At 42.4% G+C, this 144,179-nt stretch overlaps 2 protein-coding genes and 1 long non-coding RNA gene across 8 annotated transcripts; 1 reads left to right on the plus strand and 2 right to left on the minus strand.

Moving 5' to 3' along the window:
- The first annotated feature begins 16,730 nt into the window (after positions 1-16,730).
- Positions 16,731-56,487, plus strand: COPB2 (COPI coat complex subunit beta 2). 2 transcript variants are annotated; one of them, XM_004762400.3, is made up of 23 exons: positions 16,731-16,858; positions 27,978-28,115; positions 31,392-31,478; positions 31,864-31,990; positions 32,852-33,000; positions 34,847-34,993; positions 35,833-35,932; positions 36,988-37,130; positions 37,379-37,578; positions 39,203-39,313; positions 41,013-41,101; positions 41,186-41,292; positions 42,588-42,731; positions 43,367-43,497; positions 43,772-43,979; positions 45,725-45,835; positions 46,824-47,038; positions 48,503-48,595; positions 48,688-48,868; positions 49,032-49,100; positions 49,250-49,321; positions 49,569-49,712; positions 55,066-56,487. In XM_004762400.3, the coding sequence occupies exons 1-22, from the start codon at positions 16,856-16,858 to the stop codon at positions 49,662-49,664; spliced, it is 2,721 nt and encodes a 906-aa protein (XP_004762457.1). In that variant the 5' UTR covers positions 16,731-16,855; the 3' UTR covers positions 49,665-49,712; positions 55,066-56,487. The 2 variants fall into 2 exon arrangements, with proteins under 2 accessions (XP_004762457.1, XP_044944788.1); XM_045088853.1 differs by lacking the exon at positions 55,066-56,487 and having other exon boundaries at positions 49,569-49,945.
- Positions 50,449-71,677, minus strand: MRPS22 (mitochondrial ribosomal protein S22). 4 transcript variants are annotated; one of them, XM_045088854.1, is made up of 8 exons: positions 71,459-71,673; positions 59,796-60,013; positions 58,553-58,717; positions 56,326-56,469; positions 55,924-56,007; positions 54,518-54,663; positions 51,560-51,668; positions 50,449-50,583 (listed from the first exon to the last, which is right to left on the minus strand). In XM_045088854.1, the coding sequence occupies exons 1-8, from the start codon at positions 71,628-71,630 to the stop codon at positions 50,488-50,490; spliced, it is 1,134 nt and encodes a 377-aa protein (XP_044944789.1). In that variant the 5' UTR covers positions 71,631-71,673; the 3' UTR covers positions 50,449-50,487. The 4 variants fall into 4 exon arrangements, with proteins under 4 accessions (XP_044944789.1, XP_004762456.1, XP_004762455.1 ...); XM_004762399.3 differs by having other exon boundaries at positions 59,796-59,959; positions 71,459-71,671; XM_004762398.3 differs by having other exon boundaries at positions 59,796-59,962; positions 71,459-71,669.
- Positions 71,678-83,772: 12,095 nt separating this feature from the next.
- LOC106006819 lies at positions 83,773-88,266 on the minus strand. Of its 2 annotated transcripts, none has more exons than XR_001181102.2 (3): positions 88,169-88,266; positions 87,399-87,586; positions 83,773-87,179 (listed from the first exon to the last, which is right to left on the minus strand). It is a non-coding gene; the product is annotated as an uncharacterized LOC106006819 (long non-coding RNA). The 2 variants fall into 2 exon arrangements; XR_001181101.2 differs by having other exon boundaries at positions 83,773-87,244.
- Between the last annotated feature and the right edge of the window lie 55,913 nt (positions 88,267-144,179).

Genomic DNA, 144,179 nt, shown 5'->3' on the forward strand with positions numbered 1-144,179 from the left:
ATGGGACTCATTGTATATCTGTTTTCACCAGTACATCTCATCCCTAGGGTAGTAACTATAAAAGAGTTGATCATGAATAAAGGTATTAGGGGGTGGGGAAATTGTAGCATGAGTGTTAAAGGAAATATGAAGTACAAAAATGGGTTAATATTTTTTAAAATTTATCTTCACTTATGATATGTTTATAACTCTTGTAGCAATCCCTGAACTAGATGCTATTATCATTTTATATTAAAAAGACTGAGGTTGCTATGTCTGTCCCTTTATTGGGAAGGCAAAGCAGCAGACATCTACTTACATGTCGCTGCTGTGATAGCATGTCACAGGGCCATTCTTCCTGCAGGAAAAGCTGGAAAAGTTTCTTGGTGTTCAGAGTGGAGGGCGTTAAGAAGGTTGAGATGGTTGTTGGGCCCACCCATTATGTTTGTCATAATCTGTGACTGTTAACCAGGTACTTTCTCGCCATAGAGGCTGACACAAAGCTCTAAGGAATCTACTTCATTTTTAAAAGTCATGTTCAATATGTTTCCATATTTGGAAACTTTAAAAATGAGTAAGTTTAAAGAAAATTAAACTTAACATCTACTTCTGAAAGATGGAATGTTCAATATAGGGGGTGAAAGAATGTTTCATATTTAAACAAAGGGGGTATACATGAATTTAAACAGCTTGAAAAGCATGGCATCAGGAAGTAAGCACCATGGGTACTATTAGGAGATACTATCTGTATCCACTGAGGTTCTTTCGAGAGACAGAACCAACAGGAGAGATGTGTGTGTGTGTGTGTGTGTGTGTGTGTGTGTGTGTGTGTGTGTATGAATGAATTGGCTTATTTGATTATGGAGGCTGAAAAGTCCCATGTTCTGCCATCTGCAAGCCAGAGACCTAAGAAAGCCAGTGGTATAATTTAATCTGTGTCCAAAGGCCTAAAACCATGGTGTAAGTCTCAGCCTGAGGGAGGAGAAGACAAATGTCTCTGCTCAAGCAGTCAGGCAGAGAGCAAATTTTCTTTTCCTCCACGTTTTTGTTCTATTCAGACCCTCATCAAACTGGATGATGCCTGCCCATGATAGGAAGGGAAATCTATTTTACTGAGTGTGATTCAAATGCTAATCTTATACGGAAACACCCTTGTCAGGAGACAGCCCAGATAAAACGTTTAGCCAAATAGCTGGGCATCTGTGATCTCATCAAATTGACAAATAAAATTAATTTTTTTTTTAAAGATTTTATTTGTTTATTTGACAGACAGAGATCACAAGTAGGCAGAGAGGCAGGCAGAGAGAGAGAGAGGGAAGCAGGCTCCCTGCTGAGCAGAGAGCCCGATGCGGGACTCGATCCCAGGACCCTGAGATCATGACCTGAGCTGAAGGCAGCAGCTTAACCCACTGAGCCACCCAGGCGCCCGACAAATAAAATTAATTATCACACTGCTCAATATCCTGAAAGTTATCAAAATGTTAATGACCACATACAGAGATGAGCTGATCATCCTCTCTGTCAACTTCAACTTATCTAGGGAAGAAGTCCAGTTTGTTCTCTGGATCTGCCCAGAGTCAAGTTGCAAGGTGTCAATAATTTGGTGACATTGTTATCTTTTCCTAAAGTACAAGGGAGATCCATAAGGGTAGGGAAAAGGGAAATAAATGCTGCCAACCACAGCCAGAGCTGGCTGACTTGTTTGGGCATGTTTTCCTTCAGGGTCACTTGGCATACAGAGTAGTCAAGCTCAGGTAATTTGAGGAAAAGATCTTCCACTCCACATGATTGCTAATTGCTCAAGGAGCAAAGCACAGTAGAAATAACAGGGAGATATGAAACTCCAAATGTTGGTGATAACTGTTTTTAACCTTTCCTAAAGGAACATTAAAGAGGTTTTAATACTCTGGTAGGGGAACACAAATGTGTGAAAAACGAAACAGCAGTTGCTGACAGAGTCACTTTCCACCTGAAGGAGCTGTGCCAGAATCAATTTCTAATAGGAGGGAAGGGTAATGAGAGTGCATTGTGGATTACAGTCACATTCCACATCACATTCTACATCTCTAAAAGCTTCTCTGGACAGATTGTAAATTACACTGACCTTAAAGAAAATGTTCACACTAAGGTTTTGGTTTTTATGAACATTCCACCCGGACAGTCTGACCTGGCTTTGGATAAAATAAGAAATGAAACAAGAAACCAACTGAACCACCCAGAGCCAAGGGTCAGGCCTGGTTTTATGATTGACTCTGGTTGTTTTCTTGCCGCCCATACATCTAGAGAGAAAGAAGTGTTATTTCCATAAATGATGACCTAACCCAAGGCCAATTTGGAGTGGTTACTTGCTTCCCAAACTTGCTTTAGCTATTGTTAAAATCAGTGTGATATTTGGGTTTTTCCTTCAGGTTTCAAAATTACCATTGAGCCCATCATACCATCTTTTCCTCCATGTTTTTGTTCTATTCATATTTATTCATGTTTATTGTCCTATTCATAATTATTATTATTATGTTTGTGGGTGGCTATTAGACACCACACTAAGCAGGGTTCTTGGTTCAAAATAACAGACATCAGTTCTAGCATTGATGAAGCACAGGGACTGGGGAAGAAGGCCTAACCTACCACAGAATCTGTTTGTTCAACACAGTACTATGGCCTCTGCAGGAGCCATGAGTATCAGGCTTCTGCATCTTGTTGGTAGACTCTGCTGCACAGGTGCATGCCCTCTATGTTGCTGGACTTAACCATGAATTATCACCAGCTGACCAGCCTTTCAAGATTCAGCATAGACAGGAGCACATTGTGAGTTGTACTGAGGTCACATGGCCATGCTTGAACTCAAGCTGCCAGAGGATGGGGAATTCCCTCAAATAGGAAGGGTATACAGACAACCAAAACAATAATACCCACTGTACATGAGTTCGAAAAAAAATAAAAGTAACTCCTCCCATGTGATAGCCAAATTTAAAAATAGATATTTATATATACACATATATTAATATATAGTATATAATATAATACCACATGCATGTATAAGTATTTTTTGGAAATCAATCAACAAACATTTATATATAGTAGGTTTGGATGTCCCAGTGAAGATCTTATATTCAACTCTTCAGTAATAGAAGACCAGCAGGAAATCTTTTTTTTTTTCCAAGCTTTTACTCCTTTTTATTGAGGTATAATCATCACACAACATTAGTTCAGGTGTACAACACAATGATTTGATATTTGTATATAATGTGAAATGATCACACAATAAGTCTAGTTAACATCCATTTCCATGCATAGTTACAGAGTTCTTTTTCTTGTGATAAGAACTTTTAAGATCTACTTTCTTAGCAACTTTCAAATATACAAGGCAGTATTATTAACTATAGCCATGATGATGCATATTACATTCCCAGGACTTACTTATTTTATAGTTGTTAAGTTGGTGCCTTTTGATCCTCTTCATTAATTCTACCCTCTACCCTATTCCCTGCCTCTGGAAACCACCAATCTTTTTTTTGTATCTATGAGGTTGAACTTGTTTGTTTGTTTGTTTATTTGTTTTAAAGATTCAACCTGTAAGTGAGATCACATGGTATTTGTCTTTCTTAGACTAATTTCACTTAGCATAATGCTCTCAAGTTCCATCCATGCATCCATATTATTGTAAATGGCAAGATTTTCTTTTCTATGGCTGAATAATATTCCATTACACACACACACACCACCACCACCACCACCACCGTCTCTTTATCAATTCATTTACTATTGGACACTTGAGTTGTTTCCATATCTTGGCTGTTATAAATAATGCTGCCATGAACATGGGGATGCATCATCTTTTTGAGTTAGTATTTCCATTTTCTTTGGTAAATACTCACCAGTGGAATTGCTGGATCATATGGTAGATATATTTTTAATTTTTTGAGGAAGCTTTATACTGTTTTCTATAATGGCTGCACCAAACTATATTCCCACCAATAGTGCACAAGGATTTCTTTTTCTCCACCTCCTTGCCAACACTTGATGATAGTTTAATAATAGCCGTTCTAATAGGTGTGAGGTGGCATCTCATGACAGTTTTGTGATAATTAGTGATGCTGAGCCTCTTTTCATGTACCTGTGGTCATCTGCATGTCATCTTTGGAAAAATTGTTATTCAGATCCTCTGCCCATTTTTAATTGGATTGGTTTTTTGTTTGCTTTTTGTTTTTATTTTGCTATTAAGTTTCATGGCTTGTTTCTATATTTTGGATATTAACCTCTTATCAGATATATGATTTGCAAATATTTTCTCCCATTTAGTAGGTTAACTCTTCAGTATTTTGACGGTTTCCTTTTTTCCTTTGTTGTGAAGCTTTTTAGTGTGATATAGTCCCATTTGTTTTTTTGTTTTGTTTTGGTTTGGTTTGGTTTTTTGTTTTTGTTACCTTTGTTTTGGGGATCAAATCCAAAAAATTATTACCAAGACCAATCTAAAAAATGTTACAGCCTATGTTTTCTTCCAGAAGTTTCATGGTTTCAGGTCTTACATTCAAGTCTTAAATTCATTTTGAATTACATTTTGTGTGTGGTACAAGACAGTAGTCCAGTTTCTTTCTTTTGCACGTGGCTGTCAACTTTGTTCAACAGCATTTATTAAGATGTCTTTTCTCCATTGTATGTTTCTGGCTCCTTTTTCATAAATTAATGTGTGGGTTTATTTCTGGGCTTTCTATTTTGTTCCATTGATGTATGGGTCTGTTTTTATGCCAATACCATACTATTTTGATTACTATAGCTTTGTAATATAGCTTGAAATTAAGAAATATGATGCCTCAGCTTTGTTCTTCTTTCTTAATATGGGTCTTTTGTAGTTCCATGAAAATTTTAGGATTATTTGTTCTATTTCTGTGAAAAATGCCACTGGAATTTTGGTAGGGATTGCATTGAACCTGTAGTTTATTTCAGGTAGCATGGACATTTTATCAATATCAATTATTCCAAACCATGAACACAGAATATCTTTCTGTTTATTTGTGTTTCTTCAATTTCTTTCACCAATGTCTTATAGTTTTCAGTGTGCAGGTCTTCCACTTTCTTGATTAAATTTATCCCTAGAAACTTTATTCTTGGTGATGCAATTGTAAATGAGATTATTTTCTTAATTTCTCTTTTGATAATTTGTTATAAGTATATAGAAATGCAACAGATTTGTGTATATTGATTTTATTATATCCTTAGAAATCTTTACATGGGATTTGTTTTGAGTCCACTGACAAGTCCCAGTGATAGTACCATTTTTGCTTCCCTACACAGCTCAACCCATCCTCTACCACACTTTTTCATGGCCCTTTTATTAAACATTTGCTTCCAAGCTAGGAGCTATAGAGGGATACAATATAAGCAGATGGGAAGATAATTAATATTTACTGAGTGCTCATTTATTATTAAGTTCTAATAACCTAGTTAACTTAACATTGTCCTTATAATAGGTAGAAGTATTACCTTACAGTACCCACCTGGTTTGAGGCCCAGTTCTACCACATATTGGGTGACCTTAAGCAAGTTATTTAACCTTTGTGTGCAACAGATTTTTCATCTATAAAGTGGAGATGCTCTCAGAGTTATTGGATGAAAAGCACCAAACTCTGTGACCGATGGTCAACTGTGAGATAATCTGGCATATTCTTAAGTGTCTCCTCCTTCAAGAAAGTCTTTTAATCTCCTAAGGCTAATGGTATGCCTCCTTCTTTTATCTTGGATGTTCCTTTTGTCTTTGGTTTTCACCTTTTTCATGGAGCTCAATATAGGTAGTGAAGTTTATTGGACAGCAGGGATCTTCACTGTATCCGTAGCAACACCTAAAAACACAACACTTTCCCCCCCTTGATCACTGCTTCCTGGGTTAGTTCTAGGTAACAGATGGATCACATTTATTGAGGTAGGATAGGAAAATTACCTACACGCTCATTCACTGAGGCAACAGTTGTCATTGTGGGAGATACAGAGGAACTGAGGTGTTTTGAAGGACTAGGAGATTCACTTCTAGTTTGTGTTCATTCCAAGAGAAAGAGAGGTGCTGCTAATATTATTTAAGCCATCTTTATTTCTGAGCTCAAATAGGTGAATTTGCATAAATTAAAGTGTATGATGCAATTCCGCTATGTAGTCACAGGCTAAGGAACTTACCCCAACTTAGCTCACTGGTGAATCTCATTCAGGGTGGTACTGTACACCCTAGCTTTTCAGTGAATTGCAAATGAGATCATTAGGGGATGAGAGAAGGGGAACATATCCAATCTGTGGAAAATGTTCTAGTGCTGCAATAAGACATTAAGAGCCCTATTCACAATAATCTTGACTGTTGGAAGATGTGGCTACACTTGTAATGCCTACTTTCTTAATGCCAAAAGCAAAATTTACATTCCATCTTAGGCAGACAATGTGCCTCATAGCAATGCACAGTTTGCATTTCCCTTTGGTGTCCCATGGATGCTTTCTTACACTGCCATTGGTCCCAACTTCTTATGGCAACATGGCCTTCCATGTCCAGGGTACAGGGGCTCTGTGTAAGTGCTGCTGACACCTGCAGAGTGATCATTATATTGTGTAATTAATTCTTCACTTGTTTGACCATGTGGCTACAGGCCACTAAAACCTGTAGCTAGGCTTCCACTCCTTTTTCTGCAAATGGAATTTGGAGTGCATCCAATCTTCCTGCTTTTTTTTTAGCAGGCAAAATAATTTTATAAAATCCCTTTGAAGAGTAATCACCCTGGATATGTTTGTGAGGACAATGTTTTTAGTTTATTATCATAAGAGGCTCAAGCACCTCTAGGATAAGAATGGTGTCTTTTCTATCTAGCCCTAAAACTCTTCATGATTTCTGGTATGTAAGAGGTCTTCAGGAATGTTTGTTGAATTTAATTGTGATGTCTACATCATATATGTGGAGCTTGGGTTTTTAACATGGATTCCATAAAGTGTTGAAATTATATGAAAACGTGTATCTGTATGTACATTTTTTTGTCCTTGAGGGAAGATCCTGCTCTAATCTGGGAATACTGGTAACGTCTGTTAACCTTTCCCTCATATTTTGATCCAGGTGAGGGGGACGGCAATGGCAGAGGAAATGGAGGGAGAATTTGAAACAGATGATTCAGCAGAGGCTGTGGGAGAGTCAAAGATGAGATATGCTGAAAGAAAATAGCATATGGGGCGCCTGGGTGGCTCAGTGGGTTAAGCCACTGCCTTCGGCTCAGGTCATGATCTCAGGGTCCTGGGATTGAGTCCCGCATCGGGCTCTCTGCTCAGCAGGGAGCCTGCTTCCCTCTCTCTCTCTGCCTGCCTCTCTGTCTACTGTGATCTCTCTCTGTCAAATTAATAAATAAAATCTTTAAAAAAAATAGCGTATGAAGAAATATGGGGAAAAGTCTTGCCAGATGTGTCAAAATGTTACCCTGCCACATCACCCATAGATGAGGTCAATTTTCAGGGACACTGGGAAGGGCTTTGGGGGGCACTTAGGTGGCTCGGTTTGTTGAGCAACTGACTCTTGATTTCCGCTCAGGTCCTGATCTCAGGGTCGTGGAGATCCTAACACATTGGGTTCCACACTGACCAGGGAGCCTGCTTAGGATTCTCTCTCTCTCTCCTCTCCCTCTGCCTCCAACCCCCACTCACACACATGTTCTCTCTCTTAAAAAAAATATAAAAATAAAAATGTAGCTTTGATGTTACTGTTATACAGCTTTCAGGCAACAGTGAGCTAGGTTATTCAGATCAACACTCTTGCTAAAAACACAAACAAAAAATGTTGTTCAAATGGATTTAAATAAACACTACTATTTTATAATAACCAAAGACCTGAAAACACAATAAAAAATTTTCAGGTCAATATGTGGATGCTACCAAATGGTAAGAAGACTCCTGGATGATCCAAACCAATAATGGTGTCTGTCAACTCTGCTGTAGGCCCTAGGGGCTGGGTGGATGCCAAGTAAGACCTGGGACCCATAGAAACTGATGAGTATTACAGACAACTTCTCCACATTAATACACATGCAGATTAAGGATAAGCCAGACCTCAGTCTGCCTCCCCTACCCCTCAATCTCAGGGGCTGCCAGAAAGCGTGCGTTGGCAATTAGTAAGGCAAGAGAATTAAAAAGAAAGGGAAAAAAGTCTCTGAGAAGTTGTGGCCACAGATCACCCTCTTGTGGGCTTGTACTGTGTGTACACTTAACCTGGGTGAGTCAGAAACTTGTAAGCCATAAATTTGGTGTGAAGAGATCTCAACTGTTATTGCTCACAGTTGCCTGGCAAAACCAAAATAAAGGATCTGGGGGTAGAGGAGGGCACACCCAAACTAGGCTTTGGAGTACACCCATAAATAATTTAAGGAAAGTGGCCAGTTAATTCTTCAATCAAAAATAAGCAAGCATCAAGGGAATAAGAATCAGCAAAACAAGAGAGAAGAAATAAACCCATACCGAATTCAGCTATTGGACTCAGGTGTAAAACACAACTATGCCTATGTGTTTGTGGAAATAAATGACAATTTAGAAACAATTAAAGGAGACTATAAAAAGTTATACCCCATATCTGAAAAAGAACCAAACTAAAAAAAAAAAAAGAAGAAGAAGACAGTAGTTGAAATAAAAACTCAGTTATCGTATTTGCGACACACTGACAATATAAGGGAGAAATAATGAACTGAAAGGTGGGGCAGAAGACCTTATACAGAATGCAATACAGAGAGAATGAAAAAAAAGATACACAAAATTGAGTAGGAGATGTGGAGGATACGGTACAAAGTTCTACCGTTGCCATGCCAGAAAAGAGAAACTAGCAGAGAGACTGAGAATTTCTCAGCACTGATGAGAGACATCTATTCACAGAATTAAGAGATTCACTGGATTCTAAGCAGAAGAGAGTGAAACCCATGCCTAGACAGCTCATAATGAAACTGCAGAAAACTAAGACATAAAGAAAATCTAAGAAAGCAACCAGAGAAAAAAGTTATCTTCAAAGGAGCAACTGATAACAGACCTTTAACAGCACATGGGAAAAGGGTACACTGATAAAGCTTTGACATGCTCAAAGAAAATTAGTGCTAACCTGGAATTCTACACACAACCGCCATTCAAAAATGAATTTGATCCCTTTTCTTAGTCTATGGCCCCCTTGAAAATTCTGGACACTCTGAGAGAGGCATGAAAAACCAGTGTTGATTGATTGCACTTTAAAAAATGATGGACTAGGGGGCACTTGGATGGCTCAGTGGGTTAAAGCCTCTGCCTTTGGTTTGGGTCATGATCCCAGAGTCCTGGGATTGAGCCCCGAATCAGACGCTCTGCTCAATGGGGAGCCTGCTTCCCTTCCTCTCTCTATGCCTGCTCTCTGCCTACTTGTTCTCTCTGTCAAATAAACTCTTTAAAATGGTGGACTAGGAGAGATGTTCATCAGAAGAGTAATTGAGAAAGTTACAGAACAAGATCTGTAGTGGAACACAGAGTTGGTGGGAAAGAGTGATAAGGGTACCTGAGAAGTTGAAATTGGCTGTCAAAGATGAACCAAACCTGCCTTATAATCTGCCCAACCATGAATATGATACTTGTTGGTGGAAAACACCTGCTTTCTCCTTTCAGTGATTCCTCATTTATTGATGCATTGAGGACCAGTTCCTTAACCTTACCTTATATGCAGGACGGATGCTCAAAATATTTGACAGTACTCAAAAGCACCGCACTCATCAAACAGAAGAGATTCCCGGCATCAGACCAGATGCCGGCTGTTGCACAAGACCAGGGTCCTGGGGCCCCTTGTGTTACTTGTTACCCCTTTAGTGGCTAGAATCTGAAGAAGCCCAGGGGAGGGACCTGATCAGCTAGGGTGGTGGAGACATTCAAAGTAGCTGTCATCTTGTGCTGGTATTTCAATACAGGTGTTGGCAGTACTAATACGTGGCAGCTGAATAAAAACACTGGGCTACCTTAAGCATCTCTCATCCTTCCTCCTTCTTGATCCCTGTCTCAACCTTTCCCTCTTGCATGTTTGTTTTTAAAGATTTCATTTGAAAAAAAAAAAAAAAGGTTTTGAGAGAGAGCACAAGCAGGGGGAAGAACGGAGGGACAAGCAGACTCCCCTCTGAGTGGGAAGCCCGATGTAGGGTTCAATCACAGAACCCCGAGATTATGACCCAAACTGAAGTCAAATGCTTAACTGAGCCACCCAGCACCGACTCTGCCTCTGCACGTTTAAATCTTCCAGCACAGCTGCTTCCTTGTCTAGTTTTATCAGGAATACACCTTAAAAAAATCCACAGGAGAACTTTTTTTTAAAGATTTTATTTATTTATGACAGAGAGAAATAGTGAGAGAGGAAACACAAGCAAGGGGGAAAAAGGAGAGGGAGAAGCAGGCTCCCTGCTGAGCAGGGGACATGACCCGAGTCAAAGGCAGATGCTTAACCAACTGAGCCACCCAAGCACCCCATGGAGAACTTCTTTTTGCAAAACCTGTTTCATACATCCCCTGGAATGCTCGGGGATTGCATATTCTCTTTTGGCAAACTGTTCATTCCTGATATGATTATATCATTTTGTTGCACCTCAAATGGGCTTTATAAAATGAAAATCCAGGTTTATGCAGAAAATAAGGGGTATTTATTTGTTTTATAGTCAGATTCAGAATAGGCTTCCCTTTAATGACAAGCTCCTTTGCTATATATTTGCATAAAAAATTTTCACACAGTAAGTTTATGAGAGAAGTTAGGAAATACAAATAAAAGCACCTGTAATATATGTGTGTGTAAATAAAATTTATATATGATCCAGTTAGCTAACATCTGCTTTATATATAAACTTTTTAAAGATAAAGTTATATCTGCATTCTTTGTCAATGTACAATATGCCGAAGTAGAGCCATATTTAGCAAAAGAAACAATTTCTTCTTCCTAGCACTAGTACCTTTAATTTGATTTTAGTGATGGATCAAGCACTATCAATGCGAAGTTGTTTTGACATCAGATGAAAAGTCCTGTAGTAGTGCAGCTCAATATGATTTGGATTATCATCTTCAGGTACAAAAGCATATCAGGAGCTCAGAGCCCAAGGACTTCATTTTTTAAACCTTGGGCTTGAACTACATTTGAATTCAAATTCAGTAATGCCCTTAGATCAACTTGAGCTGACAAATTCTTTAGAAGAAAGTGGAATAAGGCAATTTGATGGAAATTATACCGTGCAGTGCCTTGTCACTCCAGATATTTCACTTTTACATTAAATTTTTTTTTCAATTAATTTAAAGGTAACTGCTACATGCCAGATATCCAGGCTATTTGTCATTATTATTCGTTTATTTATATGCAGCACTGTCATTTACAAGGACATAATTCTTAAGGAAACATAATTGCTCTAAACCTATCAACTTGCTTATGTAAAACTTTGTAAAAATCTTTTCTCTGGAAAGAAAGTTTAAGTATTGGTTTTCCAAAAATGTTCGCCAAGGACCTCAGCATACCATGCACAATTGGGTCTCTGCTCCAAGTCCCATCACATCCATCAGGCTCCTTGCCCTAAGCCCTATGACCCTCAGGTTTGTACAGTATTATTCAAAGGATAATGAACCCTCATCCAAAATTTGCTGATCAAATATGGCTTCCAGAGAAAAAGTGATATGTGGGATTTAAAGGGAAGCCTATTCTGAATCTGAAAGTGAAATATGTGGGATTATTGCACTGATGCATAAAGTAAAAACACAGGTCTCTAATACATCCTACATCCTTTTGCCCTCCTTATTTGAAAAGAAAACAGAATCACACTAAAAAATTGAAAGAACCTTGGGGTGGGAAGGAATTTTGGAGTTCATTTTGTCCAACACTATTTGCAGGTAATGTAACCAAGACCAGGAAAGGTCTCCCCACAAGACAACCTTGAGACAGAGGTCTCCAGAGTCTCCAGAGTTGGTCAAGACTTAACATTGGTGGTCTTAGTGTTCTGTGTGAAGAGTGGAGTAGAGAATGTTCTGACATGTGGAACACTATGGAGGTCATTAAACAACAAACTCCCAAAATTCTACTACTATACTTACAATGTCTAGCAATTCCAATCTATGCAGTCCCCTTCTTCATTTCATTCCAAGTTCATTTTAAACTCTGTCTCCTCTAAAAGTTTTTATTAAACATGAAGTTAATGCATTCTTTTAAAAGGTAACATTTATATCCACAGCAAAAACAGGACTAAAAATTTAGATTTTTATGCTTTCAGGTAGACAAAAGTGAACATTCCTTTATCCCCAAGCCCACATCACATGGAGTGAATTTGTTTTAACAACTTATAAATTCTTAGAAGGTAATCATATGAAATGCACAGCACATTGTAGTTAATTGATGCTTTTGCAATCAAAGCTTTTGCCTCTAGTGTTGGGCATCCACAAGCTTCATTCCTAGAATACAGCTCAGTGGTTCTTCAACTCAATTTAGTCTGCCGATGGTTGGTATGTCATTATGTGGTCAAAACTCTTCTTATTCACTTCATGCAGAAATCCAGCTGATAACCTTAACATTTCCTTTAATAGGGAAAGTAACTGACATGCAATGATGAATCAGTAATGGAGCATGAAGATTACCCTACTTAACATTCTCCAATGGTTCCCTAGAGCCTTCTCGATAAAGTCTAGGCTCCTTAAACTGGCAATCATGGGCCTTCAAGATCTGAGCTTCATCTATCTTTCTAGTCCCATTTTTCAATTCTTCCCCTTCTTACTATCTGGCTCAGACATGCTAAACTACTTTTAGTTCTCTGGAAAAATTAAACTCTCTCTTCCCTCCACTTAAAATGCTCTGTATATACCCTCTTGACATTTGTTTGGATAGTTCCTACTCACGCTGCAAAGATCTGTTTACTTGCATACATCTATTTGGAGTGTTACTATGAAGGAATGTCAACTACACCCTAAATACAGAAACAATCAATTCACTATCAGCGAGACATCAACATTTGCCCTTTCACACTACTCTTTTTTTTAAAGATTTTTAAAGAAATTTGAGAGAGAGAGAGAGAATGAGAGAGAGAGTGCATGAGAGGAGAGGGGTCAGTGGGAGGAGCAGACTCCCTGCCAAGCAGGGAGCCTGATGCAGGACCCAATCCCAGGACTCCAGGATCATGACCTGAGGTGAAGACAATCGCTTAACCAACTGAGCCACCCAGGTGCCCCTTTTCACACTACTCTTTTGGTAAAATAAATTATATTCACTACTTCCACTTCCTTACCATCCAAGCATATCTTAACCTCTTGCAAACCTGCTTCCCTTGGCATTACTTAACTGAAAATACTTTTTTGAAGACTACTAGTGTCCTCATAATCATTTAATTTATTGGTAGTTGTTTTTTTCCCCCCAAATACCAAACCTCCTTAAGTTTTCTAAAGTCATCTAGACTGCTGGTCAACCTATTATGTTCTCCCTCTCCTCTTTTTGTGGCATACCGTTTTCCTGTATGTCTTATTCTGTTTCTTCTTTGTGTCACTTACGGGCTCCACTTCTCTAATTAAATGTGTTCTCCAGGTTCATTAGACTCAAAACATTAGTATTAGGATGCCTCCCAACACTAACTCATAACAAATGCAAATCATTTGTGTATCTCATTGATTCTAGCTTCTTGGTGAAAAGGGAAGAAATACCAGTCCAGTAAAAAGAGCACTCATTTTGGAGATACACTTGGATTCATATTTCAAGTCTGTCACTCATTCTTGAACAGTGTGGAATGGAGGATATTACTTAACCAATTGGACCTCAGGCTCTCATCTAGAAGTTGGGAGAAAATAATGTCTTTTAGTATTACTATATGAATCATAGTAAGCAAAGTGCAGATTCCAATGCTAGGTACACTGTGGGCACTCAATAAAATTTATTCATAGTTACTGTCATTTTCACACTTCTCTTAAACATGTGTAGTATTTCACTGTCTCAATCCCTTCCTTCATATGCATGAACAAAAGGTAAATCTTACAGAGTGCAGATATGAACAGGTTTCTTTTCTGGCCAAATGATTCTGGATTGTTTATTGAATCAAAGCCCAATTCCTCCCTATTTAAGAATCTTCAGGTTTTAGCTCCATCCTTCCTCTCCAGTCTTCTCCCTCAATGCCCTTCTAAATAAATATCAAGCAAACTGGACTTTTTGTGGTTCTCAAACATATCTCATACTCTTTACCTCAAAGTCCTGCTCCAATTATGCCTCCTTTATGAAACGGATACCCCAGGTTAGATATTTTATTTCCAGAATACTGGTACTTCTCGGGGTACTCATATTTGGCATATTATTTCATTATTTGTACACAACTGACCTCCTTTTGAAGAGTGAATCCAGGTTATTATTCGTGTGCCTACTCACCACTTTGCTATGTGATCTCACACACACACATAGATGTGTGTGCACAGAGGTAGAGGGAAGAAGAGGAAGAGTAAGGAAGAGAGAGTTTTATTTTTTCAAAATACCAACTGGACTTTTCTTCAAGGAATTATTTTCACTTCAAGTTTTTATGAAGGGGTGGTAATGGAATGGGGAGAGCACGGTGTGTATACAGAGTACTGATAGAGGCATTGCTGGCTGAACTTCCATTTGGAATTCCCCAGCAGCAGAAAAAAGGCAGGGTTGAAACAGACATCCTAGAAACTGACCAGGTAAGACTTTAAGATCTGTTGATCAATTGCAATCAACCTCTTGGGAAACCCCTTACTAATTTGCTAAGCTTATCCATATTTGTTTTTCCCCAGAGCTATTTTCCTAACCTTCCAATCTCTTCTAAATCAGAGTAAACAAAAGATTTAAACCCACAGTTGAAAATATAGGAATATACACATATATTTAATGTTATTTTATGTATTTGTTCATATGTGAGAATCTTATTTCTTTAAAATGGAATTTCTCTCAGCCAAATCCAGGACTAAATTTTTATAGGTCTATTTTTCAGGCAGCACCTCGTACAGTGCTTTAGGTATAATACACATTCAATATGTAATGGTTGAAAAAAAATGAATTTATAGGATACAACTGCAGGACTTAATGTTGGTTAACTGCAGTGGGACAAAATGAGAAAAGATATAGTCAAAGTGAGTGTGACAATTGGGGGCTCAGCTCTCATCAATACTAGCTAAACAAATCCTTGGGTGCCCCATGGTACATAAAGTATTCCCAACTGAGTGCCTTGAGAATAGAGATGATGTCATTTTATTTTGTATTACTTGGTAGTGTGCCAAGTCTGAAGATACTTTCTCAAATGCAAGCGGATCCGAGAAACAGAAATATTGGCAGCTCCACTATTCAAGTAAATTAGATATAGCTTGCATTTGTAAAACTTTCAACTAATTCTTCTGATCCTCAATCACTTCAGAGTAAACATTCAATTAGTAGTCTCAACTTACATTTCATAAGATAAAACTGCTGGCATTTAAATCCAGTTCCAGACCCACTCTTCTACTATTAAATATCACAAAAACAGAATAGTAGAAATGGAAAGATCTTTAGAAATTATTCAACCTAATTTTTTAAAAATTTGACCGAAAGAGAGCAGAGCGGGAGGGAGAAGGAAAAGCAGGCTTCCCGCTGAGAAGAGAGCCTGGGACAGGGCTGGATCCCAGGAATCTGGAATCCTAACCTGAGCCCAAGCAGACGCTTAACTGAGCCACCCAGGCACCCCAACCTTTTTTTTTTTTTTTTTTTTTTTAAATATGAGGAACTTTGAGGCCCATAAAGAGATCACATTAGCAGCAAAGCTGTCACTAAAAGCCAAATTACCTGACGCAGAGTCCATGGCTCCCTCTGAATATGTTTCTACACAGAGACCCAATTTTACAGTGTACCATTTGGGTTTCTACAGAGACCCAATTTTAGCCTTTCTGAAAATACAGAGGTCTTAAAAAGCCAAGGCTTCTCTCAGGCCAGAGGTACTCGTTCATATGTTGCAGTTTTTTCGATCCCTGTGGCTCAGCTCCTTATCGAAAAGGTACTCTGACGTAGTACAAAAAGCATGGGACTAAGAGGGGTAGGAATCCGGGATGAAACCCGGGCTCCAGCACTTACTGCCGGCCTCCGCCAAGGCACTTCCTGGAGCTACCTCAGATTCGATATGAGGATTTGAGAGGAAAGTACTCCTGGCACACAGCCGAAGATCGGTAAGTATTTGTTAAATAAATGAATAACACAGTGTATGCTCAATAAAGGGCGATCATGCATGTTGGAGTAGTCCCCATCTCCTCGGGCATCCTCCCAACCTCACGAATCTGAAGCTCCGCCCGAGTCCGGCTATTGCTTCCCAGCCTCACTCGGCGCTCGGCGGGGCTTGCAGAGAACTCGCTGGGTCTCGTACTCCAGCCTCGAGGCCTTACAGCCTTGCTTCACCTTCTCTCCCCCATCCCTCCCCTCAGAGTCCGAAGGACTCCAAGAGCCCTTCTCAAGGCACAGCTGCATCGAGGGGGAGCTCCCCCTGCCGTTAGCATCCAAAGGGACTAAGCATCTCGTTTTTCCAATTCATATATATATATATTTCTTTTTTCTTTTTCTTTTTTTCCCCTGTTTTTGTTATCTAGTTCTCGTCTTCTTTCAGGAACCTCAGATGATTTCTCCCGACGGTCAAGACCACACCCCGCTCTCTCTAGCTGCTCCAAGTCCGCTCGGGACAACTAGAGGGCCGCGTTGCCTAGGAAACTGGCGAGGACGTTGGAAAACGTCAGCCCCCGCGGCGCGTTTGCGCAGGTGCTAAGAGCCTGGCCTCCACTATCGCGAGAATTGCCTCCCGGAAGTTCCACGTCAGTCAGTCGGCTGGTCAGCGGGTCGGTGAGTCTCTCAGGGACTGCGTCGCTTGTGGCAAGTGAGGGCTCACGGACTCGGACCAACAGAGCGATGGTAGGTCCAGACCCTGCAGGAAGGAGCGGGGCCTCTTGTCTGAGGCCAGTTCTTGGGCATCTGGCCTGGGGGCTGCGGTTAAGCAGCGGCCTGGGCTCTCGTTGCGGCCGCCGCCTCAGGCCTTGTGGGGTCCTGGTCTGGGTTGAGTTCTGTGAGGGAGGCGGCGGTGAGGCCCAGAAATCGGAGGTGGTGTGGAGAGGCAGTGCCGGGGCTTTGCCAAACCTACTCATTGGGCCCTTAAAACGGCGGTAGCTGGTCTTAAACATGCTATAGTATGCTATAGTAGTGGGTGCTAACCACAAACTACGGTCTTAAGCAGATAAGAACTCCTTCTGAAATTAGGTAAAGTGTATATGTCAAAAGAATTTAGAATGCTTTGGGATCCCACTTTAAGTTTCTAGGGGGCAAGGAAGGGTTAGGACGTTGCTTCTAAAACTGACGTGGTTTTCTGCATTTGCAAATACAGTGGCTGGTAAGAATGGCAGTCGTGACAGACAGCACTTTTATATTGTCCGTCTCACCCCCCAAAATACCCTAAAGTACTTTGGCTCAAGAGTGTTGTAATAAGAAGGAAAAACTACAATAGTGTAAGAATATCTTTTCTGAAAAAATATAAGAAAGTTAGTATTTTATTTTTAAACGTTTTCCTGCCCACTCTTCTTTTAACTAGGGCTTGGAGACGTTGGAGATTAATTAGTCTAAATTCTGTATCTCGTAGTTTAAAACTTAAGTTTGTGTAAGGCTAATTGAAACAGAGTTGGAATTACAACAGAGACTGAATCCTTAGGGAAACTGGTGAGAGTTATGGCTCCTCCTAGAAAAATGGATTGAGAAGCACACAGTGTTGCAAAAACTTCAGTGGGTTCACTCGGACACCACGTTCCCCCCATTCTTACCTGAACTTCCGTGGGTCCCCAGGTTAAGAGCCCTTTAGCAAGATCTCAGGTCTCTTAATTATTCTGCCTCCTGTTAACCAGTGATCTGGTCTGGAGTGTGCTGTGCTTTCAGGAATAGACATTTTATAGTGAAATATCCTTCATTCTTTAATACATTTAAAATTTTTTGTATGAGATACAAAATGTGGATTTATTTATTCATTTGTTTTCCATAGAGCGTTTACTATGTGCCCATCCACTTTGCTAAACATTTGCCTCCTAATTCTTAGAGCAGCTGGGAGAATGAGTTATAAGTAATGTTTATGGAGTGGTTATGATAGGCCAGGCACTATTCTAACTGCTTAACACTGAATTTAATTCTCATAACTCTCAGTTGTAGATAAAAGTATTAATCCTCTTTTACGTATGTCAGACCTCAGAGAAGTTAAGTGAACTTGTTCAGTATTGCATATTTGAAATGAGTGGTAGAACCGAAATTTGAATTCAGCATAATTCTCTAGACCTCGATTATACCATCTGTCCTTAAACCCCCATATCCAAATATATAAGATGCTGTGGAGGTAAAGACCCCTGAAGAGCATCTACTCTATAAAGCAAAAAGAGACTTGTATATTTAGCTTCTTAAAGCTAAATTAGCTTCTTAAATTGGCTTCTTAAAATCCCTTAAGAAAGGATAGTTCTGGCAAGGGTAATCCAAAAGATTATATTGGTGGCAGTAATTTAAGCTGAGTCTTAAATGCATCCAGCTTTTGGAAAATGGAGGGAGACATTTAGAATTAAGGGTACAGTATAAATATCTTTGTATTTTGAGAATATCTAATAGAATGTCTTATTCAAAGTAGTCACTTAAATGTCGGGTGAAATTACAGCAAAAGATCTTGGCTCTGCTTTTTTAACTGGGATTTGTGAATTGGAGGGTATTTCGAGGTGCACTAGGGTTGCTTAGTCCCTCAGCCCACCTTTTCAGAGCATCACTTTTACTCAGTAATCATTAAACATCCGTATGGTAAAATATACACAATTTATAAGTGATGGATTTCCTCATTTGCTATAGGAAAGTATGAGATGCGCTGGCTTACATGAAAGCCCCCATTGTTCCTGGCACACAGAAGACACTTCATGTTTGTTCACTGTAAAGAGACCAGTAAAAGGAGTTGATATTTGTCATGCTAATAAATGAGGCAAAATTAAGAAAAGGATGAAGTAAAAGGTCCTGCTTCCCTGAATGACCAAGAACTGTGAGGATGGTGGTTTGAAAGTAGAATGTTTGAGACGAAGAGGAAGGCATGGCAGGGGAAACATTTTTTTGATGATTGTAGAGAAGAGCCAGAGAATTCCGATGTTTTCAAATAAATCTAGGGTAATAATAAGGTTGGAAGTAGTAGATGAGTAAAAGCCTTGTGAGGTGTTTGCTTTGTCTCAGGAAATGATCTATGCTGAAATTATCTAGTGATCTTCATTTTGTGTTGAAAAGTAACCCTAAATTTCTATTCCACTCATGACCATCGTGGAAGATCACAAAAAGATTCAGTGGTAACTTGCCAAGTAAACTTTTAGGTGTGTTTAAAACCTTTTGAAGGGGAAACATATTTTAAATCAGTCTTCCCTCATCTGTGTCCAAGAGAAAATTAAGATTACTGAACTTGGCGTCATTGTTTATAATGAATTAACTTTTCTCTTAGAATGGTATCCTTGGGAGAATTGAGAAAATACTTATTCACATCATTTTCTTGTCTGTTTAGTTGAATCCAGATTGGAAAAAAAGCGGTTTTAAACTAGTAGCATTTTCTGACTGGAAAGTATTTTAATTTTTGTTTAAAATGGTTCTAATTAAGTTAGAATTAGGTTCTTTTATTCGATTACTAAGTAACTCACTAGTTAGGTTCCCATTTAAATTACATTAGGTTCCTATGACTAAAATCCATTAAAATGCTATAAACATTCCTCTTTGTCTCCAAAGGCCCTCATGGACATGGGTATAACCTGTATTGATCACACATCACATTCATCTACCATTTATTAATATTATTGCCAAAATACTTTTCTCCAAAGAAATCAATTTTTTTTATTGAGGTATAACTGACATAATGTTATAGTAACTTCATGTGTACAACATAATGATTTACTCTTTGTATATATTGTGAAATGATCACAAGAGTAAGTCTAGTTAATATCTATCACCATATGTGGTTACAGTAATTTTTTTCTTGTGATAACTTTTAAGATCTACTCTTAGCAACTTTCAAGTATGCAACACAGTATTTCTTTTTTAAATTTCTTTTCAGCTTAACGGTATTCATTGTTTTTGCACCATACCCAGTGCTCCATGCAATACGTGCCTTCCTTAATACCCACCACCTGGTTCCCCCAACCTCCCACCCCCCGCCCCTTCAAAACCCTCAGATTGTTTTTCAGAGTCCATAGTCTCTCATGGTTCACCTCCCCTTCCAATTTCCCTCAACTCCCTTCTCCTCTCCATCTCCCCTTGTCCTCCATGCTATTTGTTATGCTCCACAAATAAGTGAAACCATATGATAATTGACTCTCTCTGCTTGACTTATTTCACTCAGGATAATCTCTTCCAGTCCTGTCCATGTTGCTACAAAAGTTGGGTATTCATCTTTTCTGATGAAGGCATAATACTCCATAGTGTATATGGACAACATCTTCCTTCTCCATTCGTCCGTTGAAGGGCATCTTGGTTCTTTCCAGAGTTTGGCGACCATGGCCATTGCTGCTATAAACATTGGGGTGCAGATGGCCCTTCTTTTCACGACATCTGTATCTTTGGGGTAAATACCCAGGAGTGCAATTGCAGGGTCATAGGGAAGCTCTATTTTTAATTTCTTGAGGAATTTCCACACTGTTTTCCAAAGTGGCTGCACCAACTTGCATTCCCACCACCAGTGTAAGAGGGTTCCCCTTTCTCTACATCCTCTCCAACACTTGTTGTTTCCTGTCTTGCTAATTTTGGCCATTTTAACTGGTGTAAGGTGGTATCTCAATGTGGTTTTAATTTGAATCTCCCTGATGGCTAGTGAGGATGAACATTTTTTTCATGTGTCTGATAGCCATTTGTATGTCTTCATGGGAGAAGTGTCCGTTCATATCTTCTTCCCCCTTTTTAATATGATTGTCTATTTTATGTGTGTTGAGTTTGAGAAGTTCTTTATAGATCCTGGATATCAACCTTTTGTCTGTACTGTCATTTGTGAATATCTTCTCCCATTCCGTGGGTTGCCTCTTTGTCTTGTTGACTGTTTCCTTTGCTGCGCAGAAACTTTTGATCTTGATGAAGTCCCAAAAGTTCATTTTCGCTTTTGTTTCCTTTGCCTTTGGAGACATATCTTGAAAGAAGTTGCTGTGGCTGATACCGAAGAGGTTACTGCCTATGTTCTTCTCTAGGATTCCGATGGATTCCTGTCTCACATTGAGGTCTTTTATCCATTTCGAGTTTATCTTTGTCTATGATGTAAGAGAATGGTCGAATTTCATTCTTCTACATATAGCTGTCCAGTTTTCCCAGCACCGTTTATTGAAGAGACTGTCTTTTCTCCACTGTATATTTTTTCCTGTTTTGTCGAAGATTATTTGACCATAGAGTTGAGGGTCCATATCTGGGCTCTCTACTCTGTTCCACTGGTCTAGGTGTCTGTTTTTATGCCAGTACCATGCTGTCTTGGTGATCACAGCTTTGTAGTAAAGCTTGAAATCAGGTAACATGATGCCCCCAGTTTTATTTTTATTTTTCAACATTTCCTTAGCGATTTGGGGTCTCTTCTGATTCCATACAAATTTTAGGATTATTTGCTCCAGCTCTTTGAAGAATACCGGTGGAATTTTGATCGGAATGGCATTAAAAGTATAGATTGCTCTAGGCACTATAGACATTTTAACAATGTTTGTTCTTTCGATCCAAGAGCATGGAATGGTCTTCCATCTTTTTATGTCTTCTTCAATTTCTTTCATGAGTGTTCTGTAGTTCCTCGAGTACAGTTCCTTTACCTTTTTGGTTAGGTTCATTCCCAGGAATCTTATGGTTCTTGGTGCTATAGTAAATGGAATCGATTCTCTAATTTCCCATTCTGTACTTTCATTCTTAGTGTATAAGAAAGCCACTGATTTTTGTACATTGACTTTGTATCCTGCCACGTTGCTGAATTGCTGTATGAGTTCTAGTAGTTTGGGGGTGGAGTCTTTTGGGTTTTCCATATAAAGAATCATGTCATCTGCAAAGAGAGTTTGACTTCTTCATTGCCAATTTGGATACCTTTTATTTCTCTTTGTTGTCTGATTGCTGTTGCTAGGACTTCTAATACTATGTTAAACAAGAGTACTGAGAGTGGGCATCCTTGTCGTGTTCCTGATCTCAACGGGAAGGCTGCAAACTTTTTCCCATTGAGGATGATATTTGCTGTGGGTCTTTCATAGATAGATTTGATGTTCAGGAATGTTCCTTCTATCCCTATACTTTGAAGCGTTTTAATCAGGAACAGCTGCTGGATTTTGTCAAATGCTTTTTTTTTTCTTTTTTTTTTTTAATGATTTTATTTATTTGACCTAGAGAGATCATAAGCAGGCAGAGAGGCAGACAGAGAGAGACTGGGAGGGGGAAGCAGGCTCTCTACTGAGAAGAGAGCCCGATGTGGGACTTGATCCCAGGACCCTGAAATCATGAACTGAGCCAAAGCCAGAGGCTTAACCCACTGAGCCACCCAGGCGTCACCCAAATGCTTTTTCTGCATCAATTGAGAGGACCATGTGGTTCTTCTCTCTTCTCTTATTAATTTGTTCTATCACATTGATTGATTTGCAAATGTTGAACCATCCTTGTAGCCCAGGGATATTCGAATCCCACCTGGTCATGGTGGATAATCTTTTTAATGTGCTATTGGATCCCGTTGCTAGGATTTTGTTGAGAATCTTAGCATCCATATTCATCAGTGATATTGGTCTGGAATTCTCCTTTTTGGTAAGATCTTTGCCTGGTTTGAAGATCAGGATAATGCTGGCTTCATAAAAAGAGTCTGGAAGTTTTTCTTCTGCTTCAATTTTTTTTGAAACAGCTTCAGGAGAACAGGTGTTATTTCTTCTTTGAAAGTTTGGTAGAATTCCCCAGGGAATCCATTAGGTCCTGGGCTCTTGTTTTTTGGGAGGTTTTTGATCACTGCTTCAATCTCGTTACTAGATAACGGTCTATTCAGGTTGTCAGTTTCTTCCTGGTTCAATTTTGGGAGTATAGTTTTCCAGAAATGCATCCATTTCATCTAGGTTGCTTAGCTTAATGGCATATAACTGTTGATAATAACTTCTGATGATTGTTTATACTTCCTTGGTGTTAGTTGTGATCTCTCCCTTTTCTTTCATGATTTTATTAATTTGGGCTTTCTCTATTTTCTTTTGGGTTAGTGTGGCCAATGGTTTATCGATCTCATTGATTCTTTCAAAAAACCAGCTTCTAGTTTCATTGATACATTCTACTGTATCTCTGGTTTCTACCTCATTGATCTCTGCTCTAATCTTGATTATTTCCCTTCTTATGTGTGGAGTTGGTTTGATTTGTTGTTGATTCTCCAGTTCTTTAAGATATAGAGACAGCTGGTGTATTCTGGATTTTTCAATTTTTTTGAGGGAGGCTTGGATGGCTATGTATTTCCCCCTTAGGACCGCCTTTGCTGTATCCCATAGGTTTTGGACCGAAGTGTCTTCATTCTCATTGGTTTCCATGAATTGTTTAAGTTCTTCTTTGATCTCCTGGTTGATTCAAGCATTCTTAAGTAAGGTGGTCTTTAGCTTCCAGGTGTTTGAGTTCTTTCCGAACTTTTCCTTGTGATTGAGCTCCAGTTTCAAAGCATTGTGCAACACAGTATTTTTAACTATACCTTATATTCCCATGACTTAATTATTTTATTACTGGAAGTTTGTACTCTTTTACCCTCTTCATCCATTTTGCCTACACCCACCTCCTGCTTCTGGCAACCACCAGTCTGTTCTGTGCATATATGAGCTTGAGCTATTTTATTTTTTTGTTTTAAGATAATACATATAAGTGAGATCATACAGTATTTGTCTTTTTTCAACTTACTTTACTTAGTATAATACCCTCAGGGTCCATCCATGTTGTCACAAATAGCAAGGTTTCATTCTTTTTTATGTCTGAATAATATTCGTGTGTGTGAATCTTTATTTTTGTGATCTTCCACAATGATCATGAATGGACTAGAAATGTAAGGTTACTTTTCAACACAAAGTGAAGATCACTAGATAATTTCAGTGTAGATCATTTCCTGAGACAAAGCAAACACCTCACAAGGCTTTTATTCAACTACTTCCAATGTGTATATAATAATACATATGCAAAAAATAAGTATTATTACACACATATAAATATAATAATACATATATGCAGTGAAATATTATGTATAATATGTATATATTGCATACATTTTCTTTATCCATTCATCTATAGTGGACACTTAGTTTGTTTTCATGTCTTGGCTATTGTAACTAATGCAGCAGTGAACATGGGGGTGCATGTGTCTGGTTTTTTTGTTTGTTTATTTGTTTGTTTTTACTTGACAGATAGGTCACAAGTAGGTAGAGAGGCAGGCAGAGAGAGAAGGAAGCAGGCCCTTGCTGAGCAGAGAGCCTGATTTGGGGCTCAATCCCAGGACCTTGAGGTCATGACCTGAGCCAAAGGCAGAGGTTTAACCCTCTGAGCCACCCAGGCGCCCCGGTGCACATGTCTTTTCAACTTGATGCTTTGATTTTTCTTCAGGTAAATACCCAGAAGTGGAATTGCTAGGTCCTATAGCCAGTTCTCTATTTTTAATTTTGAGGGGACCCTCCACACTGTTTTCTGCAGTGACTGCACCAATTTACATTCCAAACAATAGTGCATAAGGGTTTCCTTTTCTCCATATCCACACTGATATTTGTTATTTCTTATCTTTTTGATAATAGCCGTTTTAACAGGTGTAAGGTGATATCTTATTGTGGTTTTGATTTGTGATGTTTAGTGACATTGAACATTTTTTGTGTACCTGTTGGTCATCTGTAATCTTTCTTTGGAAAAATGTCTCTTCAGGACCTCTTCATATTTTTTACTTGGTTAATTATTTTGCTATTAGGTTGATGGGTTCTTTGTATATTTTGAATATTAATCACTTATCCAGGTGTATGTTTTCCAGTTATTTTCTCCCATTCACTATGTTGCCTTTGCATTTTATTAATAAGTTTGCTCTGCAGAAACTTTTTACTTGATGTAGACCCACTTGGTGATTTTTGCTTTTATTGCCTTTGCTTTGGTGTCAGATCCAAAAAGATCATCACCGATGTCAAGGAGCTTACTGCCTGTTTTCCTCTAGGAGTTTTATGGTTTCAGGTTTTACATTTAAGTCTTTAATCCATTTTGAATTCATTTTTGGTATAAGATAATGGTCCAATTTCATTCTCTCTCTTCTCTCTCTCTCTCTTTTTTTTTTTTTTAAGAGAGCACAGAGAGGGTCAGAGGGAGAGAGAGAATCTTAAGCAGGCTTCACACCCAGTGTAGAGACTGATACGGGAGGGAGCTTAATCTCACAACCCTGAGATGATGACCTGAACTGATATCAAGAGTCAAGACACTTAACCAACTGAGCCACCCAGGCACTCCTCTGTTTCATTCATTTGCATATTGTTGTCAGGTTTGCCCAACACCATTTATTGAAGAGACCATCCTTTGCCCATTGTATATTCTGGGCTCCTTTTTTGTGGGGTAATTGACCATATATGCATGGGTTTATTTCTGGACTCTCTATTCTGTTCCATTGATCGTTGTGTTTTTATGCCAATGCTATACTGTTTTGATTGATACATAGTTTTAGGATTACTAAGACTTCATGAATAACACTTGTTCAGAATATTTTCTGATAGGACACTAATGACATGGGCACAACCTTGTGATTTAGTAGATATTTTACATTTAATTACTAGATTCTCTGTAAACCAGGCATTCTCCAAGTGTTATCTGTAGTCTCCTAGGAGTCCCCCATAGTCTTCTAGGAGGTTCCCTATGTTGATAATTTGCACTATTGCTGTAAAACAAATGGAAGATAAAACTGAACTGCTGGTATAATGTCATCAAATTGAACTAACAGTACATTCCTTATTACCACACAATTTTTTTAAATCCAGTTTCACTTAAGAATGTCATTGATGAAGCAGGAAAAAACGCTAGTTTTATTACATCTCGATACTTGAGCCTACATCTTTTAAATATTCTTTGTAATGACATGAGAAGTATGCACAAGATACTTCTGTTGCATACTGTTAAGTTACAAGCTTGCTTGAAGCAGTGACTGACATACTATGTTTGTTCAGACTTGATTATTTGGCAGACATTTTCTAAAAACTGAAAGACATTTGCTGGTCCTTGACATTATTTGTTCCCAGTGATAAAATTGGTGCTTTGAAGTGAAAATTAGAATTTTAGAAAAATTCTATCATTAAACTGTTTAGATTTCTAATACTTGAAGATTTATCCGTTGTGGTAGATGGTGATATTAATGAATGTGACTTTTTGTTATTATATAATGAAATGTGTCAAAATTTGGAAGATTTGCATAATTCATTGATTCAGAATTTTCCAAATAACCAATGCATGATGTTACAAAAGATGCATGTGTTAGAGATCCATTCAAAATACATAATAGGCCAAGAGATTTCATGTAACAAACTATAAAAAGTTCATAAAAGGTTCATTTATGTGCTTTCAGATTTCATGTTGCAACTAACCTTTAAGGAACTACCACTTTTCAAGTTTTGAAAAGTGAAGAATATTCTATTCACAACTATTTAAAAAAAGTTAATTAGAGTGCCTGGATGGCTCAGTCGGTTAAGCATCTGCCTTCAGCTTAGGTCATGATACCAGAAGCCTGGGATCAAAGCCCCTAATCTGCTCCCTGCTCAGCAGATGAGTCCTGGGATCAAAGCCCCTAATCTGCTCCCTTCTCAGCTCCCTGCCTACTTCTCCCTCTGCCCCTCCACGCTCATTCATTCTCTCTCTTTTAATAAATAAATAAATAAATAAATAAATAAAATCTTTATAAAAATGTTTAAAAGTTATTAAAATATTTATCTTCGGTCACCTGGATGACTCAGTCAGTTAAGCTTCTGCTTTCAGCTCAGATCATGATCCCAGGGTTCTGGGATAGTCCCTCATCAGGCTCCTTGCTCACTGGAGAGCCTGCTTCTCCTTCTGCCTGCTGCTCCCACTCTTTGTGCATTTTCTCTCTCTCTCACAAATAAATTTTTAAAAATCTTTAAAAAAAAAAAAGTTCTCTTTCTCCAACTACGTGTCTTTCGAGGCCAAGTTTTTTTTTTTCATATATGTCAGCCAAAACAGCATATCATATTGAAGCATAATATATTGAAGGCCAAAGCAGATATGAGAAACCAGCTGTCTCCTATTAAGACAGAATGTTAAAGAGTTTTGCAAGAATGTGAAAAATAAAATTGCCGTTCTTCTCACTAAATTTCTTTTGAAAATATAGTTATTTTCATTAAAATATGTTAAGTCAACATGTAATGAGTTTATTTTTATTTGAAAATGAATTAATAGGAGCACCTGGGTGGCTCAGTGTGTTGAAGCCTCTGCCTTCAGCTCAGGTCATCATCCCAGGGTCCTGGAATCGAACTCCACATCAGGTTCTCTGCTCAGCAGAGAGCCTGCCTCTCCCTCTCTCTCTGCCTTCCTCTTTGCCTACCATTTATTTAAATAGTTTAAATAAATAATTTAAATAATGAAATAATTTAAATAATGAAATAATTAAACAATAAATTAAATAATAGTAAATAAATAAATAAAATCTTTTTAAAAAGAAAATTAATACATAAATATTTTTAACTTGTTTTGGTTTTAATGTTTCAATATGGTAAATATCAATAGATACAACCTATGTAAGCAAAAGCTTTTTAGGAAATTTTTTGGAGTGGAAAGGGGTCCTGAGCCCAAAAAGTTTGACAACCACTACTATAAATTAAAAAAATTTAAATACTCGTATGTTAGTATGAGTGAAGAGGTGGGTGCTGTAGACTTGAAACTGAATCTACAGTTCAGCAAAGTAAAAACTGAATTTTTTTGAAGGCCTGTTAATGCACTGTTTTTAGTTAAGATCTCAAACATGATTTATTTGGCATAGCAATTTAATGTTTTGAGGGCTTTTTATGTTGTTTCTTCTTAGCCTCTGCGACTTGATATAAAGAGAAAGCTAACTGCTCGATCTGATCGAGTTAAGAGTGTGGATTTGCATCCTACAGAGCCATGGATGTTGGCAAGTCTTTACAATGGCAGTGTGTGCGTTTGGAATCATGAAACACAGGTAAGAATTTTTAAGGACTTTTTAGAAACAGTATGTTAGACTATGTTTATAATGCAAGAGAAGACAGAGAGTCCAATAGGTGTGCAGATTGCTTTCTCAAATAAATTAGTACAAAGTATTTTCAGGAAAGAGAAACTAACAGTTACTGGGTTATAGCTTATGGAAGAAACCGTTTCAGTCTTGTTATATACAACACTTAAATGTTATATTCTGATAAAAGTTAGTATTATCTTTTTGAAATAAAGGAAAATGCCACCAATATAAGGTCACTTGCTATAGATAAAGATTGAATAGTACTTAATTTTCTGTTCAGTCAATATTTTAATGATCTTAAGAATGGGATTTTTAATTTTATTTTTTCCCAAATAATTGATGTAATGATATGCAGGTAACTTTCAATCAACTATTCAAATTATAGAGTGTTAGAGAAATTATTTGTAGTCAGCTTTTGATTACACATATGAGAATATGTGTTATACAGATTATCTGCCTTAAATGCTTGTTTTGCTCTTTATCATCTGAGTAAATCATTTATCCTTCAAATTGGTTTATCTCTTATTTTCCAATCTTTGTTGATGGTTCTTAATCGTTTCCCTTCAAAATACAGAACATATAGTGGGCACTAGCTCATATAGTTATGTGTCTACTTACACAATCATTATTTTCAACATGTAAAGTTAAGTTCTTAATAGCCAGACAAAATTCACATTGAGTAATTTAAAATGGAAAAATAGGCTTAGGAACTAAGGTCAGTAATAACTCTAAAAACACCTTTACAGTCTTATGTCCCTATAATGGCACAGATTTACTGCACACTAAAGCAGGACCCCATCAGTAACATCTTATAAACATTAACACTTTGTTCCCTGCTTTATGCCAGTGCTGATAACATTGTCTGACACATAGTAAGTACTCAATAATTGTTTTTTGAGCTAAGGAATAATCAGTATTCCATTTATCACTATTTGACTATATCAGGATTTCTAACCTCTACAATTTCAGTTCTTCATTTTGTGAATCCATTTGTCTTAATGCAAATAGTATGCATGCTAACTGCTTTTTTTGATCCACTTCTGTTTTCACAGACTTAATATCTTTGTGATTTTATGCTTAACAGACATGTTGGTGCCTCCCCCAAACCCCACCACACATCCTAATTCTTCCTAGGGATCCCTTCTGGCAACTCCATTTAGCCATTTCTCAGATCTGTTATTTCACTGTGTTATGTTCTAAATCCCAGCTGTACTTCCCTTAACTTTCTCTCGGTTTTACTGTAACATAACTCTCTCTGGTTCATCCAGTTTGCCTCTTTTTTTCTTTTGTGCCCTTCTGTGCCCTCTGGCAGGGCCACCTGCTTCCACTTTCAAAATTCATCTTGTTGGTAACTTCTGATTTCCTTCTTTCCTTCAAGAATGGAGTCCTGGGATGGATAGGGATTATACTAGTCTTACTTTCCACAGTTACTACAAGTGCCTATTTGACAGTGAGACTTACAGTAGATACTGAGTAAGTCTTTGTTTAATGGTTGGTCTATTTTTGGTTCTACCTCTTTTTTTCCCTCTATCACCAACAGAAGTTAATTGCCACTCATGTATATTAAGAGCAAAATTCTTTAAAGAGGCAAAACGTTTTTGGAAGTGAATTCAAATGTACTTGAATTTCAAATAAGTCTTTGAGGTGGTGAGTGCAGTGGTTAAAAATCAGTATGTTACAGTTTGAAGCCATCCTGCTTAAATAAATGATGTGGGCAAACCTCTTAAACATGTTAAGACTCAGTTACTTACCTAAAATGAAGATGATATTGTTGCCTTCCCTATATCACAGGATTGTCAAAAGGATTAAATCAAACTAGATAATAATATTGTGTAAAGTCCCATACAAGTGTTAGTCATTATTTCCCTAACTTACATTAAGTTATATTGAGTAGCATTTCTTCCTCTTTAGATTGTTTAGCTTCTATAATGCAGAGACCATCTCTCGTGTCATTTGTATCAGCCACAGCACTTAACCGTGGCCACTTAACTGTGGACCTTAACCGTGACTGTTCTGCAGCTGCTTTATTTGTACTGCTCAGCAGATCCCTGGATTTGTTGGCTCCTTATGAGCTTTTGTGCATTTTTCTGACATCTTACAGATTGTATGTTGTTTCTGCTCTCTGTATGGTAGTCAGCTGATAGCTGTACAGGTTAGAGCTGATGCCCCCATTTATTGTGTTTGTGTGAAGAATCTGTGAAGTCTGGCTTCAGAAGGCCAAAGTAGGCTCAACAGTTCTTATGAACCAGTCTCTATTGTTTCTTTTTTCTTACAACTTTTTTTTCTAAAGTATAGTTGACATATAATATAACATTAGTTTCAGGTGTACTAGTTTTGTTTCTTTTTATTTAGTGTACATGGTTAATCCGTAAGATTGTGCTGTTTTTCATTACTCTCTGGTACAAAAAAGAGAGATTGCAAAATGATAGTTTGAATCTCAGAATCTTAAAAAATAAGGCACCATAGTGGGAAGACAAAGACATGCATTTATCCCTGTTCTTTCTAAGAGGCTCTTTCAGTTTTCTGCTTTTATGCTATATGTATTATTCCATTTTGAGCAGCTTGAAGAGACATCTAAATCACTGTGTTTTCATGCTTCACTAAAAAGAGGTCAATAGCATTTATACGGAAACATTGCTAAAGTGTTCAAAAGAATTGGATCTTGTTTATGAGTTTATTTTGTGAGTTGATAGGTTTAATTTTAAAAAGAAAAAACTAAGAGCCAATTCATTCAACAAATAGTTACTGCACACTGGTTGTTTGCCAGCCACTGTTCTAGGCTCTGGGAATACAGTGGTAAACAAGATTCTTGCCATTGGGGAGCTTAGTAGAAAAATTAACATTAGACACATAATGAAAGTGCTATGTTATGAATGGGGAGTATAAGGTTCTGTTTGTGGGTTTTCAGGCAGAGGGCACAGGAGGAGCAAAGGTAAGAGTGGGAGTAGCCAAAGGTAAGGCTAAGAAGATAAGGAAGGGCAGGCTGGAGCACAGAGGATCTGGAATTCCATCTTGTGGAGATTTGCTTTCTTTTATCCTTTATAAGCATTTTAATTTTGAAACTGTTAAAGAAAAGAAGATTGGTCTTTTTTCTTCATTTGATTGTTGAGCTTTTGTGTTTTAGCCTGAGAATATTTTTAAATTAGGAATGATCTAAATAATTGGATATTTTAAATGTGACACAGTAGTTTTTTCAGTTATTTTCTCATAACTCAAAGTATATATTCTTATTGAATTTTAAAGACATTGGTGAAAACATTTGAAGTGTGTGATCTTCCTGTTCGGGCTGCAAAGTTTGTTGCAAGAAAGAATTGGGTTGTGACAGGAGCGGTAAGTAATTATATGAATTTCTAATTCCTTCAGTTTCTTAATTGGTCAGTGATTATGCAAATGATTTTGGTTCTTGATTATTAATTAGTCTAATGTTTTGAAGCATAGACTTTATAACTTGAGCCTATAACTTTTTTTTCAAGATTTATTTATTCATTTTTTAGAGAAAGCAAGGGAGGGGGTACAGACGGAGAGGCAGATTCCCAGCTGAGTGCAGAGGCTGATGTGGACTCCATCCCGGGACCCTGAGTTTACTTACTACCCGAGTTTACTTACTTACTATCAAAAGTCAGGACACCTAACTGACTGAGCCACCCATGCGCTCCTACACCATTTTGCACAGTTTACTTTATAACAATAATAATTTCTAAATTTCCATTTCTAGGATGACATGCAGATAAGAGTGTTCAATTATAATACTCTGGAGAGAGTTCATATGTTTGAAGCACACTCAGACTACATTCGCTGTATTGCTGTTCATCCAACACAGCCTTTCATTCTGACTAGCAGTGGTAAGAGATGACTCCTTTTGGTCATGTGCATCTCTTTCAGTAATTCATTTTCATTCAGTGAGACTTGCAATTCTTTTACTGCTGTTACATGTGGAGTTCTAATTCTGAGCAGCCTTTAAACTATTTAAGTCCATTACCGTGCTATCAGTGCTGCTTGCTTTTGTATTTAATGAAATATCAACTCTACTTAGGATTTGTGTAGCAATTGTTCCAGTTTCTGTCAGGGAAGTCCTGAAGGTCTAGATGATTAAACATCTGCTGAACAGAAAGCTAATTTACATGCTGGTGGGTGAGTTTTTGCCAGATTGCTACATACCCTCATCACTTTTTTCTTTATATTCAGGCTAGTTTGCTCTGTGGCATTATATCTAGAACAGTGAACTTTTGGAGGGTAATTAAAACAAGTTGTACTGATTTGGTAATAGCTCTTTGAAACATTTTTAAGTTAAAATTGAGAAGTAATTCAAAGCTTTTTTCTTTCATCATTCTTATAAGAGAAATGCTTGTTCCCTAGTCACTGCCATCATTATTCAGTCATACTTAGATTCTAATCAAACTTGTGTTACTCTTCTGTCATTCTGTAAAGCCCACTTGAGTCTTTCTTAAAATTTTTCATGAAATTTTTGTATTTACTAGTAGTAATTTCTCTATCTTATCTCACCTCTTCTGTAGGGAGTTAAGTTTATTCTTAGGATAAATAAGGATTTTGAAAAATCTGTTCAATTCTGATTCTATTTCTTTAAGCCTGGGAATGTATGATTTCTCTTAGATTTGCTGCCTTAAAAGGCACAAAGACTGCATCTTAGTTCTAAATGAAAGAAATATAAAGGGCAACTAACTTGAGACTTTCTTTTGGCCTAGATGACATGCTTATTAAGCTCTGGGACTGGGATAAAAAATGGTCCTGCTCACAAGTGTTTGAAGGACACACCCATTATGTTATGCAGATTGTGATCAATCCTAAAGATAACAATCAGTTTGCCAGTGCGTCTTTGGACAGGACCATCAAGGTAGGGTGCCTGCTCTTTGTATCCATTATGTTGGTGAAATGTAGTTGTTTGAGATATTTTACTACTGGCTGCCCATGAAATTTATTCCTGCTTAGAAGTTTCTCTTAAAAGCTCATATTGAAATCAAAATAGGACTTGTGGTAACTTGATGCTCTTAACAGGAGGAGTGTTTTTCTGTGTCAAAGCAATATATTCTAAGACTTTTAAACTACTGCAAACCCAGAATAAGAAAGATGCTAGTATGGCCTCTTCTATTTCCTCTCCTTTTTGTGTATTTCCTCTATTTCCTGTTTCCTTTTAGTGTATTCATTGTTGACATCTGCTGATTATTAATCTGTTTTACATTAAAATTTCCTCTGCCTCCATTCTCTTTTCCTTACTGCATTTCTCTGTACTACTGCCAGGTATCTTTCTAAAACATGGATTTCACCTTTCTATTCCCAGTGTAAGAGTAAAGTTCCACTACCTTACTGTTGAATATGAGGGTTTCCAAGACTAGCCACAGCTAATATTATATCTCCTATAATCCTGGTCTATCCACCATTCTCCAGAAATGCCACGAATGTACATAGACCCTCATTCAACTGTTACCTCTGCTTGCAATGCTCTTTATTCTCCCTTTTTTACTTTTTTTCTCCTCTGGAAAACTACTCATCTTTCAAGGCTCAGCACAATTACTTACTCTGAGAAGCTCTCTTCAGACATCCATTTCACCTCTAGACAGAGCCAATCATGCTCATCCCATTCCTTTCATTCCTTTTTGTCTTTATTATGCCCTTCATTTTGAGCGATAACTAATATGTCTCCAGAAATCTTTATCCCCCAAAGTGTTGATCTTTGGGCAGGAACTGGGTGTCACCCCCACTCCCTCAAACAGATACTCGGTAGCAAGCAACACAGTGCTTTGCTTTTACTAAATGCTTAATACTTGTTGCATGAGTGGTAGTCATACTCCCTTTTCCATTACACTATTTAAAATGTCTCTATATGCATACGTTTAAAATGCTATATTGCACTTTCACTTACGTGTGTATGCTTACATCTATATAACATTCCTTTAACTTACATAAAATGTTATGTTATTTGTCTGATAATTGAGTATTAAATGATATCTGTCTAAATATCTTAGGGTTTTGACCTTACTTTTTTTTTTCCCTTTTGCTGGATTGTCCTTGCTTTTGACATAGATTGAAAACTTAGAAATTAGTTTCGAACTTTCTTCACTAAAAGGTGTATCTTGAGAACATAAATTGTTTTATCTTTGGCTCAAGTAAAGTTTGTTGCATACAGTCAGTGGTAAACATTGTTTATGCATCTTTATACTTCCCACAGAGCCTCCTTTGTAGGAGGCACTCAATAATTATTTGTAAAGATAAATAATACTAGTGCTATGGTAATGTTTGACTACTTTTCCATACTTTAAATGTTTTAAATGTTTTGTTATGTGGTCATTTTCTCTTTTTAATATACCTTACTAAATTCACTTTCATTATCTTTATATTAAAATTCTCATGAAAGCATTTCTTACTGTTCTTTAGACTATAACCTGTGGATCACTGGGATGTCTGTTAAAAATCTAGATTCCTGGGGAACTATAGGGATAAAGAGAAATCTCTAGAGATTAAGCCTGGAAATTGGCATTTTTGGAGAATACTGTAGTTATTCTGCCCCCTAGAAAGTCAAGTAAAGTGAGAAAGAACAGAAATAAATGGTTGAAAGAAATGTACATTCTTTAGTTTTCCTGTCCTGGGCTTTGGCACTTTATATAATATGTCAGAAGTGTGATGGAGCTGCCTTCTGAAAAGCAAGGCCCCTATTGACTGGCAGATGCTGTTGCTCTTTAAAGGTGTGGCAGTTGGGTTCTTCCTCACCAAACTTCACTCTGGAGGGACATGAGAAAGGTGTGAATTGCATCGATTACTACAGTGGTGGCGACAAACCATACCTCATTTCAGGTGCAGATGACCGTCTTGTTAAAATATGGGACTATCAGGTACAATTTCTTCATAATCTTACTTTATCATATGTTAGACATGGATTTCACTGTTTGTTACAAGACAGTTAAGACTTGGGTTATTGAACTCTGTTCAAAGCATAATAACTTAAGTCTTCAGTATTTGCCTCTAAACAGTAGTCCTAGAGTTCTCCATAACAATGAAAGAAATGCCTATTGAGATTTTAAAATAAAACGCCATTATGTTTATTTTTTACTTAATAGTAGAAATTAGAAATTTAAATATTTCAACTAAAATGAAGTTACTACACCCTCTAGTATCCTCACTGGTAGACTTCTGTCCATATTTGAAAACTAGCAGATAAATGAATAATACCATGACGCCATGTTACAGACGTTTTGCCACATAGACTTTGTAAACCTAGTTATCACTTCTTGTTACTATGCTTTTTATCTCTCAGAGACAGATTGAATTTCTGTTTTGTTTCTCACATCAAAATTTCCATGAACAGTTAATAAAATGAGGCCTAGAAAATCACTGTTACTTAGAACCTTATTCAGATTTGTGTTTAAGTACAGGATAAAATTATTAAAGATACTATTTTAGATCTTTGGGAGAGAAAATATTCATATGAAAACCAGATCTTTTGAGGTGTTTGTGTTTTTTTCTTTAAATATGATAGTTAAAATTCTATTTTCCTGTGTTGTCAAGGAATTAGAGAAATTATGCAGGTAAGATAATTGTGTTTCAGAATTTCTGTATCAGAAATTATTTAGATTAAAATAACAGCTCTCATTTTTATGTATCTGCAAACTGGAAAAATTAAGGATGAGTTACTTGTTTTTCACTAAAAATATTTTCTGTGTCTTGATTACAGAATAAGACATGTGTACAGACACTGGAGGGACATGCCCAAAATGTGTCTTGTGCCAGTTTTCATCCTGAGTTGCCAATCATCATCACAGGGTCAGAAGATGGTAAGTTCAAAATGTATGTTTATTCTTGTACTTGTAATTACTAAGTAGTTATTTAAGTCAGATAGTGCCTTGCATTGTAATTGGAGGTTTCTGAGAATTTTGCTCTTTTTATTAGATAGAATATTTGTGCTGTAACAGAGCAAAGGGCCATTGTTATCTTCTTCTTCATCATCATTCTTTTTTTTTTTTTTTTTAAGATTTTATTTATTTACTTGACAGAGAGAGATCACAAGCAGGCAGAGAGGCAGGCAGAGAGAGAGAGAAGGAAGCAGGCTCCCCACTGAGCAGAGAGCCTGATGCCGGACTCGGTCCCAGGACCCTGAGATCATGACCTGAGCCGAAGGCAGCGGCTTAACCCACTGAGCCACCCAGGCGCCCCCCCCCCTGTTTTTTTTTTTAAGATTTTATTTATTTATTGGACAGACAGAGATCACAAGTAGACAGAGAGGCAGGCAGAGAGAGGAGGAAGCAGGCTCCGCGCTGAGCAGAGAGCCTGATGTGGGGCTCGATCCCAGAACCCTGGGATCATGACTTGAGCCGAAGGCAGAGACTTTAACCCACTGAGCCATCCAGGCGCCCCCTTCATCATCATTCTAATGCGTTTTGACTAGTACTTAAATAAGAGAACCCAGAAGTCCTAGAGAAAAACTGTGAAAAAACCAGTCAGTGGTTTGGAGTCCAAAAACCTGGGGTCATATTCAGGTGCTGCCACTTCATGCATATGTGGTTTGGGCAGATTATGAAATGGGAACAGACATATCCACCTCATAGGATTATAGTGAAAAGAAAAGATCATGTGTGTAAAGCACCTGCAGGTTCATAGTAGTTACCGTGCTGAGAAAATTCATTATTTTACATGGAAAATCACAGTTCTTGGTTTCTTACAATTTTCTGTTAATTTATGTTGCTTCATAAAATTACCTATATAGACTATAGATCAAAAAATTAAGCTGCCAGGAAACTAATTAAAAAAAGACTTCCCTTTGGTCGGTTCACCTGACACAGTTCATCGTTAGATATTCATTAGAAGGAAATATTCACATTGTTCTCTTTAGGAACTGTGCGTATTTGGCATTCAAGCACGTATCGCCTTGAGAGCACGTTGAATTATGGAATGGAGAGGGTGTGGTGTGTGGCCAGTCTGAGAGGGTCCAACAATGTCGCTTTGGGCTATGATGAAGGGAGCATTATTGTTAAGGTAATCTCTTATTATACTCTTTCTGAGCAAAATGAACACAGTGGAAGCAGTTTTCCTTATGTTTTAGTACAGTCATCTTCTAAGTTACCAGTTTTATTAAACTGGCTCTTCTTTCATTAAGCACAAGAGATTAAGCACTGGATTAAAGTGGAAGAAAGGAACCCTCTGTTAAATGAAAATAGAAAATGTTTATTTTGTGGTTTTATATGGTTTCTTTTATTGCTAAAAGCCATTTGTCATTCTTCCAGCTTGGTCGGGAGGAACCTGCCATGTCCATGGATGCCAATGGAAAGATAATTTGGGCCAAGCATTCAGAAGTACAGCAGGCCAACCTAAAAGCAATGGGAGATGCTGAAATTAAAGATGGAGAAAGACTGCCACTAGCCGTCAAGGATATGGGCAGTTGTGAAATATATCCCCAGACTATTCAACATAATCCTAATGGGCGGTAAGCCATCACCAGAATCTGTCCTAGGCTTCTGAGTATGTTAGAGCAGAGCTTGCGTATCCACAGCATATACCACCCTACACTGTGGTGGGCATTCCTCATGAGCTTTTGCCCTGGAATCCTCAATAGAGCTGCCGACATACCAGTCAGTTGAGTTGGCATGCAAGGTGAAAGCATATTTGCCTTTCTGGCTTTGTCCCACTGTACAACTTTGAACAGTTAAATAGTTTTTCTATTTATTCATTTTAAATGTGCTGGGTTTGTATTCTTGTGCTGCTTTGAGGGCAGGTATCATGTCTTATACTGAGACAGTAGGTGCTCTAAATACTTGCTAATTAACTTAAGAAGAGGTGACTCTTAAGTATTTGTCTTTTGAAAACATTAGGGGATTGATAATAATTCTGCTTCTTATCTATAATTTGAACCATCATTTTTGTTTCTTAAGATTTAGAAAGCACCAAACATCTTGAGTTTCAAGCATGAGTTTAAACCTGTGCATCTTTAAAAGTTACTTTACAGTAGATCTGGGCATCTTACAATTCTGTTCTGAGTATCGAAAAAGACAAGCTTTGTAAACCAAGTATATGAATTGTTTAGTAAATGTTATCCATAGTTACTTGTAATATAATTTCCTTAGGAAGATTAAGAATGCATTGTATATTTTTTCCCTTAATATCATAAAACTTTTTTTTTTTTTTTTTTTTGCGTCTTACATTGGTAGTCCAACAGCAACCAGTACAATTTTTTTTAAAGGTTTTAATTATTTATTTGACACAGAGAGAGGGAGAGAGCACAAGCATGGGGAGAGTTAGGCAAAGGGAGAGGAAGAAGCAGGTTCCCTGCTGAGTAAGGAGCCCAGTGCAGCATCCCAGAACCTTGGGATTATGACCTGAGCCGAAGGCAGATGCTTAACCAACTGAGCCACCCAGGCACCCCAGAGTAGCACCTTCTTATGTCTTCTTATGGTATAAATGTAATATATTTATATTTATGTATATAAATTTAATGTATTTGTATGTATAACATATATTATAATATATTTATATATATTTGTATAAATATAATAAATATACCTTCTTACAGTATAAATGCAGTGAGCAAAATGCTAGGCATTTTGATTCTCAATAAATATCAGTTGAGGGGCGCCTGGGTGGCTCAGTGAGTTAAGTGTTCGACTCTTGATTTTGGCTTAGGTCATGATCTCAGTGTTGTGAGACGGAGCCCCACACTGGGCTCCAGGGTGGTTATAGAGTCTGCTTAAGAATCTCTCACTGCCCCTCCCCACACTTGAAAATCAGTTGAATTATTAGAATCTTGGCCCTTGTGCATCTCCAGCCATTCTTATCTTCCTGTCCCACATATCCTTTGTTTATAAGAGAGGGCCACTGCAATAAGATTTTCAGCAAAACCCTATCTTTATGTTTTTGGAATTGTTGTGTAGAATATTTATGTCTAGATCTGTATTTGAAGAAATGTATAACTTTAAAAGATACTAGATTCAGTTATAACAGTCAACTAAAGCGGCATTTGTTATTAGAAGTATTTTATTATGAAGATGAGCATTGTTTCATAACTTCCACATGTTATTGATCCTACTTCTCTCCCTGGCTTCCATAATTTCCAGGTTTGTTGTGGTGTGTGGTGATGGTGAATATATCATCTACACAGCAATGGCATTGAGAAACAAAAGCTTTGGGTCTGCCCAGGAGTTTGCATGGGCCCATGATTCTTCAGAGTAAGTTTTGGTTTGTGCTCTCCAGCTAGCCCTGACTGCATGCAGATAGGTGATCTGTGTGCAGCTGTATGAAACATGTTCCAAAGGCTCAGTGTTGGCTGTGCTTCTTTGTGTTCAAGAACAGTTCTCACCAGTGCTGCCTTTGCCCTTTCTGTATTCATTATTCAGCAAGCTCACTCAGGCTCATCTAATAATCCATTAAATTAGGGGCCCAGCACCCATTTCCTTGATGGAACCCTTGACAGGGCCTGGTGCTTATAGATGGGCTCAAGACAAAGGAGGCTCTCCCTTTGCCCTGGAGTCCTGAGGTGTTGCTAGGTCCTGAGCTAGTTGCGAGAGAGTGTAGTCTGATGTCATCTTGATGAGAACTTCATTGAATCTTTTTTAAAACTCATTTTCTGTGATGTTATCCAACTCCCATTATTAAATTCTGTCTAAATTTTGAGTATTCACAAAATATTCTTATTAAAAACAGGAAAAATCATTTAACTCTGAATTATCATACTAGGTGCTAATTAATTATCATTATTTGTACTAGATACTCGTTACCGAGTGGTTCCTTTTGATTCCTTTTTGGTGCATATAATAAATATTAGGGCTTTGGTTTTTTCTGACCATACAACTGAATTACATCTTCCGTTTTCTTAGTTTTGTTTTCTCCATATATTGTATTGCCCCTGCCCTCAACAGTGAGAAACCTGAGCCTCAGTTTTGCATATAAGGTGCATGTTTTTAAGTTTTTTAACAGTAAGATATACTGAGGTAAGAATTTGTTTTGATCTTTTCATAGATTTCCTAAATACATTCATACATGCACTGTTCCAAATACTAAAATGTACTTTGATATCATCTTAAAAAAAATTACAGTTCATGGATTGCCTCACCACTCTTAACATACCTCTCTGTTTTGATAATTTGCTTTTTTTTTTCCTCTTAATCTTTATCTAGCTAAGGCCCTTTCAGCATCTTTCCTGTCTTGATAGGAACACTCATCAGATCACTTCCTTAAATACTCTTGATTATCCAGCAACAGCCACAGTCCCTTTTTTCAAGAGGCCTGAATATACACAATGTTCTAAATAGTTGCCAGAAATGGCTGAGCCGCTTGTTAAAGTTTTTATCTTTAAGTCATCTTTATTGAGTTGTAATTTATATAAAATTAAATGCACTACTTTAAATGTATGTTTCAGTGAAATTTGGCAGATAGATACAGTCTGTAACCACCAGCACAATAAAGACATAGAACATTTCTGTCATCCCTGGAAAATCCCTTTGTTTTCCCTTAACAGTCTTTTCCCTGGCCCCAAACACTGATTTGCTTTTTGTCACCATGTGGATTAGATTTGTCCTTAGAGTTTAATATAAAGGGAGTCCTACAGTATCCACTCTTGTGTCTGGCTTTTTTTGCTTAGCATAATATTTTTGAGATTCATCCATATTGTTGCATAAATCAGTAACTGATCCCCTGTTCTGCAGAGTAATATTCCATTGTATGAATATATCATAGTTGGTTTAATCACTCACTTTTTGAGGGATGGTGGGTCTTTTTCAGTTTCTGAAATAGTTGTAAACCCTAATAATGTGTGTAATAGTGTAAAGCCCATAATTCATTACTCAGATATATTTGAAAATATTTCTAACATTTTATAGAAGTATGGTTTGGTATATAATATGCCATGTTTTCCTTCCTTCCCGCCAGATACGCAATAAGAGAGAGCAACAGTGTTGTAAAGATATTTAAGAACTTTAAGGAAAAAAAATCATTTAAACCAGATTTTGGAGCAGAAAGTGAGTGCTACTTATTTATGACACAATATTAGAAGCTTTTCAATGGCTCAGAAACATCTAAACCAAAATCCTTTTTCCTTTTAGGTATCTATGGAGGCTTCTTACTGGGAGTCAGATCCGTAAATGGCTTAGCTTTCTATGACTGGGACAATACCGAACTCATACGCAGAATTGAAATTCAGCCCAAACACGTGAGTTTTCCCCTCCATTGTTACTTCTGGAGTGTGCACCTTTGCGAGGAACTGTCGGTCCCTGAGGCAAATAAGTGTCTTTGTACCTAGCTGTCCTGGTTCCATTTGTGTTGGACACAGTACCATTTACTTTAAGATTGCTTAGAAAATCAGAATTGTATATGAATGAGGCAGTAGACATTGGGTATTTTGAAAAGCACCAAAGGTTATACAAATGTTATACAAATATATTCATATTTTATTTTATTTTTTTAAAGATTTTATTTATTTATTTGAGAGAGAATGAGTGAGAGAGAGCATGAGAGAGGAGGTCAGAGGAAGAAGCAGACTGCCTAAGGAGCTGGGAGTCTGATGCGGGGCTTGATCCTGGAAGTCCAGGATCATGACCTGAGCCGAAGGCAGTTACTCAACCAACTGAGCCACCCAGGCGCCCCTGTTATTCATATTTTAAATGGCATTTAACAGAATATAAAAAGTATACTTTCAAGACAGGAAGTCAGGGAGCTCTTGACTTGGAAAGGCTTAGGAGCCCCATACCATTCAGAAAGCCTTTTCGGGCTTTACCTGATGATGGCTGTTGAAACTTCAGATAAATGCCTCTAGTGACAGAGCTTTCTACCTTTGGAACTGCCTGCTTCTTTGACCACTTTTCATTGTCACAAAATTCTTTGGAGACAAATCTACCTCCCTAGCGTCCTGGTTGTGTCTTTTACAGCATGCAGTCTGAGTGGGGACTAGGGCCTCACAGGGCAAAAATTGGTTACTGAGTGTAAAGAAAATTCACTCTTTATCTATAAAGCATATTTATATGTATGTATATATGTGTATGTGCTATGTATGTATAAGCATATATATAATATCCATGGTATTAAAACTTTATAGGTGAGGTGAGGAAAAAAATGTCTAAAAAGGTTACTGGGTGTGTGGGTGGGGATGATAATGAAAAAAAAAAAGGCTGAAAAACACTTTTCTAGAGCAATAGGGACTAGGCTACTGCTGCTAAATTATAGCACGTTCAGTGTCTACTGACAGCTTTCCTTCCTGTTTTCCTTGAGTCTTTCCATTTCTAGGCTAAAGAGTGAGGCACTGCCCTGTCCACCCTCCAAATAAATACAAATATATACGTACATATATGTGTAAATGTATATCTATATATACACTGTATGTACTACATAAAATTGTTAAATGCATACTTACTACCCTAATATAAGAAGACAAGTCTTGTTAGAAACAAAGTGTACGCAGTTTGTCATACCGCTTAGAAATCCCAAACTGTTTTGTTTGCCATGTTGTAGATTTTCTGGTCTGACTCTGGAGAGCTTGTTTGTATTGCCACTGAGGAGTCATTTTTTATCCTGAAGTATCTGTCGGAAAAAGTCTTGGCTGCACAGGAAACACATGAGGGAGTTACTGAAGATGGCATTGAAGATGCCTTTGAGGTAATTGACCAACACAATTTTAGCTTTGTTTTTACTGATTTATATTCATATAATAGAACTTCACTGATTTTAATATTTTATTAAGTTAGGTTTGGAGAAAGTAACATTTAACTAATTACAGTGAAATGCAAAAATTAAAGTCTTATCTGAAAGATCAGAGTTTGAAAGTATGTATGTTTAAAAGAAATTTGTACTTTGATTTTAGGAAGTTTTTAGATTCCTTTGGTATCTTTTAGTAAGGAAATTAGAAGGTGCTTTGGTCTTAAGACAGTTTACCCAGAGTGATTTAAATGAGCTCTCAAATGGTTAAGTTAAATCATCTGTTGTGGAGATGGTCCTGGAAGATTTTATGAAATACTTCTCCAGTTTCATGTGTGTGAGTTTAGATCACCACTTTCTGCATCACAGCTCTGATGCAGCAGTGAGAATCTACATTACAAATATACTCAGCCAGGAAATCTGTTTTTTACATGGAGAAAGAAGATAGAAATTCCAAGGAAATATTTTCTTTCTTAAAGTAGGCTCTTACGTTGTATTCCTTATTCTACCTTATCACCCCCAGTCATACTCAGTTTTTGTTATTGACAGGATTTCTAATACTTGTAAGTTCATAATAGACTATTTTTTCTTTGCAGGTTCTTGGTGAGATTCAGGAAATTGTGAAAACAGGGCTGTGGGTAGGCGATTGCTTCATTTACACAAGTTCTGTGAACAGATTAAATTATTATGTTGGAGGAGAAATAGTCACCATTGCCCACTTGGATAGGTAACTGAGTATTGTTTTGCTTTTGTCTCAAGCATCCTAAACTTAGAATTGTGCTTTTTAAACAAAATCTGTTGCTGGCTTGTAGCAGCAATAGCCTTGATTTTTCATTGTATAGTTTTAGTACGTTGGCTGTTGTTGATCAGAACTGTTTCAATCAAAGTGAGATTTTGAGCAAGAGGCAGGTTTTTTATGTGTGTGTCAGAGAGAGAGAGAGTGTGTGTGTTTACCTACTGATGTGGGCCTACTCCTAAATTAATTTCTGTTTCTGTTATAGGACAATGTATCTCCTGGGCTATATTCCTAAAGACAACAGGCTTTATCTGGGAGATAAAGAACTGAACATTGTTAGCTATTCTCTGCTGGTTTCAGTGCTGGAATACCAGACAGCTGTTATGAGAAGGGACTTTAGCATGGCTGATAAGGTTCTGCCTACCATTCCAAAAGAACAGAGGACCAGAGTTGCACACTTTCTAGAAAAGCAGGTAAGAGTTTTTTGGTTTGTTTTCTTTTTGGGTGTTTTTTTTTTTTTTCCTCCTAAACCTATTGAAAAGAATGTTAGTATAGATTTGAAAACTGTTTCTTTATTGCCACTTAATGGCAGTGGAATTTCTCCTGTAAACTTAAGTTACTTACTAGCCTCTTCTTTGTCCTTTCTTAATGCCCCAGTAACTTCTTTTTTTTTTATTTTTATTTTTTTTATTTTATTATTTACTTATTGAGAGAGAGAGGAGACAGAGAGAATGCACACACATAGGGAGGGAGAGGGAGAAGGAGAGAGAGAATCCTTAGCAAACTCTGCACTAAGGCAGAGCCTGATGCAGAGCTTAATCTCACATCCCTGAGACCATGATCTGAGCCAGATGCTCAACTGACTGAGCCACTCAGTGCCGTAACTCTTAGTGCCTTCTTTAAATGTTTAAAGCAAAAAAAAAAAAAAAAAAGAAAGAAAGAAAGAAATAAAAATGTTTAAAAGTGATTATCAGTCTTCTCTTTCTGGAGACTTCTTTTTTTTTTTTAAAAAAAGATTTTATTTATTTTTTTGACAGATAGAGATCACAAGTAGGCAGAGAGGAGGAAGCAGGCTCCCTGCCAAGCAGAGAGCCCCTTGTGGGGCTCGATCCCAGGAGTCTGGGATCATGACCTGAGCCGAAGGCAGGGCTTTAACCCATTGAGCCACCCAGGCGCCCGTTCTGGAGACTTCTTTTCCATTTTATCAATATTTTAATTTCCATCGTATATTTTCCCTCTCTATGCTAGCAAGCCTTTTTTTCTTTTTTTTTTCTTTTCTTTTACTATGGTAAAATATACATTGCATAAAACTTACCACCACTGATACTCCCCTTTCTGAATGGAATGTTTTTAAATCAAATTTGTATGTGCACAAAGTGTAAAGTTCTGCAGAACTTAAGAAAAACAACCGCACTTCTTTTCCTTTCTCACACCTGCTTCCTAGAGGTAATCATTTTTATTCTTTTGGTTGATTCTCTTGGTGTTGATTTCTACATCTCTAAATAAAAGCCAGTTTTGATGACTCTGGAATGTGGAAGACCGTTTTAGATTTTCTGTCCCCTGGAGTGCTTGCTAATGAATAAACTGGACATAAGACCAACAGTGAAGTCTAGGTAATAGTATCCTATCCATGTCAGGACCTGCAAGCAAAATGTCTGCTGAATGACCTACAGATCAGGGAAAGTTGGAAGAAAGCTTTCACATTTGACTTGCTTTTTTTTGAGGGACTGGACTAGATAATCTCTAAGCCCAGTTTATTGAGTAGATTAGGAACAGCTAGGTCTATACCACTGTGCCTTTCTTTTTTTGAAATGGCTCTTGTTCACTCAACTTTCCAAAATCCTTTTCTTTTTGACATTGGTTTGCTTTTGCATTATTGATTTTGCTAGTTTCATTTTTTTTCTTTTTTAATTTTACTAGTTTTACATCAGTTTGTTCAGCATCAGTTACCTCCTGCTGCTTAGAAAACAGCACTGTGGGACTGAATTTTGTCTGTTGGTTGGTTCTTACCAATTAATTTAGTGAGTGACTCCTTAATTTTTCTGTCTTCTCATTAGAGTATTTTGTTACCTATTACTTTTGTTTAGGCAGTGAGGCTATGTGTCAGCAGGGTAGTCTTAGTTTGAGAGAGATAAATAAATGGATGATTTGCTGTGTACGCATACCAGATATATATGCATACAGAGTGCACACACACTTACATCTGTTCTCTGTTTAGGGCTTCAAGCAGCAAGCTCTCACAGTATCCACAGATCCAGAGCATCGCTTTGAACTTGCTCTTCAGCTCGGAGAACTGAACATTGCATACCAGTTAGCAGTAGAAGCAGAGGTATGTAATAAGTCAGGATTTTTCATAACTAATGTAAAGATTAGGAGGTACTTCTTCATGTTTAGTGTAAGTTTTCATTGAAATTCTCGGAAATGCAAATTAGTAACTCTCTTTGGTGAGATTATTGCCATTCTTTGATCATCTAAAAATGCATTTTGTTAGTCTTTACATAAATTAAATGTTTCTATTGGAGATATATTCTTAGTATCTTATTTAAGAAAAAGTGTTTTCAATAGTTTATATGAGATCTATTTTGTAAGATAAGAAATAAGATACAAGATACAGTAGTCTGAGAACTCTTTTAAAGAGTATAGACAAAGCAGTAATTTGCCAGTATCCCAAACTTCTGAGAGAGTTGTTGGTTTTAAATAAAGATTTTAATATTTTGACATAATTCAGTGACATTTTAATAAACTATTATCTATTGAGGGCCCACCAGCTCTGGTTTAAGGCTAGCATTTATTGGTAAATTCATTTCAGATGTGCTAAATAAATTTCAGCTATGTTAAGATCATCCAAATTTGTAGCATTTGATTTTTGAGAAGCTACAAGTGACAGATGATATTGTTGAATATTTAAGGATATAAAAACAATCTTCTGCTCTTTCAAAAAAGGGTATTAAATCACTCATTAAAATAACCGCAATCTAATTACCTTAAAACTCCAATTAGATAGTATTACTTTTAGTTTTACCGTGTAATTACAAAATAAAAATATAATGGGTTGATGATTATTCATGCATCATTAAAATTGATTTGTGTTTGAATTAATTTTGTATACACGAATAACTTCCATTTTCTCATTACACATTTTGTCATTCCATTCTTATTTTGATTGATAGAACTAACTTAATAGGCACAGCTCAGTATATGTATGAAATATCTCCCATTGTCAGCATAGTAATACTCAGGTTACAAAAGAGTGTTGATGTTGAAAATTCAAATGTTTATTTCCGTAGATGTTTTAACTTGTAAACTCTTTCTTACAGTCAGAACAAAAGTGGAAACAACTTGCCGAACTTGCCATCAGTAAATGTCAGTTTGGCCTTGCCCAGGAGTGCCTGCACCATGCACAGGATTACGGGGGTCTGCTGCTCTTGGCCACTGCCTCTGGAAATGCTAGTATGGTGAACAAACTAGCAGAGGGTGCAGAGAGAGATGGCAAGAATAACGTGGCATTCATGAGCTACTTTTTACAGGGCAAGTAAGTATTTTACCCAAGATCTAAGAGAGATGGTAATTTAAAACACTAATTTCTGCACTGACTTTGAGGGTGCTTTAGAGAGGAAGAATGAACCTGGAAAGAGAATGGAGAGAGTTCTGGCCTTGCTTCTGGCTAGTGGGGGCAGTCAGAGGACAGTGCTACCTTGGTGGCATTCGCCTTCAATAAGGGATGCTTTTCACATATTTGATCTAAATTGAGCAAAATGAGCTGTTTAGGGAGGGTGTGGACTGAGAGAAATGTTAAACCACTTTCTCAAAGCCTTGCCTCTCCCGGGCTGAGCCATTTTATTTCACCATGGCAGGAAGCTATTCCCCTGCTTCCATAGTACCCAGATGGCAGTAGCTTTGCCCTAATTGGATAGTTCTGACCTGTGCATGGCAAGAATAAAGGGAGTTGAGGATGATGTCAGGTGCTTCTAGAATTGCATCTAATTGTAAAGTGTAAAAAGGTCATATACTTCTGAAAGTCTCGCGGTTAGTGCAAATCAAATCATCTCAGCATTAGTTGACCATATTAAGAAATCAAACACAAAAGTGTTTAATCCTTGCTCTAGTGACTTTTCTAAACCTCACACTTTATTATAAAAACTTGGTGCACCCCAATGTGTATCATAATAGATGTATTTATAAATTTGTATACTTGTAGGAATAGGCCCATAATTTAAAAGCCAAAAAGTGTCCTGAAAATAGTTCCTTAAAACTTATCTGATGGCAAAACCTGAACTCTGAAGTACTATTATTAGTTGCTTCTATGCCACTCATTTTTTAGCACATCCAGTATGCATGTGTTATTGCAGAATATTAACGTTTATGACTTTTATTTGATGCTGAGGAGGTGTGCTCACTTCAGCAGCACATTTACTAGAATTGATACTGAGGATGTTAAGTAATATATAGTATATGTACTATATTACCTTTCTAAAACCCAAAACCCTGTGTTTTTTTTCGCCAAAACCCTGTGAATTCTAAAGCACATTATATACTTTATCAAACTTAGAAAAAAAAATTAAAAAAAGAAACAAATTAAGAAAACAGACACCAGGACATTTTCTGGCTGGGCAGCACTGGATTGTCCAGCACAGCTCACATTGGAGAATTGCCCTTGTTGACCCCACCTGTAAAACTAAGTTTCTGCTCCTGAAAGCCTTTAAAATGTGCTTGTCTAAGCTGCCTTAGCTGGTCTTAAAATGCCCAGTTAACTTACTTTAAACAACTCCTAAGAAGAAGCTATCAGGAGATTGAAAATGGTCACAAACCTGCTCTGTCCTTCATGCTTATGGAGTACATTGAGGACGTAAACACCCTGGTGATGACAAGTAAATGGCTCAGTGACAGAAACGAGGTGTATGTGTGGAAGCTGGGGAAAGCTTACTCACCTTGCATTGCTTAATCTGCATTTCTTTGTCTATTCTTGGTAATAGTGCCTCTCCTTTTGAATCTTTAGGCTTGATGCTTGCCTGGAACTCTTGATTAGAACTGGCCGACTGCCAGAAGCTGCCTTCCTGGCCCGGACTTACTTACCCAGTCAGGTTTCAAGGTACAGACTTTTAGTTTTAGGAACAAATGTTTCAGGTAAAAACTAGAGCACACTTACTCAGTCTCTCTCTGGTTCCATAATCTCTACAATAGGGTGGTGAAACTCTGGAGAGAAAATCTCTCAAAAGTCAATCAGAAAGCTGCAGAATCCCTTGCCGATCCAACAGAGTATGAAAACCTTTTTCCTGGATTAAAAGAAGCCTTTGTTGTGGAAGAATGGGTGAAAGAAACACATGCTGATCTGTGGCCAGCCAAGCAATATCCACTTGTCACGGTGAGTCTCCAGGCAGCCAGACCTCATTTATTGTGACTAAAGTGTAGAAGTGCATCACACTTTACATACATTATTGTTGGACTGAGAGCTAATATCTGGGATTTGGGTCAAGTTTAGAGATGAACTGACTTCAGAATATTTCATCATTGCTTTATTCTGATAGCCAAATGAAGAAAGAAATGTTATGGAAGAGGCAAAAGGCTTTCAGCCCTCAAGATCTGCAGCTCACCAGGTCAGTAGAATATTGAATGAGATAATCTGGTTAAGATTTGTTCATTTTAAGTACCTTCTCCCACTTCCTAATCCTAACAGCTTCCCTTGGGGGAAAAGTATTTGAACAAATTCCTTCATCTTTGTCTGTGTCTCCACTTGGGCTTTCAGGAACTTGATGGGAAACCACCTTCTCCTACTCCAGTTATTGTGGCCTCTCACACAGCCAACAAAGAAGAAAAGGTACAGACGTCATACCCAGATATTCCAGGGGAACCCCATGCTCACTCCTCCTTCTCTCCCCATGAATGGTTGCAGGATGGGCAGGCCTCTGCATTTTAAGTGATGTAATCACTTTCAGAGCAGGGGCTTTGCAATGAGAAAATGCCCCTTTTGACTATTGCTTTGGTTCTCTTTGGATCATGAATCAGAGGTAACTTCAAAAGGTTATCAGAGATAACCAAGTGCTGTATGACTCTTTTCTTTGCAGAATTTACTTGAACTGGAAGTAGACCTGGATAATTTGGAATTAGAAGATATTGACACAACAGACATCAACCTAGATGAAGACATTTTGGATGATTGAGTGTAATGTTTCTTGAGAACCCAACTCATAGATCATTATTATGGACAGGTATTGATTGCCACCTTGACCGCCATGCTTTGGACTCTGAGAAATTCCTTAGATTTTTATATGAAAAGGCTGAGTGTGGCTCACTGGGAGCACAGTGCTCTTCTCATCTTAGGAGTGGTTTATGTGCAGCATCTAAATCACTGTTTCCTTGTTAAGTAAAACAAATGTGGGCTTTGATTTTTTTCATACGGTCGTTAGACCATATCTCATAAAATCTTTTGAATTAATGAAAATACTTGAAAGCTTCCTTTCTAAATTAGGAAAATAAACTTCTAGTTTTAGAAGGCTAAGCCAAACTGTACCTCATCTAGAGATCAGCTCACATTCTCCTAACCCTTTTTTTTTGATGTTCCCCCATGCCCAAGTCTACATACTTGGGTTTTTATGCCTCACCCCAATTTTGTGTACTTGCTTCTTGAATCAGAATCTGAAACCCAGCTCTTCTAACCTTGTTAAGCTGGGCTCTGTTTAAACTACCTGTTTGGTAATACAGAAAGATACAAGTACTTTTTTGGTCTTCAACAGTGTACCTGTCTGATTAGAGAAATTCATAACCAGGCACTCAAATATATTACTCAGTTATCTCCTTTAAGCCTAGGAAAATGAGTGGAGTAACAAGGTTTTCTTTGTATTTCTGTTAGAGGCACTATTAAAAAAAAACAATTTTATATAGGGAACTCCCATCATACTTTCAATTTTGACAAACATTCAGCTCAACATTAACAGAGAAAGCAAGTTATAATTTAGTAAAATGAAGTTTATTTAAACAATGTTTTCAGGAAGCTGCAGAATGGCTAATGAATGTTTCTTGGTAAGCTTGTAGTGTTAATTCTATATATGCTCCCTTCTGTGCTTCTGTTTTTGCAAAGATCTGTTTAAAAAAAAAAGAAACTCTTTTAAGCAATAGACATATACTATTTATAAAGTTTTCCATTTCTGCATTAGCAAGTCCAGTTTAAAAAGTTCCAAGGTTCACAATTTTTTTTTCTGATTATAAAACAATAAGCATACTACATGGACCAAAAAATAGTATCCGACACAGTTCAAGCCACAGTTATTCTAAACATCAGAAGAATCCTAATATGGCTGCCAGCTCTCCTAGCTTATTTCCAGAAAAATAAAACCTGACATTGCACCTCCTGCTAGATCAAAAAGTAATATCATTAGCTTTTAAACTAAAAAATATTTTCCCCAAAAGCAGTTTGCTTTATCTGGCCTATCATAGAAAACCAAAATTGGTACCATGGTTTCTCTCCACTCCTCCTAGGGGGTAATCGCTGGTCATTTTTATCCTTAGAACTGCTTTGTAGTATGCCTAAAATAAGATTGGGAGAGAAGCCAGACCAATAAAACCATGCCTATTCTGCACCTTAGAAGAGATGAAAATATACCATTACAGAGAAATCTGTATATTTCTATGGTTTTGAGAGGCATGCACTTCCAAAATGATAATGCAACTAAGGCTGAGTAATATGTAAGCACCACCTTCTCCCCTGCTGGACAGGAAAGTGACCACATTCTAGGACAGGAAGGTGCACTGGGAACATGTGTCTGCCTCATCCTCCACCCTATCTTGCTGGTGACTTGATCACCTCAAAGAACAAGGGGGCTGCTGCCCTACTATCTGAACTACTTGGACTCCGGCTGTACCTCCCCCCGAACCCCATCCCATCTGTTACTGTTTTCAGATGAAGAAATGGGGGGGGGCACTCTAGTAACTATTTCAAAATCACGCATCTCGTGTATATGTGAATCTGTTTAGTTACCATTAGATATGCCCCATTTCAGAATTCTTCCAACTCAGTTTTATCACAATACAACAGACAGTGTGGGAAAAGTCCCTTTACCTTAATTAAATGTACTCCCTCAGCAGCCTGCTCCTTGGCCTCCTGAGCTGACTGGCCATCTGGATGGAGGAGGTGATACAGCTGGATCAAGTTGGTGGCATCATCAATTCTAGTGGGAAAGGATTTACTGCCATCAATGGGTTTTCTGCATTTATAAAAATGTGTCCCAACTTAAAACTAAATTACACTTTAAACTTTCCTTGGGCCAGACATTTTTTAAGCCTTTAGTTTTGTATTTTCAAAGACATTTTTAGAAAATCAGCTAATCTTCATATCCATTCTGCAGTAGGCAGGGCAGCAGTCAGTACAGGCAATACCGAGTTTATGAAAGTGAATATATTCTAAATGTGACTGGAAACAGAGAATTCTTTTTGGAAACAGAAAATCACTTCTCATAGAAATAGCAGTTCTTAATGTTAGATGGCTGGTAGGCCAGCTCACTTCACAGGCAGATAATAATGTAATCCAACTCAGAGGGCAGGAATATTACCTTCATCCCATAAAAACTGGAGGCTGGTGGTCAGGGGATGCTCAAAGCCACTTGCCTTCAAGATCATTAGCAGTGACATCTTCTGCTAACAGATTTTCATTAAGACTCTGAATTAGTGAATAAATGCCTCCACAAGAGGCCTCCTAGGAGTCCAAGGAAAGACTCCCAGGCCACGAGTCTATTCACAAGAACCCATTAGTTAAAAATGAGCATTCTAGCAGAGTAAATCTGAAATTATGCTCCTCAGTCAGAAGGAATGTCAGGTTCTACTTTAACAATCTAGAATTCAGTTCTGGTGTGTACTTAACTTTTTAGAAACGTCTAAACAACTTTTATCAGCATAAAAACAACCTTGGCCTTCCCCAAACCAGTCAATCACTATCTTCTCACATATCCAACACCTGCCTACCATTTGCCACCCAAAGCTGAGGGGGTAAATACCCTTTCTAAAATGCTTGTGCTTTTGAGGTTGTGAGTTACTGCTTTCCAGCTGTGGGGGTAGAGGGATAAAGACACCATAATTCAGTGTCTCCCCAGCTATCTCACTAATTTTCCTGTTTTCCTATTAAACCTGGCCTGTGCAAGTAAAGAACTTCTCAAGCGATAGTGAATTCAGAGAAATGCTCTAGGCTTATCCCAAGGCCCATTCACTCTCAAGGCCATCTTCTGAGAGAATGAGAAACCAGGGCTGTTCTTACAGTAAAATTTTTCAGGGAAAAATATTGAGACATGTTCATTACAAATGTATGTGCTTGTTATATAATCTAACAAAGTCCAATAAACATGGCAACAAAAATTCCTCAAATAATAAAATCCCCTTTGGAGCTCAGAAGCATGTGGTCTTGTAAAGAGCTTAACTGGGCTTCTACATTTAGATTTTTGGTTAGGGCTTCATTACATTCATGGTATAGTATAATGCCTGCATCTTATTGAACAAGTTAGTTCCACACCCAGCCCATATTTGAAAATAAGAGCAAATAAATTTACATGTTCAAAAAGATTTTAAAAGAATCTCAATTACGAAAACCAACAGTGAGACTTAAGTCTGAAATAAACAAGTAGAATCTCAGTTCTACCTTGGGTTCCATTCATTGAGGACATGCACCCTCTATTGTCTAGTCTGGGATTTGCAGCACGCTGTCCCGTTCAGAAATCCCGCAAGAATGGTTTTACTTAATGCAGAGCAGGAAGATTAAGTACTCAAAACTCCCTCCCAGTATACAAGTAAACTGCTTTGGATGTAAAACTTGCATGTGGTAATGAGTATTACTATAATATAAATTAGTACAATTTGATAAAGAACTTTAATGTTCAGTTATACATTCCTTACTCTAATTGTTTTTAGAAAATGTTAGATGTGTTTATAATAAAATCATTTCAGAATGAGTCCATCTAAAAAATTTTTATAAGAAAATTCATTCACAGGAGATGTCATTGCTAAATCATCTGAAAACAGGTCCCATTTTTTGAGTATCCCCATGACCATCAACCAGCCCCCTACTTACCTCTGAATTGAGTTACACTACACTTGCTGGTGAAGTGAGCTGGCCTGAAGACATCTATCATTAGGAATGCTGCTTCTGTGAGAATTGGTGCTCTTTTTCCAAATATGGAATGTATTTCTTAGATAGTATCTGTGGAACTTTCTATTTCCAAAAGCCTTAGGAACTTTATGTGAATAGCTTAGATCAGATGATACGGAGGATATGCTGAGTCACAGCGCCTTAAAGTCTGAAGGTGGCAGGAATCACTAAACCCTCTTGCAGTTCACACTCTTGAGTCAGTCAATGACTTTTTGTAGAAAGTTGACTTTCTTAGAGCCACACTGGTTTCTTTTTCTTGTCATTTTGGTAGTTCTAATCCAACTGATAGATACTCAGAACAATTTTTTTTAGTTTCATCACAAGTTGTTGTTTCAGCTAGAAACCTGGGAGCTCACCAGTTAAAATACCTACATGTTAAAATATAGTAGACATTCCTTGTTTCGTGTAACTCTGGGAAAAAATATAATTTTTTTAGTGCCTTAAAAATCTTGCAAAAGCAAGGGATATCAAAAGCAATAATATTTTCATAAATTAAAGGATTACTTTTACTGAAAAGCCCCAGTTGCACCACAAAACAAGCACCTGCTGGAGATTATGTCTTTACATTTCCCATTTAATCCCCTTTGAGTGTCTGGAAAGTTCACTGATACCCAGGAACACTGGTAAGGCCCAGGATAAGTCAGTATCCAAGGTGTGTAATACAGATCCACAGCCACTTACTCTTTCAGAGAATCTAGCCGTATTTAAATAACACGAAAGCAAAGACAGAAAAGTGGGTTGTGATGGAAGAACCAACCCATAAATAAAGGAGGTAAGTGAAAAGTGTTTTACTGGACAATACACTGAGGAAAAAATAGCTCAAATACAGATTTACTGTATTTATTTACTGTAATAATTTCTTTTACTTACTAAGCTCGTACTTACAAATCTCTTTGAATCTGATCAATCAGTAAACCATCAATCTTTTTCTTATTTACAAGATACCAAGCCATTCCGCCGAAGTGTCTTGTTGAACGTAAAAGGTCATACTTTCCATGTTTATCTATGTCTTCATAGGTCTGATGATGAATCTATTCACATAAAATGCAGTTTTTTTCAGAAACATTAAAAGTAAAAGTGAGCATTACTTGATACACATTTACTTGCATGAGTGTTGCCCAAGAAAGGACCAGTAAACCAGGCCTATTTACATCTGCCTCTACTCTGAATAACCAGTAGGTATGGTTTAGATCAACCCTGCACTGTAGAAGTGTAGCCATATTGCAAGTACTTTTCAGCAGCCAACCACTATTTATGAAGCACCTATTTTATATATATGTAGACCACTAGAAAATAATGGACCACCATTATCTTGGTCACTAGAAGATTAAAAAATAAAAAGTCAAGCATATTTTTTCACTTATCCATTTTTCCCCAATTCAATCAACTACCCCTTTCCACTTTATTAACTAATGCTCCTTCCGCTCTTCCAGACTGATCATGCCAACTAAGGACTACAATAAGGGCATTCCTGTGTTCAAAAGACTTTCAAAGTCCTGCTGAATGAAGTCCAGATTCTTGAGCCTAGCATCTGAGGTCACCCATGACACACCTCTATTTACTTTTCCAGTTTAACCTTGAACACCTCCCATACATAATACACTGCATATATAAGCAATAGTCAGATGACTGACCATTTGCAAGCACACTGTTTCCTGCTTGTTGTTCACACTGTTCCCTCTCGCTGCCTGGAACACCTCTTCTCATCCAACTTCACGATGTTCCCTGCCCTTCTAGAACCCTGTCCAAGATCCCTATGAAACCTTTCCTGAAAGGACTCTGTAATCTTCTCTTAGCACCTAACATCTTAAACCTAAGGTGATAATTATCTGCATACTTATCTGGCACCCTTTCCCACAATCACTTCTGGACTGCAAGCTTTGACACAGCATACCGTACCATAGTTTATGTCGTCAATATACTATCTGCAATACTGTATGAAGAAAGCACTACATGATTGCTTACTAAACTAAATTGTAAGACACATACATTACATCTTAGCAAATTTTAGTAAATGACTCTGTTCCTATATGATAAAAGAGAAGCAGCTCTGTAATCAAGTTTGGGTCCCTAACGCTACCACTTACTAGCTGCAACTTACAGCAAGCTATATATAATGCTCCAATCTTAAATTCTCCCATCCTTAACTCAAGGGCTGCTGTGAGGATAAAACATCTGATGAACATCAGGTGCTTAATAGATGTTCAGGTATTTCTCTTCTCTTCCCCTTATAAAAATCTTACTCATAACCATATTTAAGTTCATACTTAGAAACTATAAAATATACTCACCTTAATATATTCAGTGGAATCTGGCTCAAACTGGGCAATGCAGAGATTGAGGACATCAACATGCCGGTCCTGGCTGAACATGGTCTAAAACCACACAGCACAGATGGAATTAGATGAGAAAAACATCAAAGTTCAACACCTGTCCTGCTGTCGTGACAGATGTGCTCATCCACTTCTGTGCCCAATAAGTGAAATAACACAGAAATAACACAGGCTTCAGAACTGTCACACCTAGATTCAAACCCCAACTAAGCCAATTGCAAGATATAGAGAACAGTAGACGAGTCATCATCAGAAACCGGTATCTGTGTTTATCAAAGCAGAAGCCCTGCAGCACCAGAGCCAACCTAACTCCACAAAGAAACCATCACCACTGACTCCAGGAAACCAAAGTTGCCTTACCTTAAGATTTTCTTCCTTGAAAATTACTGGTGTTAAAACTCTACGGCCTTCTTTTGGGAAATAAACTTGTATCATCCTGTCCCGTTCTTCCCAAGAGGCTTTGCGTAGCCTCCCACTTGGTTCTCTGACAACAATAAAACGCTCCTGAAATAGAAAACAAAATCAAGGGTGGGTGTGTGAAGCCTTATTTCTAGTTCCCGTGTTCCACTAAGCACCACTGTAAGAATAATTTGCAATCAAAATACAAAATGCAACTGGGAGATGCAAAATGCAATTGTATATGATTTCAATAATAATTTTAAACTTCAAGCACTTTGCAAGATTTGATACTTCCTTCACTAATCACTGCTGTGCCTCTGACAATCAAATCTAAAATGAAAGTATTTGCTAGTGGCAACTACGGTCCTAAAGTGGGTTTAATACATAAAATGGTTCAACTGAAAAAAGCTGGTCAGAGATTCGTCTAAATCCATTTCAGAGCAAAGAAATGCTATGAGACCTTTCAAACTGCTTCACTTCCGCATCACAAAGTCTCACAGAAACAGACTTTACTACTTTGTGATCTACTTCTAAAGTCCCTGGGGTAAAAGAAACAAACACAGGAATATGGAGTCTTAATTCCACATCTCTATAATTCCCCAAACTGGGATGAGACAAATGTGTCAAAGAGACTGTCCACCTGCCTCTGGTCTCCTCACTCTTCCAACTACCAAATCCTAGGTTGGTGAGATCCTTTTCCTCTGAATTCCACCTACTGTATCTTCCATTCAACTGGCAATTTATCATAAGCTAGATTCTTTTTTTTTTTTTTTAAGATTTTTATTTATTTGACAGACAGATCACAAATAGGCAAAGGCAGGCAGAGAGAGAGAGAAGGAGGAGGCAGGCTCCTTGCTGAGCAGAGAGCCTGATGTGAGACTCGATCCCAGGACCCCAGGATCATGACCTGAGCCGAAGGCAGAGGCTTTAACCACTGAGCCACCCAGGCGCCCCTCATAAGCTAGATTCTTGATACTGCTCAGATACTGCCAGAGAATTGAAAAAGGGCAGGAACTGTTGATTATAATTCTTTGAGATACCCAGTGACTTACATAGAATTTTGCACATAGCAGGTAATTAATACACATTTGATTACTGTATAAATTAACCAGATGGTACTAATTTTCTACTTTTCAGAGGTGTAAGAGTCACTGAATGGGTTCTGAGGACAATATAATTAAAACTTTCATCAAGTACTGCAAATAGAAAATAACAGATGTCTAAATACCACAGTTATTCCTCAAAAGGATTGGCAATTTGAATTCTAAGTTCCTTTCTCCCTTTCAGGTTATAAAATGCTCCCATAAACACCCTTCAAAGCATTCCAAACATATAGTAAAGCACCCCAAGCAAAAAATTTTAATTAAAATGAAACTCTGTGATCCCTGTTTATCATGTCAGGTGTAGAGGTGGTTGATGTACAGATACGGACATGGCTCAAATCATGTCTTCTGACCATAATCATAGATGATAAAAAGATTAATGGGGGGTGGTCTTTCTCCCAACTGTAGTGTTACATAGTATTTTACTGCATTCTGTGGGCTGAATTGTAAGTCACTTGTTTCACTCTTAATTGAAAAGATTCAAACACAAAACTGATATATTTTACAAGTACCAGAGTGTTCTTTTGGAATTGGCCATCAAGGGAAGAGGAGCTAGAGGATAAAAACCACAACAGAAGAAGCAAGTGGTGTCTGAAAAGTACCTCCGGAAACCTGTCATTCTTTCTGCAAATTCTGAAAAGTGAAAATCCTATGGAAAGTTTGGGTTTTTTGGCATCCTCAAGAATTTACAAGAAAGAAACCATTTTCTCAAAATGTTTCAGCTAAGGGAGTTAGTCTAACCGGCAGAAAGAATCCCCTTCTCTCACTGCCTTGAAGATTTGTTTGTGGTTTGGGGGTGGGTTTGTCTATAAACTACCACTGTCTCGGCACACCTGTCTCTTTCTTGATCCGGAATAAAATGTGTCCATAATCTGGAGGGAAATGGTAACATGATGATGGACTGATCTGCATTTCTCTTCTTCCTTATGCTGGGCTGGATTTTCCAGAGGGTCTCACCCAGCCACAGGAATTCCGGTTTGAAAGATTCAGAGACAGGTGGGTCACAATAATGTTGACCCTTGTCCCTCAGACCCATCTCCACATATTTCAAATAAAGATCATTTTGCAATTAGACATATACTCACCCGATGTGGTATGCTATATGATATATCAGTAAATATGTATTTGGCTGTTTCTGTTCCTTCCAAAATCTTATCTTCAGCTAACACATCATTTATTGGTGCTCGTTCTTCCAGAACTGGTGGCATTTTTAATCGTACTTTAGCTGCCTCAATTGCCTTTCTTGTAGCCTAATGAAATAAGATATTTCTTAAGGAAAGCCGCAAGGTTGCAAGCCAGAAGGATCATCTGACAAAAGCAGATACTGATAAAAAATGCCAAGAACTACAAAGAGAAAAAGCTCTAGCCCCAAATCAGTGAGTGAAAAGGCTCCTGGGCCCTGGCCTTTGCCAACTCTGTGGTGTGGCTGAGAGTACCACCTACAGGTTCAATCATTCTCACCATGGCAAAGGAATGCTTTGAGACAGCCAGGCCACAAAAGCTGCTTGAAATACAATAAAGGATTTCATCTATTGTGTGTGTACTATGCACCATATATCGTTCAAATACTCGGAATGTATTTGGCTCATTTAATATCCACAAACTACCTTACGAGCTAGGTGACCCTGTTATTTCATTCCATGGAAGAGAAAATAGGAGCACAAACATGTGAAGTAAATTGCTAAGAAGTTGTAGCACTGGGATTTGAACCCTGGCCACTCAACTTCAGAGCCCATGCTCTTAACCACTGACCATACTGCTCCAAGCCATACTGTTAGCAGTGATTACCTCTGAGAAGTAAAAATGATATTTTTACTCCTCACGTGATATACTACTGGATATCTGAATGTTTTGCTATGACTGTAATTTACTTTGAATTAGAAAAAGGAGCAATAACGCTTTACCTATTCATACATCAGAGCATTTTCCACAAAGCGCTCATACCCATGACTCCAGGAGGACTGATGCCTACAGTAGTCTATGGTTCAGCAGGATCCATAATCCCACCAAAGCATCATCCTCAAAGCAGCTTTTTTCAAGGAAGAAACCTGAACCAGGCAGGACAAAGAATGGATACTCAGGCAGGTGTGGGAGCAGAGGAGGTTCTGCTTGGACATGTAGGCCTGACCCATTAGCCCCAGTCCGTCTAATTCTGGTCATGCTCCCTGTTTCACTCTGCCTGCCTGTTCCCATTTCTTAGTCTGTGCCTGGAACTCTCCACCATGAGTGCCAACGGAAAAGCAGCTACTGGTATCTGGAGGGACCTTTGGAAATCTTGTTTAACCCTTTAAAGAAAGGTATTCTATCAGTATTTCTGTATTCACGTACCTCCTCCAACTGTGCCTGAGTCATCAGCTTATAGGTTGGTGGCTTCAGTTCTTGTATAGATGGCTTAAAAACCTTCTGCAAATCCAAGCCTGTCATCTTGATGAGTATGTTTTGGACCTCCTCATCCATGAACGTAGGTTTCTTGTTCTGTGAGCTACCAGATTCTGCTAAAATAGGTTTCAGTAAATAAGATGGTAAAAATGACAAGCCAACAAGATCTCTAAACAGAAGAATTAACAATAGAAATTAACAAAGTATCTACCTCAAAATGTATAATGTTAGTACCTATGAAATCCATTCATTCATTCCTTGATAAAATTTACTGAGCATTTACAATGATAAGACTATTGCCAAAAGGGCACTCAAAATCTAGTAGAGAAAGAAACATAAAAAAGTAATGGCGGGGGGGCAAAATGGTGGAGAAGTAGGAGACTCCGTTTCAACCAGTCTCCTGAATTGAGCTAAATATCTACCAGAACACTATGAACACCCATGAAATCAGCCTGAGATATAAGACTATACACTTCTGGATTGGGGGGGGGGGTGGGAATCATCAGTGAAGAGATGCACCTTGCCTGGATCATGGTTGATATATTCAGTTATACATCCTCTTGTCCACCCCTCACCAAAATGACTAGGAGGAGGAACACCCAACAGAGGAAAAATTCAGAGACTGTGACCTCTGCCACAGAACTAGTGGATATGGACATAAACAATATGTCAGAAATAGAATTCAGGGTAACAATCATCCAGGCAATAGCCAGGTGGGAGACGACCATTAGTGGCAACATAAAATCTCTATGGGCGGAAGTGAGAGCTGATCTGGGCAGAACTTAAAAATGCTATCAATAAGATCCAATCTAATCTAAATACTCCAACAGCTACAGTAAATGAGGCAGAAGATCAAGTTAGTGATCTAGAAGACAAACTGACAGAAAAGGAGGATCAGGAAGGGGCCTGGAACAAACAGCTCAGAAGCCATGAAAACAGAATTAGGGAAATAAATGATGCCATGAAACATTCCAATGTCAGAATTATTGGGATTCCTGAGGGGGTGAAGAGAGAGAAGACTAGAAGATATAGTTGAACAAATCCTGGATGAAAATTTCCCTAATCTGGGGAATAGAACAAGTGTTCGTGTTCTAGAGGCAGAAAGAACAACCCCCAAGATCAACAAGGGATCAACAAGGGTAGAAAGACCTCCAGGCACATAAATGTGAAATTCACGACTCATAAATTCAGAGAAGATGTCTTAAGGACAGCTAGGGGGAAGAGATTCCTTGCGTACAGAGGGAGGACCATCAGAATAACATCAGACCTGTCCAAAGAAACCTGGCAAGCCAGAAAGGGCTGACAAGACATGTTCAGGGCACTAAATGAGAAGAACATGCAGCAAGAATACTTTATCCAGCAAGGATGACATTCAGAATGGATGGAGAGATAAAGAGCTTCCAAGACTGGCAAGGTTTAAAAGATTATGTGACCACCAAGCTGACACTATAAGAAATATTAAGGGGGGGGGTCTATAAAAGAAGAAAGAACCCAAGAGTGACACAGAACAGAAATTTACAGAGACAATTATGGAAACAAGGACTTCACAGGAAACATGATGTCAAGAAAAACTTATCATTCAATAACCACTCTCAACATGAACAGCTTAAATGCTCCCATAAAATGGCACAGAGTTGCAGACTGGATAAAACAACAGGACCTGTCCATACGCTATCTACAAGAGACACATTTTGAACCTAAAGATACATCCAGACTGAAAGTGAAGGGGGATGGAGAACCATCTTTCATGCCAATGGGCTCAAAAGAAAGCTGAGGTAGCGATTCTCATATCAGATAAACTTAACCCTGGGATGCAAGGGAAGTTCAACATTTGCAAATCAATCATTGTGACAGAACACATTAGTAAGAGGAGAGAGAAGAACCATATGGTCCTCTCAATTGATGCAGAAAGCATTTGTCAAAATACAGCATCCTTTCAAGATTGAAACTCTTCAAAGTACAGGGATAGAGGGAATATTCTTCAACTTCATAAAATGTATCTATGAAAAACCCACAGTGAATATCATTCTCAATGAGGAAAAGCTTACAGCCTTCCCTTTGAGATCAGGAACATGACAAGGATGCCCACTCTTGCCACAGTTGTTCAACATAGTACTAGAAGTTCTAGCAATAGCAATCAGACAACAAAAAGAAATAAAAGGTATTCAAATTGGCAAAGAAGAAGTCAAACTCTCTCTTCACAGATGACATGATAGTAGTTTATGTGGAAAACCCAAAAGACTCCACTCATACAGCAATTCAGTAATGTGGCAGGATACAAAATCAATGCACAAAAATCAGTTGCTTTCTTATACACTAAGAATGAAACAACAGAAAGGGCAATTAGAGAATCGATTCCATTTACTATAGCAACAAGAACCATAAGATACCCTGGAACAAACCTAAGCAAAGAGATAAAGGATCTGTACTCAAGGAACTACTGAACACTCATGCAGGAAACTGAAGAAGACAGAAAAAGATGGAAGACCATTCCATGCTCATGGATTGGAAGAATAAACTTTGTTAAAATGTCTATACTGCCTAGGGCAATCTATACTTTCAATGCCATTCTGATCAAAATTCCACTGGCATTTTTCAAAGAGCTGGAGCAAACAATCCTAAAGTTTGTATGGAATCAGAAGAGACCCCAAATTGCTAAGGAAATGTTGAAAAAGAAAAACAAAGCTAGGGACATCATGTTGCTTGATTTCAAGCTTTACTACAAAGCTGTGATCACCAAAACAACATGGTACTGGCACAAAAACAGACACATAGACGAATGGAACAGAGAAGAGGGGCCAGATATGGACCATTAACTCTATGGTCAAATAATCTTTGATAAAGCAGGAAAAATACCCAGTGGGGAAAAAGACAGTCTCTTCAATAAATGGTGCTGGGAAAATTGGACAGCTATGTATGGAAGAATGAACCTCGACCATTCTCTTACACCATACACAAAGACACACTCAAAATGGATAAAAGACTTCAATGTGAGACAGGAATCTATCAAAATCCTAGAGGATTTTATCCTAGAGGAGAACATAGGCAGTAACCTCTTCAACATGAGCCTCAGCAACTTCTTTCAAGACATGTCTCCAAAGGCAAAGGAAACAAAAGCAAAATTTAGGGACTTCATCAAGATAACAAGCTTCTGCACAGCAAAGGAAACAGTCAACAAAACAAAGAGGCAACTCACGGAATGGGAGAAGATATTCACAAATGACAGTACAGACAAAGGCTGATATCCAGGATCTATAAAGAACTCCTCAACACACACAAAACAGATAATCATGTCAAAAAATGGGTAGAAGACATGAACAGACACTTCTCCAATGAAGACATACAAATGGCTAATAGACACATGAAAAAACGTTCATCATCACTAGCCATCAGGGAGATTCAAATCAAAACCACATTGAGATACCACCTTACACCAGTTAGAATGGCCAAAATTAACAAGACAGTAAACAACAAATGTTGGCGAGGATGTGGAGAAAGGGGAACCCTCTTACACTGTTGGTGGATATCGAAGTTGGTGCAGCCACTTTGGAAAACAGTGTAGAGATTCCTTAGGAAATTAAAAACAGAGCTGCCCTATGACCCTGCAATCACACTACTGGGTATTTACCCCAAAGATATAGATGCAGTGAAAAGAAGGGCCATCTGTACCCCAATGTTTGTAGCAGCAATGGCCACAATCGCCAAACTATGTAAAGAATCAAGATACCCTGCAATAGATGAATGAATAAAGAAGATACAGTCCATATATGCAATGGAATATTATGCAGCCATCAAAAAGAATGACTACCCAACTTTTGTATCAGCATGGACAGGACTGGAGGAGATTATGCTGAGTAAAATAAGTCAAGCAGAGAAAGTCAATTATCATATGGTTTCACTCACTTGTGAAGCATAAGGAATAACAATGGAGGACATTAGGAAAAGCAAAGGAAAAGTGAATTGGGGGAAATCAGAAGGGGAGATGAACGATGAGAGACTGTGGACTCTAAGAAACAAACTGAGAGTTTTGGAGAGGTGGGGGAGTGGACGGATGGGTGTGCCTGGTCATGGGTATTAAGGAGGGCACATACTGCACCACACTGGGTGTGGGCATAAACCATGAATCTTGGAACACTAAAAAAATAAAATTAAATTCTAAAAAAGTAATTAAGTAGTGTTTGGGTGACTCAGTTGGTTAAGTGTCTGCCTTCAGCTCAGGTCATGATCTCAGGGTGCTAGGATCGAGCCCCACACCCAGCTCCACGCTCAGTAGGGAGCCTGCTTCTCCCTCTCTGTCCCTCTCCCTGCTCGTTCTCTCTCTCAAATAAATAAATAAAAATAAAAAGGTAATTAAGAGGCACCTGAGTGGCTCAGTTAACTGTCCAACTCTTGGTTTTGGCTCAGGAGGCAAACTCAGGGTCGTGAGATCAAGCCCTGAATCGCTCCACACAGAGTCAGCTTGAGACTCTCTCTCCCTCTTTCCCTCCTGCTCATGCTCTCTCCCTCTCTAAAATAATTTTTTTTTTTAAGTAATTAATGTGGAGTGCCTGGCTGGCTCAGTCAGTAGAGCATGTGACTCTTGATCTCGAGGTTGTAAGTTTGAGCCCCATGCTGGGTACAGAGATTACTTAAAAACAAAATCTTAAAAATAAATAAGGGTGCCTGGGTGGTTCAGTAGGTCAAGCATCTGACTCTTTATTTCAGCTCAGGTAATGACCCTCTGGGTCATGGGCTCAAGCCCCGCCACAGGGCTCTGATCTTGGCAGGGAGTCTGTTGAGGATTATTGATCTCCCTCTGCCCCTCACCCTACTCACACATGCACACATGCTTGTGTACTCTCTCTCACAAATAAATAGACCTTTAAAATAAATAGCTAATATAATAGTATTAATAATAATAATAATAATAATAATTTACAGAGTTGTCTCTTAGATGCCAGACATTACATACATTTTTAGGAATGTTTATAACAATCCACAAAATAGATATTGATATCTCAATTTTATAAATGAGGATACTGGAGCCTGCCTAAAGACCAACTAGCTGTTAAGTGACAGTCAACATTTAAACCGAAGTTTGTTTCTAGGGGCACCTGGGTGGCAGGGGAAGGCAGAAGCCTCTGCCTTCAGCTCAGGTCATGGTCTCAGTGTCCTGGAATCGAGCCCCGCATTGGGCTCTCTGCTCAGCAGGGAGCCTGCTTCCTCCTCTCTCTCTGCTTGCCTTTCTGCCTACTTGTGATCTCTATCTCTCTGTCAAATAAATAAAATCTTAAAAATAAACAAACCAAAGTTTGTTTCTAGATACTAGATCAACTCTAATCTTTCCTGGTCCTCCCCAGTGCAAGAGCTACACTACTCTTGGAGCAGAGAAGGCCAAAACAGCAGGGTCTGGAAGGCTTCCCATGGGGCCTGAAGAGGACAGAGGGAAAAAGGAAGAAAATTCCAGGCTACAGGGCTGCAACTAGGAAACACAGGCTTGGATCATAATGTGAGACTAAAAAGGCCATGTGGGGTCATGGAAGAGCCTTGGACAGGTGAAGATACCCAGATATCACCTCTGCCTAACACAGTTTGCCCATCCCTTTGCCTAACTTCCTCTATTTCCACTACCATTAGGAAAGGGAGGAGAAAAAAAAGTACCATTCCTTCCCTGCCGCCTCTTCTTCTACTAGTCCTATAAATGCTAGTGGCCCTAAAAATTCTGAACTATAGCCTTCTTTTCTCCCTTCTTACATTCTGAGATGATATCCTACCAACCTGTGACTTTAATTATTTTTATATGCTGGAGACTCTAAAATCTGAATCTTCAGTCAACATCTTCTATCCACCTATCCCATGTACATCTCACATGCACTTCAGTATTGCCAAACCAGAACACATTAACTTTCTCCTGTCTCAAACCTGCTTTTCCTATCTCAGTAGCATCCAACAAGCCATGGGGACCAGAAACTTCTTAGTCATTCTTGACTTCTCCTTTACCTTCCATATCTAGCCAACAGCAGTTATAACAATAACAGCAACAATAACAACTAATATTTGTTAGATATTTACTATATGCCAGTACTTACTGAGCCAAGTACCTTACATATTTAGCACACTTAATCCTTACAACCACCCCAGAAATACAATTATCCCCATTTTACAAAGAAAGGACACTAAAACACTGCATATGTCTATTATACCTCATAAATCTCTCTTTAATTCTCCATTTCCCACTGCCACTACCCTGATCAAGGCCATCCTCATCTATTGCCTTAACCTCCTTACCAGTCTCCCTGGCTCTATTCTGACACCACTATAATGGTGTCTATTCTGACACCATTCTCCATAGAACCAGAGTGAATCTCTTAAAAATGTAGTCAAAACCACAGAAAAGATTAACAAAACTAAGAGATGGTTCTTTGAAAAGATAATAAAATTGACAAACCTTTGGCTAAATAGACTAAGCAAGGAAAAGAGAAGACATAAATGAACAAAATTATAAATGAAAAAAAGTCATTGCAACTCACACTACAGAAATACAAAGGATTCTAGGAGGCTAATGTGAATAATTATGTGGCAACAAGCTGGACAGCCTATAAGAAATGGGAAAATTCTTAAAAACATGCAACCTACCAAGACTGAGGAAGAAACAGAAAATCGGAACACACCAATTACTACTAAGGAGAGTCAATCTGCAATAATAAATCTCCCAACAAAGAAAAGACCAGAAGCAGATGGCTTCACAGGTGAATTTTACCAAACAATCCTTCTTAAACTCCTCCAAGAAACAGGAGAGAACACTCCCAAACTCATTTTACTAGACCAGCATTGCCTAATACCAAAGCCAGACTCTACAACCATACCATTCTGAATGCACCCAATCTAGTCCCTTACCAAAGCTAGAAAAGGACACTGCCAGGAAACTACAGGCCAATATACCTGATAATCATAGATGTAAAAATTTCAATAAAATACTTGCAAGTAAATTCAGCAGCACATCAAAGGATCATTCACCACGATCAAGTGGAATTTATCCCTAGGATGCAAGGATAGTTTGACATACACAAATCAATGTGATACATCACAATTAACAGACTGACAGAAAAAAATCATATAATCATTTCAACAGATGCAGAAAGCATTTAACAAAGTTCAACATTATGATAAAAGTTATTAAGAAATGAGTTATGGAAGGAATATACCTCAACATAATATATGCCATACCCACACTACCATAAAAGACTAAAAGACTTCCCTCTAAGTTCAGGAATAAGACAAGGTTGTCTTGTATTCAACATAATGCTGCAAGTCCTAGCCAATCGATTAGGCAAGAAAAAGAAGGTACCAGAATTGGAAAGGAATAAGTAAACTTGTTTCTTATTAGTTGCAGACCACAGGATTTTGTATGTAAAAAATCCTTAAAAATCCATCAAAAAACTATTAGCTCTAATGAGCAAATTTAGTAAAGCTGCAGGATACAAAATTAACTTTTAAAAACTGGTAGCATTTCGGGGAACCTGGGTGGCTCAGTGGGTTAAAGCCTCTGCCTTCGGCTCAGGTCATGATCCCAGGGTCCTGGAATCAAGCCCCGCATTGGACTCTCTGCTCGGCAGGGAGCATGCTTCCTCCTTTCTCTCTGCCTGCTTCTCTGCGTACTTGTGATCTCTGTCTGTCAAATAAATAAAAAAATCTTTTTTAAAATAAATAAATAAAATAAAAACTGGTAGCATTTCTATACTAACAAATTATATGAAAAAGAAAGAAAGAAATCCCACTGAAAACAGCATCAAAAACAATAAAATGCTTAGGAATAAATTTAGTCGAAGAGGTGAAAGATCCCTATACTGAAAACGAAAACACACTTATGAAAGAAATCAAAGAAGAGGAATGAAGGGAGGATGGTGGGGTGGGAGGATTCTGAGTTCACCTCATCCCAGGGCACACTGAGGCAACAATTACAAATACGGCCACTAACTCTGAAAATGAAATGTAGTAGCTGAACAGATCTTCTGCAGCTAGCCATAGAATGGAGGCCATATCAAAAAGAGTTGGCTGGGCGGAAACATATTCAGGAACCAAACCCCTGACTCAACTAACCATAAACAAGAAGGACATCACAAGCAGAAAGGAGCAAGAAAATCAGACCCCGAGACTAGATTCCTCCAGCCCTGGGACCCACACTGGGAAAAGGAGTTCCCATAAGGTCTGGCTCTGAAAATGGATAGAACTGATTTTAGACTCTGGGAGAGCCAGAGGTGAAAAACCTGAGATACTGTCCATAAAGACCCAGCATGCTAAATAACTCACCCCAGACACAGCACAGAAGCAACAGTTGGAAAAGTGCCTGGGCATATGTTAAAGAGATTAATAACTAATCTGAGGACATTTGCCAGAGAACCGGAATCTGCAGGAAACTCCTCGGGAAATAAAAGTGCTGGTGGCGCCATTTTTCTTGCCCTCCCCAAACAAAAACAAAAAAAAAACTTCCCAACAAACAAAAGACTAGATGGATTCACAGATAAATTCCACCAAACATGTAAAGAAGAGCTAACACCTGTTCTCCTCAAACTATTCCAAAAAAATAGAAAAGGAAGGAGCTTCCAAATACATTCTGTAAGGCCAGCATTACCGATACCAAAACCAGAAAGAGAGACAGAGAGAGAGAAAGAAAGAAGGAAAGAAAAAAAACAACCACAGGCCAGTATCCCTGATGAAGCCACATTCACACGATCAATTAATCTAAGACAAAGAAGGCAAGAATATACCACAAAGAAAAAAAACAGTCTTTTTTTTTTAAATTTATTTATTTAACAGAGATCACAAGGGAGAGAGACAGAGAGGCAGGCAGAGAGAGAGAGGAGGAAGCAGGCTCCCTGCCCAGCAGAGAGCCCAACATGGGGTTCGATCCCAGGACCCCAGGACCACGAAGACAGAGAGGCTCAACCCACTAAGCCACCCAGGTGCCCCAAAAAACAGTCTCTTTAATAAAAAGTGCTGGGAAAACTGGACACCTACAGGCAAGAGAATGAAAGTGGACCACTCTCTTACACAATACACAAAAATAAACTCAAAATGGATTGAAGACCTAAATGTGAGATCTGAAGCCATAAAACTCCTAGGGGAAAAAAAAAGGCAGTAATTTCTCAGACATCAGTCATGGCAATATTTGTCTAGATGTATCTCCTCAAGAAAGGAAAACAAAAACAAACATAAACCATTGGAACTACATAAAAATAAAAAGCTTTTGCACAGCAAAGAAAACCATCAACAAACAAAAAGGCAACCTACTAAATGGGAGAAGATACTTGCATATGATGTATCAGATAAGATACATCGTATGATGTATCAGATGTATCAAATAATATCTAAAGAATACATAAAGAACTTAATAGAAATCAATGCCAAAAAACCAGTCTGATTAAAAATGGGTCAAAGATCTAAACATACATTCTTCCAAAGATGACATACAGATGGCAAACAGACACATAAGGTGCTCAATATCACTAATCATCAGGGAAATGCAAATCAAAACCACACGGAGATAACACCTTACACCTGTCAGAATGGCAAGACTCAAAACGACAAGAAACAGCACCTTACACCTATTAGAATGGCAAGACTCAAAAAGATAAGAAACAAGTGTTGTCAGGGATGTAGAGGAAAAGGAACTCAGCAGCATTATTTATAACAGCCAAGACATGGAGACAACAAAGTGTCCATTAGTGGATAATATAGTTGTGGGGTGTGTGTATGTGTGTGTAATGGAATAAAAAAGGAGGAAATTGTGTCATTTGGGACAACATGGATGGACTATGAGGGCATTATGTTAAGTGAAATAAATCAAGCAGAGAAAGATAAATACTGTATGATCTCAACTATATGTGGAATCTTAAACAAACAAGAACTCACAGAAAAAGAGATCAGGCTTGTGGTCTTATGATTACCAGAGGAAGGGGCACTGGATGAAGGTAGTCAAAAGGTACAAACTTACAGTTAAAAGATAAAAGAATTAGGGATATAATATACTACAGGATAATATAACACTGATGAATAGCATATATGAAGGTTGTTAAGAAAGTAAATCCTAAGAGTTCTATCACAGGGAATAATTTTTTTTTTCTTTTCTTTGTACCTGCATGAGAGGAGAGATGTAAACTAAATTTACTGTAGTAATAATCTCATGACATATGAAGTCAAATCTTTGTGCTGCACACCTTAAATTTATTCAATACCGTATATTAATTATATCTCAATAAAACTGAAAAAAATTTTAAATGTACTCAAGAGTCATGCTTAAAACTCACCAATGACTTCCAACTTCATTTAGAAAAGAAACTAAGGTAGTCTGCTTACTTCACCGTGTCTCCTACTAAACACTGTCCTACCCCAAAAGGCCAAAACTAGTCTTCTACTTCTTTTTTTTTTAAAGACTTTATTTATTTATTTATTTGACAGAGAGAAATCACAAGTAGGTAGAGAGGCAGGCAGAGAGAGAGAGAGAGAGAGGAGGAAGCAGGCTCCCTGCTGAGCAGAGAGTCCGATGCGGGACTCGATCCCAGGACCCTGAGATCATGACCTGAGCCGAAGGCAGCAGCTTAGCCACTGAGCCACCCAGGCGCCCTAGTCTTCTACTTCTTATACTCATCCCAGGCACCCAGGTTGGGTTACCACTTTTATCAGATATTTCTCACTTTAGATATGACTGCGAACTGGGTACCTATACTCAAATTTCAAAAGCACTCAAATTTAATGTGTACAAATAGACTTTTACTTCTGCCTCCCTTCCAATCTCATCTACTCTTGCCTTTTCTTCCCTCACTTCCCCTCCTCCACGCCCCCGCCCAAAAAACCAAACAAACAAAAACAAATTGTTCCTACAATTAATCTCTGTCTTGGTATAAATAGGACTTCTCTCCTCCACTCAACCGCTCAAGCCAGAAACCTGGGAAGCAACACTGATTTCTCCTTTTAAACTTAAAGCCAAAGCCATAACCAAGCCCATCAATCCTGTCTCAAACATGTGTTTTCAAGCCACAAGTGTTCAGTCTCATTGCTGAACTTTTGTTTATGTTGTTTCCTCTGTTTTAAATGTTTCTCGTGCTTTATTTTTTTTCAGACATTATTGCATTTTATTATTTGTATAGATGTATTTGTATGTATATTTCTCGTGCTTTAAATGTTCTTCTCTCTAGCATGGTTAGCCAGGTCTCAGATCTGGTCCCAATTTCCAGGAACCCTTCCCGTCCTTCCCACCAAGTTTGAGTGCCACTCTTATGTGTGTTCCCCTATCGCGGCCTGAGTCACACTGCATTGTCAGTTCCCCACTGGGCCGAGAGTTCCTCAAAGACAAGCCAGTTCAGTTGGCCGTATCCCCTAAACGTAACACTGTCCTTTGCAAGGAACCGAGCTCAGGCGCTGCTGGTTCATTGAGTTAAGGAATGACAAGGGCAGGCGATGACTGACCCTGCAGGTACAAGGTACAGAAGGGAGCCGGCTGGCCTAGGGCGCACTGGCCTAGTGAGAGCCGGGGACGGTGGTGCAGGATGGGGTCCTCGTGGTTCTCGCCAGCCAGAAGCAAGCTCTAGGTCTCCCAGGAGAACGTACCAGTGGACGTCAGACAGGTCACTTACCCGCCTCAGAGGCAAACCGACGGCATGGCAGTCCCTCCCCGCAGGGCCCGGGCAGTGGCTGGAGCAAGGCGCGGAACTGGGGCCGACTTCGGGCCGGGAAACAGACCTGGTCCGCGCTCCGGGAACCTGTCAGGAGGCTCCACAACAACACAGACCCTCTGACGGTCGCCATGATTTTCCGGGAGCCACCGGCGGCGGAAGCGGCCTTGAGGTATTTCGATTCTCGCGAGGTTCGCGCAGCATTCTGGGAAATGTAGTCTTGTTGAGGCAGGGCTCCGAAACGTCACAATTTTTTTGTAAACCTCTTCTTTACACGTGGAGGATGCTCGTGTCCTCTGTATGCATAGAGACAAAGGTAAAACTTACATCATCTCCCTTAAATGCTCTTTTTCCTGGACCTTTCCTTCGTTTCCATGGCTCTAACAAATTTCCATTTCCTGCCCACACTTTTTCTCCCAGCCCCAGGCTTAAATCCAACGGCCTATTCATTCGACTTATCCATTGAAACTTGCCACAGACTCTCCCGCACTACAGATGTAACTCCTGATTCCAAAGCCTGATTATCAAAACCGCCTTCATCCCCACCCACTCATACACCTCATTCTGTCTCAGGACCTTACTTCTTTACTTCATAGCCCTTTTCTCAATTTATGATTATTTTGCTTATTTTTCTTATCCCATGAAGAGGATCACTCTACATATTTTACTGTAGTGTCACCTAACCTGGTACATCTCTATGCACAGGACATAAATGACTAAACGAAAGATTTAATGATCCTGTTATTTTCTTACCAGCTCTCCAGGATGTGTAGGTCTTTCTCTTCCCTATAGTTTGGTGCCTATGCTAAGAACTCACCGCAAGGCCTAGCTAAAGGAGGATGTTAACATTCGTTTGAATTAATTGGAAGGTAGACTCACTAACCTTTCCTCTTTCCACCGCTGCCCATTAAGAGCTGACTCTGAACACACTCCCTGTTTGGGTGGGGAAGGAGAGAGCCCTTGTCTTGGTGCTGCATTTAGACATGGCTGCTACTTCTCACCTCTACATGATAGCAGGTGTCAGGGAGTGGTAGTGAGATGCATGCAAGTGTCTCCCAGCCCATGTCCTTTCTCTAAGGATCACCACCTACTTCTTTCCCATAGGCACTGCTGAGAGGATAGGTTTCACTGGCTAGGTTTTTCATATTAACATCCCCCTGGATAATACTGTTTGGACAATGAATGGACACCTATGCAGGAAGAATGAATCCATTGGCTGCTGTATTAGCCCCCTTAACCACTGTAACAAATTATAATAATCTGTGGCTTAAAACAACAGGAATTTATTCTCTCACAGTCATGGGTACCAGGAATTTGAAATCAGTATAACTGCCAAAAGCAGAGTATCAGCAGAGCTGTACTCCCTTCAAAGGCTCTAGGGGAGAATCTGTTACTTGTCCCTTCCAGCTTCTGGTAACTGCAAGCAGTGCTTGGTTTATGGCTGCATCATTCCAAGCTCTGCCTCTATCATCACATAACCTCTTCTGTCTGTGCTTAATCTCCCTTTGCCTCACCCTGATAAAGATATGTATGATTCCCTTTAGAACGTACCCTGATAATCCAGGATAATCTCCCCATTTTAAAATCCTTAATTTAATCACTTCTGTAAAGACTGTTTCTATGTAAGGTAAGGCACAAGTTCTAAGAATTAGGTAGATATCTTTGGGGAAAGAAGGCTATTTTTCAGCCTACCCCAACTGTACAAGCACCAAACAGGTTTTCTCTTAATATTCAAACCAAGAAACACAAAAACTATAGTTGGAGGCAGAACCTTGAAATTAATTACTATTTAGAGTTAGGTTTGGAGCTCCCTTTCTCAGCAGTATACTCCCTGATGATTGAGCAGAGAAACCCAGTCTACAGAAAAAGACAGGAAGACAGAGCAGAAGCAGAGATGGCATACTATGTGCTTTGAGAAAGAGATAGATGGGGAAAGGTTGAACTTTCTCTTGGCCAGAGATCCTCCCCTGTTCTTTTCATTATCACCTTTACTTGGGACTACACTAAGTTTTACTGACATGTATCAACCAAGATTCCTGGCTCTACCTGTAACCTTGGACTGATGTCCACATCTTTCAGAGTCTCAGTTCCTCACCTGCAAAATGGTGTGATGAGAGCACTTATCTTTCAGACCTTGAAGATAAAGGACTTTATCTTGATGCCTGGTATTTCCTAAGTGGGTAGGGTGCAAGACAGTTGGGTGGCAGCAAGTCAGTGCCTTTCTGAAGATCTTCAGAGGGAAAGTTTTAGAGAGTTACATGTTCATCAGTTAAGATTATCTGGTAATGAGCAATAGAAATCTTTCTTGTCTAACACAGAGATGGAAGTGATGGGAAAGATGTTGAATATCTCACAGAGTTCAAGGGAAAACTGAACAGCCAAGCCACAGGAAGCCACAGGAATGTCTTGAAGGATGGAAGCTCCAGGGTCCCCCAGATAGCTCTAGAGGAAGATAGAAAGCATTTTTCCTGGAAACCTGTGCAAGTCTACATTGGAGCAGAAACACCTTGAGCAATGATGAGGATGGTGAAAGATGTGACAAAGCACCGCCACTGTCCCTGTCACTGGAGTGCACTCTTTTCATCAGTCCTACTGGTTTTCATGACAAATTGGTGAAGTAGACAATACAGGCATCAATATGAGCATCTTCTATACATGTAAGCTGAAGCTCAAAAGTTATGGGTGTTGCCCAAGGCCATCCAATTTATTCAAGGCAAAGACAAAGCTACACTTTGGGGTCCCTAGCAGCTATTATGGTGTAAAAGCTGTTTCACATGTGCTTCATGGGTAAGGAAAAACACTGAGGTTTCCAAAAATGACAGACTGTCTTCTGAGCCCAGAAGGTGGCCCAAAAAGAGCAGGCAAGAAGACTGTCCTCCACCATGAGAAAATGGGGATGGATGAGTCACTTCCTCCAACCCTGACTTTAATCTGTTTATCTCCAATTTTCCACATGACACTCTGTCTCTTTACTTCTCTATGCTTCTGACAGCACCCACCGAACTATAATTCTACCCCAAACTGAACACTCAAAAGAGAAAGCGATTGTCAGAGACCAAGGCTACATCTGTCTGTGATGACAGGCAGACACTCTGTCCTATAGCACAGGAACACAAATGTCAAAGGCACTTAGACCAGCTCCTTCCTGCTATTCCAGATGCCCCCACAATGACGAAGGCCCAGAGCGATCACCCTATGTCACAGGCTTCGTGGATATGAGCTATAATAGCTGACACTTGGCTCCCTTGCTCCCTGAGAGCTGGCTGCTGTCTGGTTTGGTATGTGGAACATTTTGTCGGAGGGACATGCTGGCCTGGGTTGAAAGTAATTCCCTTCAGCTCAGAACTGGGTGGTCTGTCACAAGATTATTTTTCAGTTCGATCTGGACTCTGGAATCCTTTGGACAGAGAGCTGGTATTTTCAAAGGTTAATAAGCCTGTCAGAAATTTCTTTCATGAGAAAATGGGATGCATCTGATTCATGAGAAAATGAGATGCGTCTGATTGACTGACTTGCATGCAGTCCCCAGATGAGGGGCCTGAGCATAATTTCACTTTAGACTCAGGACTGCATCATCCTGAAGATTCCTGGGGCCTGGACTGGTAGAGGCTGGCAGTAGGATGTAGTGGTTGCTGCCGACGGGAAGCTTGAACCAAAAGAGCAGAATATAAACATTTAGGACATTCTAAGCGTGTGTGCCTATATGTATGTGTCATGCAAATGTGTGTGTGTATATGTGTGTGGCTTCAGGGGACATACATGCGTGCATGTGTTTATGCATAGGTGGCCATTTTGTATGCATGTGAATGTGCATATGTTCCAAATATGTATGGACATGCATGTAAGTCCGCGTATGCATGTACACACACACATATATAAAGTGAGCATATGTGTGTGTGTGTGCACGCACGTGGTCTTGTCTGTGTACAGGTGAACATGCATGTGTTCACATGTGTATATTGGCCTGGGAATGGGGGCACTTTCAAGGTAAGAGTTTGGGGATCAGAGAAGATACGGGTTAAAATTCTAGCTCCACAACTCATTAGCTGTCTGAGCCCTTGCTATGTTTATATTCTGCCCTTGCTATTCCCCACCTTCAGTTCCTCCTCTCTAAGGTGACATGATAGCAGCTTCTACATAGGTTGAGAGTGAAGGTTGACAGACATGAAGCAATTGAGCTCTGGCTCACAGTCAGTGTCCACCCAGTGGTAGAGAGCATTATTGCCTTTACTGATAATGATCAGCATCATTCTGGTCTCATCTCATCTCGTCCCATGGCTGTGCAGGATTCCTTCTGTCTCCTTTAATTTTTTTAAGATTTTATTTATTTATTTGACACAGAGAGAGAGAGATCACAAGTAGGCAGAGAGGCAGGCAGAGTGGGGGGGTGGGGAAGCAGGCGCCCTGCCGAGCAGAGACACCCCCCCCCAATGCGGGGTGAAGGGAGTTTCCATCCCAGGACCCTTTGATTATGACTTGAGCTGAAGGCAGAGGCTTAACCCACTGAGCCATTCAGGCGTCCCCTTCTGTCTCCTTTAAAACCCATCCAGGGTGGGAAACATTTCAGATGGACATGAACTAGCCTGAACTAGCAGTTCAGAGACATGACTGACCAGACCGAATCCCCTCCTTCCCCTGGACTTCTGCTACATCAGTAAATCACAATTTCCCCATCAGGTACATCACACGAGTAAGCAGCTTTGCTCAATGAGTTTTCTTTCTATGCTGGTATGTCTTGTGGATATCAAAGTAATCCAAAGGTGGCTGGCCACCTTCTGCATCCCCAGTTGATTTTTTTAATAAATAAACAAGTAAACAAACAGGCTTATTCAGGTATAATGGGTATACAATAAATGGTACATGTTTAAAGCATATAATATAAGTTTTAACCTGTGTACACACCATGTAACCATCACCAGATCAAGATTACAAACGTGCCCGTCACCCCAAAGTTTCCTCATACCCCTTGGGATTTCCCTCCTCAATCTGTGAGACCACCGCTCTCCTCCCCTACACATCACCTTGCATATCCTAGAGTCTGGCAAAAAAGCATCCTAAGTACATATTCTTTTTCTGTCTGGCTTCTTCCACTCAGAGTAATTATTTTAAGGTTCACCCATATTGTCATGAGTATCAATAGCCTGTACCGTTTTATTGCTGACTAATATTCCATTATATGGATGTACCAAAATTTGTTACCCATTCACCTGCTGAGGGACTTTGGGATTGTTTCCAGTACTTGGTTCTTAAAATTAAAACTCCAGTTAGCATTTACATACAAGTTTTTGAACTTACGTTTCCATTTCTCTTGGGAAAATATGAATGGAATGGCTGAATCCCATGATAGGTGCATTGAACTTTTCAAGAAACTTCCAGAGTGTTTTCCAAGGTCATGGTGCCATTTTAAATCTCCTCTAGCAGCACATGAGACTTATCTCCTCAGTATCTTCTTGATGCTGGTCAGTCTTTTTAATTTTTGTCATTCCAGTATGTGCGTGTTTCTCATTGTGGTTCTTAATTTCATTAGCTTAATGACTAATGATTTTGAACATCTTTTCATGTGCTTACTTGCCATTCATGGATCTTCTCTGGTGATGTGTCTATTCAAATCTTTTGCCCATTTTTAAATTTCTTTCTTTATTTAATTTTTTCAGTGTTCCAAGATTCATTGTTTATGCACCACACCCAGTGCTCCATGCAATATGTGCCCTCCTCAATACCCTCCACCAGACTCACCCCACCCCAAACCACCCTCCCCTCCAAAACCCTCAGTTTGTTTCTCAGAGTCCACAGTCTCTCATGGTTCTTCTCCCCCTCCAATTTCCCCCCAACTCACTTCTCCTCTCCATCTCCCAGTGCCCTACATGTTATTCCTTATGCCCCACAAGTAAGTGAAACCATATGATAGTTGACTCTTTTGCCTATTTTTAAAGTTGGGTTGTTTTCTTGTTATTCTTGTTATTCCATAAAGTTGGCTTGCCTTTGTATTCTTCTAACAACATCTTTAACAAAGAAGTTTTTAATTTTGATGAAGTTCAATTTATCAACGTGTTTTTTTCATAGGGCTTGCTTTGCCTATTCCAAAATAACAAAGCGTTTGCCTATGTTCTCTTTTAGAAGATTCAAAGGTTTTACATTGCACATTTAAGTGTATGGTACATTTTGAGTTATTTTTTAAAAATATAGTGTGAGGAATGGGTTGAAGTATATTTTTGCATATGTATGCCAGTTATTCTGAATCATTTCCTGGAAAGACTACCCTTTCTGCACAGAATTGCCTTTGGAGCTTTTAAAAAAAAATTAGCCATCTTTATCTGTGTTGTGTGGGTATACTTTTGAAGTTTCTATTCTATTCCAGTGACCTGTTTTTTTTTTTTAAAGATTTTATTTATTTGACAGAGAGAGAGAGAGAGAGAGAGAGATCACAAGTAGGCAGAGAAGCAGGCAGAGGAGGGGAGGAAGCAGGCTCACCACTAAGCAGAGAGCCTGATGCAGGGCTCGATCCCAGGACCCTGACCATGACCTGAGCTGAAAGCAGAGGCTTAACCCACGGAGCCACCCCGGAACCTGGTGACTGGATTTTATTTATTTAATTTATTTATTTTAAAGATTTTATTTATTTATTTGAGAGAGAGAGAACACAGGTAGGTGAGAGGGGCAGAGGGAGAGAGAGAAGCAGGCTTCCCAGGGAACAGGGAGCCCAGTTCCAGGCTTGATCCCAGTCCCCAGTGTGGGACTCAATCCCAGGACCCTGGGATCATGATCTGAGCCAAAGGCAGACGCTTAACTGACTGAGCCACCCAGACGCCCCATCCAGTGGCCTATTTTTATATATTCATGTGAACAATATATGATTCTACTATTACTGTGGATTTATAATAAATCTTGAAATTGGATAATGTTAGTTCTCCAATTTTGTTCTCCTCTCCTTTTTTCCCCCCAAAGTTGTTTTTGCTATTTTATGTCCTTTGCATTTCCACATAAATTTTAGAATCGGGGGACGTCTGGGTGGCTCAGAGGGTTAAAGCCTCTGCCTTCGGCTTGGGTCATGATCCCCAGGGTCCTGGGATCGAGCCCCGCATCGGGCTCTCTGCTCCGCAGGGAGCCTGCTTCCTCCTCTCTCTCTGCCTGCCTCTCTGCCTAGTTTCTCTCTGTTAAATAAATAAAATATTTTTTAAAAATTTAGAATCAGTTTACAGTTTCTACAAAAATCCTACTGGAAGGGTGCTCGGTGGCTCAATCGGTTAATCATCAAACTCTTGATTTTTGGTTCAGGTCATGATCTCATGAGTTGTGGGATCAGCCGGTGGAGGCCCCACCCGCCTGGTGTTGGGCTCCCCCCTCACAGGGATTCTCTCCCTCTGCCCCTCCCTGCACTGGTGTGTGCATGCGCTCTCTCTCTCTCTCTCTCAAATAAATGAATCTTTTAAAAATACTCCTGTTGCAGTTTTGATTAAAATTATATCAAATCTTAGATCAAATCTCAGATCTCCAACAAAATCAAATGTATTCTCTCCAAATAAATCCATTTGGAAAGAACTGAGATGTTAACAATCCTGAGTCTTCTGACTCATTAATGATACTTATCTGTCCATTTATTTAGGCCCTCTTTAGTCTCTCTAAACAATGTTTGATAGTTTTCAATGTGCAGATCATACGTTTGGTCTGATTTATCCCTGTTTCATATGTTTGATGCCATTGTAAATGTTATTTTAGTTTCAATGTATGATTATTGCTAGTCTAGAGATACAGTTGATTTTTTTGTATTGCTCTTGTATCCTGAAAACTTGCTAAACTCACTTTTTAGTTCTAATAGCTTCTTTGTAAATTCCCTCAGATGTTTTACATTAACAATCACATTGTGAATAAAGATAGCTTTTACTTCTTCAATCTTCAATCTGGATAACTTCCCCCCACTCCCCACCAACTTTTTTTTTTTTTTTTTTTTTTTTTTTTTTTTTTTTTTGCTTAATTATACTTGTTAGAACCTCCAGGACAATGTTGGAGAGCAGTGGTGAGAACAGACATACTTGTCTATTCCGGATCTTAGAGGAGAGGCATTCAGTCTTGCACATTAAGTGTAATGCTGTTTTTCATAGCTGTCCTTTGTCAGGTTGCAGAAATTCATTTTATTCCTAGTTTGCTGAAAGTTTCTCTCAGGAATGAATGTTTAATTCTCATCAAACATGTTTTTAGAATCTGTTGAGATGATGATAGCATTTTTTAAATAGTGCATTAATACGGGGGATTACACGGATTGCTTTTCATATATGTTAAACCAACCCCACATTCCCAGAATAAACCACATTTGATAAGGATTTCTTTCTTTTTAATATATATTGTTGGATTTATTTGATAACATTTTTAGAATTTTTACTCTATTTTCATGAAGGACTGGTAGTTACTTTTTCTTGTAATCTTTGTCTGGTTTTACAATCAGGTATTGCTGGCTACCTAAAGTCAGTAGGGAAATCTTCATCCTGTGTGATTTTCTGAGAGAGTTTTTGTAGAACTCCTATTGCTTCTCCCATAAATGTTTGGAAGAATTCACCCATCAAGCCATCTGAGCCTTGAGTTTTCACTGTGGGAAGGTTTTTATTTTTTTAAGATTTTATTTAATTATTTGTTAGAGAGAGAGGACAATCAACTGGATACAGCAGGCAGAGGGAGAAGCAGCAGGCAGAGCAGGCAGAGGGAGAAGCAGGCTCCCTGCTGAGCAGGAAGTCCGATGTGGGACTGATTCCAGGACTCTGGGATCATGACCTAAACCCAAGGCAGATGCTTAACTGACTGAGCCACCCAGGCGTCCCTGTGGGAACGTTTTCAGTTAAAGTTCAATTTTCGATTACCTTTTCACTTTTATTTTTTTAAATGAGTTCTGGTAGTTTGTATCTGTGAAGGAATTTGTCCATTTCATCTAAGTTGTCAAATTTACTGGCATAACACTTTTTATAGTATTAACTAATTAGTCTTTTAAATCTGTAGATTTTATAAAGATAGCACTTCTCTTATTCCTGATATTAATAACTTGTATATTCTTTTTTCTTTCTGATGAGTCTAGATAAAGGTTTATCAATTCTATTTATCATCTCAAAGACCAGTTTTTGTTTTCATATTTTGCTTTGTTTTTGTGTTTTCTATTAATTTCTGTTTGATCTTTATTATTTATTCCCTTTATTCTGTTTACTTTTCTAGTTTCTTAAGGTGGAAGTGGAGGTTATTGTTTGGGGATCTTTTTTCCCTCCAATATCGGTGTTTAGTGCTATAAATTTTCCCTTGAAATTGTTTTAGCAGCATCCCACAAATTTTATATGTTGTGTTCTGTTTTTATTTTCATTCAGATCAAATACTTTTACATTTTCTTTGTTACTCCTTTTTTAACCCATGGCTTATTTATTTTCTCCATATTTGAGGATTTATCAGATACTTTTGTTATAAATCTCTAATTTAATTCCATCGCAGTCAGAGAATATGTTTTGTATGACTTGAAGCTTTTAAAATTGACTGAGACTAGTATTATGGCTCAAAATATAGTCTCCCTTAGTAAATGTTCAGTGTGTACCTGGCCATCTTCCTGTTATTGATTTCTAGTTTAATTCCACTGTGATCTGAGTGCAGACACTGTATGATTCCTGCTCTTTTAAATTTGCTAAGGTGTGTTTATGACCCAGAGTGTGGTCTATCTTGATGAATGTTCCATGTGAGCTTGAGAAGAACATAATCCTGATGTTGTGGGATGAAGTAGTTGACAGATGTCAATGGTATCCAGTTGATTGATGGTGCTAATGAGTTCAACTGTCTCTTTACTGATTTTTTGCCTGATATATCTGTCCATTTCTGATAGAAGGCTGCTGAATTCTCCAACTACAATTGTGGATTCATCTAGTCTTCCTGTAGTTCTAAGAGTTTTTGCTTCACATATTTGGTATGCTTGTTAGGTACATACACATAAGGATTGTTATGTCTTCCTGGAGAATATACTGACTCTCTTTCTTTTGATTGGTGATAGCATGATGCATTTTTCCTCCATCCATTTACTTTTAATATATGTGTGTCTTCCTATGCTCAAAAAGTATTTCCTTAGTCATGTCTAGACTACTAAGGAGCCCATCAAAGGCATTCTTCATTTCTCCTGATACCAAATTTTTACATCTTTTATTTGTCTGAAAACCATATCTTTATTTCACCTTCACTTTTTGGAACATATTTTTTTGCTAGGTGTAAAATCCTAAACTGTCAATTTTTTCTTTCAGTACTTTAAAGATATGTATTCTTGCTCACGTTTTAATGATAAGAAGTCTGTTGTACCTATTTTGTTGTTGTTGTTGTTGTTCCTCTGAACATAATGTATCTTTTTTCCTCTGGCAGCTAAGATTTTTCTCATTATCTTAGGTTCTAAATGCTTTGATTATCATGTACCTTGGTGTAGCTTTATTCATGTGTCTTGTGCTTTAGATCTGCTGAGCTTCTTGGATCAGAAGGTGTATAGTTTTCAGTGAATGTGGAAATATTTGTTCATTACTTTAACAAATGTTTTTCTGTCCACTGCCTAACCACCACCCTCATTCTCCTTCAGGGATTCCAATTAGATATATATAAGGTCACTTAAAGTTGTCGCTTAGTTTACTGATCCTCTATTCTTTAAAAAATTTTTTTTCTATGTGTGTGTTTCATTGTAATTCCTATTGCTATGACTTCAAGTTCACTAATTTTTTTTTCTTCTGCTGAGTCGAATCTGCTTTTAAACTAACCCAGTGTACTTTTAATCTCAGACATTGTCTTCATCTCCAAAAGTTTGATTTAGGCCTTTTTTGGTATCTTCAATGTCTTAGCTTTCTGAATAGATGAAATACAGGTGATTATTTTTGTTATTAATAATGTTTTAATGCTTCTTTTTATGCCCCGTAATTTGATTGCCCTACTTTGTGAACTTCATCTTGTTGGGAGCTGAATGTTTCGGTATTCCCATACATATTCTTGTACCTTGGCTTGGGATTCAATTAAATGAATTGAAAACATCTCATATTTTTGAATATTCTTTTATGATTTGTTAGGTGGGTCTAGAACAGTGCTCCACATGGGGCTAATTATTTCACATTACTCAGACAAGACCTTTGCAAATATTCTACCCAATGCCCCCAAATGTGTGACTTTTTTTTGCTGGTCAGAACAGTTACTATTTCCAGCCCTTTGAGTGCACTGCCCACTGTTCTCTATTCCTTTCTGATGTCTCTCTCTGCCTGCCCCCACTGCAGGTAATATTTTCATACACATGTACTTCATATACCAGTACTCGACTGAACACTTGAAGGGAACTGCTTGTGGATCTTCAAAGTTCTATGTGTTCTCTGCATGTTTGGTACTATATTTGGCAAACTTTGGCCACTTTGGTCTCCCTAGCCTCTCAGGTCCATCTCCTGAACTCAGGGAGTTTTGTGGGCTCTCGCTGGGTTCCCCTTCTCTACATCATAGCCCGGAGAACTTTTCAAGTCAGTAAGATGTGAAAATTGTAGGACTCACCTCTTCTTGTGTTAAGTATTTTGAAAACCATCATTTTATATATTTTGTGTATATATTGTATATTTTTGTATTCTTTATATATTTTTGTTTATTTATATAAACAAATTATATATTTTTTGTTTATTTTGTATATTTTTTGTATATTCTTGTATTTTTTGTTTGTTTCTTTCTTTCAGGTAAATCTAGTCCCTGTTCCTCTATCTTGAGTGGAAGTGGAGTCCTTCTCAATGGAGTCTGAAGGACACAAACACCTATAGGATACCATTAGGGAGTGATTCAAGATTGTAGAACATGAGTTTTCTGAACCTAGACTGTCAAGGGTTGTTTATCTTCTGATTTAAAACTATAGTTCATGAAGACTCACAAATTAATACAAAGTATGAGGCAACTTAAAAAAAATAAAAAAACAGGTGAAATCCCAGGAAACCAGAATTGTCACTGAGTATCCAAGATGGAGGGCCCTGTGGCTGCATAATTTCCTCTAGGGCACAGTTAGTGTGGGCTGCAGGATGTGAGGCAGAGAGGGGAGCCCCCAGACTAAGGCAGGGTCCCATGACATGCTGTTGTAGTATCCCAGACCTGCTTTCAGAGTGCTTATGAAGATTGTCATCAAATATTCGTTAGTTTACTTGGTTATTAGCTGTTTGTCTTCCAGACCATAGGCTCTGCGAGGGCAGGGCCTTTTGGCACTGTATTTTTAGTATTCATCACAGTACCTGACACATAATAGAAGCTCAATAAACACTCATTAAATATATGAGTAAAAAAAACACATGGGTACATATAATAAGCAGAATTAGAAGAGTCCAGATGTCCAGGCAGAGATGAGAAGAGGCCACCCTAATCAGAGCCAGAGAATGGCAGTGATGATGACCTTGAGAGCAGATGGGGCCATGATTCATGCTGGACTCCTGCAGTGACAGTGACAGGGTTCATTATATGTTTGTGGAATATGTGATGTTGATGATGGTGACAATAATGATGCCCATTTTCATTTAAGCCATGAAGAGAAAATGGTTATGAATTTGGTAGAAAACTTACTGTTTTTTTTTCTTGTTGCAAATTTTTTTCTTCCACCACAGCAGAGGCTTCTCTAAGACAATGATGATAAGAGCAAGAGGTCTTCCCAGGAAACCAGGGACCTAGGGGCTTTAGGGTGTGAATCCCAGTTCTGTTCTGTACAGCTGGGTGAATTTGTATGCATTACTCCACCTCTTTGAGACTCAGTCTCTCTTCTATAAAATGGAGTTGATAACCCCTGCCTTTCAGTGTTACTGTGGAGTTTAGTGAGAATACACAAAAAGTTCTAAGCAGCCTCAGGCACAGAGCAGGTACCCAGTGGGTGACACTTATTACTTTTATAAGGGATTTTATATTTGTCCCTGAAATGACCTGACAGGAGAATAGTGCAGATAATCATCCAGGAGGCAAGTGGCAGAGGACACAGGTGGTTGTGGGCTAAAGGCACTGAAGAGGGACATGAGGAACCATTGCTGGAAGCCCCTCTGACTTGTCCCAGCAAGGAACCAAGTTCTTCTAGGGCTACCTACTCTCTCTGAGCCTGATCCCTTTATCCTGCCAGGCAGAGCTAGTGGGAAGATTGACGAGGTGATCCAGCCACTTAATGTGCAGGAGTTCCTGGCCCAGGTTCTGGTCCTTAGGAGGTGCTCTGGGTTCCTGCGCAGACCGCCGCTCCACGTGAAGGCACGCGTGTTCTTCCTACTGCCACAAGATGGCGCTGTGGGATCGCCTCAGGACCCAGAGCGCAGCGTGTCTGGTCCTGCCCAGCGACACAGCCCAGGGGGTGCCTTTCCCCCTCCTCGTCAGCCTTTCTGTGGTCAGCATCTCTGGAAAGGCACAGCGTGTCCCTCTCATGCAGCCTTTGGTTCCTTCCCCACCTGACCCTTGGACAGAAAGCTAAAGAGGCAGGGGATCTCCCAGGACGCAGGGGTAGTGGGGAGCAGACGGCAGACAATAGGGAGAGAGATAGTGACCTTGCTGCAAAGACCCCATTTACCTCCTAAAAGCCAACAGCCCAGATCCAGGCATGCAAACCCCTCTTTCTAATTCTGGAATTGATGATAAAGCTCTGCATACCCTGTCTGTGGGGAGACTTGCTTTTCTAAAAGGGCTTAAGAACCCCACCCTTGCTTGCAAGCCTTTGCTGTGGAATTTCCAATGTGGGTAGAGAAGACAGCCTGACTCAGGAAACGTCAGACCTGGAAAGCAAGCCCAGCTTTCACGAACAGGGGGCTTTAGAATCAGAATCCACAGGTAACTTCTCTAAGGCTCATCAGCGAAGAGGGCCGAGTGACCCCTGCTTTGTAGGATTATATGCCATGAGGAATACACGAGTGTATCTTGTGAATGTGCTTTGTCTGTTGGAAAGTTCTAGGCAGCTGTGAGATGTGATTATCACAAAAAGATAACGAACTTGGACAGCCTTGGGACATCTACAAAATGGCGGGTGTGGGCAGGGCCAGGGAGCCCAGTGGAGGGTGGAAGGGAGAGACAGACCTTGAGCTAGGCCCACAGGGTTAAGGGTGGAGGGGGAGTGGGTTCACAGGAGCACAGGGACTGGGAAGTGTGAGGTGAGTGGAGCCTGGGGCACGGGCTGGAAGGAGAGGACAGAGGCAGATGGGATTGGGGTCGGGGAAGGGAGGCTGGGAGGGTAGCGGTGGTGCTTAAGTGCCTGGCTGCTGCATCCAGACCCAGAACCCCAGCCGTTAGGGAGCTTCCACCCACAAGGGGCAGCCCTTGGAGAGATCCCTCTGGAAGTGAGACGCCAGCCGACAAGTTTCTGTAATCAGTGTGCATTTTAGCTTGTTTTTTTTTTTTTTTTTTAAAGATGTTTAAACAGCAACTATTTCATTGCTTCTCACAATTTTGTAAGTTAGGGTTCAGCTGGGTGATCCTTCTATTCTGTATGGCATCAGCTGAGATTCCTTGTGGTATTCAGCTGGTGCTTAAGCTGGGTCTGATGGACACAAGATGACTTTACTTAGCATGATGGAACCTTGAAGGTGATGGCCAGGCAGCTGGGCATAACTTTCCATCAACACACCTACATGCAGCCTTGTCATTGTGGTGGTTCACCCCGTTCTTGACCCTGACTGTGGAAGGCTGCTCTTTCTCTGACTTGTCCTGACTGTTGAAATGGGCTTGAGAGTGGAGATTCACTTGTCCTTTCTGTCTCAGGAGGACAGGACTGTCCTGGTCACAGCACATGTGGATGCATACACACACACACACACACACACACACACACAGATGTGTTCTCATCTGCACCAATACCACAAATTGTGTTTCTGAGGCTTCACCTCCTGCTTCCCAGCAAGGCAGGGAGCCCAGCCGAGGCCCGTCTGAGCTGCCTACAGGAGAGAAGCTGGTTAGGGCATCCATGGCAGGACCATCTCCCAACACATACACAAACACACGCAGATACACTTAAGAAATGAAATGTGGGGAGGCCAGGACCACCTCTGCTCTGAAGGAAAGTGGTACAAATCGGTCATGTGGTGTGCTGGCGGGGTTGATCCCCTCTGCTGCAGAAGAGAAGGTGCTGCCACTGGGAGGTCTGTTCCATGCAGCATGGCAACCACCCCAACAGCAACCTTATCAACAAGCCTTGAGACTGTCGACTGGGACACTTGGGCTGACTAGAGGGCTGGGGCAGGGGCTCTTCTGTTAGGGAGTAAAGTCACACCCAAAATTGCTTTCAGTTTTGAAAGATGGCTGATAATCTTTCTAAAGTATCAGTGTACACAGTTCACATCAATGCTGGTGGCTTTGAATGTTAACTCTGAACCCCACAGAAAGAGGAGAAGAGCAAGACATCAGGAGGGGTTGACCTGTCCTGAAGATGTATGTGGGGACCACTTCTTTGGAAGAGAAGTTCAAATCTTAGTTTATTTCCATGCCTCCTGAAACTGCCTCCTTCACAGAAAAGGCAGAGGAAGAAGGCAGAATCTGGGATGACTTGGTTTGTTCAGGTCTGTTCATAAATTTCTTGGTGAAATTTATGTTCTGAGAACTGGGAGACACTCCCCATATCACATCATTTTCCCCTCACTGTGACGGCCCGGGGAAACCTTTAGACCAGAGCCAGCCCTGTTCTGTGCTCCCTGGACAGCCCCGAGTGCTTCAGGTTCCACGATTCCATCTGCAATATGGGGACAACAGTACATGAAGGCATTTCATGGGGTTGATGTGAGAATGAATGGATCCCTGTAAAAGAATTTGGAAAATGGCCACGCACCATTTAGTGAAGGTGGTATTTTCCCCCCAGTGGAAAAAAAGGAACAATATCTTCTCAGTACATACAAGTAAAACCTCAGTCCCCAGAGCCAAGTGAGTCCAAGAAATGAAGCCAAAAGCAAACCTGGAAGGCTGTAGCTGGAATTCTCAGCGACACGGCCTTTGAAGTTACAGCTCTCCCTCCCTCCAAGGGCTCCGGCAGCTCCCCCGGCCGGGCCTGATGAAAGGGAAGACGGGCTCTGTTGTGGTCTGACACAGGCCCCAGATGTCAGGTTGCAACTCTGTGCATCAATTAGCTCTCAGAGGTGGCAGCTGTGTGGAGTGAAAAGGGCCCAGGCTTGCGATCAGGGTGCACGGTGCCAGTGCCTGCCATGCCCCCACACAACTTATCTGTGCCTCTGTTCCTTTCCAGGTAAAATGGGGACACCAGTCCAGGCCTCCTTCTTAGGGTTGCCAAATTTGGCAAAATGAAAATATAAGATGTCCAGATTTATTTGAGTTTCAGATAATCAACAAATAATCTTTTCCTACAAGTATATTCTAAGCAATACTTGGGACATACTTCTACTAAAACATTATTTGATGTTTATCTGAAATTCAAATTTAACTGGGCATCTTGTGTTTTATCTGGCAACTCTACTCCCTCAGACTTTATGAGGGGTCATCTGGGTGAAAGGGCTTCAAAACTGTCCGCACTTTGAAAATGCACACTGGGAGGTACTCTAGAAAGATGGTAGACAGTAACCTTAGCAACCAAAATGGTCTTTCACTTTGAACCCCCGAATGCCCCCCATCCAGTGAGATCTCCTCATCTCTCAAGGGCTTCTCTGCTCTTCTAACCACCCCCCACCCCTGCCTTCTGTCACATCTGCCCTTCTCCCCCCACCCACCTACCTCCAGACTCTGGAGATGTTCGCTTGGTTCTTGGAAGCTGCTGAAGTCATTCTCTGCTCTGGGTCCTGCCCTCTGTGGTTCACGTGGCTTATGTTTGTTGTGGCTTTGCCTCCAAGGAACATGCCCTAGTGGGAGGGTCTTAAGTCCACTCAACAGCCCTGGCTGGAGTGTGTAACTGTTGCAGAAGCAGAGCCTGCAGACAAGCTGCTCCTAGTCCCCAAGCCTCAGGGTCCTCATCTGTGTAACGGACATGATGCCAACCCTAGCTTTAAGACAGGAAAACAGGACGATGCCAGTAAAGTACCTAATAGGGAGCCAGGCATACAGTAGGTACTGAGTAAGTGCACCTGCTAGTTACCGCTACCATCTGCTGGCCACACCCTCCACCAGGTCTGCTAGCCCTGCCCGGCCCAGCCATCAATCCTTCATTCTGTCTTCAGGAAGGCTCTCCCTGACTGCCTCTCTCCTTGTTCCCACACTCTCAGGATTTTAGGCTGCTGGCCTCAAAAGCTTCTGTCTCCCTAGTGTCCATCCATCTGCCTCTCCTGAGCCTTCCTGGATGGGAAATGACAGTCAATGTCATTGTTCCCCAAATGCAGTAGAGAAACAGACAAACACAGGTTGGCCTATAGCAGTGCCTCAGTCATACCATGGGCATATGCCCTCCCTCCCCAACTAACACCTCCCAGAAATCCAGCCACCTCAGGGAAGCAGGGCAGTTCTCTCCAATCTGCCTGCTGCCTCCCTGCTGGGACCCCAAGAGGCTTTCAGGACAAAGTATATTTGGGAATGGGGGTGGGTAGAGAACAATAAGAAGAAGGGCGACTCTAGGGTCTTTTTGTTCCTTCAGCCCAAGTAGCAGCTGGGGGTGGTGGAGGGCTGGGACATGGGTCCCACTGGGGTTAAGAGTCCAAATCCTCTGCTTGCCTCCCCATGGAGTTCCTGGCCCCTGCCTCTCCCCACGGGGCTGGGCTGCAGTTTCCCCTCTTGTCAGAAGGAGAGGCTAACACATATGTGGATCCCCCCTGCAACAGAATTATTCATTCATTCATCCAACACACAGTCTGCTGGGGATTGAAATGAGGCAGTGACAATGCAGGCAGAGAGAGCTAAGTCAGAGGAAGGCTTCGATCACTTGGGACAGCATGCAGGGGCAGGCTCCCAATGGTGTGCAGACCAATGGGGTGCAAAGAAGAACGTAACATGTACACGTGCATCAGTTAATGAATGTTTTAAAAATGGTCATCACAACTGTTGTCAGTGATGTGAAACAATAGGAATGTTCACACCCTGCCAGTGGGAGGCTCATTGACTACAACTACGCAAAACACAACGTCCACTCTGTGACCCCTCAAAGGAATCCCACTCCCAGGTATGTGCTCTGGAGAAGCAACACACGTGTGCACCAGGAAAGCGGCAGGTACACGCACTCAGAGGCCCCGCCCACCACAGCCCCAGACTGGAGCGGCCCAGGGCTGGCCGAGCTAGAACACAGAAGAGCCAAGTGTGGCATGTTCACACGACAAAACTGCGCGGCGATGAAAACACACGGCAGCCGCCTATGCGAAGTGGCAGAAAGCAGCCCAGCCAGACTTGAGAGCACCTACGTGTGACTCCATTTCCAACAAAGTTTCGAATGAGCAAAACAAAACCATGTTGCTTTAGGGATGTGCGCATGGGTGTTACAACTCTAAAAATCAAAGTCCCAACTGTCACCAACTCACAGTGGTTTTCTCCACAGGAGAGCTTCACCACTGGGGTGATTTTGCCCCCCACCAAGATATTTGACATGTCTAGAGAACTATGTGATTGTCACAAATGTGGGGGGTAGGAGTGTGCTACTGGCCAGCGATGCTGCTGAACATCCCACAATGCACAAGACAGCCCCCAACACATTCCCTGGGAATTATCTTTCCCAAGGGTCCTAGTGCTGCTCTTAAGACACCCTAGTCCCAGGGAGGAAGGGTGACTGCTCACATAGGGCTTCTCAGCTCTTGGGGAATGTACAAGGGTGATATCTATCTATCTATCTATCTAGTGAACTCTAAATACATGTGTTATAACTCCAAAAATAAGCATAGAGTGTGCAGCTGGGTGTTTGAGGGTTCAGTGGGGAGGCCCACCAGAGGAGGTCAGCCTTGGCCTCCACCACAAAGAGAGCCCGGGGACCAGTGCAGTGGCTGGGGCAGGCTCACAAGGCATTTCAGAGACATGCCATCAACGCTCCTCCGTGACATCGGGACATGGAGGAGCTCCCGCTGCCAAGGACAAGGGCCCTGTGCAGTGAGGTGAGTCCTGGGCTCTGTTCCACTGTGGGTTCTGACAGGGCCCTGGCGTGGGGCGGGGGCAGATGGAGAGATGGCCTGCCTCTCCTCCTCTCTGCTCAGCAAGGCCTGGGGCCCTGGGCTTTGCTGTGGCATGTTGGAGGGTGCCAGAATATTGATCCTTTTGGTCCTTGGAGTTTACAGGTGGGAGAAGCACCACAGAGGCTGTGAGCCTCTGCTACCATCTGTGAGCCACCACAGAGGCAGCAGCAAGGTGGCCTAGGAGTCAGACCAAGGAGGGAGCCCTGAGTTCGAAGCCAGACTTACCAGATATAAATGGTAAGACCCTGAATGGATTATCTGGTTTTGTTGAAGCTCCATTTGATCTTATGTAAAAATGGAAGTGGTAGTGTCTCCAACCCAGTGCTGGCATGAGAAGATGCGGTTAGGTGGGAACGGCGGCCATGCTAAGAGCGTGCAGTAGCACCGGCTGAGTGGTGGTCCGCACGGCAGCTCCGCCCACCGGGCCACACTCAGCTGTGCAAGGCACCACACGCAGGGGGTTGCTGGGGACCCTCTGTGCCACTTGCGTGCTGCAGGCCTCTTGTATCCTCCCCTCTGTCTCTGTGCCTGCTACAGTCCCTTGGAATGGACTAATTTGAAGAAGTCTTAACCCCTGTAGGGAACCAAGGGAAAAACATCTGTCCAGGCCTGGGCCAAGGCTTTGGAAGGGGACAGTGTCCCTGCAGCCAGCTCCCATAGGTGAGGGAGCGAAAGCTCGCACATTCATGGGAAATGTGGGGCCCCTTGGCTCCACCTGCACCCCCAAATTCTCCTGCCAGGTTCAGAGCCTCTGTTTTGTTTTACCAAAAAGATTATGCGCTCTGTCCATTGGATTGTCCATCCTCAAGCAAGAGATGGCACATTCGAATTAGGAGAACTTAAAGTCAGTTTGATCAATGGATGGCTTAGAAAGGGTAGGAGCATGAGAAAGTTATGAGAACCCAGAAGGGAGAGCCATCCAGACACGGATGAGGGAGCTATGTCCTTCAGTCCAGGGGCACAGGAGGCCTGCAGCAACTCCTGGTCCTCCGGCCTTGGAGCTCCTGCTGATGTCTGCTCCTGGCAGACCTAACAGGAAGACCACTGGGGGCGCCCTCCATGCAGTCCACTCCAGTCAGCCTCTTGGACACAGAGCAAGATGGAGGGTGGGGGAGCAAACTCAGATACACAGCACAGGGGGCTGTGAAAGGGGTATAATCTGAAGGGGGATCCACGTGGGGGTTCTCTCTGGTGATGGGTCCCTGCCTCATATCTGAGGGTCGGTCTTGTCAAGACTCTCTGCCTCATGTCTGATATCCCTGAAGCCAACTTTATTGAGGCATAACACCACTCAGCAAAATACACCCATGTTAAGTCTATGTTTTGATGAGTCTTGGAAATGTATATACTCATGTAGCCACTGCCACAATCAACATAGAGAAGGTTCTCATCTCTCTGAAGGACTCCGAGCCCCTTCCTGGTCGAGACCCTTCCACCTCTGGCTCTAAGCAACCACCAGTCTGTTTTCCATCATTATATATTCCACTTGGCTTTTCCTGAGATTCATACACATGGAAAAATACAGTAGGTGCTCTTTTGTGCCTGATTTCTTTCCCTCTGCACGATTTTGACCTTTATCGATGCTCTGTGCACACCAGGTGTTTGCTAATTTCACTGCTGAGTTAGTATCCCACTGCACTAATGTCACAATGTATTCCTTCCTTCACTTGCTGATGGGCATTGAGGTTGTTTTTAGGCTTTTGCTCTTATGAATAAAGCTTCTACGAGGATTTGCACACAAGTCTTTGTGGAGATGCCTGTCTTCCTTTGTTTCAGGTAAACAGCTGTGGGTGGCATGGCTGGATCATTGTGCAGGTGTTGTCTCCCCTTTGAACGACCTGACAAACTGTTTTCTAAAGTGCCTCTGTGTTTTTGCAGCCCACCAGCCAAGCAGCTGCACTCTGCTTACTCCATATCCTCACCAACGCTTGGTATTGTCAGTCTTTTTAACTTTAGCCAACCCAGTGGGGGTGTAGTGATAACTCACTGTGGTTTAATTTGAATTTCTCTATGACAAATGACACTCAGCATTTTTTCATGTGCCTGCTGGTCATTCAGATGTCTTCTTTTGTGAAGTAGCTCTTCAAATATTTTGCCCTTTTTTAGTTGTTAGTATCCTTATTGTTGAATATAGTATCTGCCAGGCTACACCTTGCCTTTCTGCTTCTTTTTATTATTGTTAATATGTTCAGTTAGCCAACATACAGCACATCATTAATTTTTGATGTAGTCTTCAACCATTCATTAGTTGCCCCTAACACCCAGTTCACCTTTCTGCTTCTTAACAATGCATTTGGGAGCAGAAGTTTTTGATTTCTCATTAAGGCCCTCTTAAACTCAACCACTCTGCTTCTCCCTCAGCTTAAAACAGACACAAGACACTGCACTGGGGGCCCCTGGCTGGGGCCCCCCTGCCCGAGTCCTCCCTCGGTGCCGGGTGTCTGACCACAATGCTTTTCACGGGCACCTCCTCACTGAGTACTTGCAATGACCTGGACATGGAGTCATTCTCCACATTGGACCCGTGAGGCATCAGGTATTAACAGGTGTCTCCATCAGGAGAGGGAAAGAATCTTTTTGGCAGAGCCTGTTTCACAGAAGCACTGTTAACCAGGAATTATAGAACTGGAAAGACAAAAGAGAGCCCTGCGATACCACAGAGGTAGTCACAGCAAGAATATGTAGAGAACTCTTACAACTCAATAGTAAGGAAGCAATTCAGTTCTTTCAAATAAGCAAATGGTTTCAATAGACCATTTGAGAAAATACAGGACCAGAATGGCCTGATGTCCTGAGACATCCGGGCTGGGCTGTCTGAGCCGGGGAACCAGAAAAGCAGAGTCTAGGAAGCCATGCAGTCTTGTCTCTCTCCTACACACATTACCTCTTCTTCACCTAAAGTCTTGCCAAGGCAAGGCCATTAGGATCCCAGAAGGTTCATTCCCAGGCTGATTTGCAGCTTTCTTCTGAACTAGCCTCTTTGTTGTAATGACCATAAACCAGGCAACACTTACTTCACCTCTGAGTTCACTTTTCTCAGAAGTTTGCAGAGAATGGGGCCACGTCCCAGACTCAAGGATGTCAGGAACAGTGATGAGATGGAGAATATGGGCTGCTTTTACCTGGCCCTGCAACCTCCCACCCCCACCCCCGCACCCCAGCCATCCCCAGGCAGATCTAGGCTGGGACTCATGCCCCCAGTCCCCCCAAAATCTCTCTTATCTTGCTCTTTCTATCTTCTCCTGGTGTACAACTGCTGAGCTGGTGTTCTCCACCCACGGAATTCCTCTGTGCCAGCCTCCCACTGAGAAGCCCTTGTACCCCCAAGCTCTCAGCCCCCTGACCATCACCTTTCCTCTGTGATGAGGCTATGTTCTGTCTGATCTCTGGGCAGTGATACAGCTGGGGATTAGGAGCTCCAACTTTGGGTTCACACAGCCATGGGTTCAAATCCTAACTATGCCACAAGCTAGCTGGGTGAAGCTGGTCACAGAGCTGAGTCTCTGTACCCTTCATTGTGTTATCTATCAAACTGGGAGGCACTAGTATGCCCACCCCCAAGGCCTTGTAGGAGGACTGCATTAGGATTAGTGTGAAAGCTCTGGCATGATGCCAGGTGCACAGCGGGTGCTCATGCAAGGTGGCTGTTGTAGAGTTAGCTTCAGATTTGGGGCATCTCCTCTGGTCCTCCGCCCATCTCCAGGGAACAAGCACCATCTGTATTTTTTTTTTCCTACCAGCTCCTGTAGGGGCTGGCCCCTCCCCATCCAGCCCTGCCAGGCTCTGATTCCCTGGTCTAACCCTAGCTGCCCTGATCTGGCTTTGGACATGAGTAGCCACTGATCCATCTCAGATACTTGGGTCCAGGGGCTGTCCGGCTTCCTAACTGGTCAGCAGCACATGGACAGCAACTCCCCCACTCCCAAACCCATGACTAGCAGGGCTGTTAGCCGGCAGTCCCAGCTGGCTCTCCCCGCGCTCTGCTCCAGCATCCACGGGCAGCGGGACGTCTGCCTTTTCTGCTTTGATCAGGACAGGGGGGTTGCTCAGCAGTTGGTTTGGACCATCTCTGTGATGCATTTTGACAGCCTTGGCCAAGCAAGCATATGCTTTAAATCCTCATGAGAAAGGGTCTTTTTAAGTGGAGAGGGAGCCCACAGCAGCCTTCAAAGGGCTCTCTGGACAAATTAGGGTGCATGAAGAAGACCCCTGGCTCTGGATCACCCTGTTGCCCTGTGTGCAAGTTCAACGTGGCTCAAAGGAGAAGACTTTTAGCCTGTCCTTCCATCCAGTGACAGTAAAGTTGAGTCACGGCCTAGATGTGTCTCCCCTCCACAGAGCTCAGCATCCTGAAACATTTCTCCAGGTTTCCCAGTTCTGGCCCACCGACGGTCCCTCTACCCTCGCCCCTTGGCTCTCTATTGTGAACTGCCTCATGCAGAACCTGCATTCCTTCTTATGGCTGCAGAAGGAGTTAGATAATTTGTACCTGACACTTCTGGAAAACCTTAATGAGACTTCAGTTCAGTAATTCTGAAAGATCAATGATATCCAGCCACGAGGACTTAGAGAGTAGACAGAACATCCCGAACAAAAGATTTATGCGTTTTACTCATCTTTTGTTACTAGCCTCCCTGTTCCCACAATAGGAACACATCATCTCAATGCAACTGCCACCATGGGGTCACAGCTCTCTGGCTGACAGCAGGGTCAGCCTTTCCCCCTGAAGGTGCTCAGAGTCAGGCTGAGCCTCCAGGAAGGGAGGGAAGGAATCTTCCCTGGAGCTGGCGTGTCCTTCTGTGTTTAATTTTCCCATAAGTCAGCTCTGATTAAGGGGACGGCCTCATGTTTCGTGTATTCAGAGTCAAGTTCTGAGAGCACCTTGCAAGGGCCAGGGAGGCCCCCGGTTGGCGGGTGTGGGCGGAGGGGTAGCTGCTCACCAGGTCAGCCCAGCACACATGTCTGCTACCTATCAGATCTCATTGTGGGAATGATCTGCCGGACGCTGAGATCATTTGACAGCCTCCTCTTAATGAGACCCAGGGCTGCTTCCAAGCTTGTGATGGAAGGCCAGATCAAGGAGAACCCCCAGCACCCTAAAGAAACATCTCCCAGGGAGGAAAGAGATTCCCAGCCAAGCCTGTTGTGCTGGGTGAAGTGGGGGGACCGCAACACTTCGGAGAAGCAGAGACCTTCTTACTCACTCTCCACCCAGGACAGCTGACTTCAGGTCCCCTCAGATGAAGATAGGAACATCGGCTTCTCTGTCACTAGTTCACTGCTGATGGCTTCATGCAGGTGCAGGAGGTGCCACCGTTCTGTCCTCATCTCCAAGGGCTTGCAGCCCTCTGACGGAGACATGACCAATGCCCACGGGAGAAGGAGGGTCAGTGTGCCCCACAGGAAAGGGAGAGCTGTGTGCGCAGGAGTACATGTCCAAAAGCGTAGCTCAGATTAGGCATTCCCCCGCTGATGATGCTCTACTGTGTCCCCTATTACCTGGGGAAAAAAATCCAGACTCCCCTCCACTCTCACCCCTGCCCAGCCAGGCTCCAGCCAGGGTGATGTGCTTTTGTTCCTCAAATGCTACCAACAACACCCAAGCCTGGTCCCTTGCTGTTCCTTTGACTAGAATTCCCTTCCCGCAGATTGTCAGGCTTGTCAGGCGGCTGCACCATCTCACACTGAAGTTTCAACCCAACCACCTCCTCCTCTCTCTCAGAAAGCCCTTCTTAAACTACCAGTATATACAGGGCTCTCTCTCCAGGCACTCCTGGTGGCACCCACTTGTCACAATTTCCTTACCACAGCATCTTTTTTATGGACTGATTGATTGACACTCTCCCGTGCTTCCCACAGGAATGCAGCTCCGTGAGAGCAGGGACCTTGTCAATCTTGTTCTCCAGTGTATCCCAGAATGTGAGGACCTTTGAGGAGCCTAATGGAGGAGACTCATGAGGTATTTCTAAATACGTGTTAGGAGAGGGAAGAAGGAATATATACACACAGCAGCCACTTTGGAATGCTCCCAGCGTCCCACACCAGCAGCCATGGTGGCGTGCAGTAATGACATCTCCCCCCAACCACTAGCACACACAGGGGACCCCAGTACCCCTCTGAGTAAAACAATAGCATGTCTGTGAGGATTAAGCATGGACTGCACAGTGCAGAGCAAGTGTGACACATGGTAAGGCTCTAGAACTTGTAGTTCCATCCCTACCAAATCATCATCATCTACATGGCAGCTCAGCCGTGACCCACTCTAAATCCTCTTTTTTGTCTCCTCTTAGCTTCTGCCTCATGAGGTTTCCTGCCCTGGCTCTACCCCTTGCCTGGCCTTACTTGAACCACCAGCAGACACCGTTAGCTTTCCGGCCTAAACATATCCCAACCTTTCTCTCTGCTAAGAGACCCTTGATTATCTGATAACAGACGTCTTAATCTAGTGCAGGTGGGTATAGAGTCTAGTCTGAGGAGTAGGCACATGAGCTACCTTCCCTGGTTAGGAAGTTCTCTGACCAGAAAAGATAGGCATATGAGCTAAATTTGAGTATACCTATATGAGAACGTGATGTCTGGAGTTATGGCAGCTATATTGTGACTGTGAGGCAACATGCATGGGGGCCAAAATGCTGATGTGCTAAGGATAGGAAAATAGCTGGAAAGAGCCTTGGTATTTGATGACATCTTCAAGCCACTGAACTAACTCTGGAGCCACCTCTCTTCAGTCTTTCTGTTAAGTATCTGTATTTTCTAAATCACCCTTAGCTGAGTTGCTACTTGCAGCTAAAAGCTGATAGTAAATGCAGTTTCGGGCTACAAAGTTTAGATCTGTCACTCCTTCTGGCAATATGCACTCCAGCTGGCCAGGCCCCCTCCCTGTGGGATATCAGCGAAGCAGGGGAGCTGGAGAACACATACCCACCTTTCTTCATCTCCCCCACAGAAGTGATGCACCCTGGAGGGTACACAGGAACTGGGATGGAAGAGGAAGGGAATACAGCAAGAACTTTCCCATTTGAAGGGAGGAAGAAATGGGGTATAATTGTCTTCCAAGGCCTCTGGTTCTATGTATTTCAAATAATAAATGATAATAATACTCAAGATGATAATGGTAAATTATCTAAGAGAGAGAAAAGATTGCTCACCTGTGAGATACTGTGCCCTCAGCATAAGGTTATGGCCAAACCTGAGAATCATCTTGTTTCATGATAAAAAAATTTCACACACTGGACTAAGCCCCAAACTGAGACATCCTTTTATTTTCTATAAATTATCTCCTCTATCAGGATAGCAGAGGCAGGGGTGCCTGGGTGGCTCAGTGGGTTAAGGCCTCTGCCTTTGGCTCAGGTCATGATCCCGGGGTCCTGAGATCGAGCCCCGCATCGGGCTCTCTGCTTGGCGGGGAGCCTGCTTCCTCCTCTCTCTGACTGCCTCTCTGCCTGCTTGTGATCTGTGTCTGTCAAGTAAATAAATAAAATCTTAAAAAAAAAAATAGCAGAGGCAAGCTAGTGTCCACTGAGCTTAACAATGGAAGAATCCCAGTCCTTTTCAGGTAAATATTCTTTCTCCCGCTTTCCTCTTTTTTTTTTTTTTTTTTAACCAAACAGCTTCTAAGAGTAGGGAAGCTTATGTGGCCCTTTGTGGTGGGAGAGGGGTCTCGGGAAAGTGAGATGAGCCTTGGAATTGTTTTCTCAACCCACTCCTGATGTCCTCTGACAAAGCTCTGGGCTGGGAATGCATGGTCTTTCCTTCAGCATGGCCTGTGCCCACTGGGCTCCCCACCTCAGCACCCAGCCCCATCCTCAGTGACACTTGCACGTCCTGTATCTCAGACTCCCCCTCCCTGTCTCTAGTCTCGGACCCCTTGACCCTCACCATGGCAGTCACCCAGATGTTCTGCTCCCTTCTTCCTATATCTCCCAGTGGGAACCTGTGAATAACTCCAGATTCCTCTAGAAGACCAAAGAAGACTGTCCACTATTTGCACAGTTCCCTGTCCAGCCACTGCTGACTCTGTCCTCTGGGCAGCGGCACCGTGTTGGATGCAGGAACCAAAATGTTCTGTCTACCTCCATGAGAACCATAAAATAAGCCCTGAAATCAGAAATAGTCCCAGGCTTCCAAGCATCTTCTTATACCACATTTCTCAGGTTTCTTGGTGGGGAGGGCTTGTTTCTAGTGGGGAAAGCTGGAGGACATAGGACCACATCCCCTGCCTTCTTTCTCTTTACTTCTCCCTTCCAGGACTATGAGAGGTTTTCCTCCACTCCACCCCCCAACCCTTGAGGTCTGAAAGATTCCTCTCAGCATTTCCTCCTTCCCTGCCCTAGGGAACACCGTCTTCTAGGCTCCTCCCCTGAAACCCCATGGTTTTGCCTCAGTGGGTAGGTGGGATTTCAGAGAAAAAAGCCAGCTTACTCATTTTAGAATGTATGTTCAGAGGCATTTTAAAAATAGTATGCTGGTTATATTCACATCTGCATACTCTTTAAGGACTTTCTTGGTCGCAGCTCTTTGACTAGAATTTATTTCCACACCAGAGGCCATTGATAGCTCCCCAACGCTGCGTTTGTTCAGCAGATGACAACGGCTCATTGCCTTCCTTCCCTCTCCATTTCGGCCAGCCAGCCTTCTGCTGGGCCTCCAGGCTGTGGTCTTTCCACCATATTGGAGCATCCAACTGGCTCATAGCCATCCTGCACACAGGCCAGTGTGGGGCAGCCCTGGGGATAAGCCAGGCTTCCTGGAGGAGGTGGGCCTGGAACTCAGCCCCAGTAAGTACCTAAGAATCAAACTGAGAAAAGGCAGGGAAAGGCCAGCTCAGTGGCTCAGAGGCAGGATGAGCTTGGTGAGAACATGCGCTTGCCCTGGGGTCTCCCTGGTGAGCCTTACTTGACCTTTGAGACTCAGTTAACAAAGCTCTCCAAAGTTCTGTCCATACTGTTGACACGTGCTCTGCACCAATGGTGGGAAACACATGGGTCCTCCTTGATCACCAGGCTCCCCCACCAGCTTAGACCTGGCAGCCCCCCAGGAGGACTCTCAGCTTCAGTCACTAGAAGTCAGACCCATCCTTGTCCTGATTCATGTTTCCATATTCATCAGTCACTATGTGGCCTTGTCGAGCCTCCTTACCTCTCTGGGACAGTTTCTTCATTCATAATGTTCCCCTTGCAAGGATATGAGGTACATACATTCGTGCACATAACACACTTCACACACAAGACGCGCTCAGCTAATGACAATGACATTTGCTACTCTGTTTCTTCATACGTCATCATTAAGGCAGGTCATCTTTTGTAGGAAGCTTGTCATTTCCCCCATGGGTCTAAACAAGTTTGTGCCAGGCTGCAGAAGCCATAGATCATAAAGGAGTGTGCCTGCCTCACAGAGGCCTTGTGCATCCCAGGGCTCCAGACTCCGCAACCCTGCTAGGCTCCCCAGACTCAATCTGCTCTTGTCCCCTGCAGCATGCAGCAGAGAGCCCTGGGAAGACGAGGCTCCTCTCATCTCCTAGATACCTGTTCTGTCCTAAGTTCCTTCCCACTCCTCTCTGTTCTTATCTCCCATCTTTGCCCACCAACACACTCACACGCACACATACGCTCACACACAGAATCACATGTACACGTGGTCTCATACACGTGCACAGATGCACATGACCACAAGCTACCCATGCAAAGAATGATCCTCCAGAAAACATGTGCTAAGATCTGACCATGCTAAGACACCTTACACACACAATGAAAAGCTGGGTTTAAATGGCACTAGGAGAGGAAGAGGCCAGTCCCCTCACCTGGGAAGCCAGGTTGATGAGATGGGCCCGAGCCGGGGACAGCCCAGAGGAGGGCAGTGACTGTGTGTGAGGCAGCCTGCAGACAGAAGAGTACTGGCACTGGGGACGCCGGCTCTCCAGTCACACAGATGAGACATTCAGGTGGCTATTATAACTTCCTAGCTGGATGGCCTCTGGCCAGTTCCTTAACCTTCCAGAATTTTCGCTATCTCATCAGAAAAAGGAAGACAGCGGAACCTACCTCTTGGCAGGGTTGGGGAGTTAAACCAGAGGCGCTGAGTAAGCAGGACAGCTTTTTATTACCACGGTCAGGTGCTTAGAGACCAGGACATAAATGGAGGCCAGAGGAGGCAAAGCGGGCTGTGTGCGGGGCTGGGGGAGGGGGTGGGGTGGGCGATGCTGCACTGGCCTCGGAGGGGGTCAGGCTGTTGGAGGGAACAGTGTGGGCATAGGGAACAGAATGTATACATGCACAGTTCCAGTTCCAGTCCTGCAGGTTGGAGGGCATTCAGAAGACACCCTAAACCTAGGGTGAATCCTAACTAAAATCCTCTTACCCCAAGCTCCCTTGGAACTCGCTTGAGAGCCTCAGCATCACTGAGCATCCTCAGGCTTGTTTCAATGAGCAGCAATCTGCCAGTGAGGCAGTTCAGGCCCAGAGTCCAGGTCCCAGCCCTATTGAGAGGCCTGACACTGCCCAGATCACAGTGGAATACAGAACAACACGGTCTTTGGAACCAACAAACCCAGCTTTGATCCCAGCTCCCTGCTTACAGGCCACAAGATCTCAGACAAGACAATCCACCTTCTCTGTGGGATGGGCAAACAGTGGGTGCTCAATGACAGTTGTCAGCTACCATGACTCCGGTACTGGCCCACCTCCCAGTTCGGTTTCTGGCCCAACCCAAGCTTACACGTCCTCTCCAGGCCCACGTGGTCACTGTCCATGATGTTCCTCCCCTCCATGTGAATGCTAACGTTCCTCTCCTCTCCGGAAGAATTCAAAGGGCCCTGGAAACTTGTTTATTAGGAAAAGCTGTGGGAGTCTGTCCTGCTTGGTGGAGGCGCTGACCTCTCCCATCCTTCCCGCATATTTCTCCCCAGCGACATCTTTTCATGTTCCCTGGCTCACTTGGGTGAGTCACAGATCTGTAAATCCTGACCACAGAAAGCTTGGCAAAGTATGTTAGGTGTTTATTGGAAAGGGAAGGAGGAAAATGATCAAAACACTGGCTGTGGCTCTGGTCTCTGAAATTTGCAAAAGCGAGTTTTAAAATCTATGTTTGAAGCATCTAAACAGATTCATGGAGCACTCTTTTTTTTTTTTTTAAACCACTTTGAAAATAAGATTGTATATACTCCTCAGTTGCAGCCGAATATCTGGGCTGCCTTTGTAGGGTGCCAGACATCTGAATAAAAACTGAGAAATGCAAATCAGTGTTTAGTTTCCTACTGATACAGAACCCTGTGTGGACACAGCCCTACCAATTACACACAGGCTGTAGTTCTCTTATACCCCCATGTTGACTCCTGTCTGCCTTCTGAGCCTTGGTACATGCTGTTCCCACTGCCTGCAACTCTGTTCCACTCACTTCAGAGATCATCTGTTGCTACTCTATGCCAGGCCCTGGGATGGGCACTAGGACATAGACATAGTTTCCGAACTCAAGAATTAGGAAAAGAGGAGAAGATAAATGGAGGCCCAGCTGGGTCTTGAAGGATGAGGAGAAGTTCTCCAACCTGACAAAGAAGGGAAAGCCCTTATGTGAGAACCTCTCCTTATCCTTGAAGACCCAGCTTATGTTTCCTCCTCTGGGAAGTGTGGAGCCACCTTGTCGAGTTGGTGATCCCCTCTCTGTCCACACTGTACCAGGTACACTCACTCCCTCCTTTCTCCACCCACATCTCAAGACTCGTTTCCTGGGTTGTGTGTCTGTCTGGTGGTCTAGGCTGGGTGTTTTGGAGCGTGGACATTACTTCTCTCCGCATCTCCAGTGCCAGCGCTGGACCTGCCGCACAGCGGCTTCGGCGGGTGTTTGCTGGTGATTTGGGGCTGTGCTTCACTGGCAGCGGCAGGCAGGAACTGGAGCAACCATGGCACACCAGGAAAACGCTGACTGCTGCTCTGTCAGAAAATCCACACCTGAAACCCACCTGCCAGTCCCTGTCACTGGAAGCATCTGAGTCCTGAAGGGGTCTGGGTGGGATTAACCCCTGGATCCCAGCCTCATTCCAGCATCCTGGTTTGGTGGTAGTAGTGGGGGGGCCCTATTCAATCAAGGAAGAAATATGCTTTGAAATGAAAACTCTTCTCTTTCTGATCTGCCTGGCTCTTGCTTCTCCTGCCTTCTTAGTATGCATGAATTCAGCCCCCATTTCAAGACTTACCCTCAGCATCTTCTCCACGCTTACGGGGCTGGAGCGGGCTCCCTCCCCACACACACACCCCCCTTTCAGTCCTCTCCAAAGACAAATTGCTTACATCTGTCAAGGCTTTTCTGATTAATAGAGGAATACGCCATGGGATGTCATCAGGGGTTCAGAGGCTTTTGATCAAAGGGTGAGGGGGGCCAGGCCACACATCCCTATTGGTTCATTTATCGGGTCAGTTCGGCACCTTTCCTCCTGAGTGCCCCTGGCAAAGGCGCACCCAACAGCCCACCATCAGCTCCCACCACTCCCCTCCCCCGAAATGCCAGTAAGGGGGCAGTGGAGAGCCACGGGAAAGGATCCAGGAAGAGGAGCAAGTTCAGGACCCTGGCCTAGACGTGGATCCTTGAGGCAAGAGACCTCAAGTGCTTTTCATTTCTGGCCAGCCACTGGGATGAGCATCTCTCAGCCAATTCCTCAAAGGTAGGAATAAAAGGAGGGAGTGAGCGAAGAAAGAAGGGAAGGAGACAGGGAGAGAAGGAAGCGGGGGGACAGGAAGTCAGTGAATGAATGAGTACACCAGAGAGAATGAGGAGGGGAGAGGGTCCAGGAAAAAATGAATAATGGAGGGGAGCAATGGTTGAATTAATGAGTCCCCACATGTCTGAATGGGTGAAGGAATTAATGATTCACAGCAGTCATTACAAAAGCTGTGTTGGATAGCACAGATTCATCTTGTATTCTCTCTTCCATTCAGCCACTGGGTGGTGTTGACAAGACCCGGCTCTCCACTCAGAGAAGCAACACTAAGGTAACTTTGAGGGATTTGGCCTCAGCCCCAAGCCAACCCCTCCCTGTTCATGTTGCTAGTGGCCCCTGTGAGCTGGGCAAGCGCAGATGAGTCCTGGGGTGCCTGGACACTGGCGCAGAAGCAGGGCCAGCACAGGCACCCCGCCCACTCCCCCAGCCCAGGCCTCCTCCTGCACAGCAGGTCCCTGAGGAGCAGCTGGTGTCCATCATGGCTTTGCATGTCCTGGGGCCGTGAGGTCACTTCCCACCCATCCCCTGGAGCTCCCCTCTGCTGGGGACACTGCAGTGGGAACTCCAGAGAGCCATGTAGGGTAAGGCTTCAGTTGGCCTTGGAGGCTGCTAAATTAGGCTCTGAGGATTTAGATTAGCCTAATTTAATGACACGGATGGCTGGCTGGATTGAAGTTCCTTGCTACGATTTTTTTCTTTCAACTCGCTCAACAATTATTTCCCTCAAGTTGGTTGCAGATGCAGCCTGCCCAGGAATTATAATCCGTTCCTTACTGAGCAGCACGGAGACCAGGGAGATGCTGGCCATGTCTACACGCACACCACCCAGCGGGGGTGAGGGGGGGTTGGAGGGTGGGCAGGGCCAAGGCTGTGTCTGTGTCACATGTCCTCCTAACTTGGAAGAGAGGGCACAGAGTGTCTCACTGGGCTGGGCTGGCTGTCCTGGGAGGCTGGCAGGCAAAAGACTCCGTGAAGACATAGCTGGCTGGCTCCTGACTGGTGACTGTCTCTACCCCCCGCTCTCAGCCCAGAGGCAGCATCCCCACACAGGCACGCAACACACACAGGCACGCAGTCCCAGAAGATGCATACAGACACGGCCAGGATTAGACACACATGGACACTCAGAGACATTTGCCAGCACCCATACCTAGACAGGACACACGGACCCAAACCACAGAACACTAACAGACACACCAAGCCCACCTACTCTAATACCCCACTGTCCTAAGCCTAGTCAGGGAGGCCCATGAGTAAGCAGGCTAGAGAATCACATCTCAGGGCTGCAACAGAGGGGGCCATGCAGTCCTAAGGAGCCTGCGGGCATCTCTGAGGTCCTCCCAGAGGAGGGGACACCTGAGGTGAGGATGAGGTGAAAATGGCAGGAGGGACAAAACCCAAGAAAATTGGGGAGAAGAGATGTTCTGAGAAGGGTAGTTCATGCAGTGTGGCTGGACCACAAGGAGTGGCCGGGAACATCTGAAGGAAGTCAGTCATTCATCCTGCTGTGATTCATAAACAACTCCCCCCCAAACCTAGGAACAGGGCACCATTTCGAAATTTCCCAATGCTAGCCCACCGCATTGGCTGTGGTTGTTGACCCTCCCCCGTGATGCTGGTTTCCAGTCCCTTCAGAAGCTAGCCCTTCAGAATCCAGGAAGAGTCCCCACTGTTGTTAGCAGGACCACTGCCTGGCACCTTGCCAGGGTGCAGAGCCTGTCTAGGGACAGGGTTTTGGAGCCGCGGCCCTGATGTGCCCTGGCAGATGCCAGGCCCTGTGCCTGGTGCGAGGCCCCACACTATGGTCAGTTCTTCAAGAGAGCAGTCATGCATGTACTAACTGAGAAAAGCCAGATAACTCCCTGACAGGAATTTCTCCCCACACTCTTCCCCCATTTCCCATCCTCCCCCTGGCTAACTCTTACCTGCCTTTCCAGATGAAGCTGAAGTGTCACCTCTTCCTAAAAGCCTTCCTGAGCCCTGACCCCCAGCCCCAGTGGGGTTTGACAAACACCCTCAGCGTGTCTATCCTGCCTTATCAAGCAAGAGGACTGCTGTCTGTTAACTTAGCCATCTCCCCAGAGACCCTGACAGCGCTCCCATTCTGTGGGCCCAGCCTCCCTACACAGCCTATGTATTAGCAATCTATTGCTGCAAAACAAACTGTCCCAAAAATCAGGGACTCAAAATAGCAACAGTTGTTTCTTCTGTCCAACATTTCCAGACATCACTAATTTACCAACACAGGGACATTGCACCCATAGCATCTAGTGCCTTCGCTGGAGTCTCAAGCCATTGGATGTCTAGATCCAGACATCACTAATTTATCAGCACATGGACATTGCACCTATAGCATATAGAACCAGCCTTTGCTGGCATATAGAACCAGACATGGCTGGGGGTTGATGCTGCCTACTGACCAAGCACTGGCTGGGCCCCTCCACATGCCTTCCTCTGGGTGGTTGAGTGCATCGAAGAAGAGACAGAGAGTCAGACAGACAAACACAAGAGGAATCAGTATCATTTTATGACCTAAAATTGTAAGTCATACAACATTACCTCCCCTGTACTCTGTCGATCAAGGTAGCCACACACACTCTTCCAAACTGAAGAAACAGGTGGCCACTTCTCAGTGGAAGGAGAGACAGTCACACTGTAAGGAAAACATGTAGGGTGGGATAGATATAGATGTGTCGCTATCTTTGGAAAAGATGGTCTGCCGCAATCCGTTACGAGCAGCTACTCAGAGAAGGGCTGGTGAATGAATGAAGCAACAAATGGCTCTTGTTCTGTATTGTCCATCTCTCCTCCATCCTCACACAGTTCTTCTCAGTTAAGACCTCAACCAACTCCAATAAATACAAGCGGCAAATCACTTGGACTCCTTGCCTGCCCACTCCCACCTGGAATTCCTTTCTGGTGGTCCCTCCTGTTCTGGAGGCCAAGAGGCCCCCAAATCCCTTCCAGCTTCAGAGCTCCCTGAACTCGCCCTGGAGTTTCAGTGGTACCACTGTGGTTTAGGGACAAGGAGTGGCAAAGGGAACTGGAAAGGCTGCCGGAGCTGGCCGGGGGAGAGAATTTCCCTTACTGATCCAGATCCCAATTCAGGAAGCACATCAATGGAGCTAAAGCATTAGGGGAATTACTTTCAAGAACTTCTCAAAGTTTACATAACAGTTTTCAGTTATTTAATATTTTTAGGAGAAAAAGTACTATTTGTATTAGTTGGTTATATTTTTAAGCTCCAATGTTTGAACCATTAGTATGTGCTTTCACAGTTTCCTTTTTTTAAAAAAAGAATTTATTTGTTTATTTATTTATTGGGCAGATAAGGAGGGAGAGAAGGAGTGCACAAGCAGGGGGAGCAGCAGGCAGAGGGAGAGGGAGAAACAGACTCCCCACTGAGCAGGGAGCCCCACACAGGGCTCTAACCCCGGACCCTGGGATCATGATCTGAGCAGAGGCAGAAGCTTAACCACCTGAACCCCCCCACACACACCCCCACAGTGTTTCCTATTAATAACAGAATGCACTGAGGTCTTAAAGAGCCAGGCTCTGTGCTAAGTGCTTTGTAAGCACTATTTCTGTAATGACGCAAAAAACTAAAACTATGTATGAGCACTCACAAGCTCCCTCCCCTTGCCATGTCATGAGGCAATTCAGCTAATCACTAGAAAAAGAACAGAAAAGCCCTTTTGGTGAGTGAGGATTTTTGTGGCAGGTGCGGGAAATTTGAGGGAAAAGGAGAGTGACTTTGGGAATTGCTCTGGAGAGTTGCAGAATGGCTCTCCTATGAGGTTCTTCAGGACATGCATGAGGACTGAAACATTTTTAAGTTACTTTTGGCTCTCAGAATGGGCTTCCTCGAATGTGACTCTGCACAATCTGAGCCACAGAAACACTGAAACTTCTAGCATGATATCTCATCTGATTCTCACAACAACTGGGTGAAACAGGCATTCTCATCATCTCCTTTAAACAGCTGAGTAAAATAAGATGCAGAGAGTCTAAACAATGTAATATCTTATGTCTAAGGCACAGCACTGAGAAGTAGCTCAGCCAGGACTAGAACCCAAGTGTCTCTACTCTGGAAGCTAACCTCATAGCCACTATGTCATACTACCTCTTTTTTGTTTGTTTTAAAGATTTTATTAATTTATTTGAGAGAGAGAACACAAGCAGGGGGAGCAGCAGGCAGAGGGGGAAAGAGAAGCAAATGCCTCACTGAGCAGGAAGCCCGATGTGGGGCTTGCTCCCAGGACCCTGAGATCATGACATGAGCTGAAGGCAGACGCTTAATCCATTGAGCCACCCAGTCGCCCCTGTCATAATGCCTCTTAAACTTTGTAGGTAATTGGAAGAGCAGGGGCTGTTCACCAGAAATGATTTCAGCTCTGATTTTCCAGGTGGGAACAGGAGGCAAGAAATTCAAGACAGGTTTTTTCCTACTCTTTGGATTAAACCTAGGACTCTGCTTTTCCTTCTCAGCGGGAACTTCTTAGATTAAAGCTTTCAAAGAACACAGAACCCAAATAATCAAATTTTTTAAAGGAGAAAGAACTAAGTAGATATTTCCCCTCAAAAAAGGATATATGAATGGGCAACTTGTACATGAAAAGGTGCTCAACACCACTAATTATCAGGAAAATGTAAATCAAAACCTCATGCCTGTGAGAATGGCTTCCACAAAAAAGACAAGAGATAAAAGTGTCGGTGAGGGAAAAAGGGAACCCTCGTGCACTGCTGATGGAGTGCAAACTGGTGCAGCCACTACGGGAAACAGGATAGTGGCTTCTCAAAAATTTACAAAGAGAACCACCGTAGGATCCAGCAAGTCCACTTCTGGAAATATATCCGAAGGAAAGGAAATCACTCTGTCAGGGAGATATCTGCATCCCCATGCTGACAGCAGGATTATTTACAACAGCTAAGCTGTGGAAACCACTAGATGCCCATGGACAAATGGATGACGAAGGTAGATACATACAATGGAATATTATCCAGCCATAAATGAGAACATGAAGGGACTCTGAGGGCATTATGCTCACTGAAATAAGACAGACAGAAAAAGACAAACACTATACAGTCTCACATGTGCAATCTCTAAAAAGGAAAAATCAAAATCATAGAAAAGGAGATCAGACTTGGAAGGAGGCAGGAGCACTGGGCGGGGCATTGCAGGAAGGGCAAAATGGAGAAACTCCTAGTTGGAAGATAAGTAAGTCCCTCGGTGGTAATGCACAAGATGACTACAGATGACTATATGCTATACGATATACTGGAAAGTTGTTAAGAGTTCTCGTCACAAAGAAAAAATTTTTTTCTTCTACTTTTTTTTTTTTGCATCTGTATGACACAATGAACATTAAATTTACTGTAATAATTTCACAACATATGTAAGCCAAGTCATCACACTATACACCTGAAACTTACACAGGGCTGTATGTCAATTACATCTTAATTACTGGAAAGATAAAAAGCACACACACCCTCCTCCACTCTGTTCAAGCTAGACACTGGCCCCCAACAATCATGCTTAAAATGGTCCCCTCCTTTCTCATGGTGTGGTTTCTCCCCATGTGTCTTTACCTCTGTCTCAACAATCTACCTTCTGCCCTACTCTTTTTTTTTTTTTAAGATTTTGTTTATTTATTTCAAAGAGAAAGAGAATGAGAGAGAGCAAGCATGGAAGGGGGAAGGTCAGAGGGAGAAGCAGATCCCCTGTTGAGCAGGGAGCCTGATGAGGGATTCAGTCTAGGGACTCCAGGATCATGACCTGAGCTGAAGGCAGTCGCTCAAGCAACTGAGCCACCCAGGTACCCACTCCTACCCTACTTTTAAGGCCCAACTCAGGGGCCACCTCCTCCATGGCCCCTCCAGCCCATGGCCCCTCCAGCCCGTGGTGCATGGAAACACACATTGGTTTTGTCACCTTCGCCTAGGCTGTAACCCCCTGTGTGCAGGCTCCACACTTGCTCACTCAATCTCTCCCTCCCTCCCCAAAGCAGCAGGCAGAGACCCAAGCACCTGGTAAGTGTCCACTAAGACCTTTGAATGGAAGTGGGGGCTGGGAGTAATCTGAGCCTTACAGGGAGCTTTTAAGAAAGTCAAATCTAATAAAACAAATGTCATGACTGCAAATTCAGTCTCAGTTGTTCCTGTGTTCTCATCTCTTCCTTTGGTGTTCGTTCTGTTCAATGAAAGTCTGGGGACCCTGTTAAATGAAGTGGGCTCATCTCCAGCAGACCCCAAGCTCATCAATCAGTGCTTGTGTCGTCTTCCGGAGCCACACTCCTTCTCAATAAATCATCTCTCTCTGTCTCTCTCTGTCTCTCACACACACACACACACACCTGCTGGTTCTAAGTCATGTTCCTGAGGGTCCCATTCTCAGCAGCAATCCCCAAACTCACCAGTCTGATGCACACACAGGCCTCCCTAGAGCTGGGAGGGAGGGGGTCCACTCCCACCAGGCCTCCCTCACCTCCCTTCATTCCTTGCCCTGAGTGCTTCGGAGAGTCACTGAACCAGAGGCTCAGCCTAAGTCACTGCATCTTACAACAGGGGTGGTAAGAATGCCTAGCGGACAGTGAAGACTAGTCCAAGAGTTGCGGTGTGAATGAGTGATCCCAAAACATCTATTTTGTGGGATTGTTTCGAGAATTAGGGGAAATATGATGAGGGTGTACGGAGTACACAGTAAGCACTCAACAAACAGCAGCTACTATGACAAAGTAGGTGGGAGGACTGAAGCCCTGCACTGTGAATTTCCTTGCCACCAACAGCCAGAAGTCCCTACTCTTCTTACATAACCACATATCTGTCTCCTCTAAGCACTATTAAGAAACAGTAACAAACAAAACACAAAACCAAAATAACCAGCACAAAGTTTCTCTGTGACTGTCCTGTGACCACACACATGCCAGGCATAGCTGAGCGGGCCAGTCTAGCCACCACGAAGAGAGACGTCCCGACAAGATCCAGCAAAGGAAACCTGAGCCGACTTCTGGGGTGTGGGGTGGGGGGGGTCAGTCAGACTCCAGAGTGGAGACCGAGACAGCCAGGGCCAGCAGGGGGCAGCGTGGGGCCAATGTGCACATCTGCGCAGCGCATGGGCCGGAGACACAACTCTGGCCATGAGTCTGTTGGTGGGGGGAGAAAAGGCTCAGGAATGAGCAGAACACAGGAATCACATGAACAGGGGAGAGCCAGGGAGAGCTCAGGCTTCCACCCGGGGGAGCCTCACTGTCAACGCTGCCACGTGGAGAGTCACTCCACTGGCCTATTAGGGGCCTTCCTCAGCACCCAGTGGCTCTTCTGGATGCCACCTCCTCCTCCCCACCCTGGCCTGCTCTTCATGGTTGATTCCCCAAGGCAGCAGACCAAGGGTTGCGGCAGGTCCTAGGCTGCTCCAGCTTTCATCCAACTGACGCCTGGGTACACATCTGAGTAGCCGGGGCAGGGCACACCACGGCAAAACAAGCACTTGAAAGATGGGTGACAGGGTTATTAATGAGGTAGCGGGATCTTTTGGAATACATTCTGCTGAGAGCCACAGTCTCCTGTGTGTAGGCTCTATCCACTCACTCCCCAAGCCAGTGGCCTGCCTAGGGGGCAAGGCATTTGGACTCTCAGTTCCACAGGAGGTGGGTGTGCAGGGGGAGCTGTGGTTTGCTTTTGGTGGACCCACCCCAGCCCAGAGCTTTGGACTCTGCTGGGTGTCCTGGACCATGCAGGAGGTTTCACCTGACTCTCCAGCCATCTCTCTGGACCTTCAACCAGACCCGAACTCAGACCGCTTCTGGCCTAGAGGCTCTGCTTCTTCCCACCCATTCAATGTGCAGCACTTTCCATGGCAACACAGATTTTGTTTGGCTTTGCAGAAGGGATGAAAGGAAGCCGAACTACAGATCAACTCTTGGCCAGCCATCTGGGGCTCCCCTCAGTGGGCCTATTCCTTCCTGGGCCCTCCCCAAGCAACAGGCAAAGTCGGCTCACTGGGCTGTATGAAGGAGCCACCCCAACCCACCCAGGTGCGCACATTCCTCCCTCCAGTGAGGGTGAGCTGGAGCACGACCCCTTCCCCCCAACACTGGGGCAGTGAGGCTTCTAGGCCATTTCAGCATGGTGCTTCTGATGGTCCCTGAGCCCTGCCCTCCCTTGGGCGCTATAGGAGCAGAGAAGGCTGGGGCTGCCCTTGCCCTCCAGATCCAGAAAGGCACCAACCCCCCAGAATGTTCATTTCTATTTATTGTTGTGGCTGGTTGGTCAGTTATTTTTTCCAGCTACACGAGTAGAGCTAAATCTGTAGAAAACCATACAAACAGTAAATTGCTGAGAGAAGCAATCAATATTATAGGCTTTTCCTTCCAGTTTTGTTTCCCTTTGTTCATTTTTTTTCTTCCCAAATAACTGAGATGCTAAAGTATTTAACACTGTCATTCTGTGCCCACCTTACCCTGCCCCCACCTTTCGCTTAATCTCAAATCAGCAGGATTTCTCTCCTTCTATCCTTCCTAAACACCATTTTTTAAGGCTGCATGGTCTTCCTTCCCTCGACTGAACCAGGATTTATGTGAGCATTCCACTGAGTTTGTTTGTCTTGTGGTATTGCAAAAGTAATGACCTGAAAAGCTTTGTCTGTATTTCAAAAGACTTCCCTGGGACAGATTCCTAGAAATGGCCCTGTTGAGTAAAGTGTAGGAACATTTTTAGGGTTCTTGGTCTCTGTTACCCAATCTTCTCTGGGAGGACAGAACCAGTTTACACTTGATAAACAGAGAATTCACCACACTGTGCTCGGGACGAGTGAGAGAGGAGCCCTCAACCACAGACCTCGCTGCTCTGAATCCAGTTATCTTGCCACCACTATCAGTTCTGGGGTTTCCAAGCACCAAACATTCCCCTGTCTCCCCCACCCCTCAAAGGCCATCTTCCCCACAAAATTAAAAAAAAAAAAACAAAACAAAAACAAACTTTAAACATCTTTGGAAAGAGCTCTGGGCTCAGGAGATTAGAAGTGCAGGTCTCAGAATCTCTGCCGTCAGTGAGTGGGGTGAACTCAGGTCTTCACTGGTCAGGCAGGGCACTGGATCTGTATACAAAGGCCCCCAGCCCAGGACAGAGGCTGGCAGTATAGAAGGCAGGGATCCGGACCAGTGTGTCCAATCACGTCAGCACCTATCCCAGACTTCCCACTTGCCAATAGTATGCTCCTGGGAAGTTATCTAACTGGCTCGCCTAGATGCTGTAATCTACAAATTGGGAAAGAAGGAAATTAAGTTACCTCTATCAAGTTATGATGAGGATTAAATGTAATTACACATTGAAACATTTGAAAAAGGTTGCCTGACACAGAAGATCTGATGGATGGGTCACTTTTCCTTGCTGTAGAGCATAAACACCATCACAAGCAGAGGACAGCCTAGAAGGCAGACACAACTGCAAGGAGAAAGCAGATGCTCCTGGCCCACGGGGGTACCAGTCATCTGGCCGCAGCCTTACCCTGTCTCTGTCTGGCCCAGGCGGTAACCATCCCTCGCTCATCTGACATCTGACCCCCAGCTCTGGCCCCACAGCGCCCTTCAGGCAGGCAGCTCCGAAACATGACACGAAGCTTCCCCAGGAGGGGAGTTGAAGGCCGCTTCACCAGGTGGCTATCAAAGCCCTGGGCTGCACAGAGGCTTGGGAACATAATCTCCGGAAAAAGATTGTCTGAACTCACTCGCTGGGGAACAAGGACACTGCACTCTGATAAGCCTGTGTAGCAGCCAAGAGAAACTATACCTGCGGGCCTCGCTGACTCAGCGTGCAGACATTTCCTCCGGGGCGCTGGTGAGCCCAGAGCCCAAACCCTGGCTGCAGGTGGTGGAGCCTGGCAGTGAGATCAGGACAGAATCTCTCTAGGAGCCAAGGTTGGAGAGAAGAGGCCATGATCAGATATGTGGCCCTGTGACCAGATGCCAGCCACTGGGCCAAGCCAGAACCACGCAGAATGAATGGGTGGCTGGCACAGGGGACACTTCAGCTTTCGGGAAGGTGGGGTCACGGCTCTAGTGAACAGGTGTCCTCAGCACCCCAGCTAGCCCCTGATGCCAGGGCAGGATGTTGTCCTGGAGGAGACCACGTGGGATAGCCCATCGGCATTTCATAGATCTCAACCAGAAATCGAGGTTGAGAGTGGTCAGAAAATGTGCCTAAAATGACAAAGTGCGTTAAAGGTTAAGCAGCATGTGAACATAAGTCTACTCCTTCTCATTTTTCTGGGAAGGGCTCAGAGGCTTCCCCAGCCCCTCACAAAAGAGATGAAGAATCCCCAAGCCCATTACTGATGTGTTGAACAGAGTCACCCACCGAAACCAGGTGAAATGACGCCATGTAACAGGAATGATCAAACAGCAGTGGATGTGTCAGGAAGTAGCTGCCAGAAGGTAGTTCCCTTTCCTTGACGGCTTGAAATTCAACATTCAGGTGACAGTCGTAATGTCCTAATGTCCACCTCAGTGGATTCTGTTACCCATCCAGCACCCACTCCCTCTCTGTCTCTTTCAAAACACAACCTTAATTTTGTTCAGATACTGATCTCTCTCAGGCCGGCTTCAGGGAGGCACAGTAATTATCCTAAGCCCGTGGTTCCCAAACCACACAGTGAGGTGCCCCAAGGTGCGTCCCTGAATTCACTGTAGCACTAAGTGATATTTTGGTTTTTCAAGAGAAGCACAGTGACATCTATCAGAATCACAAAAACCACGTGCTCAAGGTACTTCGTGATTTTAACATTAATGACCCCATATCTTGGTAAAGTCATGTTTCAAAGTTGCCATCATAAAAATCAAGTAGTGCACAAAAAACAACGGAAATAGGAAAGAAGAATGGTGGGGTCCAGTCTACCAGGTTGGAGAAGTTGTGTAGGGCCTAAAGACAGAGAATCCCTTTAGTAAAGAATGATGGTTAATTAAGAATGCTATAAAGAGCTGATTTTTTCAATTTATGTGCATTATTTTTTAATTACTATGAATTTTGCCCCTAATTAGTTTGTACCTAAGTACTTAATAAAGAGAACTGTTATGATATTTTTTTTGGCCTAGGATGCCATGAAAATTCCTGAGGCACTAAGGGTGCCTTCACTGAGGCAGTTTGGAAACCTTCACCCTAAGCAAATAAGAACAAGGAACTTTCCTGATACCTGTCCGTGGACCCCAGTGTGCCACTGTCCCTGTGAAACTGAGTTTAGGCACAGACATGCAATGGTTGGTTGACTGTCTCACTCTCCTGCTGGCTGACCACAGAGTGGCGCGCAGACCTGAGGGCCACCTTGATCTCAGGGAACTGCCCCCAGTGTGGCACCTTGCTGAGGACAACAGAGCCAAGGGACAGGGAGAGCCGGGTGCCTGCAGCCATCATCGAGCTGTTGGGTGTGTGTGCCCTGCCTCTGGGCTTCCTCGTAGTGTGAAACACAGCATTTTCTTACTGACTTAAGTAGTCTGAGTCATACATTCTGTCACTTGCAGCCCAAAGCATTCTAACCTATAAATCAACCTGTGGTGGTTTGGGCTATTACCAGAAGCTGGAGGGAGGAAGCAGAGAGAGCAGGAACTCCACCCTTCAGCAGGCAGGGGCAGGGGAGTCAGCAGGATGCCCTCCACCCCCTGAGGTCTATACAAAGCTCTCCTGAGACAGGGCCAGGAGGACTGGCACTTCCCAGCATGAGGGTGAAGGCAGACGGCACAGGAGCCTGCCAGGAGGGCACGCCCCTGACGACACATCACCCAGGCCTTCAGCTCTGCACTTAGCACAATGCACCAGACTCACTGTCCCCATGTATCCCCTTTACTCACAAGAACTCCCTGTGGACAAGAACTGAGCTCCTGAGGACCTATCAAGTTTGGCTCCAGACACACCTAGGCGCATCAGTAACAATGAATCAACCAAATTAAAAGAACAGTACGAATACATAGAGAGTGGGGTGAGGAGAGAGGAGAGGGCTTCCAGAGGAGGGACTGGCATGGGTACAAGCAGAGCTATGTATTGACATAGCAAGTGTCATGGCCCTGGCTGCCACTGGCACTGGGCATCAGCCCTTCCTTGGGGAGCTCACAGCCCAGGTGGGAAGGCAGGCTTAATGCAGGTTATCCATGTAACTCCAAATCGTGGGGAGAGAAGATACTCTGTAGTGGAAGATGAGGGAGTCCTGCTTTAGACCGGTGGTCAGGGAAGGCGTCCTAGAGGAGGTTGACACCCAGTCTGACATGTGAAGGACACAGAGGAGCCAGCTAGGCAAAGTGAGGGAAGAGCCCTACAGGCAGGAGGGAAAGTGTAGAAAAGGACCTGGAGGGGACACACACTCAGCAACTGGAGGAATGGAAAATAAGCCAGAGCTGCGAGATTTAACGGCATGTGCACATACACTCATACACACACATGCGCGCACACACCCACAAAAGCTAAATCTGAATTTCAGAGAGCAACAAATACTTCTTTAGTATAAGTAGATCCCAAACCTTGCATGAGACATACAGCTACTGAAAAAGTATTCATGGTTTCTCTGAAGTCCGGATTTAACTGGGCATTCTCTATTTTATCTAGGAACCTTCTTCCAGGCTCACTTGAGCTGAAGGAGCAAGACGAAATGGCCTGAGAGAGATCAAAGGTGGGCCTCCAGTCAGATCCTGCAGGGGCTGGCAAGGGGCAGCTGTTATTCTAAGTGCAACAGGAAGCCAGAGATCAGCTTTAAGCAGAGCTGAGGAATCAGCAGAGCCAGGAGGACACGGTGCATGGACTCCAGAACCAGAGAAGCTGGGTTTCGGTCCTGGCTCTTCCACTGCTGTGTAGTCTATTAAACACCCGTGCCTCAGTTTCCTTCTCCATGAAATGGGCATGAGGAAAGTGATAATGCCACCCGCCCACCCCACCCCCCAGGTTGCTGTGTACAAAGCACCTAGAGGACCATCCAATCAGTCTCTGCTATTACTAGCATCTCTCTTAAATAGACCACCATGGCTGCTGTCTGATATGGCAGCGCAGGGAGGCAGAAGACCAAGAGAGGAGGCAGAGAGACCATGGAGGAGACCATTCTCGTCTTCCAGGAGACATGACAGTGACCACAGAGGTGAAGAGAGTGGCTGCAGTGTGGCCAGAGCTGCCATGCTCAGGGAGGACTGAAACCAGCCATTCCCACTCCCCAGGCTGCTCAGGCTTCTCCAGGTAGCAGAAGGCAGCTGCCCTCCCCTTCTGAAGGGGCCGGGTGGGATGCAGCGGGCCCACACAGATGCTGGGGGTGGGGGGGGCGCTGGCTGGCTGAAGGGTGGCCTCTCCTCTCCAGCGGCCTCCACACTTCTCCCGTTCCTGCCGAGGCAGGACTCAGCTCTGGGAGCTGCCATCTCCGTAGATCAAAATTGGCTCGAAATGCAAATCAAGAAGGAAATTACAACAATGTGAAGCAGACTTGCCTTCTATTTCTGGCACCTCAGTAACTGTAGAAAGTCCTGAAAGACTTAAATGGTTTGTCATTGGGAAAATTCCACCCCCCTTCCGAAGTGGGGCCAAGCCTGCCAAGCTCCTACCCAAACAGTCAGACATTTCATATGTGGGTCTTTGCCAAAGAGGGCGCAGAAGGGAAACCACAACTCACCAATTACTGCTGAACCTCGGACCCAGGGTGCCTGGGCCAGGCTGCCAGCCCCAGCCCCTCTCGCTGCGGCCCCGGCTCTGTGGCTGGGCGCCAGCTGCAGCGGCAGCTGTCGGACTCCGAGCTGGGGATCCAACAGGGGGCACCAGAGACTGCTCAGCACAGTGAATGAGGTGCAGCCAGGAGACTGCTGAGAAGGTTCCAGAGCCAGAGTCCGTCCCAGGAGCAGCAGAGATGAAGACCATCACACTCACAGCGAGCCCTTTCTCCCCATGTTCTCAAGAAACTGAACAAATCCACCCATCGTACACCTCCATCCCCACAGCCACAGACAATTACATCAGCTCCCAAATTGTCTCCTGGCCTCTGGGCTGAGATTGATTAGCAATGTCTGCTATGAACACAGGACAGAGGAGAGTGTGCCAGGTTTCACCTATTCATGAACTAGACACATCTTGGAATATAAATGTTATTAGTGTCCATTAGTTCAAAGAGCCACAGTGGTCTGGGCTGCTTCAGAAAATGCCAAGCTTGGCATTCAAAGCCCTTCTCAATCTGTACCTCACATCCCTAATTCCCACCAGTTATTCACTGAACCATATGCTTCCACCAGACCGGCCGCCTCAACCGGCCACCTCCAACATGCCTTCAGGGTTCCCAGTGCACCTGTACTTGCTGGGCTCTGCCTGACTGAAAGGCCCACTCTTCTTTCCACAGGCTACCAGCCCCAGCTCAAGGCCTATGCCTCCAGGGACCCATCCTCAGTCCCCCTGCCTTCTGCTCAGCTTTGAAAGCACCAGGCTTCTTAAGGCCCAGCAGAATCAGTGCCTTCTGCACATGGAGTTTGTCTGCCCATCGAAACTCTAAGCTCCCCAGGATGCTGCCTGGCTCTTCCTTGAGAAGGGAAGTGAAACCTCCACTCTGTTCCAGGAACCATACTGAGAATTTTCATCCATTTCTTTTACTCAAGCCTGACAATAATCTTGTGACATATGATCACTTCCGATTCATAAATGGGATATAAAGGCTCAGAGAGGTTAAGCAACTTGCCCAAAGTCACACAGCTAATAAAGACCAGGACTAGGTTTTAGCCTCTGATCTGAATTCAAATCCAGTCGTCTCTCGCTCTGCTCTAGGACCTCTCCCAGAGAAAAGCACATTTCCAATAAGGACCCTGAAGGGTCGATGCTGAACCCCTGTGTTGGTGCCTAATGTTTAGCAAGCACTCAAAAACTATTTGGGGTCAGACTGATAAATCTCTAATGATGGAATGTGACATATGGAGGCAGCTACGGGAACTAGATTTGCTCAGCTCCCCGCCAACTTCGCCTCCCAGGTGACTGTGGATTCTACCTGTGGAAGGCTAGCAAGGCCTGTAAACCACACAGACCATGATTTTTCTGCCTTTGAATGCTATGCCTGCCCCTCCCTCCCTCCACCCCAAGCTTCAGACTCTGACCATCCCTGACGATTCAGCCTTGAATTGCTGAGGCTGCCACATGGATTGCCTTCACCACACAGAGAAGCCAGAAATGTCCGTCACTTGTGCCCTCAGTTCATCTTTAGAAGAAGAATGACTGAAAGGACCTCCACTGCCCAGGATTATTGTTTTGACAGGTTTTTATTGTGCATAAAATTGCGTCATTGTTTTGTTTAACATTGAAAGGAGTTAAACTGCTATGAACTTAATGCGCCACCCCCAGTAAACCATTAGGTCCCTTCTGTGTTCCTGACTTTATAAGTCTGTTTCCCTCAGAGGAACATCTGTTGTATACTTAAATGACCTTAGTTCAAAGGCACGATCAACAAAAAATTCTTAACTCCGCTAGGAAGCATTTGAGGGTATCCGTTACTCTGCGCTGGTCGTAGTATTAGGGGCTTCTCCATTAACAGCTGTGCACATCTGCCCAGGCAGGCAGGGGCCCCTCTCTTTCTGCACATCATTAAAGATGCTCAGGCCTGCTTTTCAGCCTCATTTCCACTTTGCCCCATGCAAGTGAGTCACACCAAAGTCTCCATTTTATGGGCATCGATAGCCAGGGTTCTACTCAAGGAGAGTTTCTAGCCCACGTGCGGAGGGAGTGTGGTGAAAGATGAGCCAGGGGTGTTCTGCTGATCCTTGGGAAGAACATGAATGAGAATTAGGAATTTCGAGCCACTTGATAAATGTCGGAAAAACACATTGTTCTTAGCCAAACATGGAGGAATTTGAGGAGAAAAAGGAGCCTATGGCAGAGGAAGAATACAAGGAGGCACCATCTTGGAGGCCATAAAAATCATATTGGAAACAGAAATGGCAAGATAGCAGGCTTTCTGGCTTTCACATCGATTAGCTCATTTTGACGTTATCCCCATTTTCCAGATGAGTCCACAGGCCCTTACTGGGTGTCCCTGGCTTGACTGGAGGAGCATCCAGGCATCTCCCTCTGGCCATCCTGGTGCTAGGTGTCCCCTGCTCGGGTTACAGGGGACCAGGCCAGTCTGTGGAGATGAGGACAATGAGGGTATAGGTAGTAAACGTGAGGTGTATTAACTACCTCCAGCTCCTCTGCTGGGGGCTGGGCTCTCCAGGGGTCACCAGGGGTGTTCTGCTGTCAGTTCCACCAAACTTCAGGGAAATGCAAAACTGAATTTCTGCAGGAGTGTGAGGAGGCTTGCTCAGGGGGCATCACCAACCAGTCTGGTCGGGAGCTTGTCCTAGGGACAGGGCGACTGGGCCCCAGCTCATCATTCAGGCTCTGACTGGTGGTCCCATCTCTCAAAGAGGTGATTGGGTTATTATGGACATTCAAATCTTTATGAGTTGTTGAAACTTCTCTGGAAGTTGGTGGGTTTGTTTGGGCCAAAATGCAAGGCTGGTTCATGGAACCATGCCTTCATGCAGCTGAGAAAATCACTGCTAAAAATAAAGCAAAGTTGGGTTTTACCTTATTTGGAGAGGATTGGCCAGCACAGTCTCCCTCTTCTTATGTTATCTTTTAGCTGAAGAGCTTTATTCATGAAAAAAAAAAAGTGTTTTTAGGAAGTATAGGTCAGATTCCATCGCTGAGCATTTCAGAAACTGCTAGAATCTCTTTATGGGGCCAAAACACTGCAGCGGTCTACGGTGCTGGCAGCATAGATGTGGCCCCATCTAGGTCAGAGGGACTTCAGGGCTCTTGTTTGGTTTTGGTCATTAAAGTTTTAGTTGAAATGGCATATGACCCATAGCCCTGTTCTTCTTTCGTTTGTCCATTCATTCATCGGTCAGCCAGAGCCCATCAAAGCCTCATCTGCGTCAGCCCCCACCATGGACTTTAAGAATGCAGAGATGAACAAGTCAACATTCCACTTTGAAGGAGCAGAGGCCAAAGGACAGGCAGTGCGGGTGGGGGAGACACAGAAGTTCTCCTCACCTGACCCGGGGATAGGGGAGGGACTGCCTGAGCTGAGTTTCAGAGGCATTCTAAAGGATCCAGGAGAAGAATGGAGAAGGAAGCTGGGAGAGAATTCCAGGAGGCTACAGCACTGCAAAGTGATTCTTGGGGGATGGTGAGCAATTATGCAAGCCAGCTGGATGGTGGAGAATGAGGTGGGTGCATCCAGATACAGCCAGCGCAAGTGCCCCATAAAGGCAGCATCTGACCCTGCCTTGCACAACTCCCTGCTTCCCTCACTAACCCTGGCCCTGTTGGTCCAGGTATTGATTCAAAATTTTGATATTCTATCATGAATTTTTTTTGCATTAATTTTGATCTCAAAACAGACTGCATTAAAATATTACTTATCTTGGGGTTCTTGGGTGGCTCAGTCGGTTAAACATCCGACTCTTGATCTCAGCTCAAGTCTTAATCTCAGGGTTGTGAGTTCGAGCCCTGCATAGGGCTCCACACTTACTTAAACAATATATTTATCTCAATTACTGAGCTTTGGCGCCCCCCCTCATATTTTGCACTGAAGATGAGCTTCTCACTCTCCTCACCATAGTCCCAACTCATTCAAGAGGGGAGGCTTGGGGAATAGGCAAGACAGGGGACCCAGGAGTGGGCCTCTCAGCTCAGAACTTTGTCTCTCCCCCTGAAGGCAGTAGGGAGCCATGGAGGATGATAAAGCAGGGAAGTAATGCCATTGAATAGATTTTAGAAAATCTCCCAACAAGAGCAGGATGGAAGGGAGTCAGGAGGCAGAGGGATTAGAAGCAGGAAGACCTATAAAGAGTGAGTCCAGGAAGCCCAGGTCAGGGCTTATAAGGACTCAAATCAAGTCTAGGGAGACAGGGTCTGCAAGGAGGGCATGGGTGGAAGCAACATACACTACAGAATCAATCCAGCAGCCCTGGCACCCGCCTCTCGGTGTTCCCATTAATAAAGAGTGGGGATAGCATTCCTGGACGTCTGCAGGGCAGAGGAAGGCCTCAGGGTTGGACTTGCCAGATGACCCCATTACAACTGCCTGAGCGGGAGACGAGCCAGGCCACGCCCTCCCCACAGGCTGACCCTTGCCGAGGAGGGGCCACGGGCAGGGCTCCAGGCTCCTCCTTGCCCTGCCCCTTGCTAGCCCAGTAGGGCCGGCAGGCTGGAGCCTTCTCCCACCCCTCCCCCAGGGCAACTTTCTCAGCTCTGCACACAGGCAGGCAGGTGGGAGGGCAAGGAGGTCTGGTCCCCATTAGGGGCCATTTGCTTGTGGCTAGTGGGGCTGCAGGCTGGTTAACAGGCATGGCCATGGGCCGCTGGGAAGGAAGCTGCTGCCTTGAAATCGCCTTGATTGGCTCTAATTTCCCCTACGCCAAGCAGGGGGCCTCCCCGTGGGCAGCCTAATGCAGGGTGGCAGCCGTGGCCGCCCAAGACAGGACATCTCTCCTGACTGAAAAAACACAAGGGGTTTCTTCTCTCCAACTGGTTCTTACAGATAATACAATTTACTGTCGCTGAAGTCTCAGCTGATCAAATTCCACCTCCTCCGAGCAGCTTTCCTGCCCTGTCCTGACCCCTGGGCTCTGGCATCAGGCACGTCTGGGTCCCTGCCTTCCCAACCTCTGCTTGCTCTCCCCTACCACAAACCTCTTAGTTTCTCTGAGACTTAGTTTCTTCAGATGCAGAATGGAGGGACAGATCCTCCAGAGCAGACATGTGGTGACAATGATGAGGTGACAGAGTGACAGGCACCTGGTTCAAGAAAGCATTTCCCTTCTAAAAGCAGGCACAGCCTTCACATCCAGAAGGTCGCTCTGCCCCACATCCCACCTCACCCTCACCCCACCAGGTCAGGTTCTGATGCCATTCTCTGAAGCTACAGAGGAGGAAGCCGCACCTCCTCCACGGCAAAAAGAATCCAGACCTCCAGACCAGCCTTGAAGTTCCCATCACCCATTCTCAAGCTTCCCAGTGCCAAGGGAAAACAGAGATAAAGCCTGCTGGCCCGGGTGATCCTGCTGGCGCTGGCCCCTGGGCATGCGTGGGGGTGGGCCATGGCTTCCCAGGCTTTGCAGCTGGGGAACGTGGGGGCCAATCTTCCCTCCTGCCCTCACTGCTGGCTGCTTCCTCTACCCCTCCTCCTCCTCTCCCTCTCTCTCTTCTCATTGCTGACTTCCCTGGGTGGCACCTCACAGCCAGCTGGGCTCTCTACTTCTCTCTTTGGCATTTCTCTGGTGGCTTCTTCATCTTCTTTTTCTCTACCAGTCCTGACCCCCAAGCTTCTAGCTCTTTTCTTCATTCTGCAATACTTACGAAATAGTCCATAAACATTTTGTAAGTGCCTGCTATGTATCAAGGGCTATGCCAGGCACTGGGCATGGAACAGTGGGCAGACACAGGGGTATTCTAGTATCCACTAGAACCTCCTACTCTTTCTGTCTTCCTTTAGGGGTCTTTCTTGGACTTAGAGGGAGATCAGGGCTGCCTCATAACCACAGAGAGGAGCAGACAAAGCCAGGCCTTTGAAAGACCATCCTTCCCTCCCTCTCACGCCTGCCCTGGGATACAGAGGCCCTCCCTACCCCTCTCTACCCTCCAGCAGCTATTCCTTCCCCCAGAGGTAGGGGAATGAGTGGGGAGGAGGGAAGCCCCTTTCTCAGGCAACTGCATCACGGGGATAGAAAGCTGAATGGCCAGAGAAGAGTATGAGGAGCAAGAGGCCAGGTCACCATGAAGGCAGGCCCAGAAAGCAATGCTTTACCCCCCAGCCCCAGCTGCTGGCCTGGCCGGCAGCCCCCAACCATTTCAAAGGGGTTGATAAATAGCTTGGCGGCCTTGTCTCCCCCACACGATGCTCTGCAGCCCAGGCTGAGAGAGGAAGCCTCCTGGCCAGCAGCAGCACCAAGGGTAAGGTGTTCCTCTGCTGGGTCAAGGTGCTCCAGGCTCCTTCCTAGGTCCCCAGAACTAGCTGTCTTCTGGCAGCCAAACAGCTGCGATCCCTGCCTGGCCCTGCGAGGCACATGTGTTCACAGTTAGGAACCAGTGCCCATCCGGGAAGCGCAGGGGGGAGGCATGCACTCAGACCCTCACGCATGTGCACCCAGACACCGTGATGGCACCCTCCCCCTTCAGAGACAGTCCCCCATCCACAGGTCCCTGCGCACACCCAGATATGCACATGTATTCCCGCATCATTGAAAACGTGTTCAGTCCAGGCATTATACAGCCAAGTGGATTGGAGGAGGCGGAAGGACTGCTTTCAACTGAAAAATAAAATATAGGCTAAGGAGGTTCTGAAACAGCTTTAAAAGAAGAAAAAAAAAAAAAAAAGGAAGGAGCTAAGCCAACATCTTAGTACTCCTGATGCTATCAGATAGGACTGAGCTCACAAGGGGCTCAGCCCTGTTCCTCAGAGAGCTGTTCTCTCCAGAGGTATACTGGCCCTCTTCTCTAGCAGGGCCCAGCCATGTGGGGGTGCAGGGGGCCTGCTGTGAAAGTTAGGGCCTGCCTGGTCTCTGTCCCCACTTCCTTTAAGGCATGGGTCCCCTGAGCATGAGTGGAGTGGACCTGACTTCAGAAGGAGACCCATAGGGGAGGGGAACCTGGCCAGGTGTAAGGTGGCTACCCTCTGTGTGAAGCCTGTCTAGGTGTTAGGGCAAGACGGGGCCCTCTCCAGTTCCCTCATTAGACAAATGCAGAGGCTAGCCCAGAGAGGGGCAGGGCCTGTCAGTGGAGCCCAGCAGGCCAGGAGCAGCTCTGAGTGTGATCCAGGCCTTTTCACTGTTCACCCTTCCTAATCCCTGCACTAGTCTACCCCCCAGTTCAGGCCAGTTTGGCTGGCCTCAGGGAGGCCCCCAGCCTGGGTCAGCTGCATCAGTGGGCAAAGGCAGCACTGCCCCGGGGCATACTCAGGCTTACCCTGACCCTTCCATGAACAGGGGTTTCTCTAGGCTCCGAATGGATCCCCCTAGTCTTGGCTGCTGACCAGTCTTGAGGGGCCGAAGTGTTATAACACAGCACATGGCCTCTGGGGACCGACTGCCTGTCTTCAAAGCCTAATTCTGCTGCTGGTCAGAGATGACTCAACTTTGTCTCAGTTTATCCTCTCAAATGGGAGTGCTAATTCCATTTGGCAAGGTCCTTGTAAGTATTCAATAAGATAATACAGGTAGACTGAGACCCAATAAAACCTCAACAAAAGCTACTACTCCTATGGTTAACTTGGATAAAATGAATCTCGAGGCCCCCTTTGCTTCCTTGCCTGTGTGCAGCCTGACTCCGGCTCTTCCTCTTCCCCAGAGAGGGGGAGGCCAAGGACTTCAGGCAGTGGTTCTAGAGGATCGTCCCGAGACTCGCAGCATCACCTGGGAACTGTTAGAAATGTCCATCCTGAGCCCCACCGAATCAGATACTTGGTGGGGAGGGGTTTCAGGATTATGTGCTTATCAGGCCTTTCAGGTGATTCTGAAACAGGCTCAGAGTTTGAGAACCCTGAGGAAGGTCAGCACAGGCCACTTAGGCAGGATAAAGCCAATACTTGCCTTGTGGTGGCCTTTTATCATGGCTGCCTAGAAATACCCACCACTCAGCTCTGGGGGTAGGCCCTGAGCACCAGTTCCCAGTCTGACAACCTGCAGCCATCTGAACTCCCCACCCCATCACCACGTCTGCACCCATCCTGTGGACCCCAGCCCTGTTCCCCTCTCTCCTAGCACTTCCCTTACCCACCCACTTCCATAGCCCACATCCTGGGGCCTTGCCTGCTCCTGCTTCCAGCCACGTGTACCCCAACCTCTGCCCTGTGCTCAGCCTGTGTCCAGCTGGGCTAGGCCCAGCCTCAGAGGGAGATATCAGGCACTCGACTTCAAAGCCTTGTCAGAGTAAGCCTGGTTTGCAGTGGAGGTCAGAGATAAACCAAGGAACAATTTGGCCAGAAAATGTGTGCGTATGTCAGGGGGAGGCTGCTTGGAACGCCAGGGGAGGAGAGGGGACAGCAGCTTGTTTCTGCAGACATTCCTGGAGACACCCTTCCCGTGGCTCAGCCCCATACTTTGGTTAGGCAACCTGAGGGAGTTATGGCCCCAGATCTCATCCCACCCACCCCTGCAGAGTTTGCTCTACATCTGTTCGGTCTGAACCCTTGCATTTCCCCTCAAGAGTCACCTGCAGTCAGAGCTGGGCCAGTGTTTAGCTTTGACCTATGGGCAACCCGGTGGAGGTAACACAGCTAGATAGGAGTAGAATAGAATCTAGCTAGGGTCCAGGTGACCATCATAGAGCATGGGGCTGTCTGTACCACTGCTCGCCCTCCTGGGCTTCAGGAGAGGTCAGCATTTGCATTCCCTGAGCATTCCACAAGTCCCCTGAGTGGTCATGGCATGCCTAGTCTCCAGGTCCCCTCCCATTTATGCCACAGGGGTGCTCCTCAGGAGCACATGAGTAGTGATGAGGTCGGTGAGCTCCATTCTATACTAGAGCAGGGCCACAGTGGGTGGCATGGGGGAGAACGTGTTAGTGCTTTCCCCTCAGACCAGCATGTGTGACGATGACTGGGGGGCCTGCTGAGTCAGGCTATTGGGAGATGTAGGCCTGCCCTCAACCATCAAACAACCATGTATTGATGCCACTGTGTGCTAAGCACACCTACATTTATTATCTTACTTAGCCTACAAAGCCTTCTGTCAAGATAGGTGTTGCCCTCCCCATTCATAAAGAGGAACATGAGGCTGTGTGGGACCCGACATGCTGTGACTAGGAAGCAACAGTGTCAGGAACGGAAGTCAGATCTGACCCCAAAGCCTCAGTGTCCCCACCAGCCTCTGTTCTGGTCCCACAGCAACAGAAGAGCCTCTGTGGCCGGCAGCATGCCTGTTCTTTGTCATTGGCCTGTCACACAGGACGCTAGATTTCTGGGCACCCACAAAGCTCACATGTGACCTCATGGCCAAGATGAACCGGTGAGGAGAGCTTGTCGTCACCATTGCTCCCATTTCCAGATGGAGAAGGTGGTTCAGGGAGCTGCCCACACTAGCTCGGCCCCATGGGCAAGTGGGTTAGCTGGGCCAGGAGCCCAGCTCCAGTGCACAGTGCCCTGGGTCCGCATGTGCCGAGATGTGAGAAGGTAGGGTGGGAAGCATGCTTTTGTCCCAAGGGTGTTAGCCAACATTATTCTAAATACATGGCAAACTTCATTGTGCATCATACAGCATAAGATAGCATGTTCCTGCCCCCCACCCCCTGCAATTCCACTCCCTCCCAGGAGGTAACCATTGTCCTTGGATGGCTTGTGGCTTCTTCCAGAGCTTTTCTGTGCACTTGCAGATGCCTACAAGAACCTCTACACTTGTTTTCTGTGTGTGTTGTTTTTTACAGAAATGTTTCACGCTATATATGTTGTTCTTCTATGACTTGCTTTTTTCACTTAACATTTCTTAGAAAGAGTTCCATGTCAGTACATAAAGCTCCCAGAAAATTCTTTTTCAAGATTGTAGAGGCTATCTAGGAATCCAAGTTCTGTGGTAAGTTCACTCACAGATGTCAGCTTGAGGTGGTATTGTACTGGGGACCCGCTTTCCTGCTTGTCCAGCCTGGACTCCTGCCCTGTAGGAAGGTGCCTACTGTCCCATGGGTTGGGCTTAAGCTTGTTGGATGGGGATACCTCCAAACACCCCCAGTCTGGCTCAGGTTCCTGGCAGGCATGCTAGCCTCTCTGGCCCATGCCCCCCTCCACAGAGGACAGTCTGGATGCAAGGGACCCCGTTTAGCAGGCTTCCCTCTTTATCTTTCTCCACTCAGCTGGGTCTGGAATCATATGGCTGGGCTTTCCTAAACACAACTTCGCTGACCTTAATGTGCGCTGCAGGCTCCTGCTTCTCTGCCTCTGTCCTTGCTGTTCCCTCCACTTGGATTACCCTTGCCTTTCGTCAGCCTGTTGAAACTCTACTAATGCCCCTTCCTCTGGAATACAAGCCCAATAGCCACCACCAGCTCTCCCTACTTGGGCTTCTCTGACATTTAGACCATCTGTGATGGTCACCAGCCACTATCTGGGGGCCCTATTAGCCCGGCTCCTACCCACCCCACTAGACTGCATGTTCCCTTTCTGCAGGTAGGCAGAAAGCTAAAGGGCCCCAAGCTAGGGCTTGGGCTCCCTCTCCCCTCTTCTCTTCCATGCTGCTCAAAGTCATCACTTGGATCCAACCTCTTCTGACCATGTCCCTTCCAAGAATGCACTTATACCCTCAGCACTTCCTCATGAGCCAGGTACCTCTGAGGACTTTGTCATCTTTCCTTCCTCTGACCAGGGTACAGGACAAGGAGACCAGCTAATTGGCTCAGAGGCTGAGGTGGGGAGAGAACCTGTCCAAAGTCCTAAACCAGCTAGGCCTAGGTACCCAACCAAGTGCCTCTCCCAGACCTGCCTGCAGTAGGCATTACCCTTAACAGGCCTACAACCCATGGGAGAGCTGAGCCCACACACACACATCTCCTATCCTGGCTGCCAGAGGTGTTGGCAGGAAAGCCATCCAGAGCGGATGCTGCACTCAGAGCGGCAGCATCTGTCAGTGGCGTGACCTGGCCCACATTTCCCCCGGAGTGAAGAAAAGAGAAAGCAGACTCCATCCTCACCCACTCTAATTGCCTTCCTGCAGCCTGGGAGAGAGAAATTGCCTTATTCTGCCAGAATCTTGCCTCCTGGAGGCTCTTAGGATCTTCTTCCAGTGGGGAGTGGCTTCTTCTGACAGGACCTGTGGGGTGAGGGTGTGCAATGCACATAGGAGGCACAGCGGGTGTCGGCGGGAGAGGGGGCTGAGTGGAGACAGCTGCCGCCCCTCTGTTGTGGGGCGGGCGTTGAAGAGCCGTTGCACACATAATTGGGGTGACGTCCTGGTACATTGACAAGACCCAGTTCCAGATGGCACGGAGGGACCACTTAGAACAATTAGCCAGGGGAGATGACTCTACCTGCTATTTTTAGAGGGCACCACATCTGGAGGTGGTATCTTTCAGCTCAAGATGTCTACACCAAAGGCTGGGGGATTTGCATCATCTTCCGTGATCGGCTCATCAAGATTTCTCCACCATGTTTTCAGGTCTTCAGATGACAAATCATTTGGGTGTTTTGTGCACGGGGTCTGGCCCTTGAGCAGCCTCCAGAAATATCCTCCAGTCAGTGCTCAGTATTGTGCTGAAAGGGGAGGAAAGGGCTCAGGCCCTCTTGCTGCCTGTAGCCATGTTATCCAGCTCTGTCCACAGGCCATGGTGCTGAGCAGCTGCGGAACCAGGCCTCAGGCATGGCCAGGGGTGCTTCTCTGGATTAGGGGGTCTTTGTCTGGGGATACAGTGGATATGCTGTCTCAGAATCCCCCAAAGAGCAGACTAAAGACAATGAGATCAAGGGAATGGACAGGGACTTTGAAGTCACAGAGATGTAAGCTCAAGTCCAAGCCCAGCCCCTTGCTGTGGCCTTGGGTAAGCAACTTCACCAAGCAACTTCCCCTGTGCCTCAGCTCCCTGTCTGGAGTAGGGAGGAGATCTACCTCGGAACAGTAAAGCTAAACCCACTGCAGAGGACGTGTGAATTTACACACCCAGACCCCAGTGGATAAACTTGTGTCTTCATTTCCCCACCTTGGTTAGCTCCTAAACCCTGTGTCCACTGCTGACATTAATTTCATAGAAGACCCAGTCTCTACCATACTTTCTCAGTTAATTGCCAGTCAATACAGTGCTCCTTCCCTTTCTCCACCTTCTTTGTCCCCGGAGGAGAGATGGAAGAAGCAGGCATTAGAGGAAAAGATCCCTACCTCTCCCTCTAGTGGCCTCTGCCCATTGCCAGTACTGGTCTTGGATACCCCTTATCTAGCCTCTGTTCATTGGTCTCTGACCACACTGACTGCTGTTGCTTCCCATTCTCTGCTCACCAAGTGTATGTGGTCACTCAGTGTTCTTCCTGTTCTGCAAGACAGAAGAGGCTCTTCTTGCCCTGCTCTCAGCTTCTCCCTCACTCCCATGGGAACCAGCAAATTCACAGTCACTCCCCTGCACCACACCAGGAGGTTTTTGGTGTCCCATACCCAACATTTTTTCCCTTTAGTCCTCACTGCCCTGCCAACCCTCATCCCTCAGATTCTCTCTCCAAGTTTACTCCAACGAATGTCTATTCTCTATAGCATCCCCAGCAGCAGGCCCCAGTTGGACTATGTATCAAGCACAGGACTTGAGTCATCTGAAAATGTCTTATGTCTCACACTGATGGAGACTGGTCTCTGCTAGGAAGTTCCCTAATGATAATCACACTTATGTGTAATTGCCCTAATGGTAAGCTCACTTATATCCTGCCAGGGCTAGGTCCCCAGTCAGGCTTCCCCTAAGCCAGGCTGTGCTTCCATGTAGTGAGGCAAGTGTCATTCCTGTGACATTCTTCATGCTTTCTGGGGTTCTCTGAAGTTTATATAATCAACACAGAAAACTCTTTCTAAATTTAAAAAAGAAGTCTTTCTGATTTTTCTTAAAGATAATGAAATCAGTCTTTGATAAATAGCTTCCCTCCTACCTCCTGGTTAGAAGGGAGGGATTGAGGAGTGGTTAAAAAGTGGGAGGTTTTACCAAAGTTAGTAGAAGGAAGGAAATAACAAAGATTAGAGCAGAGATAAATGGCATAGAGACTAAAAATACAAGAGAAAATATCAATGAAACTAAGAGCTTATTGTTTGAAAGGATAAACGAAATAGACAAGCCTTAGCTACACTCACAAAGAAAAAAAGAGGACTCAAATAAATAAAACCAGAAATGAAAGAGGAGACATTACAACCAATACCACAGATATACAAAAGATCATGAGACTACTATGAATAATACACCAATAAACTGGGCAATCTAGGAGAAATGGACACATTCCCAAAAACATACAACCTACCAAGAAATAGAAAATCTCAACAGTCTGATTACTAGCAATGAGACCAAATCAGTAATCAATGAACTCCCAACAAACAAAAGTCCAGAACCATATGGCTTCACTGGTGGATTTCACCAAACATTTAAAGAAAAATATCAATCTTTCTCAAACTCTTCCCCCCAAAAAGAAGAGGAGGAAATACTTCCAAACTCTTTTTATGACGCCAATATTACCCTAATACGAAAATGAAACAAGGACATTATAAGAAAGGAAAATTGCAGGCCAATATCCTTGATGAACATCAATGCAAAATCCTCAAAAAAATATTAGCAAACTAGATTCAATGATACATCGAAAGTATCTTATACCATGATCAAGCAGGATTTACTTCAAAGATGCAAGGATGGTTCACTATCTATAAATCAGTCAATGGTATACACCACACTGACAAAATGAAGGATGAAAATCATAAGATCGTCTGAATTGATGCAGAAAAAGCATTTGGCAAAATTCAACATCCATTCATGATAGACTTTCAACAAATTGACTATAGAGGGAATGTACCCCAACATAATAAGAGCCATATATGACAAGGCCCCAGCTAACATCATACTCAATGATGAAAACCTAAAAGATTTTCCTTTAAGAACAGAAATAATGCAAGGATGTCTGCTCTTACCACTTTTATTCAACATAGTCTGGAAGTCCTAGCCAGAGTAATTAATCAAGAAAAAAATAAAAGGCATCCAAACTGGAAAGGAAGAATAAAACTGTATCTAATTATAGATAACAGATATTATATATAAAACCCCTAAAGACCCCACCAGAAACTGTTAGAACTAATAAATTCAGTAAATTTGCATGACACAAAATGAACATACAAAAAAAAAAATCAGTTGAATTTCTATCCACTAACAATGAACTTCAAAAAGAAAAATTAAAAAAACAATCCCATTTTTAACTTCATCAAAAAATACCTAGGAAGGGATAAACTTGTCAAATCACTGAGTTGCACACCTGAAACTAATGCAACATTGTATGTCAGCTACACTAAAAAAAATACCTAGGAATAAATATAACCAAGGTATGAAATATCTGTACACTAAAAATTATAAAATAGTGATGAAAAAATTGATGAAGACAAAAATAAATGGAAAGATATTATATTCTCATACACTGGAAGAATTAATAAAGTTAAAATGTCCACACTACTGAAAGCAATCTATATATTCAATGGCACTGAAATTCAAATTCCAATGGTATTTTACAGAAATAGAACAAAAAAATCCCTACATTTGTATGGAGCCATAAAAGACCCCAAATAGCCAAAACAATCTTGCAAAATAACAAAGCAGGAGGCATCACATTTCCTAATTTCAAACCAAATTACAAATCTATAGTGATCAAAACAGTATAGTATCGACATAAAAACAGACACACAGTTCAATGGAACAGAACAGAAAGTCCACAAATAAAAACACACTTATGATTGATTAACATATGACAAAGGTGCCAAGAATATACAATAGAAAAATAATAGTTTATATCCCACACCATGTAAAAGAAAAATTCAAAATGGATTAAAGATAAACATAAGATCTGAAGCCATAAAACTCCTAGGAGAAAACATAGGTGGTAAGCTCCTTGACATCAGTCTTTACAATCACTTTTTTACACTAAATAAAGGCAACAAGAAACAAACAAACAACAACAACAACAAAAAAAAACAAAACAAGAGGACTACATCAAACTAAAAAACTTCTGATCAGCAAAGGAAACCATCAACAAAATGAAAAGGTAATCTACCAAATGAGAGAAAATATTCACAAATTCTATATCCCAATAGAGGTCAGTATCCAAAATATAGAAAGAATTCATTCAACTCAATAGAAAAAAAATATTGTTAAAAAATGGTCAAAGTAACTGAGTTGACATTTCTCCAGAGAAGACATTGGACATTTCCAATAGCCAAACAGGTGCATGAAAGGGTGCTCAACATCACTAATCATTAGTGAAATAAAAGTCAAACCCACCATGAGATATCATCTCACATCTGATAGAATGGCTACTATCAAAAAGACAAGAAATGGATGAATGTTGGTGAGGGTGTGGAGATAAGGGGACCCTTGTGCACTGTTGGTGGGAATGTAAATTGGTATAGTCACTGTGGGAAACTGTATAGCAGTTCCTCAAAAAATTAAAAATAGAAACACCACATATGATCCAGAAATTCTACTTGCAAGTATATAGATGAAGGAAATAAAATCACCACCTCAGAGATCTACACCCCCATGTTCATTATAGCATTAACCAAGACAATGAAATAATCTAAGCATCCATCAACAGACAAATGGATAAAGATGATGTGGTATTAAACACATACAATGGAATATTATTCAGCCATAACAGAAGGAGGAAATCCTGTCATTTGTGGCAATATAGATGGACTTTGTGGGCATTATGGTAAGTGGAATAAGTCCGATAGAGGAAGACAAATACTGTATTATCTCATTTATTTATGTGGAACCTAAAAGACAAACAAAACAAATACCTCATAGATACAGGGAACAGAGGTAGGTAGTTGCCAGAGGCAGGAGGTAGGGGTGGGGGAAATGGGTGACAGTGGTCAAAAGGCATAAACTTCATCCCTGGGCTACAAGGATGGTTCAACATTCACAAATCAATCAATGTGATACAATAAATTAATATGAGAAGAGAGAAGAACCACATGGTCCTCTCAATTGATTCAGAAAAAGCATTTGACAAAATCCATCATCCGTTCCTGATTAAAACACTTCAAAGTATAGGGATAGAGGGAACATCCCTGAACCTCATCAAATCTATCTATGAAAGACCCACAGCAAATATCATCCTCAATGGGAAAAAGCTTGCAGCCTTCCCGTTGAGATCAGGAACAAGACAAGGATGCCCACTTTCACCACTCTTATTCAACAGAGTATTAGAAGTCTTAGCAACAGCAATCAGACAACAAAGAGAAATAAAAGGTATCCAAATTGGTAATGAAGAAGTCAAACTCTCTCTCTTCACAGATGACATGATTCTTTATATGGAAAACCCAAAAGACTCCACCCCCAAACTACTAGAACTCATACAGCAATTCAGCAATGTGGCGGGATACAAAGTCAATGTGCAGAAATCAGTGGCTTTCTTATACACTAACAATGAAAATACAGAAAGGGAAATTAGAGAATCGATTCCATTTACTATAGCACCAAGAACCATAACATACCTGGGAATAAACCTAACCAAAGAGGTAAAGGATCTGTACTCGAGGAACTACAGAACACTCATGAAAGAAATTGAAGAAGACACAAATAGACGGAAGACCATTCCATGCTCTTGGATCGGAAGAATAAACATTGTTAAAATGTCTATAGTGCCTAGAGCAATCTATACTTTTAATGCCATTCCGATCAAAATTCCACCGGTATTCTTCAAAGAGCTGGAGCAAATAATCCTAAAATTTGTATGGAATCAGAGACCCCGGATCGCTAAGGAAATGTTGAAAAACAAAAATAAAGCTGGGGGCATCACGTTACCTGATTTCAAGCTTTACTACAAAGCTGTGATCACCAAGACAGCATGGTACTGGCATAAAAACAGACACATAGACCAGTGGAACAGAGTAGAGAGCCCAGATACGGACCCTCAACTCTATGGTCAATTAATCTTCGACAAAACAGGAAAAAATATACAGTGGAAAAAAGACAGTCTCTTCAATATGGTGCTGGGAAAACTGGGCAGCTATATGTAGAAGAATGAAACTCGACCATTCTCTTACACCGTACACAAAGATAAACTCAAAATGGATAAAAGACCTCAACGTGAGACAGGAATCCATCAGAATCCTAGAGAAGAACATAGGCAGTAATCTCTTCGATATCAGCCACAGCAACTTCTTTCAAGATATGTCTCCAAAGGCAAAGGAAACAAAAGCGAAAATGAACTTTTGGGACTTCATCAAAATCAAAAGCTTCTGCACAGCAAAGGAAACAGTCAAAAAAACAAAGAGGCAACCCACGGAATGAGAGAAGATATTTGCAAATAACAGTACAGACAAAAGTTTGATATCCAGGATCTATAATGAACTCCTCAAACTCAACACACACGAAACAGGCAAACATATCAAAAAATGGGCAGAAGATATGAACAGACACTTCTCCCATCAAGACATACAAATGGCTATCAGACACATGAAAAAATGTTCATCATCATTAGCCCTCAGGGAGATTCAAATTAAAGCCACATTGAGATACCACCTTACACCAGTTAGATTGGCCAAAATTAACAAAACAGGAAGCAACATGTGTTGGAGAGGATGTGGAGAAAGGGGAACCCTCTTCTACTGTTGGTGGGAATGCAAGTTGATGCAGCCTCTTTGGAGAACAGTGTGGAGATTCCTCAAGAAATTAAAAATAGAGCTTCCCTATGACCCTGAAATTGCACTCCTGGGTATTTACCCCAAAGATACAAATGTCGTGAAAAGAAGGGCCATCTATACCCCTGTTTATAGCAGCAATGGCTGCTATAAACCCCTGTTTTTTTTTTTCACATAACTGAAAACTTGAGCCTAAAATTTATTTTTCATATGAATCTCCAGAAATGTTTACATGGGTGTTAAGGAACACTTAATTTTTCAGGAATGTAATACTTGTGTAAACAATCTCCTTCACATTAGAGCACTATATTGACTTAATTTTACATCAATTTCATTTTTAGATCTCATAGAATGAAAGGAGGCATTACATCTGATGGGGTCTAAGGCCATGTTCTTGACTGACAGATTCCTTTGGGCATGGTATATGACAGTAATTCGCAAAAGGGGGGGGGGACTGTTGGAAAACTTTTGGTAGATAATTCTTCACACTTAACTAATATAGGAAAGATAGTCACCCTTCTGCTTCTGAAGGTGTCAGCATTTAACCAGAACTGTATCAGAGAGTATGGGACAAGGCAACTCATTCAGGATTAAACAGGAGAAATGTAGAAAGAGTCAAATCCTGATGGATTGTCCTTGGTAATAGTATTTCATTATACTAGCCCTTCCAAATCCTGAATTTTGGCCAGTGTTAGAAACCTGAGTGACTTTTTAGGTCAGGGAATTGGGAAGTAGGATTCATGTCCTATTCCTGAAGCTAAATCTCCAGAGCATCACTCCTCAAAAACAAGAGATCAAGATGCTTATATAAACCCCTGTTTATAGCAGCAATGGCCACGGTCGCCAAACTATGGAAAGAACCAAGATGCCCTTCAACAGACGAATGGATAAGGAAGATGTGGTCCATAAACACTATGGAGTATTATGCCTCCATCAGAAAGGATGAATACCCAACTTTTGTAGCAACATGGATGGGACTGGAAGAGATTATGCTGAGTGAAATAAGTCAAGCAGAGAGAGTCAATTATCATATGGTTTCACTTATTTGTGGAGCATAACAAATATCATGGAGGACAAGGTGTGTTAGAGAGGAGAAGGGAGTTGGGGTAAATTGGAAGGGGAGGTGAATCACGAGAGACTATGGACTCTGAAAAACAATCTGAGGGGTTTGAAGTGGCAGGGGGGTGAGAGGTTGGGGTACCAGGTGGTGGGTATTATAGAGGGCACGGATTGCATGGAGCACTGGGTGTGGTGAAAAAATAATGAATACTGTTTTTCTGAAAATAAATAAATTGAAAAAATTTTTTAAAAAGGCATAAACTTCCAGTTACAAAATTAATAAGTTCTGGGGATGTAATCTACAGCATGGTGACTATAGTTAACAATACACTATTACATATTTGAAAATTAAGAGAGTAAATCTTAAAAGTTCCCATCACAAGGAAAAAAAATTTGTAACTATGTGAGATGATGAATATTAATCAAACTTAACTGTGGTGATCATTTTGCAATATATACACGTATCAAATCGTTATGTGGTACACTTAAGACTAATACAATATTGTATGTCAATTATAGCCAGTGCTGCAGAGCTGTATTCAGAGCCACTTCCAGCCACCTCCGCTTAACCACGTCTGTTCTTTTCAGAAGCTCAGAGCCACCGAAAAAAATTTTATTTTGAAATATTCAGTTGGTCCCTGAAAGACACATGGGATTACGGGTACCAACCCCACACACAGTCAAAACTCTGCATTTACCTTTTGATTCTCTGAAAACTTGACTAATAGCCTACCAGAAGCCTTACCAATAACATAAACAGTCAAAAAATTTCATATATTACAGATATAATATATTGTATCCTACAATAAAGTAAGCTAAAGAAAATATTATTAAGAAAATCATAAAAAGAGAAAAAACATCTATAGTACTGTCTGAATTAATTAAAAAAAATATGTGTATATAGGGACCTGTGCAGTTCAAACTCATGCTGTTCAAGAGTCAACTCAACATACAGAAGAGGGTGCTAACATAAGTATATACCAAAAAGGAAAAATATAAATATATATATTATATATAAGATATATACACTTAAAAGTAAAGTATCTTTTTTTAAAGATTTTATTTAATTTGACAGAGAGGGATCATAAGTAAGCAGTGAGGCAGCCAGATAGAGAGGGGAAACAGGCTCCCCACTGAGCAGAGAGCCCGATGTGGGGCTTGATCCCAGGACCCTGAGAATGACCTGAGCTGAAGGCAGAGGCCTAACCCACTGAGCTACCCAGGTGCCCCAAAAGTAAAGTATCTTTGGTGTTCTATAGTTTCACCAAAATATATATGTGGCTGTGAATTTCTATTTATCTTAGTAGAAATCTGTTGAACTTCTTAAACATGAGTTTTGGTGTCTTTAAAAAAATTCTTGGTGGGCGCCTGGGTGGCTCAGTGGGTTAAGCCGCTGCCTTAGGCTCAGGTCATGATCTCAGGGTCCTGGGATCGAGTCCCGCATCGGGCTCTCTGCTCAGCAGGGAGCCTGCTTCCTCCTCTCTCTCTCTCTGCCTACTTGTAATCTCTCTCTGTCAAATAAATAAATAAAATCTTAAAAAAAAAATTCTTGGTAAGTGCCAGCCATTATTTTTTTTTTAATATTTTATTTTTGGCCATTTTTTTTTTTTTGAAGACTGCCTCTTCTGCATTATTTCTACAATCATCCCCTTCTGGAACTCCAAGTAAATATACATTAGGCCTTCATGCCCTATTCTTCATATCATTTAACCTTCCTTTTTTGTTGTCCATATCTTTGAATACTAGATAGTTTTTTTTTTTAAGAATTATCTTATCCCCCCAAAAAACAAAAGCAAACAAACAAAAACCCCAAAACCAAACAAAAAAAAAAGGATTATCAGTTCATTAATTTTTTTCTTCAGCTGTATCTAACCTACTGCAAATTCATCCAGTGAATTTTCCGTTTCGATGAGTACATATTTTTTCTAGAGGTTCTTTCTGGCTCTTTTACAAAAGTAAAAAAATAGTGTCCTGACTTCTCAGGAAGATGGCAGAATAGGAAGACCCTTAGCTCCCCTCATCCTGTGGATACAAGAAGATGAAACCTACATCAGTGCAAATAACCCAGAAACAACCTGAAGCCTGGCAGAAATCGGTCAATGGTTTCACAAAAGAAGAGGATGTAAAGTATGACACCATATACCTAAAACATGATGGGAAGAGGAATAAAGGATGAGTTCAAACTTACATGACCATCAACTTAATATAAACTGTTATATGCATAAGATATTATATACAAACCTAATGGTAACCATAAATCAAAAACCAGTAATAGATAAGCAAAGAATAAAGGAAAGAAATCCAAGTATATCATTAACAAAAGCCAGAAAACCATGAAAGAGGGCAAAAGAAGAAAAGATCAGGGAAAAACTACAAAAACAACCACAAAACAAGCACCAAAATAGCTATATTTATGTACATATATTTATATATATAATCAATAAATAGAATATATAATATATATTAAAATAATAAATTTATATTTATCAATAATTACTTGAATATAAATGGACTAAACACTCCAATCAAAAGATACAAGGTGACAGAGTGGATTAAAAACAAACATATATATATATATATATATGTATATATATATACATATATGTATATATATATACATACACACACACACACACACATACACACACCAAAAAAAAAAAGAAAGAAAAAGAAAAATACAAGGGGCATCTGAGTGGCTCAGTCAATTAAGCACCTGACTCTCAATTTTGGTTCAGGTCCTAGTATCAGGGTAATGGGATCAAGCCCCATGACAGGGTCCTGGCTAGGCATGAGGCATGCTTGGGATTCTCTCTTTTCCTTTCCCTCTGCCTCACCCCCCTCACACACACACACACACACACACACACACACTCTCCCTAAAAATACAACAAAAACCAAGATCCATTTATATGTGCTGCCTATAAGAGACTCAGTTTGCACCTAAAGACACATGCAGATTGAAAGTGAGGGGATGGAGAAACATTATGCAAGGGGATGTCAAAACAAAGCCAAGGTAGCAATACTTATATCAGACAAAATAGACTTTAAAACTAAGACTGTAACAAGAGATAAAGAAGGACACTATATAATCATAAAAGGGACAATTCAATAAGAAGATATAACAAGGGGCGCCTGGGTGGCTCAGTGGGTTAAAGCCTCTGCCTTCAGCTCAGGTCGTGATCTCAGGGTCCTGGGATTGAGCCCCGCATCGGGCTCTCTGCTCTTCAGGGAGCCTGTTTCCTCCTCTCTCTCTGCCTGCCTTTCTGCCTACTTGCGATCTCTGGCTGTTAAATAAATAAAATCTTAAAAAAAAAAGAAGATATAACAATTGTAAATATTTATACACACAACATGTGAGCACCCAAATATATAAAGCAGCTAATAACAACATAAAGAAGGCAATCAATAGTAACATAATAACAGTAGAGGGTTTCAAGACTCCACTTACATCAATGGATAGATCACCCAAACAGAAAATCAACAAAGAAACAGTGGCTTTGAATGACACACTGGGCCAGATGGGCTTAACAGATATATTCAGAACATTCCATCCTAAAACAGTGGAATACACATTCTTTTCAAGTGCACATGAAACATTCCCCAGAATGAATCAAATATTAGGCCACAAAACAAGCCCCACAAATTCAAAGATCGAAGTCATACCATGCATCTTTTCCAACCACAATGCTGTGAAACTAGAAAGCAACCACAAGAAAAAATCTGGAAAGAAAATAATACATGGAGGTTAAATAATGTGCTACTAAACAATGAATGGGTCAATCAAGAGATCAAAGAAGAAACCAAAAAATACAAGGAGACAAATGAAAATGAGAATACAACAGTCCAAAATCTTTGGAATGCAGCAAAAGCAGTTCTAAGAGGGAAGTTTATAGCAAAACAGGCCCACCTTAAGAAGCAAGAAAAATATCAAATAAATAGCCCAAACTTAATCTTAAAGGAACTAGAAAAAGAAGAACAAATAAACCCAAAAATAGTAGAAGGAAGGAAATAATAAAGATATGAGTAGAAATAAACAAAACAGAAACTAAAAAACACACTAGAGCAGATCAATGAAATTAGGAGTTGGTTCTTTGGAAAGATCAATAAAATTGATAAACCTTTAGCCAGACTCATCCAAAAATTTTAAAGAAGAGAGAAATCAAATAAAATTAAAAGAGAGAGGGGATAAATAACCAACACCACAGAAATATAAACAATTGTTAAGAGAATACTGTGAAGCCATAAGAGACTCTTAATCTCACAAAACAAACTGAGGGTTGCTGGGGGGGTGGGGGTAGGGAGAGGGTGGTGGGATTATGGACACTGGGGAGGGTATGTGCTATGGTGAGTGCTGTGAAGTGTGTAAACCTGGCGATTCACAGACCTGTACCCCTGGGGCTAACAATACATTAGATGTTTATTTAAAAAATTTTTTTAATTCTTTTAAAAAAAGAGAATATTGTGAAAAATTATATGCCAACAAACTAGACAACCTAGAAGAAATGGATAAATTCCTAGAGACATATGACCTCCCAAAACTGGATCAGGAAGAAACAGAAAATCTGAACATACCAATTATAAGCATTGAAATTGATTCAGTAATCAAAAAATTCCCAAGAGGGACGCCTGGGTGGCTCAGTTGGTTGGACGACTGCCTTCAGCTCAGGTCATGATCCCGGAGTTTCCGGATCAAGTCCCGCATCGGGCTCCCAGCTCCACGGGGAGTCTGCTTCTCCCTCTGACCTTCTCCTCTCTCATGCTCTCTCTCATGGTCTCTTACTCAAATAAATAAATAAAATCTTAAAAAAAAAAAAAAAACTCCCAAGAAACAAAACTCCAGGACCAGACGGCTTCCCAGGTGACTTCTACCAAACATTTACCTATTCTTCTCAAACTATTCCAAAAATAGAAAAGGAAGGAAAATTTCCAAATTTATTCCCTGAGGCCAGCATTACCCTGATAATAAAACCAGATAAAGACACTACAAAAAAAGAACTAGAAGGCCAATATCTCTGCCAAACATAGGTGCAAAACCCATCAAAAAATAGCAAACTGAATTTAACCATACATTAGAAAAAAGTCACTCACAATGATCAAGAGGGCCTTATTCCTGGATTGCAAGGGTGGTTCAATTTTATAAATCAATCAAAATGATACATCACATTAATAAAAGATAAAAAACACATGACCATTTCAGAAGACATACAGAAAAAGCATATGACAGAGTACAACATCCATTCATGATAAAAAAAAAAACCTCAACAAAGTAGGTTTTGAGGGAACATATCTAAACATAATGAAGACCATATATAAAAATCCCACAGCAAACATCATACTCAACAGTAAAAAATGAAGAGGTTTTCCCCTCAAAGATTTGATAATATGAGCACAGTAAAGGACAGTTCTTTAAATTAATTCATTATTCATTAAAAAATCAATTCCAGTGCAGCATTATATTCATTTCAAGTGTACAATATTCAGCAACTCTACAGGTGATTCGACGCTCAGGATAGGTGCACTCAATCCTCTTTACCTATTTCACCCATCCCTCCACCCACCTCCTCTCTGGTAACTTTCAGTTTGTTCTCTATAGTTAAGAGTCTGTTTTTTTGGTTTGTCTGTTTTATTCTCTCTTCCTTTATTTTGTTTTTTAAATTCCACTTACGAGTGATACCATATGGTATTTGTCTGACTGACATATTTTGCTCAGCATAATACTGTCTAGCTCCACCCATGTTGCTACAAACGGCAAGATTTCACTCTTTTTCATGGCTGAGTAATAATTCCATTAATTATAGCCTGTGTACTCTTCTAGGATTTCAATGGCTTCAAGTCTCACATTTAGGTCCTTAATTCATTTTGAGTTTATTTTTGTGTACGCTGGTAAATCTTCTTCTAGAATACTACTCTTCCTTCCTTTCCTTCTTTTTAGTAATTCTCCCCCATCCTTGAACGTACTAAATTCTCACTGTTAACACTCTCCCCTCGATAGAAAGAAATGAGTAAACTAATTCATGTTAAAGTATTAATGACTGAAAACAGCTTAGTCATCATACTTAGGTACACGTCATATTAGTATAATACATATCAGGAAACTTCTTAGATTTTCTCTTCCTTAAAATTCCTTAGATTTTCTCTTCCTTAAAAATGCACATTCTGCACACACCTGTACCACTGGGGCAAATGATACATTATATATTAATAAAAATAATTAATAAAAATTTAAAAATGTACATTCTGAAAGGATCCTAGAGATGACAGTTTGACTGAAGACATGACTCTTTGACTTTAAAGTCAAGGAATCCCTGCCAGTCAGAGACCCCTCCCATTGCCCACAGGCCTGATGCATCTGTGAGAGCCTCTCTGTAATCTAGAGACCATGCAGTAGAAGGCAGGTCAGGCAGTTAGTAAGTTCAGTTGTGAGCTGGCCAGCCACACCACATGCGTGGATCCAGACCCCTCACCACCATGGACTTGTACACATTAGTACATTAGATCTGACCCAAACTGCCAGTATGGTGGGTGTTGAGCTCACATCAGATGGCTTTTTACAAGCCCCATGGCTTACTGTTCCTCTCCAGCTCTCACCTGCATCTCCTATCTTCTTGCCCCAGGCAGGGAGGGGCTTTAAACAGGAGAAGTCACTGATGGACACAAGAAGAAAGGTGGGTTCTAGGTTCTTAGCACAGAGAACTTTTAACCCTAGCTTCTGAGTAATGCTTTAAGTTCATGTGTGTATGTGAGATCCTAGAGAGTGAACAAGACCCTCACACAGCCTCTGGCCCAGACAGCGATGAGAGACCCAAACACCTTCTGCCTGTCCTTTGGGGTGCTGCCCTCTCTTCCACCCTGCCTATCCCTAGCAAACTCAGAGTCCTGCACAGCTGCCCTATCTGCTCCTTCCCCTGAGAAGGGCTCCAGGTATGTAACCCGGACAGACTGCCAGCAATCCCTCGAAGGACCTCTTCCACATACATGTGACTAGATGGTGTTCTAGTTATATACTGCTGCATAATGAGCCACCCCAAAACTTAGGGGCTTATAACAATCATCATTTTGTTTGTGAATATGCACGTTGGGTAGTTCTTAATGGGCAGGGAAGCTCATATTTGCTTATCAACTGAGGTAATATCCCAAGACATGGCCAGAAAGCTGGTGTCATCTGTCACCTTGGGCTTCCTCATAGCATGGCACTTGGGTCCCAAGAGTGAATGTTGCAACATGTCCAAGCAGAGGCTGCAAGTCTTCTTATGATCTAGCTTCAGGAGTCCAGGATAATATATCTGCTACATTCTAAAGTTTGTTTATTTATTTTTAAGTAATCTCTATACCCAACATGGGGCTCAAGATCAAGAGTCGCATCCTTTTCTGACTGAGCGCCCCAGTTCTGCTGCATTCTAAGTCACTAATCCCAACCCAGATGCAAGGAAAATGTGCTCAAATACCCTCTCAGTTGGAACAGTAAATAGAAGGTAAGGCCTTTTTTAATTTACTATGCAGGAGTCTAAGTGAACAGGAAGGTTTCAGAATTTCAGTGTGTGTGTGTGTGTGTGTGTGTGTGTGTGCTGGGGAGTCATTTATCCACTCTTTCAGCCATTCAACAAGCATTTCTAAACACCTTCACAGAGCCATTCAAGGCAAGACCCCATTCTCAAGGAGCTCCCAGTCACATGGTGGAAACAGATGCAGAGGGGTGAATGTGTATATTTATTTATCCATTCAACACACATTATTTAAGCACCTAGTAAGTGCCAGGTCCAGTGCTGGGGCACAGGGTAGCCACACTGGACAGGCCCTGCCTTTATGAAGTTCTCAGTTTATCAGAAAGACATCAAAGCTATTATTACAAAGAGTGTGCTAAAGGCTCAGAGCAGGGCTGCATGGGGCTGGGAGGTCTCTGGCAGACAGATGTGACAAAGCCTCCCTGGAAAAGAGGTATTTAAGCAGAAACCTGTAGTAAGAGTTTGTGCAGATGCAAGGGAAGAAGCAAGTGGGCTTCTAGATCTTCAGTGTGGCGTGTGCCCACACATATGTATATGTGCGTGTATCTACATGTGTACAACTATGTGTGTTCCTGTTGGAAGTATGTGCAAGTCTGTATGTGTGTGTGAATGTGTATATGCCATGTGTGTGTTTATAGAAACACCAGGACCTCCTCTCCTTCACCAGGCCTAAGCTGATGGACACTCACCCTATGAATGTCCCTATGCTGGAATCCAGAGATGGGAGGAACAGCACCCCCAATCCTGCTGCCTCACTTCTCAAGGACACTCCATGACCCATTCCTTTTTGCACTCTGGCCTGAAGCAGACACACAACACTTCCTCCCCATGCAGGCACATGTTGGCATGGCTCATGACTGGTGTAGCACTGAAAAGAGGAGGCAGGCTCCAGGCCCAGCTTCTAGGAAGTCAGTCCACTTCCACCTCAGGCCTGTTGGGCGTCCTTGGGACCTCCCACCTCCTCTGTTGGGCCTGCATATAACCCAAGGTCAGGGTATCACCAAGGGAAGGGCACTGGAGGGGTCCTGCAGCCAATGGGACTGAACTGCCAAATGCAGC

This window comes from Mustela putorius, unplaced genomic scaffold (genome assembly GCF_011764305.1).
Source record: "Mustela putorius furo isolate JIRA1106 unplaced genomic scaffold, ASM1176430v1.1 tig00003834_pilon_pilon_pilon, whole genome shotgun sequence".
Lineage (NCBI taxonomy): Eukaryota > Metazoa > Chordata > Mammalia > Carnivora > Mustelidae > Mustela > Mustela putorius.

Excerpts from the sequence above, each read along its gene's own strand:
- COPB2 (XM_004762400.3), top strand. Across the intron at positions 41,293-42,587 it reads TTGAAATTCAGCCCAAACAC|ATTTTCTGGTCTGACTCTGG; the intron begins GTGAGTTTTCCC and ends GCCATGTTGTAG. Across the intron at positions 49,322-49,568 it reads CAGCCAACAAAGAAGAAAAG|AATTTACTTGAACTGGAAGT; the intron begins GTACAGACGTCA and ends TTTTCTTTGCAG.
- MRPS22 (XM_045088854.1), bottom strand. The coding sequence starts at position 71,630 with ATGGCGACCGTCAGAGGGTCTGTGTTGTTGTGGAGCCTCCTGACAGGT. Across the intron at positions 51,669-54,517 it reads GATCAGATTCAAAGAGATTT|AATTGATGATGCCACCAACT; the intron begins GTAAGTACGAGC and ends CTTTCCCACTAG. Across the intron at positions 50,584-51,559 it reads AGGGAGTACATTTAATTAAG|ATCTTTGCAAAAACAGAAGC; the intron begins GTAAAGGGACTT and ends TTTTTTAAACAG.